Source organism: Lygodium microphyllum, chromosome 23 (genome assembly GCF_053477565.2).
Source record: "Lygodium microphyllum isolate KBCC chromosome 23, Lygodium_microphyllum_v1.1.10, whole genome shotgun sequence".
Lineage (NCBI taxonomy): Eukaryota > Viridiplantae > Streptophyta > Polypodiopsida > Schizaeales > Lygodiaceae > Lygodium > Lygodium microphyllum.
Window position 1 is genome coordinate 109,181,535 of NC_141157.1, and position 144,179 is coordinate 109,325,713.

At 40.8% G+C, this 144,179-nt stretch overlaps 1 protein-coding gene across 1 annotated transcript; it reads left to right on the forward strand.

The window, feature by feature from the left end:
- The first annotated feature begins 7,994 nt into the window (after positions 1-7,994).
- Positions 7,995-92,916, forward strand: AUG5 (HAUS augmin-like complex subunit). The gene is made up of 10 exons (XM_087664690.1): positions 7,995-8,848; positions 9,129-9,683; positions 10,359-10,497; positions 47,156-47,335; positions 64,604-64,813; positions 64,968-65,153; positions 90,898-91,057; positions 91,539-91,734; positions 92,000-92,132; positions 92,274-92,916. The coding sequence occupies exons 1-10, from the start codon at positions 8,229-8,231 to the stop codon at positions 92,403-92,405; spliced, it is 2,511 nt and encodes an 836-aa protein (XP_087520816.1). The 5' UTR covers positions 7,995-8,228; the 3' UTR covers positions 92,406-92,916.
- Positions 92,917-144,179: the final 51,263 nt, after the last annotated feature.

A 144,179-nucleotide genomic window follows, 5' to 3' on the forward strand; every position in this document is an offset into this window, starting at 1 on the left:
GCCTTATGATTTTGATCCTCTAGGATGATATGCTTATTGTTGCAAGTGCTCATGATGAGTTGTATGCCTTAAAAGATCAGCTCAATAAGAGCTTAAAGATAAAGGATATGGGAGAGGCCTCGCATATTATTGGGATGTACATTACGCGTGATCACTCTAAGGGGCTTTCCTACTTGTCATAGAAGGAGTGCATCCAAAATTTCCTTGAGTAGTTTCACCTATAGGATGTTAAGCCTATTGGCTATCCTTTACCTTCTCACATGAAGGTTAGTAAGGCCAATTGTCCGCAATCTAATGAGCAAAAGGCCGCGATGAGCAAGATCCCTTATGCATCTGCACTGGGTAGTTTGATGTATACCATGATAACCACTCATCCTGACATAGCATTTATAGTGGGAGTTGTAGCACACTATATGGCTACAATTGGCCAATGGCATTGGGATACTATCAAGGGTATCATGAGGTACTTGAAGGGTACATCAGTTATGTGCATTTGTTGTGGTGGCCAAGATACATGAGCTATGGGATACACTGACTCTGATTATGCAGGACATGCAAACAATAGGAAGTCCACCTCTAGCTATGTCTTCACCTTTACTGGAGATGCTACTTCTTGGATGTCCAGGTTGCAAAAATACACGGCCCTATCTACTATAGAGATAGAGTATGTTGCAGCTACTAAGGCTTGCAAAGAGGCTCTCCGCTTCGGCCATCCTAATGGGTAGCAGACCTTGGCATTACTGATGTTGTCCCTACACTACATTAGGATTCTATGAGTGCTATTCATTTGGTCAAGAATTCAATCTTCCATGCATTATCACTTTATTCAAGAGGTCATTGAGGAAAAGTCCATTGAGCTTGTCAATATCTCAATTGACCGAAATCCTACAAATCTTCTCACTAAAAGTCTCTCAATGGAGCTTTTTGCCTTTCTTAGGAAGTCGATGGGTGTTGGATGAGATGATGTCTTTCCTCGTTCCATTGTATTTATGCACATTTGTACTTTGTCACTTGTTTTCTTATTCTCTCCTCACTAGTAGGGACACATTCGCCTTTAAGTGGGAGATTGTTGGGGATAAAGGCGCATGTGCCAAACCACCAGTGTATTAGTTACATGATAGTACCCACACACTTATACACTGTAGGTGGCGAGAGCCCATCAATGTCACTTCATTATTTATTCTTTCAATGACATTTAAATAAAGGGAAGGCTGATCACACATTGTGACTGTTGGAGTTCCCACATCTTGTGTCTCTCTCTCACTTGCTCTTGCTCCTTTCACCATAGCTCTTGCTTTTGCTCCATGTTTCTACTTTAGTGCTCACTCCCTTCACATGCATCAAATAGATGTAAAGAATGCCTTCTTGCATGGGGGAGTTGCAAAAGGAAGTTTATGTGGAGTAGCTACTTAGTTATGTAGATGAAAGTCATTCAGATTATGTATACAGGCTTTGTAAGGCCTTGTATGGGCTAAAGCAAGCACCCAGAGCATGGCATGATATGATTGCACAATACCTTGCTAGTATTAGATTTTGTAGAGCACATGCGAATCACTCACTCTATGTATGTGAGAGTGATGTAGGTATTATGGTTATTACTATATATGTGGATGATTTGATCATTCTGAGTGATAATAAGACAGATATTGTCCATGTGAAGGGTCTCCTCGAGACTAAATTTGAGATGAAATTGCGTTATTTTCTCGGCATAGAGATAATCAGGATTCTAGAGGGTATATAGATGTCATAGAGACGATATGCATTGGATATGTTGAAGAAGTATGGTATGGCTGATTGCAAGTCTATTTCTATACCGTTAGACATTAATGCTAAGCTTAGTGCACATGAGGATGATTTGATTGAGGATGTCCCTATGTATCGATAGATTGTGGATAGCCTTATCTATTTGATGATTAGACCTAAACTACATAGTTTTGGAGAGCTAGTTTATGTAGCTTTCACAAGAGCCACATTTGGATGTAGTGCGGTGCACATTGCACTATGTCAAGTCCACATTGGACTATGTTATTCTATGGTGTAGGTGTACCATTGGACTTGCATGGTTACATAGATGTAGATTGGGCTGGTAGGATTTTAAACAAGAGATCTACCAATTGTTTTATGTATTTCTTTGGTAGTGTTGCTATTACTTGTAGCAAGAAATAGCTGACAAGTTGCCTTGTCTAGTACAGAGGTAAAGTACAAAGGTGATGCAATTGCAACATGTGAGGTAGCTTGGTTACGCAAGCTACTTGGTGATTTGGGGATGCAAGTGGACAAGAAGGTTATTATCTACTATGATAACCTTAGTAGCATTCAATTGGCTAGGAACCCAATGCATCATGCATGAACCAAACACATAGAGGCCCATTACCATTTCATTTGGGAGTGGGTTCTTGCACGTGATATTGACTTGGTTTATATCAACATAGAGGCTCAAGATGCTGACATATTCACCAAGGCCTTGGGAGCTGTGAAGCTTTAATGCTTTAGGGCTATACTTGGAGTTCACAAACTCATGTTGAGCTTCAGGGGGAGTCTTGAGATGTCAATCTCTACACGAGCTAGTATCCACTACATGCCTTGGTGATATAGTAGGATATTATTCATTGGCGTGTTAGGTGACCAACATGAGGATACAATTGGACTATACCCGCGTAGTTAATCCTTGGTTATGGCACATTCATTATGCCACCTTTTCTTTCCTTAGTAGGTTCACACTTAATGACCAAGTGTATATACGTTGTGGTACTTTTATATTAGTCTTTTATCATGTTGTAGACTTAGTTCTTTTGTGTGGAAGAAGAAGAAAGAAGAGGAAGAAGATTTCAGCCCTATCTCTTTGTGTTCTCAAGTTTCCATCGCTTTTGTGTGTGTGTAAAGGATGCTTATAATTTTTTGTTTACAAAATAAAGCAAATTTTGGAAATGTGGTTTGAAAATAAGTTGAGAAAAAAGAAAAACTTATTTGACGTAAAACTCCTAATGATTGAAAAGAGTGTACGACATAAACATTCCATAATAAGACATGATCTTGAATTTTATAGCCACCACTGTGTTGAGCCATTTGAGAGAGAGAGAGAGAGAGAGAGAGAGAGAGAGAGAGAGAGAGAGAGAGAGAGAGAGAGAGAGAGAGAGAGAGAGAGAGAGAGAGAGCTCTTTTCTCTTTCTTCTCCTCTATCTTCCAACATGAAGGGGCAAGCACTAGGTACAACATAATGGCACTAATGGTGGGTGGAGCAACCATGGGCTCAAGTTAGGTGGGAGGGTCTGCATACCATGCAAAGTTGAGCCTCTCTACTACAATGCGTGCTCTACGTCCACTCCACTACTTCTCTACCTTTGTTAATCTACATTCACTGCTTCACTCGCTCCTTTTGTGGCTCAATTGTTCAAGATAAAAAAGACAAGCAAACAATCACTATATATATATATATATATATATATATATATATATATATATATGATAGATTGATTGCTTGCTCTCAAGTCTCAACTATTTCTTATTTGTGGCGCCCTCTTTACACACACATACACACACATGGTGGGCCACTTTCTCTCTCTCCCTCCCCCCCCCCAAAAAAAAAACACCTATCCACCATGCGAGCGGCAAGTGTTCCACCATGCTCATTCTCTCTCTCTCTCTCTCTCTCTCTCTCTCTCTCTCTCTCTCTCTCTCTCTCTCTCTCTCTCTCTCTCTCTCTCTCTCTCTCTCTCTCTCTCTCTCTCTCTCTCTCTCTCTCTCTCACCTAGGAAAGAAATAAGGGGGACGAGAACTATGAGACGATATGCAAGATGATGATGTCTCAGTATTTGCTTCTTATCCCGTCTATTGATCTAAGAAAATTGCTTGCAACACTTCTACCGGTTGTTATTTTTAATTTCATTCAATGATTGAAAAGACAGGCAAAGAAAGTCACAAGCATGTTTAGATAGTGTGTTCAAAAAAGTGAAAATACATAGAAGTGGAGGCTAGTGCCCAATTCAAGGGGACAGGGAGCTGATGTGGGTTTTTGTAGAGGATCTCATTGCTATCAAGCTCCAATGATTTTTTTGACCCTTTCTACCTCCTCATTTGGCAAAAGCTTGCCTTAGTCCATATTGCAACTATATGCCTAATAATTAAGAATTGTTTAGTCTTAGTTTTGTTTCCTCCTATCCAATGGTAGCTTACCAACTCTAAGACTAGTAGATATTACAGGAATTTGGATTACTGTAGAGGAAGGATATATCAATGGTTGTAGCAAGGCCTAGGTTAGGATTGAGGCCCATACTTTAGTAGTTATCAGGGCTTCATGAAAAGGTAAAAAACATTAAAAATAGTTGTGTCCAATTGATAAAAAAGAGAAGATGTTGTGTGGTGGTCATAATTTTTGGTTCCATTTCCCATCTCAATGTTCACTTATTGGCAATATCCATGACTTGAATGTGCTTGCATATCTCAATTTGGGCTATCTTATGTAACTCTATGCACCTTGCACATTTGAGAGGAACTTTATTGGTTTGAAGGTTTTGTTTGCAATCTCCATGGAGCACATTTAAGAGATCATTTCTAGCAACTTTGGTGTTGCTTGGTGACTTCTTAACAAAATAACAAAAGAGCTTGGGTTTCTATACAAGTGAGGGTATATGAAGCCTCTATATCTTATATATCCTCATTTCTGTGATAAAGAGAGGCTTTTGTACCTTTGCTTGAGGGAGGGGATGAGTTTGAGATAAAGATTTTTATGTTTGTGGTGGCAATGTATCACAAAGAGGGCTAAACATTTAGTGCATGCTCTTACAGCTTCCCATAGTTATCTTGATAATATTACCACACTTATCTTCATGAAAGTTTGATCGTGCAAAAATCATACTCAATGGTTGTGGTGACAAAGGCAAAATGTATATTGTGTATCCTAATTCAAACAACTAAAAAGCACAAGAGGAGGATTAGAATAATTATTTTGAGCTACTATGTCACCTTCGTATATGCTAGAGTAATAAAAATAATAATGATGGGTCCACAATCCTTTATCCTTCGTATATATTGACAAATTTAAAGATTCAATTGCCAATTGTTAACAAGATGATGACATGCTATTAGTTTCACAAGTTGATCGATGTAGTGATATAGGAGTAGGCTTCCATATAGATCAAGCTTATGCATTTTGCCAAGCAAAGCATAAAAGTAAGACCTTATTAAATTTGTTGGATAGTTTAACTTAATTCTACTTACACAGTCTATAATCAAAGGGAACACCCTTGCACATTGTTTTCTAAAACCTCAAGGCATTACATAGTGGCATTCTAAGTTAACACAAGGGCTTATGTAGTGAAGTTGTCCAATGTTTGCATCCTTCCAATCACCCCTTCTCACTAGGAAAGGTCTCCAACTTGAATACCTTTCCACACACAAATCGAGGACATGAGCTTTATAATGTGAAGCCTTAGCTATATGCATGCATGAACACTCTAGGTGGGTGCATGCAAACCTTGCTCTCGAATATTGTGTACATATACATATAGTTTTAGTTTATATAATGTTGTAGGCTCAATGTGTGTGGATAATATGCGTGCCATGATAGGCTCAATTTGAAAAAAAATCATTGTTAAGCATGTTTGTCTTCTAGAAATTGTCATAGGGGTTCTCTAGAGATATAGTTTAGGCTTGATCTTGTTGACATTGGTCTTCCACTCCCTATATGTTTCAACGAGTGCCACATCCCTATATATTGCATTGTCATGCATTCCACATGGTATTAGTCTAAGTTGCCGAATCTTTCAAAGTTCAGATTGTGTTTCTGATATGAACCTTCCATGAACCCTCTTGCCACATGAAACACACCTTCGAAGAATCCTAATGCAAAGCACCAAGAGAATATTGGCGTGAAGCACCATCAGAATCTAGGCGCAAAGCACCTAGTTATATCATTATAATATGCTTGCTCAAATTGGCTTACTTAGGTGAACCGTCTTAATGCAAAAGTTAATATGGGAAACATTATGCAACCTTCTTTATGTGAATCCAAAATGTTGTTTACATACATATTGAAGTCCTTAGATTCAACACATAAAAGCCTTTGGAGTATTTGGGTTTTTATTAACTCTTATGGATAGTAAGCTACAGACTTCTGTTTTCTCAATTTAATGCAATGACTTTCTTCTGATCGAGTTCATATTGTGCTCTATCAAAGTCTTACCAACTTTATGGTTCACTCCCCAATACACCACTTGTTGCAAGCTAATCAATCAAAACTCTAGATATGTCTTTTGTGCTAATAAAGTTTTAGCTTTTGTGCTAGTAAGTTATGAGAATAACTAGGACTATTAAATCCCTTCTCAATGCACATGTACATATAACTACATGTAGTGTATTCACAAAATGTATGAATACTTTCTATGTATGTATACATTATGATAGTTTGACTAGGTATATAGACCCCCATCCCTCTCACATCTAAGTTATGTTCCAATGCAAATTAGCTTCAAAGTGAACTAACACATGTGAGTGAGACTAAAATGTAATCATAACTAGACATGTATCTACAAATTGATATACATGTATTATGTAATTCAAATTCTAAGTATGTATACCTCACAAATATAAGATGGAAAAGGATTTTATGTTGATTTAGGTGCACTCTTATATAACCACATTAGTATGACTATTTAGTATATAATCAACCATTAGAAGTTACTCAACATCCATAAAATAAAAAAGCATAATTTGAACATCAATAACTTTTGCAAAGCAATGACAAGCAAACCATGAGCACTAACAAATAAAATGTATGTATGTAAGCACACTAGCATCATGCAAGAAGTGGGGTGTCCCAAGTATGTGGTACAGCCATGAAACTTAGCTCCTAGGCTTCAAGGCCTAAAAATAGACAAATGAAATCAAATATTTTAGTGTAAGGTCAAGTTCAAATGCAAGTTTGCAAGTACAATTGATATGTATGTGTAACATTTGTATAAGCAAAATTAGGTTTGTAGACCTATTTTATAAATGGCATATTGGCTTAATAATAGGTCTTGTTAATTCAATGACATAACACTCTACAACCACAAAAGAGCATCTCGATCCTTCAAAGGCCTCTAAAGCCTCTGAATCTTGGAATTGGTTGAATTGTGCATTTAGAGATGGGGAATGTGGGAGAAGAGACATGGCATTGGGAGCCAACATCTTTTTGCATTATATGTCTAAAGGTTAAGAGGGGCTTACCTATCCTTATATGTTCAGGGTATGGAAGCGACAACATCAAAGCTTGTTGAGCTTCCAATAAGATACTTTAAAAAAATCCAAGGTATTATAACACGTCTTGAAATGTGGAAAGCTAGTTGCAAAGACAAAGAACCCATTATTGTTGCTTTTGAATGTTTCGATAGTAGCCATTGCTATGACCATGTTGTTGACAAAACGTCAAATCAACTAGATATCACAAAAGTCTAAATACAACATTGCTAAAATGCTTGAAATCTTCACCTCTACTCTATCTTTCTTCGAAAAACTTCAACTTTGCTCTATGATCTATCTATTTTGCTTGCTTCTGCTCTATGATATGACCTATCAATGTCACGAAGTTTGAAAATGACCAATTGGTGCAGAGAGTGGGTTAGAGGTTTTTTGCATTTGCCACAAAGTCCAAATACAATTGCTAAACTGCAATGCCTTTCGAAGCTGGCTAGGGTTAGGCATTCCGAGCTGCACAAGAGAAGACGAAGAAGAAGGAGAAGAAACAACCAAGACTTGATTCTTTTTTATTTTTTGAGAACTGAAAATGTGCAAATGTTGGTGAGATTTAAACTATTATATTGATAACTTTAGACTACAAGTTAGAAAGAATAAATTTCGATATTTAACATACTTTAAAAAATGATCTTTAATATTTTATGTGCTAAGGAAAATGTCGATCAAAGTCTACACTATGGGTCAAAAACTACACAAGGGAGTAAGCTGACTGCTGGTGTTCACACTTAGTTCAAACAGATTTATTTATATTAAAAAAAAACCCACATCGGGTCCTCTTGCCGGCAGTCTCTCGTTTGTAGTGGCACCAGCAGCAGGTAATTGTTGCTGTTGCGGTCTCAGCGTCGTCACCATCATCATGGTTGTTGGAGCGTCCTTGCCATGGCGGATCTGTCCATTTGTTGACACAAACGAGAGTCCTTCCTCTTCGAAGCTCGTCTTCTGATCTACATCTCAGTACCCCCGCAATGGAGCTCATCCTCTCGTGATCGGCAGCAATGCAGAGCTCCAGCAGTGTCCTCCAAGCAGAGGCTATCCTAGAATGGCTTCAACAGGAGATGGGATATCGACCGCAGAGCCCTTACACAACCTCAGAGAAGCTCCTCCCCTCTTTGGAGAGCTTGAGGAAGATCTGCAGAGGCAATATGCTCCCTGTGTGGAGCTTCCTCCTGGAAAGAATTAAGTCTGAAAAGACAGTGGAAATCGTCAAGAGGAACATTCTCGTCCATGGGAGCCCTACCAGCAGCCCCCAGCAGCCAAAACCGATCGCAAGCTCAGAATTCGCCGCGAAGAAAAAAGAGACTGCAGGTAAAGAGAAGGATTTGGTGAAACCTGGAGTTCGGGGTAGGAGACGGATTGATGGCAAAGGGAGGGGACGGCCTGGTGCAGGCGAACTGGCTAAGCCCAATGATGCAGGGGACAAAGAGAAGGAGAAGCCATCTGAAGCATCTGAATCTAAAGAGAGGGCTTTTAGGGAGCGTGAAGCAGCAGAACTTGAGGTGGAGCGCCTGAGGCATGTCTTAGATCGGCTGCGCAAGGACCTCAAAGGCAGGATGTTGGAACTCTCAAGGGAGGAAGGCGAGCGACAGCGTGTGTTGGATGATAGGTCAAACTCCAGGTATTGGTTGCCCCTTTGTTTGTCTTCCTGGTTTCCCTGAAGACTTCTAGAAACAATTGGACATGTTGGAAAGTACATTGGAGCTAGCAAAAAAGGAACTTCTCACCATTCAGTCACATGGGCATGCATGCCTCATGGGAACAATTTATTCAATATTGAAGTTCACAACGGGGCAGGATAAAGAGAAGAGGAGACCTTATAATGCAGAGTAGTAATTGCCTTTTCCAAGTTTAATCAGTATGCTTATGTCAAAACTATTGTCTGATTTTGTCATGCATAGGCACAAGCAGGTGCTTTTGGAAGCCTATGATGAGAGCTGTGAACAAGCTGCTCGCATATTTGCGGAGTATCAAAGGAGGCTGCATCGTTACATTGATCACGCCATGGATGTTCAGAGAGGAAAAGCTGGACCAGGTGGGTCTGATGCAGCTCCAGATAGCCTGGCACCTCGCACTGATTTGGACACAGTTTATGCCACTTCAGTGAAAGGTGGCCGCTCCGCAGACGGTCAAATTCTTATTGAGACAGCTTCTGAAAGGAGTGTTCGATTATCCTGTGAATCATTAGCTGCACATTTGATTGACAGAATTCATAACACATCCTCTGCATATGATGGAGGTGGAACTCTGAAAGAAGCAGTGTCCGAGGAAAGGAAATTAGGGGTGGATGTTGATGGAGAGCTTGTACCTGAGGATGTCAGAGAGACTGCATTGACCCTTCTCAAGAACCCACCGCAACTTCTGCGTGCATTGGCAATATACACATCTCGAATAGTTGCTTCAATAATTCGAGAGACTGAGAAGATTGATATAAAAGCTGACGCAGAGAGATTACGGTAAGTCTAGTAACACTTGGTGAAATCTTTGTATTCAGTAGTTGCTGTGGCACTATCAATTGTTGCTTCGGTATATTTGCTTAAGCTTAGGTGAACTCCTTGATTATTAGGGCAGGTGTTTCCAACAGCCCTTCCCAAAAGTAAAAAGGAGAAAATTGGGACATTGCAAACCGGGGCTTGTTAAAAAGCACATTTAGTCTACTTTTGTAGAAGGTCGTTGGCTATTCTAATTTCACAGTAGGCGAGCTTTGAATTTTACTTGTATGTGCATGCTGTGATAAAAGTTCTTTCTAAGACACTTCTTTCAGAGATCATGCAATTGTGCAATTTTCATGTTACGGGGAGCTTTTTGCTAGGAAAGAAGTTGTGGGTATAGTATGGATATACTGGCAGTTTTACTGCTGAAGCTGTTCATGCACTTTACTGTTATGGGGGTATACTGTAGGAATTGGCATTTTAAAAAAAGGTACAATAACATGGATGAGATACCTTTATTCTTAAAAAAGGTACAATAACATGGACGAGATACTGTGGCTAGTAGGACTTTTGTATTTCTAGCTGAAGCTATGTGTGTGAATTTGTCTCCCCGACTTTAGTTTTAAAGAAACTTAGGTAATCAGTTTAACAAGACATAACATTTCAGCATCTATGTATTGAGATGGTATTACGTTGTAGGTACAAATACGAGAACAATCGGATCACAGAAGATGAGTCAGCAGATGCAGATGAAAGCTTCATTTCACATAGTAGAGGCAGCAAATCTGGAGGGAATCTTGCAGCTAAAGGAACATTCAGGCAGCTAAGAGAGAGACAGGTATTGCCATTGTCTTCCTCATTCCTCTCTTCAATATAGGTGGAAATGGTTATCTGCATTGACTTCATAGTGCCATGTAAATTAGGTAGAGCTTTTATGCATCCCAGTCCCTGCTTTAGATCTGATATCTGATTCGCTGTTTGGGTACCAATCAGTCTTTATTGCTGGGATTGTGTGTGTCTTTCTCTGGCTGCTTCTACTATTGAGACATATGGTTTAGTGTATATCGCTAATGCTTTACAAGCCGCAAGATGAGTTCGTGATCACGTTATTGGTGAGGCAGGGTAGCCCTTCAAGGATAGGATAAACTGGTTGCAACCTTAGCGAGTCATTATCCTTAGTACACATTTCCATAGTGGCTTTCATGGCTACAAGTTGCAGCAGATGGTGTGGTTGCCTTCTCCTAAGAGAAGGTAATGGCTGTGCCAAGGCACATAATATTATGTGTAACACAATTAGACCCTAAATCTGAAACATAATGTATTGTCGAGATAGTGTCCAGCTCCATTTTGGGCATGCCTATTCCTTTTTCTGTGTGCCTGACTACTTTACAGATTTTGTGCACACTTGATGCACTTAGACTATGAACGTGTCTCTTGCACATCAGTTGTTCAGTTGTATCAGTCAGCCACTTGTACAACAGCAAGTCTACTCATCGTATTTGTTCATTTCTCCCTCTTCCCTTTATGAGTCTAGCGCCCTTGTCCATGAACTGACATAAAGGTGTATGGCCTGCTTTTAATGCTTCTATTGACTGTGTTTTACTGTTCAGCATCTGCATTTTCAGTTCCTTTCATCCTTGCAGGCTGGATGACAGATTTTCCAGGCTTTATTGGCTGTGTTTGACCAGATTTTCCCTTTTCAGTAGTTGTCTCTAGTGAGAGACTCGAGGTGGTGGGGATGGGGCTCGTGGGCCTGGAGACACTTGTCTTGGAGGGGCTTAGTGTGATGGGGCTATGTTTGGAGGGGTTCGGTCTGGAGGGCCATGGCCTCAACATGGAGGGGCTCGCCCTTGAGGGGCTTGTCTTGGAGGGTCTCTAGGGTCGAGACATGGAGGGGCTCATCCTAGAGGGCCTCAAGGGGCAAGACCTGGGGGGGACTTGGGGTGGCGAGGCTTGTCTAAAAGGGCCTAGAGGGGCTTGGAATGGTGGGGCCTTGTTTTGGAGGGCCTCAAGGAGCGGGACCTGGAGGGGCTTGGGATAGTGGGCTATAATCTCTCTCTGATTCTCTTTTTTTCTTTATCTTACTATACAATCTTGGACATTGGACACCTTGTTGGCCACAAAACTAGTGCCTCTTTTGGTATTTCTTTATCTTACATTGCAAATGGAAGGAATACAATCGAGATCCTCTGATTTCCTCCCCTAATCCAAGTGCGTATTGTTGTCAAAACTGACAGGCAAGCCTCCAAACCAATTTGTCCCTTGGTTTGCTCGGGGATTGGTTTGCACCCTGCTCCTTGAAAAACAAAGTCAGCCCCAAATTTGATATTGGCTAGTTGGCCTCTTGAATCTCCTTGAAATTCCTTAATTTTCAGCTGTTGGAATCCTAGGCCCTCAATTCTAAGCATACATCCTGAGGTGGTTGTCAAACTCTAATTTTTGCTGTAAATTAGGGTTTACTATAGATATTTTCCAATATCTCCACCTTTGATAACTCAAATGGTTGGATTTTGCTGAGATAACTTGAAAGATGGTTGGGGGATGAGAGAAAATGTTGTAGAAAGAGAAGTTTCAGAGTTTCATTGACGGAAAGTTTGAAAAACTGCTGTTGCCTTGCTTAAACAGCTATGAAAGTTGTCACCTATAGCTTAGGACCACCAAAAAGGCCGTTGTCTTCTCCTTTATGCTGTCACCCACACTAGAAGGACCTTGGGCTGTTGTCACTTACACATGGAGGGCTCCAAACAGTTGTCACCTGTTGTAGGACTAGTTCCTGGCAGCTGCAAATCACATAAGCAACATGTCCTTGCTCTCTAACAGCTTCCTTCTCTCTCTCCATGGCTAGAATAGACTTCCACCAGTTCTTGAAAAAGGTTTTTTCACATGCATGGGAAAGTTTTGGCAAGTGGTAGCTTTCTAATCCCATTTTTTAACATTATATATCTTATTAAATTAATTTTTAAAAGATTAATTTTGAAAATTAATTTAACAATTATTCTAGAGCCTAAAAAAAAAATCCACTAGCCAAATTTTAAATTGGCTAAGCCAATTCGTCTTCCAAGTATTTGTGAGTAGTTATTGACTATCACCTGTACTAGAAGGATCTTGGACTGTTGTCATTTGCGCCTGGAGGGCTTCAAATAGTTGTCACCTTTTGTAAGACTGGTTCCTAGTGGTTGCAAATCACATTAGCAACATCTCCTTGCTCTCTATTAGCCTTCTCTCTCCCCATGGCTAGAATAGACTTCCACCAACCCCCACAAACGTTTTTCCCTCTTTCACGGGCAAGTTTTGCCAAGTGGTAACCTTCTAATCCAATTTTTCAGTATTATGCAACTTATTTAATTAGATTGACATTTATTAATAAATAAACGCCCAATGTCTAATGTCGACATTAGTGGGCAATAAATTAGTCTAGGCTCAAATTTGACATTGGGTAGCACTTAGAACTTGTCATACATAACTTATGACTATTACTTTTGCCTTTGGCATCAATTGATCTCTCGAGGTCCTGGGTCCCACACTCTGAAATAATTAACTTGTACCTCGCATGCACAAGTCACTTTAGCACATTTGATTAACTTTTAATCAAATGCTAAGCAAAGCAATAGAATTTCACGTCCTTGTAACATTGGGTCCTTGTCCCTTTGTTGCTTTTTAGTGTTGGTGATGCAGTCATTCTCATGACTCTACAATGCTAGAGAGAGAGAGAGAGAGAGAGAGAGAGAGGTTGCCAAGAATTCCGTTTCATAAGATCAACTTAACTTGCTTTAGACGTCGGCATTTCAGAAACTTATGAAACAACAATTTTATATTTTCAAAAAAGCCCTACCTAAAAAATATGTTTGAACACTTTGGGAGCTGTACATGATCTACACCAACTATAGCCTATAGGCTATCTAGTGGGCTATGCATTGATGCGCTTTGATGCATGATCTAGGCTTCCTAGGCATTTAAATTATCATTCAATACAGCTGTTGCCTTTAGTTTCTTAGGCACTAGAGTTAGGGTTTATTTTAGGGTTTCCTATGACAAATAAGTTGTTAGGGTTTCATTTTTTTATGTTTTAAAGAGATTTTGTGCCTCATTTCTATAAGTGTGGTATAATTCAGCGGGATCGCCTTGAGCGTTTTACTCCCTTTTACTAGTTAATACATTGCTTCTCATTCGTGATTGAGTATTGTTGGGCATTGATTAATTCTTTCATTCTCATTCATTTTTCATTAAATTAAATGCGCAATTGCTCCAGGCTTTTAGCCCAACAGTGGTAGTGCTATCAGAGAGGATTTCTTTCATGGCCCTTTCCGTCGCTTGTGATCAGTCGCCACATGCCGTCGCGATTGAGCTCCTCTTGCTCGGCCAGCTAGCCTACGAGCCATTGCCATTGTGTGGGCTCAAGCTTTATTGGCGATAGATAGCACTTTGTGTTGCGATGTGTGCCCATTCACGTTCAATCGCCATCATTGCCGTGCTTGTTGGTCATGTGCGGACTACATCTGTCTTGAAGGCTAGTCCTCTTCCAGCTTATTGCTAGCCATTTTGCGCCAGTTGCCCTGCACCCTCCGGAGTCGCCGCCCTTGTTGTGCCGCCTTTGTCTCACATCGACGTTTGTTGGTTGCCTCGTTAGCCCTGTCTAAGCTCAGCTCCTACCAGTTGCTGCCTGGACTTGTCGACAAACACGCCCACGCCCCTGTCACTAGTTTTGCTGGTCACCTTGTTTGCGACCTGCCACCAATCTCGAGCAGACGTTGACCTCTGCGCCCAGGTATCATCGCATTGTGGACTGCCCGTTGCTCCATGTCATCGATACGACGTTGCCTGTCTTTGGACCCTGCCGCCTTTTTGCCACTTCGCCACCTATCCATTGCCACGTAGTCACCCCCCTTTTTTTGCCAGGTCACGAGAGCCACGTCGACAACCTTTCAGCCACCACCTCCCACTGCCGTTCGGCTGACAAGTTGAGAGAGAAACAAGGGCTAGTTCTCACGTGCTGCCCTTCCCAAGCACGTTTTGGACAAAAGAATCGGAGCTTTTCTCATATTTCCTCCAATTTGCACCCCATCTTCACATATATTTGGGGCTTCCATCAATTCTGCTCAAATTATTCATCAAATTGAAGAAATTAGTCGTCGGTCTTCATTGGGGCATTTCACCGATTTGGCCAAATTTCATTCTAATGTTGCTACCAAATTTGGGGCTTTTTGAGAATTTGGCATAATTCTTCATCGACGTTGAGCTTCAATTCATCATCAGGTGTGGCATTTGGCACCGTTTGGGTAAAATTTTTACAAAACGGTCAAATTTCTCTTCAATTTCCCATTTAAATTTGGGGCTTTTCTCATATTCATCGATATTGAGACTCAATTCACCTTGAGGCACGGTATTTGACATTAATTTTTTTCAATTTCTTTAGTTTCTATTCAAAATCTGAGAAAATTTTGGGGCTTTTGCCCAATTTCTCTTCTTCGGCATACGAAGTACACCTCTCCACATTGTCTTCGTGTTGCTTCTTCATTGGGCTGCTGAAATTTGGGGCTTTTGCTTCAAATTATTTCCTTTGGGTGCCGCGCATTGAAGACATCCTTTATGGGACTGTTCGTGCCTATCTCCATCAAAATTGAAGACAAATTTAATTATTTCGGTGCATTAGTAGGCAAAATTTCATCAAATTCTGTTGCTATCTGCATTATTGGAGCACTTTTAGCCATTAGTCTTTGATTTCTGCATATTGCTAATTACCGCCTTGATTGGGTAATATTTTGTTTTTGAAAATATTTTTTTCTGCACATTTTTCTCTCCTCAAGAACAAATAGCAAGAAAAATTGTTATTCTTCATATTTTCTGACTTTATTGAGGCAGGTAGCATCTCATTTGTTACTGGCTTATTATTATTCAGGAATATATTCTCTTTCTTCACTTCGAAAATTTCATTTTATTGTTGGTTTCCACTCATGGCCAGTAATAATGATGATTTGTTGGGCATGCTTGTTGCTAATGACAAGCTCGATGGCACCAATTACTTGATGTGGGCTTAGATGATGTGACATGTTTTTGTTGCGAAGAATCTATGGCATATTGCGAATGGCATCGAGCAAAGGCCGGCTTCTCCAACACTGGCACCACCTCTCGCCTCCACATCATGAGGTGGCTCTCATGATGCCAAATCATGTTCTCCTTTGACAATGCCTTCCTCAAGACTGAATTCGATGGGATGGTTGTGATGCCCAAGCGCATGCCCTTATTGCTTTATCCGTGAAGAGAGCTATCATTCCACTCATCCCATCATGCGAGACATCCGAGGAAGCATGGGATAAGCTTGCATCATTATGTCAAGTGCGCAATGAAGCTTGTGTTGCTTACATACGTACGCAACTAGAAAACGTTGGCATGAAAGGAGATAATATGGATGCCTATCTCACCAACATCGATCTTATTGAGCAATTATTAAATATTGATGAATAAGTTCTTGATAATCAGCTTGTTTCCATCACTCGTAATGGCCTACCAGAGTCATATCAAGGTTTTGCTACCATCTTGCGGTTGGTAACTATGGGCAACTAAGTTACCTATAGTTTTAATCAGCTTATGTCTGTTCTGCTGTAGGAAGAACAAAGCCATCTCAACCGCCATGCTAGCATGGCCACCGATCAAGCCTTCTACCTATCATCGTCAAAAATGTCAAAATCAAGTGAAATACAAGCATGCTGGTCAAAAACCAACTAATACCCATACTGGTTATTCATCTTCTTTATCAATTAATTCCTTTAAGACACCTTCCTATGCTAGTCCATTATCTTTCAATCCCTCCAAAGGTGCATCCAACAAACCAAAGAGGTGCAATTATTGTCAAAAGATGGGGCATGGCATCATTGAATGTTGTAAGCTCATTGCATTGGAGAAGCAGAAATAGGAGTCTTGTCTGTTAGACTTTGCTAATTCTATGGTCAGTGCCCAATATTTTAGTCTTTAGTTCTTTTTCAGTTCTTAATGTGAACACAATTAAAGTTATAAGTTGTGTCACCACTCTTAGAGTATCTATCTTGTACCTTTCATTCTCATTCTTCCAGTTCAGCAAGTACACTCTTAACCTTTTGCTATAGCACACTCTCATTGTCTCTCTTTTCTCTCCTCCATAGTTGGCTGACATTTTTCAACATTTGGTATCAGAGCATGTTCCACACGTAGCTCGAGGAGCTATTGTTTTGGAGGAGTTGCTGCTGTTTTCAGCTCTCCCCCTTATTTCTCACCTCTGGCCGCCATATTCTCAGCCTTGCCTGTGATTTTCTGCAAACCCTAAAAACGTGCAGAAATCCTAAATTTCAGATTTGGGGTTTTTTTTGTAATTTTTGCGATTTTCCATCCATTTTGGCCATCTCTTTTCGAATCTCAGCTTGTGCCGCCCAAAATTTGGGGCTTTTGTCAAATTTTACTCCCAGAGCTCAAATTGACAACTAATTTAAAAAAAATTCACAATTTCTTTGACATTCCCACAAAAAAATTTGGGGCTTTTGTCCGATTTGCAGTCTCATGTTTGAATCTTCAGTGAAACGTCGGCATTGCTCAATTTCATCGATACTTGTGCAAGAAATTTGGGGCTTTTTGTCCTAGAGGCCATGACACACATTACGAAGTGAATTTCAGCTACTATTCGTTGTTGGTATGCATCCCAAGGTGACATTATTGTAGAAATTCAAGACTCTTAAGGTAAAAATTTCTTTAATTTCTTTGAAATTTTAGGAAGAAATTTGAGGCTTTTGGTTGATACGCATTCCAAGGCAGCAAACAAGCTACACAACAACATTTAATTGTTGTTGAGGCAAGTGTGATACAGCAACGCATTGCTGTTTTTTCTTGGCTGAGTGTTGATTTGGGTTAAATTGGGCATACTTTGGCATTTGTGTGATAGTTAAGTTGTTGCATAATCTCGAGGGAATTTTTGGTACTTCGAGGAGTACAATCTATACTTCAGTAGAGAAGTATTTGGCTGCAGATTTTTGTTCATTACGTCAGGGGACTAATGATTAGAGTAATATCCTTGGTGTCCTTACTCAGGAAGACAAACTTGATGGATCAAACTACTTGTTGTGGAGTTTTATGGTTCATAACCTTCTTGTAACGAAGGACTTGTGAGACAATGTTACAGTTGATTTGAAGTGACTAGGAGGTCCTGCACCTCAAACGACTCAGTGTAATGCTAGAGGACAGGCTGTTGGTGTTGTTGCCCCTCCTCTCCCTCCTATCGAGGATCAGAGGAGATGAGACTTAAAAGATGCACATGCACTTTCTTTGATTGCCTTGTCAATGAAAAGATTGAGCATTCCACTTATCTGGTCTTGTAAGATCTCAAAATCAACATGGAATGTACTTGAGCATATGTTTGCAGTACGTAAGTAATGAGGCGAGAATATCAGATCTTTGTAGAGAGTTGGCCAATGTGAACATGGATGAGGGTGATAGTTGGACAGATCACCTTACTGACATACAGGATTTGTACGAGCAACTGCTCAATGTGGATGAAATCATTTAGGATGCTGAATTGGTAAACATCACATAGAATACTCTTCTAGAGTCGTATCTTGGTTTCCACACCTCTTTGATGTTGTCTTTGAGGGGGGGTGGGGTGGTAGCAGCCCCTTACATTTGTGGAATTGGAAGGCCTCTTGTTGCAAGAGGAATAGACTCGAAAGAATGTTGCATTGTGTTCAAGAGATGTGGCAATGCTTTCCAGGTTCAAAGGCAAAGGAAAATTCAAGGAAAATGCAAAAAAATAGCAAAAGGGTGATGTTAGACAGCCATCAAATAAGGTTGTCCAAGACATAGAAAAGTCTAAAAAGAAGGGCAAATGTTATTATTGCAAGAAGCTAGGTCACTATATTGATGAATGCCGTAAGAGATTAGCCAAAGAGAAGAAAAGGGACTTCGGTTTGGCTGTCCAAGAGACATCAACTAGCAAATCTACTAATGGTAATGCTTCAACTAACTTTGTGGAGGAGGACTATGTATTTTTGACTTGTAGTCATGATTCTTCAATGGCTGATTCAGCATTTAATGCTATTGAAATGTAGGAAATATGATATTTTGACAGTGGAGCTTCAAAGCACATCACTTCTAGGAAGTGTTTGTCTTTCTCTTTGCATTCAGTCCTTGCTGGGAAGCGTGTTATATGTGCGAACAGCAGCAGTTATGATGTTTGTGGCATTGGTACAGTCACTATTACTATTGCAGATGGTTTTTACTTCATGCTTCTAGATGTCTTGTTTATGCGTAGTATGAGGATGACAAATGCATTGTTAGAGATAGGGAGATGGATTATGTACTCAGGCTGTTTGGGACCTTGTATAAGGGTTTGTTTTTGTTGGATACCTATGGTGGTGCACAGTCTCATGATGCTCTGGCAATCACTGCTCTATCACCTGCTATGCAGAATGCGGAGTTATGGCATGCCCACTATGGATATATGAGTTTTGCGAGTTTGATGATCCTTTAGAGGTGTCTTGTGCAATTGCTCCACGCCTGGGTCAACATCACCATCATCATATCTTGCATTTTGACCTTCCTCGTGCCTTTCTGCTTGTTGCCTATACATTGGTGGCTAGGTTTTCCAACTTCCTCTCTTCTCTGCTTGCTCTAACTACTGTTGTGTTTGTTGTCGTTAGACATTTTGAAGGTTGTCTTGCTACTTTTTGGGAATCTGTCAAGAGTGTGACACACTTATCAGCTCATCACCTTGCCTTGGTCCTTGAGATACGAGAGCTTGGGGTACAATATTCTTTACTGCATAGTGTGTTTGTTGCATGAGCTTTGTATTGTATAGATTCATTCATTTATAATGTTCATTGTGTTTGTTGTCTCTGAGTTACCCTAACCTTAACTGTGTTCTATTGAGTTTATGCTTTGTTGTACACTTGTATTTGTGTTTCTACGGTAGGGTATTTCTTTACATGGTGTTAGAGCTAGGATCTCTTCAAAGAAACCTTGGCCTTTGATCTGAAAGCAATAAGAGGGTAAGATGACTTCAAACACGACATCACAACTTCATTCTTTCGAGCCAAAATCATCGAGAAACAAGTGGGAGTGGGCTACACAGTTTGCTCCGCCATCTTCCGACATGGCCGAAGGGACTTGGGACTACCATGGAGTCCATAGACTGTATGAGATTTCAAAAGCCGAATACAATCTCATCCTCGTGTATCGCTCTCAACAACAAATTGAAGTTAAATTTGAGATTTTCCCTTTAGATTCGGTGCATTGGTTTAATGATTTTGCAGGAGGGACAGAAGCTCTACAAAGGATTGGCCATCTTGATGTGGAAACCAACATGAAGTAGAAGCCCTTCATTTCTCTACTACCTTTATCTCCATTCTCTTTCATCTCTTTTATTTACATCTCCACTATCATTCACTCTCATATTAGATACGTAAAACAATACTTCTCCATCTTTTGAGTTTTCTTGCTCTTTTTAGTAAGATATAGGTGATTCTCGTGAAGAATGGAATATATAGATATAGTATTAGTTTATAAGTCCTAAAGAAGATAGATTTTTGTATTGGGACAGAAAGAAATATGATGAGTTGAAAAGATTAACTCAAACACCTTTGAGTTCTCTCCCTTCTTTTTCTTTTGTTTTTCCTTCTCAAGGTCATCTTGAAGTAGGTGAAGCATCTTTATCTTCATTTATTGCTTTTAATGGACAAAAGGAACAAAAATCATTCCCAAAACCACTGCATCAATCAACCCATTTAACCTTCCACCCATTTCTCCCTCTACTTTTGTTACACCTTTCTTTTTGTCTCCATTAAGTGCATATCATATACCATTACACATCACAACGGGGGGTTCTTCACCCTTAGGCATAGCCTTTAGGACCTCATCTTTTCCTCAGTTGGGTGATATATCCATGCTGGAGGCTCATTCTGCCTATCCCACTCTTTCGGGATTTTCATAGTGTAGGAATGCGACCCAACCATTACTGAGTGTGGATCAGTTGGTTTCACAATTTGCCTCCATGGCATTATGTAGTGGACCTTTTGGTCATTATGTTGTGCCCTAGCCGACATTTGGACAGGGCTCACGTATCTTTGTGTCCACCTCTACCAGCATTGTATGGAAATATTCATGTTCTAGTACCTTCGGATGAATCAGTACGCATTAGATACTTCCAACCTATTTTGCCTACCTATCTTCTTCTCCTCCTACTTATTTGTCTCCACCACCTTCTTCTAATCCATCTTATTCCACCTATTAGACATTTCATGGTTCTTCGTCCTCGCAAGTCAAATATGCCTTTAATGACCGGACTCGTTTTAACAAGTCGAACTTTACTACTTGGTCCAATTTGATGAGACATGTTCTTGACTCCCAGAACTTATGGGATATTGTGTAAGGGTTGGAGCCTAACCTGATCCCATCTTTGTTACATATGAGGATTCACTCATGGAAGTCTAGGAATGTCTATGCAATTGTCGAGCTGATGTAGGGCTTATTGCTTGAGTTTTATTATCAGCTTCAGCATTTTGATTTAGCTTGCGAGCGTTAGGCACGCTTGATTGATTGCTATGCAGTTCGAGATAGGAGCCATTACATAAATTTGGACCATGAGCTCCAAAATTTTAAAATTAGTGATCAAGATGACTTGAAAGTCAAATTGGCTGAGTATCAATGACTTCTCATCGAGTTCTCTACTACGGGGCTGCTAAGTTCTTAGACGATCAGGTGACATTGTTTCTGAATAGGTTGTTACGAAAATACTTTCATTTTGTACAACACGTGATCTCAAAGCCCACCATGCCCACATTCTATGAGTTTGAGTATCGGCTATTGCATTGCGCTCGATTGTTTGATTAGTTTCATTGTATGATCTCTTTAGAGGGGACTCTTGTTGCTTCTTCTTAGAAGTGGCAGCAAGGGAAGGGAAAACAAAATCAAAATTGAAATCTAACTTAAAAAGCAAAAGCAAAAGCAAAAGCAAAATCGAAATCAAAATCAAGCTAGTGCAACCCAAGGGAACACCTAGTCTTTTCTTAAACCCAGGTGACAAAATGTACTAAAAAGAATAGGTATTATCAGCATTATCAAAAGGCTACCTACTTTAACGACAATTGAGTATCGGCTATTGCATTACACTCGCGGCTGTTTGATCAGTTTCATTGTATGATCTCTTTAGAGGGGACTCTTGTTGCTTCTTCTTAAAAGGGGCAGCAAGGGAAGGGAAAACAAAATCAAAATTGAATTCTAACTTAAAAAGCAAAAGTAAAATCAAAATTAAAATCAAGCTAGTGAGACCCGAGGGAACACCCAATCTTCTCTTAAACCCAGGTGGAAAAATGTACTAAAAAGAACAGGTATTATCAACATTGTCAAAAGGCTAGCTACTTTAACGTAAAAGCAAAAGTAAAATCAAAATCAAATTCAAGCTAGTGAGACCCGAGGGAACACCCAATCTTCTCTTAAACATATTATCAACATTGTCAAAAGGCTAGCTACTTTAACGACAAGTGCTGATCAAAGGTAAGAGACACAACACCAAAATCCAAGAATTAGACCCTCACGCCTTAGTCAGGTAACCCCCAATAAGGGAGGTAGGGTGGTGGCAATCCTCAATAGGGGCAGTGGCGAGGCTAGATCCACGTTGCCACTGCTCAACCATCATAGTTTATATCATTCTCAACCTTAGAGGGCATGCCAAATTGGTTTGTAGAGGCCCACATGGTCTCTGTAGAGACATTTTGAGGATGTATGTCTCTTCCGCATTTGAGAGGTTTACCGACGAGGTGATTGCAAAGGCCCACTCATCACAGGCGAGTACTTCGACTACTCCTTGGGTTGTGAATAGTGGAGCTACTCATCAATGACCCCTATCTCGGATACTTTAATCTTTGGAGTCCTTGTAGACGAGATAGTCTATGTCAGGAATAACTCCTTCGTCAAGATTTTGTTAGAAGTCATGTGTGTCTTGTGTGGTGATTCCTTGCTTGTGAGCCTTAGTCTAAGTGGGATGAAAACATTAGGAGCTCTGACATTGTATTTGTTTGTCATTTTATGTGTTTTAGACACTTTAGATTGAGGGCACATTAATGCATTTCTTTTTGTGCACTTTTGGCTATTATTTAGGAGTTTGACCACATTTAGGGTTTTCCCTTTCCCTCTTTTTGGCTTATATATAGATAGCTTGCTCTTCCACTTTTATCATTATCCATCATTGATCCTTCATGATCAGTCAGCCTTTCTCATTCTCTCATCCTCCTTGCTACCGTTTGGCCTCCACAACACTAATGCGTAAAGCTGCATGTTGGGGCTGACCGTTGCAGCCTTGGATTTTCAGCCATTGCAGTCACATTGTTTCTTCTCTCTTTTGCATTCTCTCTTTGTTTCCTTCTCTCCTTGTTCACTTTCCTCTTTTTGTTGCATACTCTCATATGGTATTAGAGCCACAGGTAGGAGCAAGAGATTTTGAAGAGGAGTGTGTTGTCTGCAATGAAACTTGTTGGGTGCCTTCTAGACGTGCTACAAATCTTGCATTTGGAGTTGAGAATGTTGATACAAATGGGAAAGCAAAAGGAGACTGATCAGTCCCTGCACAATGGCAGAGTGCCAAGACCACAAATAGATATTGATATACTATCACCAACAGTGACTAAACCCTTAGAAGGGCACATATTCTGCAACAAATTACCTCGTGGAGTCATCTGACTTGAAGCTCCACTGTCAACCAGCCAAGTCTATGAAGGAACACTAACTCATGGGTAACCACTGGAGTAGAGGTAGAAGGCTCGGGTGTTTTAGCTCCATACTTCGCTCTTGGACAAAGGTGAGGGTACTTCTTCCAACATTTCTCCTATGGATGTGTCCCCTTGCCACAATATGGGCATTTAGGCATCTCCAAATTGGAGTTAGAGCATGAAGAACTCTTCTGTCTTATAGCCTTTGACTTTCTTTTCTTCGTTTTTTCCCCTCCTAAACGTGTAACAAAAGCTTTGGTGGAGGTGGATCCACTAGCAACCTCTTTGGCACACTTATCATGCTCCAAAACAAGCGGAGCAAGCTCCTCCCATAGAAGTTTCTTACGGGTCCTCGATGTAAGAAGACTAGTGTAGAAGACATCAAACTGGGGAGATGGCAGTTGAGTCAAAAGAATCATAGTCATATCCTCTGAAGGGATCATTGTCAAAAGATGACGTACCAGCGAGACAGTAGGGTTGGCAGGGAGAAACACTGAGTGAACTCGACAAACATGGAGAAGAGAAGAGAAGAGAGAAGAAACTCTGATGAATGGAATGATGAAGTTTTGAATCATGGAGTGAATGTGATACAAGGGAACAAGGGTGCCGTAGCACAAGGAAGATGATGAAGACAGCCACGAACCACGAACCACAATGTTCTCTTGAAGGGATGTGAGGGTAGTGGAGAGGCTGGAGAGAAGAGGCGACAGACTGAATGAATCAGCCGAAAGGAATGAATGAGAGAGTGGCCTATAAATAGGCACAATCAGTCTAGGATGGCGCCCCTTTTTGGGGCTGCAAATCCTAAATACAAAACACAGAAACGCAAAAAGCGCAAACTGTGGGTGAAGGGTTTCTCAACACCCCCTCTCAGGCCCAAAAAGGGAAATAAGAGAAGAGTAAGGTGGAGATGCAATGCTACATGCTGAAGAATGCTCATGCAGTAGGTGCCACTTGGACATTGTCCCTCATGGGAAAATTGTTCACTTGCCCAAGCGCCCTAGTACAAAGATGATGAAAATATGCAATGCATAGGAGGAATGTCGGACTTTGTGTGGTGTCGAGAACCATAAGGATATGCTCGTACTCAATCTCAGGAGGTGGCTCCATGCTGACCAAGTGACCAAGGTAAGAAGATGTAGAGGACCCCTAAGATCCAAGATTTCCACCGGAAAGGAAACTTGCAGTAAAGACCAGTAGACAGAGTGAACTAGAGAATCCAAAACTCAACCTCGGGAGAGAAGCCACTAGCTCCGTGCATCCATGCTGGAAGGAATACGAAGGCCTCGTCACCAAGCCTCGGTTGAACTTCCGAGGTCCCGATGTAGGTGGTATCTGAAGATCGTGGGTATCAGTAGAAGAGATGATTGGTCGAAGACAGCCACCCCAAGAAAGTAGAGGATGGGTGAAGAACTTCATGTGGAGTAGGTTCCCCCTCTAAGGTGGGAGCTGGAGGGGTCCCCGCTGAAGTCGAAGAAGTAGATGCCCCCTTTGAGGGCAAAGAAATAACATCCCCCTCTGAATCCCCCTTTGAAGTAGATAGGGAATCCAAAACTCATGGATCACGGACTTCGAAATGTCTGATGACGAAGGAAGTGTCGCCGGTCGTGTCGAAGGAGGTATCTGGGATGCTGAAGAGCTCCCAGAGGTAGCCTCTGGAACCTGAGTAGTCGAGGGTGGGACTCAGAATGAGCAAGAAGTGGGCAACAGTCGCTGTCTCTCAGTGGAGCGGATTGGGTAGCCGAAGAAGAGAAAGGAGTCGAGCAGCCACTGTCTCTCGAAGGAGCAAACTGATTAGGAGACCGTATCAAACAATCATTGTCTCTCGATGGAGTGGATTGCAAATCCATAGGTCGTGGAAGCCACTGTACCTGAAAATAGGTGGGAGAAGACTGCCGCTGGCATTGCGATGATCTCCAGGAGGTCTTAGCGCCAATCGATCCTCCATGTGCTCGAAAGGACTTAGTGCGCATTGGATGCGTCTTATTGCCTTGAGCATAGTACTTTGATAGCCGATGCAAAACGATCTCTATGGCCCAGAAAGAAGAGGTGGCACAAGGAGTGCTTGGTGGAAGATGCATATACTTCGGGGGGGTGGGGAGCAAAACGCAGGCAGGATAGCCTACAGGAGAGAAAGACTAAAAACGTAGGCAAGACAGCATGCAGGAGAGAGAAAGACTAAAAACGCAGGCAGCAGGACAGTGATGACATGGCAGGCTGTACGGCAGCAAGTCTGCACAGGAACAGCAGTCGCCTGGCTGGAATCAGCTCCAAACTGCCTGAAGAGGGCTGGAAATTAGGCGCCAATTGATGGAGATGGCAATGGACAGCTTTGGCTGAGATGTCCTCCGCAGACAGGGTGTGGGCAGCAAGCTAAAACGCTTGAAATCTACAAAAACGAGATTTTGATGCAGCGGAAGAAGAAGAGAAGTGGAAGCCGAACCTGCCACTAGTCTTTGACTTCACTGGAGTGGAGGATCTTTGCCGCTATTTGAGCAGATCCAACTCTGATACCATGTCAAAATATGACATACCAGCGAGACAGTACGGTTGGCGAGGAGGAACACAAAGTGAACTCGACAAACATGGAGAAGAGAAGAGAAGAGAGAAGAAACTCTGATGAATGGAATGATGAAGTTCTGAATCATGGAGTGAATGTGATACAAGGGAACAAGGGTGCCGTAGCACAAGGAAGATGATGAAGACAGCCATGAACCATGAACCGCAATGTCCTCTTGAAGGGGTGGGAGGGTAGTGGAGAGGTTGGAGAGAAGAGGTGACGGACTGAATGAATCAGCCATAATGAATGAATGAGAGAGTGGCCTATAAATAGGCATAGTCAGTCTAGGATGACGCCCCTTTTTGGGGCTGCAAATCCTAAACGCAAAACGCAAAAAACGCAAATTGCGGATGAAGGGGGAAGGGTTTCTCAACAATCATCCTGCCAAGGGATACAAGTTCATTTCTCATATCCTCCAATTTGTGAATATGATCCTTCATGGAAGGAGAACCATCAACGAGCATCCGTAATTTCTTCTCAAGAGTAATCCGGTGGGCAAATGTCTTTTGAAAGTACAAAGAAGCAAGCTTTATTCACACTTCCGCTGCTTCTCACAACCTGCGCACATGCACTTGGACAGAATCTTGTAATCTGATAAAGAGGAAAGATCGAGCTCTAGAGTTGAGGCAATCCCATAAGGCCACATGATCCATCGATGATCCAACGGTGGGATCCTCCACTAGACAGGGAATAGGGTGGGTAACATTTGAAGGTATTAAGGATACACTCCACCTTACAAAACCAAAGCAAGTAGTTTGAACCATTAAGTTGGTCCTCTTTGGGTAAAGAAGGTGTGAAGAAGAGCGTGGAAGCACTCCTAGGGTTTGCACTGAGAAAACACAGAGTGTACGACCACAACAGAAGCATAACGAGACGAACATAGACGTAGAAAGCAAAACTCAAACCCTAAACGCAAAACTCAAAACTCAAATACAAACAAAAGAAGGAATAGGAAGAACACAACTCTAAAGTGGATGAATACTATAAATGAATGTAAGAGTATACTGTGTGCCCAAGGGAAGAGCAGTGTGTCGAAGAGTGACATCCACGGAATACGAATCCCAAGTGCTGTGACCACTAGTTGGAGTAATAGAGTGAGAGAAACACTAAACGTTGATCACCGGAGTGTGAGGAGATTGAGGTGATTGCAGAGGATGATGCCTTATGATGTGGACGAAGTTGCAAAACATAGCAGTAGAATATTGTAGTAAAATGCCGTAGTAGAATATTACAGTAAAACACGGTAGTAAAACGCAGCAGTAGATTGTTGCAGTAAAATGTGGTAGTAAAATGCAGTAGTAGAACGTCGCAATAAAACGAGGTGATGGCAGTGGTCGCTAAGGTGGGACCACCACGTGGTGGGAGATTGATGGCCGAGATCTGCACACAAGGGTGAGAAAACTACACTGAAGAGATGGGACTGAATGGGGGCATCTTGTCTATTTATAGATGAGGATGGACCCTTCCAAATTAGAGTTTCATTGACCTCTCTCGAACCGCTCCTTGTTTTGGGGTTTCATTAAATTAAGCTTGTTTTAGGGCTGTTTAAATGGCTAATCAGCATGGAATGCATTTCTTAGCTCAACACCCCCTCTTAGGCCTAAAATAGGGTGAGAAGAGAAGGCCAACCCAGTTTGCCCAAGGTGTTCCACCCCAAAGCAGCTAGGGCATCGGACAAAGGGTGCACGATGGCTGTCCAGTGGCCTACCAAGACTATAGAGGCAATGGTTATCTTATCAAGGGAGTCCAAGTAGTCACCCTTGAGAGAATAGGGCATCGGACAAAGGGTGCTCATCAGTTGCCGAGTGGCCTACCAAGCCCTATAAAGGAGGATGGAACTACAATGAACTTGATTTTTTTTGGGGGTTTTTGTGATTTTTTTAATGAAAAAGTGTGAGATTGTTTGTGGCCGATTAAGGAAAATGAGAAGGGATGGTTAGGTCCGATCCATCACAAAACAGACAAGCTACCCATCCTCTCGAGGATGTCGATGATGAGGGAATGGTGAGGAAATAATGGTGGTGTGGTGTATAAACCACTGGTGGAAACAACTTAGGATCCATCTAGTGGTGCTTTGCAAATGAGTCTGCTACATGCTATGAAATGCCCATGCAGTAGATGCTACTTAGAAAGTGTCCCTCTTGGGGAAATTATTCACTTGCCCAAGCCACCTTAGTACAAAGATGATGAAATCATGTGATGCAAAGGGTGAAGGTATAACATGGAGGGAGTAGGAGAAGGCCGATGTTGAAGACTAGTGCTGAAACTTGTGGAATACCAAGAAGGGTAGGAACTCCCTCTCAACCTGGAATGGTGACACCAAAGGAGGAAGAGGAGCCAAATGTCAGTCTTCATGTGGTGTTGAGAACCATGATGAGAAGAAGCATCCCGGCTAGAAGAGCGAGGTAGAAGTCACCGCTATGATAGCATCAAGAGTGAGCCTGTATGATTGCCCTTGAGAGGGGACGTCTCCATGCTGGTAGAAGAGCAAAACTCCTAGGAAGATGAGGCCCTAAAGGGAACGATGCGCATCCCATGTCTCTAGCCCAAGTAGGACTAGACAAACTTGTATGTTAGCCCTGTGCTGAAAACAAAGTCTGCAAAAGAGAGTGAGATTTGCAATCACAGAAGTTAGTAGTGAGATGCTCTAAAAAGAAAAAATAAAATTGAAATGAAAAATGAACTGAATGAACAAGTGCAATAATGCAAATGTGTATGTGTGTGTAGATGCAGCAGAAGACTTGAAAATGAAAGGCTAAGCGTGTGGCCACTATTGGATACGGCAAGGTGGGGAAGAAGGCCTAGAAGGTGCAGTGGAGTGCCTAGGAAGGGATGCGTAAAGTGCAATAGGATTGGTGTGTGTGCCACGTGTCCAGTAGCCGTGGGGGCTGAAGGAGTAGATGGGGCAGCAGCGAGAGGCGTAGCTCCACTAGATTGTGTAGTTGTAGTAGTCTCCTATGGTTTTGTAGGAGGAAGACCTTGGGCCTTGGTATGACACTCCTCGTCCACATGGCCCGACCTTTGGCAGTGAGTGCAAAATCTATTTTTCTTAGGAATTTGCTGCTAAAGGGGTCGAGGGTCTTTGTTTCCGTCGGAGGAAGTGGTATCACCATTGTTTTGGCTTGCTTTCATATTTGCGAGTTCTTGCCACTGTTGGTTTTCCCTCTCGAAGAAGAAGCAACCAACTTGCACCCCTCTAAATAGATGTAAGTGGAGGACTTCTTGTGGACTTGATCATGCAGCCTCATATAACGCAAGAACTGACACTCAAACTTGTAGAAGGTTGGCAATCTAGGTAGTGAGATAATGTGCTGGATAAAATGGAAGTATTTGTCAGGCAACTTGGTCAAGAAGAAGTGACCTGATCATCATCTGTCTTCAGAGAGCCAGTAGTGGCAAACTCAGCTAGTAACCTCCGATATTCGGTCAACTTGACTTTCAAACCATTCTCTTAATGGAAAATTCTTGAAGCTCAAAGTTCATGTTTATATGCCGAGTACGATCTCAAGCCGCATAGTGGTCGATGAGATGACTCCAACATTCTGATGCAAGAGGAAAGTGCTGTAAGTGAGAGTGAAACTGAGGAAGCAAACCCAACATTAGCTCGACATTGGGTGTGGCATCGTGAGCTCTCCATAGACAGATGTAATCAGGGTGGGCTAGGTAAGGGTCAGGCATAGGCTCAAGACTAACAACAAGGTCCCAAAAACCCTAAGACTCAAGCCCTTGCTGCATACAGTTTGACCAAGTAGTGAAATTCGACCCGTTGAAATGAGTCTTATGTGTGAAGGCATTCTTGGCCGAGGCAATAGGAGTGGTAGTGCTCGGATAAGGTGGATAGGGTGGGTATTGTGGTGGAAAGGAGTACACTTGGGGGTCCTATAGTGCCCACCATGCATTTGAGAAGTGTGCATGGTGGATCCAAATATGTGCATGGGATGACTCTAGGCATGGGCATTGACGCTGCACGAGAGGGACACGTGGAGTAGAGGATGGAAATCCTTGTGTAGGAGTGACCCATGGAAAGTGAGATGATGCACCATAAGCAGAGGAAGGAAATCCCTACATTTGAGAGGTCATGGGGTGTGTGTAGTGAGAGGAAGGAAATCCTTGCATTTGAGAGGTCATGGGGGTAGTGAGGGGGATGCCCATCATAGTTGTCCCAATAGGAAAATATGTACCTACATGAGGAAAGGTAGAGGAAATTGTGTTAGAGGGTGGCATTCCTTGTAATGAAGTTCCATAGTGCGGAATGGCTTTTGGAAAAGGATAGGTGACAGTGTTAAGAGGTGGAATGCACCCTAACGAGGCACCGTGATGTGAATATGGAATAGAGAATGAGATTGTGCTAGGAGCGGAGATAGAAGGTCCAGCTTCGAGTGTGGTAGAGGCGGATGTGGAATGTAAGCCGAGTTTTTGAAATGAGTGTAATATGGCTTCAAGAGAAGAGGGTGGGATGGGAGGGAGGGAAGAACAGTAATTGACTTTCTCAAATGAAACAAAAGATGTAGGTATGGGAGGGAGAGAAAAATAGTAATTGACTTTCTCAAATGAAACAAAAGATGTAGGTATGCTTGATGATGAATGTTTGTTTCTTGAGCCCCCTCTATTAAGATTTACATACATTTGACCATCCAGATCTTGCACACCAAAAGGCTAAATAGGAGAGGGTTTTGATTCGAACGACTCAAAAGGGTTGTACAAGCCTGACACAAGGCTTGGCAGAGATGATGATGATGGATCGCCAGTCGTCCCAAATGTCGTATTGCCTCCATGATCAGAAAGGTGGCCAGCCTCACCAATCGGTTCGGAAGGAGTAGCAAAATTGGAAGAAGGGATGTCTTCTGGTCCATACTTGTTGTGTAGGTACTCAAACTCCTCCTATGTGAGGTTAATGAAATCTGGAATATCTGGCATGGGTGTAAACATAGAGGTTGAATATGGAGTGTCGTCTTTCTCGCCAAGTTCATAATGCCTCCTCAGGGCCTTTAGTGATGATGGAGAAGCTTGATAAGATATCATGGGGTCACGAGAAGAAGGCGTCTGTGACATTATGATTCAGTTACGAGTCGTGTTGTGTGCCTCATGCAAAGACTAGCACTCCACATCTACATGATACTCTTTATAAGAGCACTAGCTTTGATACCATGTGAAGAAGAGTGTGGAGGCACTGCTAGGGTTTGCACTAAGGAAATACAAAGTGTACGACCACGATAGAATCACAATGAGACAAACAAAGTCACATAAAGCAAAACTCCAACCCTAAACGCAAAACTAAAAACTCAAACACAAACAGAAGAAGGGATAGAAAGAACACAATTCTGAAGTGAATGAATACTGTAAATGAGTGTAAGAGTATACAGTCTGCCCAAGGGGAGAGCAATGTGCCGGAGAGTAACGTCCACTAGAGACGGATCCCAAGTGTTGTGACCACCAATCGGAGTGATAGAGTGAAAGAAACACCAAATGCTAATCACTAGTGTAAGGAGATTGAGGCGGATGATGCCTAATGATGTGGACGAAGCAGCAAAACGTAGCAGTAGAATGCCGCAGTAAAACGATGTAGTAGAATGCTGTAGTTAAATGCTGCAGTAAAACGCAACAGTAAAATGCAACAGTAGAATGTTGCAATAAAAAGCCGTAGTAGAACTAGGTGATGGTAGTAGTCGTGAAGGCTGGACCGCCATGTGGTGGGAGATTGATGGCCGACATTTGCACACAAGGGTGAGAAACTTGCATGGAAGAGATGGGACTGAATGGGGGCATCTTGTCTATTTATAGATAAGGATGGTCCCTCCCAAATTAGGGTTTCATTGAACTCTCTCGAACCTCTCCTCGTTTTAGGGTTTTCATTAAATTAAGCTTGTTTTGGGGCTGTTTAAGTGGCTAATCAGCATGGAATGCATTTCTTAGCTCAACAGAACAGAGTACGGGCACCTGTATAGGGTGCCATGTATGGCATACAATGGCTAGTAGAACGGGCCTTTTATGAGACATGGGGAGAATAGGGAGGAGAGGGTTCCTGAACAAACAGGCTAGGTGACCTCTGTTCTTCATGATCCGCACGATAATCTCGCCGTTCTAGAAATTCTTAGAAAAAATCTCGGAGAGGGTGGATAGTGTTTGGCCAGTGTAGGCAGACTGTGGAAAGCAGTAACTGCTCGGGAAATGCACACAAAATCTCGACTAGAGGATAAAATGCAATGAAAGGCAATAAACTGAGAGCTCTAGAATGAGCTACCTCCTTCGTCAAAACAAGTGATAGACAGGTCAGAGCTCCTAAAGTCCTCGTCGGACTCAGACTGAGGCTCATAGGCAAGAGATGACAAGGCATGATTGCTAATAGTTTCCAACCTTTTACTGCTGCATTTATCGGGGCAGATTTTTGTTTTTGGCCTCTGGCAGCTTCTGGCAGGCTGGGGGACTTGAATCTGCACCTGGGCTGCTTCTACCAGATCGGGGGACTTGTTTTCTGCTCATTCAGGTCTGTGTTTTTGAAGGAAAATCCCTTGTCTATTGTGTATTTTTGGGTCTGTTGAAATAGGCCCCTATATCACCTGCGTTTTTGTGCAGATATCCCTTGGCACACTTGTTGCAAGAATAGGCCTTTAAGGCTAGGTGGTAGCTCTTCTTAGCTGGGCAGCAATGTTCTCTATTGGGCGGCCTGTTTATAGGTGGACAACATCCTTTCTCAGTTGCATTTCAAACTGGTTGGTCTTTTTTGACTAGGGCTACTTCTTTTTGGTGTTGGGTGGCCTCTTTTTCAGGCCAGGAGCAGGCCAGATTTGCGTTTATTGTAGGTACACCATTTCGGGGCACTCATGGTACATTGACAGCCCTTGGATTGGCTGCAATTACAAGCTAAAGACCTGTTTTCCTCTGCCTTTACTGCTCCCTTTCTCTACCCGGCATTATGTGTTCCCTTTAGCATTTGATACTCTCGTCTACCTTGCCTCAGTTAGTTTTCTTCTATACTGTGGCCCGACGGGGACCTCGATTATCAAAGACACCTCTTATTGGTTGCCTTTATTCCAGTGGCAGCATCTTCTTTTGTTTTCTTATAGGTATTTTATTGGAGGACATCTATGGTTGATGTGTTTGCTATGGGGGATTGTGTGGTTTGGGATCATTTGAATTGACCACCATCTTATTAATCTTTTCTGTTATGTTTTTTTAAGACTTCTGGTCCCCGATTGACATTGATGGCATCTCTTGAGTAGGTGCTACCCCTATCCACTCTCTCCACATCCGACAAACTGGATGGGATGAACTATCCTCTATGGTCATGTCGCATGGAGTCTCTCCTTGACGACTATGACCTTTGGGATTTTGTTACAGTCCCTATACCCTGACCTTCCGTGGATCCTCATGATGGTGTGACTGCGGATTCGACAGCTTTATGGGATAGGTTGAATACCAAAGCCTGCTATTCTCTCCTTTTGAGTTGTACAGATTCTGTGCACGTGTATGTTCGACATCTCCACACTGCTATAGAGATTTGGAGGAGATTGGTATCTCTTTTCTAGATCTAGATATTTGGGCATTGCTTATCTCTTGAGTTGAAGCTACGACATCTCTTTGTTGCAGATTTTCCTACGATGAGGGATTACATCCACAAGACGGAGGAGATTCAGGATGAGCTTTCATTTCTTGGTATAGACATACTTTAGAGGACCTGGCTGTGTTTCGACACCAACATATGATGTGCTCTACATCAGTCTTCTTACTTCTCGTAGCCGTGAGAGACTCACTTGGGAGAAGCTAGTTTCTTTGGTTCTTGAGCAAGATGTGCATCATAGTGAGCTAAATTTCTACGGAGTCCACGCACATGGCCTTGCTTATGTGACTTTATCTACAGGCATAGAACAAGCCATGCAGAAGAAAGGGAAGATGAAGAAGTTGGAGTTATCGTTTGACTTTGATACAACTTTTATGGGCAAGCGTAGAGGGTATCCCACGTGTTCTCATTGTGGGAAGACCTTGCACCCCGAGGAGAAGTATTGGAGGATATACCCTCACTTTCGATCGGGAGCGAAGGGTAGATATACATGAGAGCCTTCATCTTCTTCCACTTCAGCACTTGTTGTTTCCACCAAGTTAGTGTTTCTACACATTTATAAGGTGGAGGAGCCTTGCTTGTCTTGTCTTTTGAGCAGCCTTGGTGGTGCATCGAGTCCTATGACTCCTTGAGGTGATTTGTTATAGGTTCTCCGTCTGTTAGAGGGTAGCGTCATTATCAGTGACATTTCTTTGGCACCTATTAGTGGTGTTGGCACCTTACCTCTATTGTTTGACCGTCCATTGAGCTTCATTTCTAAGGTGCTACCGATTCCAAACTTGGGCTTCTCTCTCCTCTTAGTTCACGGAATTCATAAACTCGGGACCCGTGTTGTCTTCATTGAATCGACCATCTTTGTTGAGGATTCTTCTATGGGAGCCACTTTTGTGATAGGTTGGTAGGAGAGGGGGACTATCTATGCTCCATTCCCCTTCCATTGTGCAGGGCCCTTCAGGCAGTTTTATATTGCCGCACCAGTTTCTGACTGTGTACCATTTATCCCATAGGTTCCATCCCATCCCCCACCATCTCCTCTAGTGGTTCCTGTTGAGCTAAAAATGCATTAGCTTTACTTAAATAGCCCCAAAACTTGCTTAATTAATGAAGAAAGCTTGTTTATTTAAAAGAAACGCGATCGTAGACAGTTTTTGTGTCCCATAAGCATAAACCCACTTGGGAGGGCTCAAACTTTCTATAAATAAGTATGCTGCCCTCCATTCAGCCTTGAATCTCATTTTTGCAAATTTCAGGTGTTTCAGCTGCTGCCCACACCCCGTTCGCGGAGGATATCTCAGGTGAAGCTGTCCATTGCTGTCTACATCAGTTGGCACTTGTTTTCCAGCCTTCTTCACGCAGTTTGGAGCTGATCCTAGCCATGCGAGTGTTGTTTCTGCACCAACTCGCTGTCCTACAGCTTGCCACGTCATCACAGCCCTTGTGTTTGCTGCTGCAGCTGTCATACTGACAGTTTTCTCTCTCCTCCAGCTGCCGCCATCTCTTGTAGGCTATCGCCAAGTTGTCTTGCCCTGCGTTTGACAGATTTTCTCTCCCCTTTGCTCTCGCCCACCATTTGCTACTTGCGTTTGGCTGTTTTCTTTCTCATCAGCCTGCGTTTACTGTATATTCTCTCTCCTCACTGTCGTTTGCATCAGATCCAGCTTCTCATTGCTACGCTTGCCGGTGTTGTCGGCATTCGGAGGCTGCCTTGCTGTGATTAGGGATCCGTTCGGAGTACGACATACTCTCCAGCTCATTACCCCTGCCTTGATCCTTGAGATACAGGAGTTCGAGGTTCAATATTCATTCACTACATAGTGTGTTTGCTGCATGAGCATTGTATATTCAGCAGTTATATCACTTCATTTATTTTTTATGTTCATTGTCTCTGAGTTACCCTAACCCTAACTGTGTTCTTTTATCAGTCTGTGCTTTGTCGTACGATTGCTATTTGTGCTTCTGTGTTATAGTATTTCTTTACAGTTTCCTCACATCTTCCATTCTTTTTAAAGGGGGACAATGTTGGTGATGCGACAGTGGATTTCCTAGCCCTTTGTGTTCTAGAGGGGGACTTTCTAGGATCGTGCAGAGTTGCTTCAGGGTTTTTAGTCTACTTTGGGCCTTTCTTTTATGTGGCTATCCCTTTTCTTCGTTATCAAGCCACCATTCCTTGTCGCTTGGCCCTTGGTCCTTGGTGTTTTTATGCAGCTCATGGCACCTTTGATAGTTCCTTGCTATCATCTCATAGTTGGATTAGAAGCTCGGCTCACCTATTCTCGACTTGAGTTTTTTGGAGTGATTTGTTCAAGGCTTGTCCGTTTCCTTTGCCCTTTGGTGGGCTTCAGTTTGATTGGATTTTTCTATGGAGAGAGGGTCTTGCTCCTTGGCTAGGTTTCTTCATCGATGGACTACATCGGCACTGGCACTCTTCTTGCCACCCTTGGATCCGCATCTCTTTTGGCCTTCCACCACATCCAAGATCTAAGAGGAGATGTTAGCAGTCATGTACACCTTGTGTGGTCATCTCCTGCACGTGAGCCTCAGTCTGAGTCAGATGAGGACATTAGGAGCTCTAACATTGTATTTGTTTGTCATTTTATGTGTTTTAGACACTTCAGATGGAGGGCACATTAGTGTATTTCTTTTTGTGCACTTTTGGCTATTTTTAAGGGGTTTGATCACATTTTGGGTTTTCCCTCTTTTTGGCCTATATATTGACAGCTTGCCCTTCCACTTTCATTATGTATTATCCATCATTGATCCTTCATGATCAGCCAACCCTTCTCATTCTCTCATCCCCCTACTACCGTCTAGTGCCCACATTGATGCGTAGAGTTGCACGTTGGAGCTGATTGTTGCAGTCTTGTACCTTCATCCATTGCAGTCACATTGTTCCTTCTCTCTCATGCATTCTCTCTTTGTCTCCTCTCTATGTTAACTTTCCTCTTTCCGTTGCACACTCTCACAGATTCAGGCTCATAGTTGTGTTAGTTTTGCTATTGACCAGGGCTTAGATCTCACTATGCTAGATGATGTATATTGTGTCCTCTAGTAGTATATAGGTGTGGTGGTAAGATGGTGCAAGAGCAACAGGTGGAGACAACTCAAGATTCACTCAGGGGTGCTTTGCACAAGGAGATGCAAAGAATAAACGCTGCATGATGAGAATGCACATGCAAGAAGATGCTACTTGGATAGTGTCCCTTGTGGGGAAATTGTTTACATCCAAATGTCCTTTTACAAAGATGATATGCTCATGCAATGCAAAGGGGCAGTACAATAGGGACTCTTAGAATCTGAATTTGGAACAAGGAATCTAGTAGTGGTTGGTTGTCCTCCCCATTGGAGCCTCGTCATGTGATGGCTTATGCTACATCAGTGATTGCGATCACCTATTGCATGAATCTCTAAGATTAGGGTGCTCCTCATCCCCATCTAAAGCTAGAAACTCCACAAAGTGCACATCCCTGCTAGTGTTGATGCCTTGAGTTTCTGGATTATACAATGTGTATCAAATTGAGTGGGAGGTATAGCCCACGAATAAATGTTGTGAAGGCTGAAGCCTTTAGATAAATCTTTCCTAGTTTTTTTTTTCCAAAGAAGAAAAATAAATCTATAAATAGGACTTCTTGGAACAAAATATCGCAAGGCAGTATGCAAAGTATAAAACAGCATCATAAGGGACTTAGATATCAAAAGATATGTAACAAGGGAAAGTCTGTTACAAGGCTTGAATGAATAACCTGTTAGCGTGTCCTATTTTGTATGTTCATCTGTCATTTTTGGTTGTGAGCTCCTGTTAGAGTCTGGTAGGAAACAGAGGAGCTCTGTCAGTCTAGGGTATTGCTATTTAGTGTGCATTTCTTTTTTGGGTGGTAGTCTGTCCATTTAGGGCATTTCCTATACAGTCAGTCCATTTCTTGGGCAGTGGGCCAGTTTAGGACTGACGCCAGCAAGTTGGCGAGATCTAGAGGTTGGTTCCTTTGAGCAGGTGGCCCATTCTGCTTGTCTTTTGTTGCAGATTGCTTGGTGATTATAGATTTGAAGGATGTGTTACGAGTTTTCAGGCTTTGATAACTCGGAGGAGGAGCTTCTTTCTCGCCACTCCTGTGAATGGAGACGTCACTATCGGGAGTCTCGTGATCGCAGACAGGATGAGTCTCCTTGAACCCGTCCTTCTTCTGTCCATGTATCTTAGAGGATTCCATCTACTAGGAAGGCACCGTTGGAGAAGCATCCATTGGATGTTCACATGCCTTCCTTGATTCTCTTTACACAGGTACCCATACTCCCTTCCTTTCCCAAGGAAGACAAGTTGGATGGTGGTTCCAACTATTCCCTATGGTTGTGCAAGGTGGAGTACATCCTCGACACTTTAGATTTATGGGTGCTTGTTTCGTCACTATTTCTCGTTCCGAGGAGGACCTTGATAATGGGGTCTCCATGGATCGTGCCACCTTATGGGATCGGCTCAACTCTTGAGCCCGTTCCTTTCTCTTTATGAGTCTCTAGGATTTTGTCCTTGTACATGTTCGCAGGTTGCTGACTGCGACGGAAGTGTGAGTGAAGCTTGCGTCTTTGTATTAGCACAAGACGTTTGCCCACAAGATCTTACTTGAGAAGAAGTTGCGGTTGCTCAGTCTTGATGCTTCTCCTTCTATGAAGGAGCACATCACGAAGATGGAGGATATGAGGGGTGAGCTTGCCTCTCTTGGATGCAAGATCTCCTTTGAAGACATAGCTATGATTCTTTTGACTTAGCTGCCATCTCCTCGATTCGATGTCTTCTACACCAGCCTTATTACCTTGAGGACATGCGAGAAGCTCTTATGGGAGGAGCTTTCACCGCTTGTCTTGGAGCATGACGAGTGACTCAAAGAGGTGGGGGCTAGTGGTTTTGACTCCACCAAGGCTTTTAGTGCAGGTACAAGTGGTGGGAAGACGAAGAAGCAGAAGGAGTACGCCAAGGACAAGAAGGAAGAGGACCAAAAGGATTCGAAGGAGAAGAAGCCCGTGCCCACATTGTGGGAAGGGCGCTCACTCCGAAGAGAAGTGTTGGCAGAAGTACCCTCATTTGAAGCCAAAGGAGAAGGATTTGAAGGCTAGCCCCACTACCACAGAGTCTGCCTTTGTACATTTGTTTGAGGTGGAGGATACAACCCTAGCTTCTACCACTCAGGAGAAGCCTTGGCTCTTGGACAGCAGAGCATCTTCTCACATGACCTTCAGGAAGGATTGGCTTCAGGATGTAGGTTCTAGAGGGGCACTGTCACCATTGGTGACAATTCTATTATCCCTATTCGAGGCATTGGGACTTTACCTTTGTTCTTAGACAAGCGGTATTCTTCCGCCAAAGTCCTTTATGTACTTATTTGGGTTTTAACTTTTTGTATGTCCATGGTCTTACATAGCTAGGTACTCCAGTCATTTTCACGGAGGATGTACTTGATTTGGGTTTTGACTTTTTGTCTGTCCATGGTCTTACATAGCTAGGTACCCGAGTCATATTCACCTAGGATGTGGTCACTGTGGAGGATGCTTCTATAAGTGCAACTCTTTGGATAGGTACACGGGAGGGTGGGCTCTACAAGCTCATAGCCTTAGCCGCGAGGGCTTCCCATGAGCTTGGCTGCTTTGGTGTGCTCGTTCTGGGCATCTTAACCTTGATGCGATTCGGCGGGCTTCTTAGCGGAAGATGGTGGAGGGACTTTTTGATTTCCCTCCTCTTCACACTTTATGCCCCAATTGCTTGAGGGCCAAGCAACATAGGTAGCCTTACCCATAGGTTGCTTTCAGGAGGGCTTCTTCTCCACTGGAGTTGGCTCATACTGATCTTTGTGGCCCTATTGGCACGGCCTCCCTAGGGACGACTTCAGTCGTTATGTGTGGCCATATTTTTTGGAGTACAAGAGCAATGTGTACTCTCCATTCTGTGAGCGGAAGGTGTTTGCCGAGACAACCTACTTCCTAAGTTCGTGGTGTACGAACTGATCATGGCGGCGAGGTTACTTCTCACCTCTTCTCTCAATTTTGCAGGGATCACGGTATTTGGGTGGAGTATTCCCATCCGAACACACCATCAGAGAATGATCACGGCGGCGAGTTTACTTCTCACCTCTTCTCTCAGTTTTGCAGGGATCACAGTATTTGGGTGGAGTATTCCCATCCGAACACACCATCAGAGAATAGTGTGGTGGAGCGCGCGAATCGGACCATGGTGGAGATGGCCCGCTCGATGTTGGGGCTCAATGTTGGAGCATAGGAGTCTTCCTCATTTCCTTTGGGGTGAGGCGGTGGCTACTGCTTTTCATATTTGCAAGCGTTCTCTGACTTCGGCCTTACAGGACATGACTCCCCTTGAGGCTTTCTTTGAGAGGAAGCCTTCCGTGCCTCATTTTTGCATCTTCGGATGTGATGCCTATGTGTCCATGTGGACAAGAAGAAGAGGCAGACGAAACTTGACTCGAAGTTGCGGAGGATTATTGTCGTGGGCTATAGCACGATCACAAAGGGCTATTGGCTCTACGACCCAACGGCACAGAAGATTGAGGTGAGCAGGGATGTGATTTTCGATGAGGCTGCATCTTCCGAGGATCCTATTGATGGTTCTCTTACAAATGATACCTCGTCATTGATTGACCCTCTCCCACCCTCTATCCCTCTTCTTCCTTCCAGGTTCCCTCTTAGCACTTCTTCTTCGTCCTCTTCTCCTCCCCTTCTCACCCTCCTCCTCCTCCTTTACCCACTACTCCGGCTTCCCTTCTGCCTTTGACGGACGCGACTTCTTCTTCGTCGAGTTCTACTACCCCTTTAGGCTTGCTTCTGGAGTCTTCTAGGGATGCTTAGCCGTCAAAGGGGGAGCCTTCTTCCGATGAGGAGGATCTATCTTCCCCTAGTGCGGGGGAGTTCCTTTCATAGACAGGTGCTTTGCAGGTTCTGGAGGCTACATGGTCTCCTTCGCAACAAGTGGAGTCTCTTAGGATTCCTCGGTGGTACAGGCAGCTTATGTAGGATTTCGGTGTTTCTCACTTTCCAGCTACTCCTGCAGGTCCACACCAATTAGTTCAATTACAGGCCTAGCGGGATAGTTCACCTTGTGTGAACTATGCTCTTATGTCTTAGATTCTTCAAGATTTCGAGCCTTCTATTCTTGAGGAGGCTTTTGCACAGGATGTTTGGAGACAGGCTATGCAGGATGAACTTGATTCCATCGAGCGAGATAAGACGTGGGAGTTTGTACCATGTCCCAAGAAGGGGAAGGTGGTAGGTGTAAAGTGGGTCTTTAAGACCAAGTATCGTGCTGATGGTTCCTTGGACAAGCATAAAGCTAGGCTTGTTGCCAAGGGTTTTGTATAGCGAGTAGGATTGGATTATTTTGAGACCTTTGCTCATACGGCTCAGATGTGTATTATTCGAGTTATTTTGGCTCTTGTAGCCCACCACCGTTGGCCTGTCTATCAGATGGACACCAAGTCTGCCTTCTTGAATGGCGTCCTTCAGGAGGAGATTTATGTTTCACAGCCTCTTGGTTTTCTTGTTCAAGAGAAGAAGGATCATGTCTACAGGTTGCGAAAGGCCCTTTACGGATTGAAGCAGGCTCCTCGTGCTTGGTACCAACGGATTGACTGCTTCTTTGTGTAGAGTGGTTTCCATCGCTTCGATCATGACCCCAAACTATATTTCTAGGTTGTAGGTGGCCGTTGTGTTTTGCTGATTTTGTATGTTGATGATCTTATCATTACAGGGAGTGACACTCAGGAGGTGGATCACACTCGGACTATTCTTTGGCAAGAGTTTGACATGACGGATCTTGGGATCCTCCATTTCTTCCTTGGATTAGAGACGTATTAGATGGCACATGGCATTCTTATATCGTAGCACAGGTACATCTCCGAACTTCTTTCGAAGTTTCGTATGGCCGATTGTAGGCCTATTTCTTGCCCCATGGAGCCTGAGACCAAGTTTGTGGCAGATGGAGTTCCCCTTACTGATCCCACCCGTTACAGGTACCTTGTTGGCTCTTTTATCTGGCTTATCCACACTCGGCTGGATATCTCTTTTGTGGTGGCTTTGTTGTCTTCTTTTATGTAGACTCCCACACAAGATCACTGGAGGGTTGTCTTGTGTGTCCTTCGGAATTTGCAGGGGACTCAATCCTACGGGACTATGTATGGAGAGGGGGTCACTCTTTCTAGATGGAGTGATTCTGATTGGGCAGGTGATGTGGCTTCCAGATGATCCTCTACAGGAATGCATTTTCCCTTGGATCAAGAGCTGTCTCTTGGAGTAGCAAGAAGTAGCCTAGTGTGGCTCTTTCTTCTACGGAGTCTGAGTATCGGGCCTTACGTTTGACCACTATGGAGACAGTTTGGCTCCGTCGTATGTTGACAGAGATAGGCCTTCCACAAACAGGACCTATGGAGCTACGCGTGGACAACCAGAGTACCCTTGCTCTGGCTAAGAACCCGGTGTTTCATGCTCGCATGAAGCACATTGAGGTTCAATACCACTATGTTTGAGAGGGGATTGTGGATTCAGAGCTAGCAATGGCCTATTGTCCTACGGCGGACAATGCGGTTGTTCGCGTCACGAAGCCTTTGTCTCGGGCTTCTTTGCTTTATTGCATGTGCTTGTTAGGTCTTTAGACCCTCCTAGAATCTTAGAGGGGGTGTTAGCTTGCCTATTTTGTATGTCAGTCTGTCGTCTCCTGGTTGTGATCTCCTGTCAGAGTGTGGCAGGAGGCAGAGGAGCTCTATCAGTCTAGGGTATTGCTATTTTAGTGTGCATTTCTTTTTGGGTGGCTGTCTGCCCAATCAGGGCATTTCCTATGCAGTCGGCCCATTTCTTGGGCAGTCGGCCAGTTTAGGGCTGCCACCAGTAGGTCAGCCAGATCTGGAGGTTGGGGGCTATATATAGCAGTTCCTCCCTATTCATTCTCTTTCACTTCTTCCTGCAGATCCAGCACACACTGCTCCCTCTCCTCTCCGACATTGGTGCTGCCATCTTTTCTAGCCTGATCTGGTGCCCTCATTGACGCTCCGGGCTGCATGCAGGGACTGATCAGTCCACAGCTTTGTATCCAGCATTCATTTCAGTCAGTGCAGTATTTCTTCCTTTATTTTCTTCTTCCTCTCTCTCTCTCTCTCTCTATCTTTGAAAAGAAAGAAAGTTCCAAAATCCCAAATCCTAAGAAAAGCGATCTCTCCTCTTCCTCATAGTCTTGGAACTGTTATGTATGCGCTCCGATCTCCCATCGAGAGTGTGCAAAATCTTTGTCCAAATCCTTGGAGAGCGTCTTTGAGGGAGTATTGATGTTGGCAAACTCTTGATGTATTCCTCAATCCCCATAGAATCAAGCCATCTTGTTGGAGATAAATTGGTTGTCTTTGTCAACTTGAATGGCCTTCAACTTTCCGTGTAGATTGCATTTCTTCAAAGATTAGCTAGTCTCAAAATAGGGAGAACGCATGTGACTCAAATGGCAAAAGGAAAGCTCATGTCATCCTACAAAATAATTAACAATGAGCAGAAAGTAGATGTTCCCTTTCAAGGACTCTTGTGGCATAGGCCCACACAAATCCGTATGTACCAACTCCAATGGACACTTGGTCCTCTGAGACACCTTGTTGGGGATGGAATTTCGTTGCAACTTCCCTTTGATGGAGGATATGTAGGGTGTTTGGCCCCAACCTTTGGTAAGCCACAAACCATCCTGTCACAAGCCACCTTTTGAAGGTTCTTGTGGTTGAGGTGATTGAATTGAGCATGTCATAACTTGGTTTGGGACTAAGAAGAAGGAGATAATGAGAGAGGGCTACTAAATTCTTCAACTTGTAGATGCCATGCTTCTCATAGCCTTGGCAGACCACTACACGTGTCTTTCATTTGGCCATCTTGGATCTTGAAAGAGTTAGCATTAAACTCTACTAGTAGCCCTAGGCTGCAGATTTTGCTTACCAACAAGAGGTGAAAGCCAAGATTGGGCACATAGAGCTCTTCTGATGTGAAAGCACCTCCATGTTGCTTTGAAATGATTTGAATATCTCCAATGCCACAAACATGAACTGAAGAATTATCACCAATGAAGACATTGCCTTGCATCGAACATAAGTGTTCAATACCTTTGATGGAGTCGTGTAGGAAAGTGCTACTACCCATGATCCATTCCCGAGCCAAGGAGACCATCAACAATGCATCTTAGGAGGGTGATGGCTCCAACGTCTCCAAAATTCAAATGTAGAAATATTGATGAAGATGGAGCAGTTGCTACTCCTGACGACTTGGGAATCATTCTTGTTGTCCTCCTTGTCCTTATTTGGTTGATTCTTCTTGAAGTGACTTGTCTTGTTATATTGTGGTAGATGGAGTCCTCCTCCTTGGATTTGTTGTTGTTCTTCTTGTCCTTGCTCTTCTTCTTTGTGTTTGCATTTTGGCCTATCGAAGCCTCCGAATTCTTCTTAGATGGAAAATGTAGCTTGAAACAGTCCTCTTGATCCACCACCATGGCAACGAACTCTTCCCATGTATGGTATCAGCCCTTTCGGAGGAGGTGATTAAAGAAGGGTAAAATTGACCATATTGAGGGGCTAGCTATGCAAGTATGTTGATAGCCAATCTTTGAAGGAGATCACTTGCTCTTTTGGGAGAATCTCATATGAGAGCTGTTGCAGGTTGTTGATGCAACCTTTCATTGATGTAGACTTGTTCACGTCTAAAGTCAGCATTTGCACCTTCAAAGACATCCACTTCATGGGCATCATCTGGTTTTATAGCTGCTCCAAGTGTAGCCATATCTATAATGCACTTGTCATATGCTTGATATGGGCAATGACCGCTTGTGTGCACAAGAGAAATATGAAGGAATGGACGGAGCATTCGGTTTGTCCCAATGCACTTGGGCCTTCTCGAAATCAGCTTTCTCAAATGTAGAAAGAGAGTTCCAATCCTTGATGGATCTTCATGGTCACCATCTCTACAAGATCATAACGACTCCGAATGGCCCCCATTGTTGAGAAACCAAGTCATTCAATACATTTCCCCTACTTCATTCCTATTTTGGTTTCCATTTACATCCCCAAAAAGGCTTTATTTGGATCATTATTAGTGTTGTGGGGCCACCTGAGATAGTTGGGGCACCACTCGAGAGACTTCAGTGGGTGCCACTGGAGACAGTCTGTGCCTATAAATATGGCATTGACTTCCCTCATTCCATCCCACACATTCATTCCTTCAAACACTCTCTCACTCTCTTCCATATTCTTTTCTCCTTTCTCCATCCTCTCCATTGCCGTTCATACCCAGCAAGTAGGACATTATGGTTCATGGCTTTTGCATCCATCTCCACCTAGCATCATCATTAGGCTTGTGTTTGCTCCAATTTCAGGCCATCTACAGCTGGTTACACCCTCTTTATCAGCCCTACATCAGATACTTGCGTTTTTGTGTTATCTTCACTCGTGAAGGGCTGCCCAACGATGCTTGTCTGCAGCCACTTACATGGATGGATCTTCATTAGATATTCTTGTGTTTTCTTCTCTAATTGGCTGCTTAGCAGTCGCCTTGATAGCAGCCATCATCTTGGAGAGATTCAACGGCATATCCTTCATCTTTGACAACTCCCGAGGACTGCGTTTCGCTCCCTCTACAGCTGGCTGTCCTTTCCTTCACCCTTTAGCATTTACCTTCTATGTCCTACTGTTGGAGGACTGCATTTCGCTCCCTTCACTGTGTAGATTCCCTACAAGTTCTGTTGCCTGATTCATAGAGGACAATGCAGAGCTTCGGGTCTATTGTATTGGCTTGATTCACTTAGCATGATTTGATGATTCATGATTTCATCATTCGTCATCATCTTTTTTTGTGTTTTTTGAGTTTCTCTTCTCTCTTAGTGTTTGCCATATACACACTGTGTTTCTCCCGACAAACCCTAATGTCTTTGTGGTTTGCTTTCACAACAGTCATATTTTGACATGGTACCAGAGCATACTTGTTATTTTGACATCCATCATTACCTTCTATATGCTAATTTCTGAAGTTGTCTCCATCTAGCTTTTAATCTTGAGGAAGCGCTGGTAGAACGGGGACCTTACTGACCATCAAGGCCTAGAAATCTATGCCCGAATCATTAGACATCCTTCTCCCCTTTAGGATGCCACTCTTCATACGTAGCTCCCTTCTAATTCCAAAAACACAGACGGCTAGGACTTCCTTTACTCAATTAGTGGGTCTTCTTCACAATTAGAGGTGATGAAAACTCAAAATCTGCCGTGGATTGCTGAAATTGGTTAGGTTGGATTAGTCTTACGCCCTACTCGAGTAACTTCTTATCTTCTTCAGCATCATCAATCTTCCTCGTCCTCTCCTCATCTTACTTGGTAGGCACTCACACAACTAGTGTTGGGTGATGCTGAGATGGTTGTTCGTGACTTGTGGCTTTGGAGGTTGTGGTTCAGGACTGCCAGAGGCTGAGCAGACATTTGCTGTGACAAGATAGCGAGTGCATTCCAGGGTACGCTAGTCTACTTGGGGCTGCTACTGATACGGCCATGAGTAATTTTTGAAAGGCTCAGTTCAAAACGTCTCTGACTTTTAAGTTTTAGTAGACCTTAACCCAAAAAATTCAAAGTGAAAGAGTTGGTGTTAATTGGGCATGATGCATAGTGTGGTAGACATCAGTAGGACTGGACGTGCGTGCTGAAAGAACTGGGGAGCATGTGTGAACAGGTTTGTGGGTTGGTGCATGTGTTTCTGGGTCTGATGCTCATCTTGCATGTGTTAAATTCTTTGGGGCAGCCATGTGGAAAACAAGGGAGTTTGTTTTAAAAACTTTCAAGATACACTGTTGCTTTCACTCTACCATTCAGATCTATTCTCTCTTTCACTCTACCATCTGGATCTATTAGGGTTAGAGTTTACACAGAGTCAGAGATACATTTTAACCTCAATTGTGTTGCCAAAATTGCTTAGGGCAGTAACAACTACAATGCTGGTTGGCAGCCCCCTTGCATGCAGCATGCTGCAGCCGTATTATATGACTAATTGGAGGATGATCAATCCCACCTTTGGATTCTCTCCTCTCTTTTCTGTTGTGTATGTTTTTGAGACTTATGCCATACTGGTGTGCGTCTACAAATTTTACCCACTGTGTTTGTACTATGGTTATACCTGTGTGTGTCCGTAGATGTTCATGCATTCAACAGTCACCAGGTGGAGAAGAAACTAGCTAGAATGCTACAAGACACTTGCGGTGGTTAAGCCAAAAGGGATCTTACTTGGAGGTTTTTGCTGCTTCACAATTTTTTTTCTGGTTGAAGTTTGAGAGACGTGAAAGCAATACTCTGATTGAGTGGTGTGAGATTTTTTTAATGCAGCATTCGTTGATGGCTTGTTCTAACTTCTGATCACAGCATGGAGAGTTGATATTGTCATCTCTTTCTTCTTTATTTTGGTACCTACATGTGTAGACTATGCCTTGATGCGTACGGTTGCCCTTTCTTGTCTTCTTCACGAGTTCCATTTGAATTTGCACTGCACTGCTATATTGTCAGAAAGTCTGTAATTTTGCACTCAGATTAAATAATGTCTCAAAATATCATAATGATGGGTGATAATTGCATTGTAGTATGATAAATTTGGAAAGCTTTTGCTGCTTTGGTATTTGCAGAGAGCACATGTTCAACAGTTTATGGCAACTGAGGAGGCCTTGAATGCTGCTGCAGATGCACGAAAAGCTAGTGAGGAGTTAATAAGGCGAATTCAAGGAGGCTCTAGTGGAGGTGATGCTGTCTCTCTGGCTAATGCAAGGGATATTGCTCAAAGCACTGGGAGTTCTCGGCAGGTTGAGGTATGTTGTCAAATGTTGGGATTAGTATTCAATCATTCACTTATTCTTGGCTTATTTGTGCTATTTGAGCGTTCCAACGAAAAACATTTGTTATATGGATCCTTTAAGTTTCATGCCTAACTACTTGGGACCTGCTTATCTGCAATTTGATCACAATGTTTGGCCATCAGTTACCAAGCACCAGTTCTGAATAATTCACAGACCACTTACCACAAGACTCTATGTGGATTGTGGTGGGTGTATGTAGTGTTGCTAGCATGCTAGATTAAGGTTGTTTTTGATCAAAGTCTCCTATCTGAAGAGTAGAGTTCCAAGCCAGTGCATGTCGAGTATGTTAAGTCATCCATGTATCTTTGGAGTGCATGATTTGTCGGAGGCCAAAATTTCAATGCCTTCCTACGCTTATGGTCAGATGGAAGAAGTTCAAGGTGGTTGGGATACAGAAAACAATCAGTTTGTGACGGCATCAAGAAAGGGTAAGTAGAATTGCACATAAGCCATCAGTATAGACTGCACAATCCCCAAGTTTGATGTGAAGAGGCCATGTTGGTTGTCTTCAAAAGTCAAAATGTACATGACACATGCAGTTTTTGTATGATCCAATCTATTTATTCATGCCGTCTTCAAAATTTGACGTTACTTGAACTTTTTGTATGACCCAATGCATTTGCAGCTCACAAGATCGTGGGTGTCCAAAATGTCTAACAAGCTTGTGTGATCCTATGCAATGTAATCTGATCTGGCCATAACAAATCCTTCCATTATGTTCTTTTTTGAGGGGAAGCAAGTTAGATTTGGGCAAACTAATTGTCATTCTGGTGCCATGTCAAATTAATTGAGGGATGCAATAGTTCACACACTATTTGTCAGCCTAGGGCCATATTAATGGAGTGATGTATTAGTTCACACATTTTGTTTTCAATTACAAGGCATAAATACGGAATCATCAGCCTATGTTTGAGCCAACACATGTGAAGCTTTAGGCAACAGAAGTCCTTGCATATGTCGGTTACTTTAGAGACCAAGGCTTACATGAAAGTGGGAAAGTAGAAAATTCAAAGAGACACAAAAAGATTTAGAATGTCCCCACTTACATATTGAGAAAATGCAAGCATTCGGCCATGGTAGAATTGGGTATTTCTTAATGGGAAAGCAGTATTGATATGCTTTGGTCGGCCTTCTTTCCTCCAAGGATCAAATTATCTAATGACCAATGGATGTTTGAATAAATGGTCACAACCACCACTGATAGAACCATGTTCAACTGGGGTGTGACTGTCCAAAACATGCTGATTTCAAACAGACAGGATCTCCTAGAGTTTAGGAAATAAAAACATCATAAAATGCATAATATGCTACCTTCCTTAGATGCTTCTTTGTTTGTTGATCCTGCTGAATGATTTTTGGGACAAAAATCAATTGTTAAATGGCAGAAAAATCAGAGCAGGAAATTAGGGCTAGCTGTGAGGAGTAGAACTGGATGAGCTTCACAACACAAACAAGAGGAGATCATAGCTGCAACTTCTGATTGCTTGCCTTATGTACATTGCTCCTCTTTGGGCTTGGATTCATGATTAAGAGAAGGAAAGCTTTGCTAAGAGAAATGACCTTTAGAAGGGTTGTAAATGAAGAAACTAGTAGGGGAAATGGCTCCCTTTGGGGTTGCTTCAGCTGTAACACTCTCATCTCAGCTTGCCTTCTTGTTTTCAAATTGGTTAGGTGTTGGCCAAAAGTAGTTTCACTGGAGATGCATGAGGATGTCTACGATGGCTGAAGTTGCCAAATGCAGCAAAAGAGATGTCGATTGGGGTTGGTGATGGCTGTTTGGGGCCAAATGCAGTAGTGGAAGAAGCACGAGGCAGTAGGCGGCAGTTGGAAGGGCAGTTGCTAGGGGTTGGAGCAGTAGAGAGAGTGGTGGGAGCAATCACAAAGGCTGGATAGCCACGTGGGACGAAGGTTGATGACAAAGATCTTCACATGAACGTGAAAAAATTGCATGGAAGGGATGAAGATTGAATGGGGGCAGTATATCTTTTAATAGATGTGGATGGACTCTCCCAAATTAGGATTTCATAGAAACTCTCTTTAACCACGCATGGATTTTGCGTTTTTCATTAAATAAGCACATTTTGGGGCTGTTTAAGAGTTAATTAGCATGGAATGCATTTTTTAGCTCAACACTCCCTTTCCGGCTCAAAATAGGGTGAGAAAGGAAGGCCAACCTAGGTTTACCCAAGGTGTCCCATTCCAAAATAGCCAGGGCATAGGACAAAGGGCGCAGGTGGCCCACTAGTGGTCTACCAAGACTACCGGTTTACCAAGGCTACTGGGGTGATGGATATCTTACCAAGGGAGTTCAAGTAGTCACCCTAGAGAGGATAAGGCATCGGACAAAGGGTAATCGTTGGTTGCTCAATGGCCTACCAAGTTTTGCAAAGGCGGATGTAACCACAATGAACTGCGTGGTTTTTATAAAATAATAAAAGTAAAAATGAATATAAAGGTGTTTGGAGAGATGGTTAGTTTTTGATTAGGTAACTATATGATATAGGAGAAGGGTGCACATGCTTTACTTGTAGATATAGACGAGGATATGCATACCTGGATTCTCGATTTAGGTGCTTCCTTTCATGTTACCCCTCTTTGAGAGATGGCTGCACTGGCCTGGTTGCGATTATTGGTCGTTGCCAGTCTAACAGTCGTCACTCCATTGCCAGCCGTCGCCCCACTCGCCAGTCCAACAATCGTCACGTGCAACTCCCTCCAGTCTCGTCTCTGAGCCGTGCAATGTCTGACGTCAGCGCTGCTACACTGCCACGCTACAGCTCTCGACTCTCCATGTTGGGGCCATGTGCACACTCTCCACGCTGGAGCCTTGTGCAGCTCATGACCTGCTCGCATGTGCTGCTCGGACTTCGAGAGGTACAAGTGCCTCAACCGCAGCTCTAATAGCAGTTTGTAGTGACGGGTTAGGTACGAAGATTAAGACAGTAGGAGTTCATTATGCGCGGAGAGACAAAGAGAGTGAGAGAGAGTAGAGTAAAGAGTGTGTACGATTTTTGGTACAATGACGAGTGTACCACTTTAGGTTTTTAGATAGATATATGTGTAAGTACAAGTGCTAAGGGTGTATTTACACCTGAGCACATTTAAAGGCACGAGGGCCTTTATTCCTAACAAAGCATGCTAGTTTGGTAGGTAGGCAAGACAACCTTTGAGCAAGGATATACTTGATGTTGTGTATAAAACATATCTCTTGGTGGCAACAAATTTTTTTATGATGTTTATTGATGATTTTATGAAGGAAAAGATGATGTGTTTGAGAACTCCAAAACTTTCAAGGTTGCTGTTGAAATGGAAACAGGTTTGAAAGTTAATTGCTTAAGGTTAGATAGAGGGGGAGAGTATCTCTCTAATGAGTTCACTAACTTTTTGAGGTCTCATGGAATAAAGAGAGAGTTTGATTATAGGTATACTCCACGGCAAAAGGGGGTTGTAGAAAGTAAAAATAGACATATTATAGAAGTTGCATATGCATTAATGTCTTTAAAAAAATTGCCAAAACATTTTTGGTTTGAAGTTGTTCATATTGCTGTCTATATTATAAACATAACTCCCATAGGTGTAGTTCATGGTGTCAAGAATCGCGTGACGGGGGATTTGCTTGAGCTGCTGCGCCAAACACACACTGTATACACAAGAGGAAGCTCACTCAAGAACTCAAGAAGAGAGATGGAGGCTAAAACGTTTTCTTACTGATTTTTTCTTCTTCTTCCACACACTATATAATGTACACAAAGTATAGATAGGATACAATATAAAAGGAAAGTGGCCTACTAAGTCAAACAGTGCATCATAACCGACTACACTAATCGACTGGCGCTATGTCTTTGCTAGGTGTAGGTAGGTGTAGCAAACTAAATATAATAAGTGATAAGTCAGTGGCCATGTGAGTATCATAATGACTACCAACATGCTAAGTGTAGATGTGCGGACCCATCTAGCCAGGCGGTCCATTATCAATGTCTACACATGTTGAGCTTATCTCAACACTCCCTCTCAAGCTCAACTCTTTCTCTGAAACTCCAAGTAAGCTTCGGAACTTTCGAAGCTTCTCTGCACCCAATGCCTTTGTGAAAATGTCAGCTATCTGATCTTGTGTGCTGACATTTACCAAGTTAATCTCTCGTGCAAGTACCTTCTCTAAGTACCTTCTCTCTCACAAAGTAGTAGTGCACCTCAATGTGTTTTGTTCTAGCATGGAACACTAGATTCCTAGCTAGTTGTATGCTGTTCATGTTGTCACAATGAATGATAACAGGACCATCTCTCTGCACGTCCAAATCACCTAATAACTTTTGCAGCCATACCACCTCACATGCTGCCATAGCAACACCTCTATACGCAGCCTCTGTACTCGATAAAGCAACTGTAGGTTGCTTTTTGCTGCTTCATGTAATTGTTGCACTACCAAGAGAAAACATGAATCCACTTGTAGATCTTCTGTGTGACATGCTATCAGCCCAATCTGCATCTGTGTATCCAAAGACCTGTACGTCCTTACCTGTCTCATAAAAAAGTCCATAATGTAAAGTGGACTTCACATACCTCAATATACGTCTAACTGCATCCAAATGAAACTTTTTAGGCATCTGCATAAACTGACTGACAAGACAACAACATAGCTCAAGTCTGACCTTGTGATAGTCATGTAAATTGAACTCCCTACTATCCTCCTGAACATAGTAGGGTCTTCTATCTCATCCCCAACATCAGTATTCGGCTTCACATTTTGCTCCAATGGTACTAAAAGAGGTTTACATGGTGTCATACCATACTTGGATAACATATCCAAGCCATACTGCCTTTGGGACAGCCATATACCATCATCACATCTGATCACCTCAATACCAAGAAAGTATCTCAGCTCACCCAAATCTTTCATCTCAAACTTATTTTTTAGGAAGTCCTTAACTTCAGCAATCCCATTGTCACTGTTACCTGTAATAATCAAGTCATCCACATAGATGACTATGATGACCAAACCTGCATCTCTCTTTCTCACATAAAGTGAGTGATCATTATCAAAAATACAAAATCCAATATTGACAAGATACTCTCCAATCTTGTCAGACCATGCTCTAGGTGCTTGCTTTAGCCCATAGAGCGCCTTCTTTAATCTACACACATATGTGGGATGCTCTAACTTCTCATAACCTGCTGACTGCTCCATATACACTTCTTCTTGCAATTCACCATGCAAGAATGCATTCTTAACACCCATTTGCTGCAAACTCCAACCTTTGGCTGCTGCTAAGGCAATCACACACTTAATAGTTGCCATCCTAGCAATTGGACTGAATGTCTCTTCATAATCTATGCCATATATTTGAGCATAGCCTTTTGCAACTAGCCTAGCCTTATACCTGCTAATTGAGCCATCTACATTATGCTTGACTTTGTAAACCCACTTACAACCAATAGCTTTCTTACTCTTAGGTAAGGGTACCAAATCCCAAGTCTTATTGGCTTCTAATGCAGCCATCTCCTCATCCATTGCTACATCCCAATGAGCATGACCAACAACATCCTCAAAACAAGTGGGCTCAACATCCTCAACTAGTTTCACCATATAAGCATAATGGTGAGCTGCATAACCTTCAAAACCAAATCTTTTAACAGGGTATCTGATCCTGCTAGATCTGCGTACCATTGGATCACTCAATGGAGCCTTTACATTACTATGAGCTCTTTGTACATTCGACGTCCTAACTGAAGGAATGCTAAGCTCATCATCCAAACTGTCCGAATCACTAGAATCTCCATTAAATCCCAAATGACTGGTAGATGCATCATTACCATCTAGCACTTTCTTCTTTCCTTTGTTTTTCCCTGCAACACTTATAGATCTACCTGAAGATGTGGGGCTACTCCTTAGTCTCCCAGACCAAGGTCTCAATGTAGGTGTAGTACCAAATGATGTTTCTGGTCCACTAAGACTCCGTGCTTCTTGTTTATCTTTTTGCACATAGCTGTCATGATTATTATTATCATCCAAAACATCATCAGCAGGTGTATACCAACTTTCCATCTCATCAAAGATAACATCCCTGCTCTCTTTGAACTCACCTGTGACAGGGTTATAATAGCGATACCCTTTCTGCTCTAAAGAGTATCCAATAAAAACACATTTTTTTGCCTTTGGATCAAGCTTCTTCCGTAGCTCATTTGGCACATGAACGTATGCAACACAGTCAAATACCTTCAAGTGTGATACATTAGGCTTCTTACCAGTAAAGTATTCTTCAGGAGTCATCCCATGAACTGCAGCTGTGGGAGTTCTGTTCATAATGTAGACAATAGTATGGATAGCCTCAGACAAAAAATGTTTGGGCATATTCTTTTTAGCCATTAATGCCCGTGCAACTTCTGCAATATGCCTGTTTTTTCTTTTTGCAACACTATTTTGCTGTGGGATATACATGCAAGTAAATTGCCTCTTTATCCTATGAGTCCTCAAGAAGCCACTGAACTCATTAGAGAGGTATTCTCCCCCTCCATCTGATCTCAAGTATTTCACTTTTAAGCCTGTTTCTATTTCAACAGCTGCCTTAAAAGTTTTGATGTGCTCAAACACATCACTCTTTTCCTTCATGAAGTATACCCATAGCTTTCTTGAACAGTCATCAATAAATGTGACAAAGTATTTGCTTCCACCAAGAGAGATATTCTGTGTAGGCTCCCAAACATTTGTATGTACTACAAGTATATTTTTGCTCACTTCTCTATTATGTGAGAAGGGTTGTCTTGCTACTTACCAAACTGGCATGCTTCACAGACTTTATGCAATTCTGCAACTCTAAAAGAAGGCAACCCTATAACCAATCCTTTGGATTGCATTAATTTCAGCCTTTGCACATTTGCATGTCCAATACGTTTATGTCATATTTCAATATCTACAACTACTTCTTTTTCTTTAGCATACATAGCAGCATCCATTGCAGGAATTGCAGCATCTAAAGTGAATATTCGACTAACTCTACTTCCTTTTGCGACCAATCTGCATTTATCATTAAAGTCTTCTACAAAACAATCTTTTGCATTGAATCGGACCTGCAACCCCTGCTCTACCATTTGGCCAATAGATACTAGATTCTTTGTAATTGATGGCACATGTAATACATCTGTCAGACTCTTTGTCTGGCCATCATACAAGGGCAAGGAAACCTTTTCAATGTGTGAAATTGGGTGGCATGAATCATCACCCGTCTGCACATAACTTGGGTTTGTAAGTCCCGCATCTCTCCAAACCATTCAACATGACTGGTCATATGATTAGATACACCTGAATCGACATACCATACATCATCATGTGTCTCATTTTTTCTGTAACTGCATTCATCATATGCTGTATAACAAACAAACGCTTATTTTTGTCTTCATTTTGTTGTGAAGACGATGCATAGTTTTCTTGTTGCAATTTACCACTGCGAATATCACTCTTCTTTGCATAGCAATGGGCTGTAATATGGCGTGTTTTGCCACAATAATGACAAACAATAGCAGAATTTCCAAAATCTCTATTCTGCCATCCACCTCTTCCTCTAGAGCTCCCCCTACCTCTAAAGTTTCCTCTGCCTCCAGAAACCTACATTTCACCAAACTGTTGATTGAACTTGTTTTGCTGGTTATCGCCAGCATGTCCCATATCATGGCCTCTCAAAGAGAATCTACCACGTCCCCTTCCTGAACTCGAGTAAAATGCTTGGATCTGTTCGCCATTTCTTTCAGACGAATCACCCTGCATATCGATCTCTTTAGTAATCATGAGAGAGATCAGCTCATCAAAATCTGGAAATGGCGTTCGTACATATACTGAAGTAACAAATGATTTCCATACCTTCTCATTGTTAAGGTCACTTAGAGTGGATGAAACCAAATCATCATCATCTGGCATTGCATTAATCACTGCTAAAGCATTTGCAATGCTCCTCACCTTCAACACATACTCATTGATAGACATTTTCCCTTTCTTCAAGGCATTCATCTCTTGCTTGAGTTGAATCTTTTGTGCGTTTGTATTTACTGAAAATATGCTCTCAAAAATTGTCCAAGCTGCATGTGAAGTTTGTGCATTCCTGATATGTCCCAGCATAGTATTATCAATTACTGCAGATAGCCAGTATATCACCTTTTTGTCTTTCGCATTCCACTCTTTCCATGCTTTTAACTCATCTGCAGTCGGAGGGATACCCAACTCTGACTTCTTTTCTTCACCTGAGACAAACTCATAAAGGCCTTTTCCAATGAGGAAGTTCGCACGGAACTTCCATGAAGGGTAGTTGTTATTGTCGAGCTTCTCAATAATGGGATTTCCACTGTTCTCTGTCATTATCACAAACAAGGATATAATACAGCAAGCTAGTCTTCTGCAATCTTTCACAACACGTGCACAACAATACACCAAGCAACCTTTTTTCACAGATTGCTCAATAGTACATGTAATTTGCAACCTGTTTGCAGATAAACCTTATGTTTGCTTCCTGCAAACACCTAAAAAATTACAGATTCGCAATCTATAACCTGCGCACCCACTTTCGGTCAATACAACCGAAATCACAGTGTACCTTGAAACTGTTGTCCGTAACCTTGCGGCTCTGAAACGGAGCTTGAGACGGCCTCAGACGCCCAAAATAACTGCTCGCACACCAAATCTCACAGCAATCTGAGATTTTTGCTCGACCTTAGTTCCAGTGCCTCCACAGGCACTATCCAAGAGAGAGAGTGGAAGAATGGGAGAGCTTCTTACCTGCTTGTTTGCTCGAACCTTGCTTCTTCTCCTTCACTTTAGCCTTCAAAATCAGCCTCTCTCAATGGCACGGCTCTGATACTATGTAAAGAATCGCGTGGTGGGGGATTTGCTTGAGCTGTTGCGCCAAACACACACTGTATACACAAGAGGAAGCTCACTTAAGAACACAAGAAGAGAGATGGAGGCCAAAACGTTTTCTTACTGATTTTTTTTTCTTCTTCCACATACTATACAATGTACACAAAGTATAGATAAGATACAACATAAAAGGAAAGTGGCCTACTAAGTCAAACAGTGCATAACCGACTGCAGTAATTGACTGGCGCTATGTCTTTGCCAGCTGTAGGTAGGTGTAACAAACTAAATATAATAAGTGATAAGTGAGTGGCCATGTGAGTATCATAATGACCACCAATATGCTAAGTGTAGACGTGCGGACCCATCTAGCCAGGCGGTCCATCATCAATGTCCGCACGTATTGAGCTTGCCATCTCAACACATGGAACGACCTTCGAAGAATACTTTACAGGCAAGAAACCTGATGTGTCACACTAGCAAGTGTTTGGTTTTATTGCATATGTTCATGTGCTAGATGGGCTGTGAAAGAAGCTTGATCCAAAGATTGAAAAATGTATTTTCATTGGATACTCTTTACAACAAGAAGGGTAACATTGTTATAACCCTGTCACAAGTACGTTTAGAGTAAGCATGGATGTTATTTTTAATGAGATGAGCAGTTGGTATACATCTAGTGGTGATGCATTAGATGATGATGATAATGATAGTTACGTATAGAGAGAAAAGCAAGAATCACAGAGCCTTAGTGGACTAGAAACATCATCTAGTACTACATCTATAGTTAGTCATTGATTCGGGAGATTCTAAGAAGTAGTCCCACATCTTTAGATGCATTTGCAAGTATTGCTGCAAGTAAAGACAAAGAGAAGAAGAAAGTGATAAATGGTAATGATGCATTTGCTAGTCATTTGGTATTTGATGAAGATTTCGGTGGTTTAGAGAGTTTGGATGATGAGCTTGTTGTTCTGTCAATCAGGACGCAAGGTGTATAGAGAACGCATGGACATGCCAAGGCTCCGCCGAGTGATCCGATGGTACGTAGGTCTAGCAGGGCCAGAGATCTTGTTAAATGATTTGTTTTTGAAGGTTGCGCAAGTTACCATTATGCTTATATGATAAATGTGGTTGAGGATGTTGAGTCCACTTCTTTTGAGGATGTTGTTGGTCATGCTCATTAGAATATAGCAATGGTCTACAATAATGCAGATGGTTCTATTAGTAGTTATAAGGCTAGATTGATTGCAAAAGACTATGCTTAAACATATGGCATAGATCATGAAGAGACATTTAGTCCAGTTGCTAGGATGACAATTGTTAGATGTGTGATTTCTTTGGCAGTAGCCAAAGATTGGAGTTTACAACAAATGGATGTAAAGAATGCCTTCTTGCATGGTGAATTACACGAAGAGGTGTATATGGAGCAGTCAATAAGTTATGAGGATATAGAGCATTCCACATATGTGTGTAGGTTAAAGAAGGTGCTCTATGGACTAAAGCAAGCACCTAGAGTATGGTCTGACAAGATTGGAAAGTATCTGGTCAACATTAGCTTTTATGTTTTTGATGTTGATCACTAACTTTATATGAGAAAGGGAGATACTGGTTTGGTGATGATAGTGATTTATGTGGATGAAGATTATTACAGGTGACAATGAGAGTGGAATTGCTAAAGTTAAGGATCTTTTCAAAAAAAAGTTGAAGTGGAAGGATTTAGGTGAGCTAACGTACTTTCTTGGTGTGATGACCAAATGTAATGATGGTATATGGCTGTCCCAAAGGTAGTATGGCTTAGATATGTTGTCCAACTATGGTATGATAGCATGTAAGCCTCTTTTAGTGCCATTGGAAAAAAATATGAAGTTGAGTGTTGATGTTGGGGATGAGATAGAAGACCCTATGATGTTCAGGAGGATAGTTGGAAGTCTAATTTACATGATTATCACAATGCGATACTTGAGTTATGTTGTTGGTCTTGTCAATTAGTTTATGCAAATGCCTAGAAAGCCTCGTTTGGATACAGTTAGATGCATATTGAGGTATGCGAAGTCCACTTTGCATTATGGATTTTTCTATGAGGCAGGTAGGTAAGGATATACAGGTGGTCGGATACACGGATGCAAATTGGGCTGGTAGTATATCTAACAAAAGATCTACTAGCGGATTCATGTTTTTCCTTGGTAGTGCAGTAGTTTACGTGGGGTAGCAAAAAGCAACCTACAATTGCTTTATTGAGTACAGAGGCTGAGTTCGGAGGTGCTGCTATGGCAGCATGTGAAGTGATATGGGTACAAAAGTTATTGGGTGATTTGGTTGTGTAGGGAGATGGTTCAATTGACATTCACTGTGACAACATGAGCAACATACATTTTGCTAGGAACCCAATGTTCCATTGTAGGACAAAACACATTGAGGTGCATTACCACTTTGTGAGAGAGAAGGTACTTGTAAGTGAGATCGACTTGGTATATGTCAATATATAGGATCAGATAGCTGACATTTTTCACAAAGACATTGGGTGTAGAGAAGCTTACAAAATTTTGAAGCTTGGAGTTGTAAAGATGCAGTTGAGCTTGAGGGAGAGTGTTGAGATGGTAAGGTCAACAGGTGTAGACATTGATGATGAACCACCTAGCTAGATGGATTTGCATATCTACATTTAGCACGTCAGTGGTTACCAAACATGCTACTTTGTGTCCGAGGCATCAAGCCAATGTTATCATACATAAGGTTTGGCACATTTCTAGCCATACCTGAATACATTGGGCCTTGCACATCATGCATTGGCTATTGAATACCATAGGATTTGTGCCATAGATTCTCGTATGTGGTCCCTGTTCAACCATAGCATGAAAAATCGTGCTACCATCAAAGTATCCTGGCTGTCCCATCATAACATGCATGTGTGACTGTCCAAAATCCATTGGATTGGTACTTCCATGATGGCCTTACATTTGCATTTCTTACTTCATAAGTACCAATTGTTTTGCTTCATTGGTCTCTTTGGACGCCTCAAGTGAGGGCTTTGGTATTACCTTCGGTGCACCTTGCTGACTTGAAGATGTAGAAGATGACTTCTTCTTCTTGCCCTTGCTGTCCTTCTTCAGAGCTTTAAAAAATCGGGTGAATTGAGGATCCTTTGCTAATTTAGCAAAGAGATTTGCTGCTGTTCTTATCCGATTCTTGAATTGCTAATCAAATTCCTCTTCCCTTTGTTGGTCATCAACCTCCTTATACCTTGAAGGCCCTACATCTTGCCTAATAGCAACATTTTCAGCTTGCTGTCCACGGTCTGAGCGGTGTCATAGATCAACCATTGCATTTTTTTTTGCCCCATTTGAGTGTTTATACTGAGAGACATCATCATTGCTTGATTCCATATCATTGTATGAAGACATACGGTTGTAATTTCTCAGTGCAATACTAGCATAAATTTTTGGCTTGCAATCAAGTGCCTCAGGCCCACCAAATCAAAGGATGGAGTGGTATCTCGGCAATGGAACCATGAAACTAGCCTTTCTTCTTGGAAGGGTGGTAATTCCCTAATCAAGCACTTAATTACAACAATCAACAAATAAATATAAATTGAAATGCAGAAATTACCTTAATAATCTTGGACAATAGACATCCTGTTGGCCCCAAAATTGGTGCCCCTTTCGGTATTTATTTAAACTTCAATTACCAAGGGATGTATTAGAAGCCAAGATTCCATGATCTCCTTGGTAAACCCAAAAGCCCCTTGCTGATTCAATTATCAACAAATAAATTGGGCATTTTGCCCCTTGATTTTCACCTAGGATTTGCTCTAACTGAACCCCAATTTGCCAAATGTTGCACCGATGGTTGGGCATCTAAAATCCTTGGCAATACAACAAATTGCAAGTGCTGATTTCAGTGTACACTGCCTTATCCTATTGGTATGGGTCCGGAGGTGGTTGCTAAACCCTAATTTTTGCAGAAATTTAGGGTTTATAGTAGAGATTCCTTTGTTGTCCACCAAATTTGGTTGAGCTATACTTAAAGTGGTTGAGAAATATTGAGATCTCTTGAGAATGGGTTGGAGAAAGCAAAGGTGAGGAGAAATATGATTTTCTTCGCGAGAAAAACCTAAAATCAGCCTGTTGCCTACTCCAGCTTGCATTTAATGTAGCCACCTATTGCTAGGCACTTTCAAAATGTTGTCAGTTGATCATCAATGCTGTTGTTAGCCCTTGAAAGGTGTGTCCTTGCTCTCCCCTGCCTGTTGAAGTCCCTAGATGGCTGTCTTTTGCGGCAAATTATTGTGGTTTGATCAAAAAATGGACTAGCAGCTCCCTCTCTCTCTCTCTCTCTCTCTCTCTCTCTCTTCAAGATTGTAAGTTGAATGAATGGCTGAGACCCAATCCCCGAAAACGTTTTTTTAGTTTGCATGGATATTTTTGCTAAGTGGTAGCCTTCTAAATCCATTTGTCAGCATTCTCTAGCCATTTAATTATTTTTTCAGAATTAAATAATTCTAAAAATAATCTCTACCCAAAATTAAATGTATCCATTCATAATTAAATTGGCTAGACCATTTGTAACTTGGAGTGGTTTCCAACCTCTGTTGATCCTTAGACTAGCATTAATTAATTAATGCTAGTCCCTAGTGTCAATGTTGATACTTATGGGCCAAAAAATTGTCATAGGGTCAAAATTGACACCAATTGACCACCAAAACCTAGTCGGCATAACTTATCACCACTTTTTTCTTTGACACCCATTGCATCATCGGAGTCCTTCACCTATTACTATGAAATAATTGCCTTGTGCATCACATGTGCTAAACAACCTTGCACATTTGATTAATATCATAATCAAATGTTATACGCAAGATTAGAGCATCTCAAAATTTCACGTCTTGGTGACATGTCTACTCTTATTTTCCTACATTTTTAGTGTGCCTACCAAAACCGTGCACATGAGACCCACAAGCACTTTTCATTGAAAGCGAGGTGTGTGTGTTTTATGGTCTTATTTGGTACTTTGTTGTTTGTCTTTTTGGGCTAGCACTACTCCCTTTAGGACCTACCCGTTTGATTAGGGCGAAGACTTGGATTGTTTGACTCTCCATATCTTTGTTGCCCTTCCTTGATAGGGCTTCATACTTTGGACCAACATGGAGTCTTCTCCTCTTGAGGCTGAGTTCTTACCTTCCTTGAGGCAACCTTGGAGGCCATTTATTTCACAGGTTTTCAATTGGACATGTATGCCACTCTTCTTTTTTGATTCTTTTTGTGTCCCCCATCATCGACATTGACATCTTGGGGCAGAGAGGGGGGTGCTCCTTTTACTATCGAGTGGTGAGAGGGGCAATATCCTTATCTTGGTGCTTATAAGATCTTGGAAGTTGGTTCTTCATACCATTGTATCATCATTTGTTTGCATCTTGATGATCATGATTGCAAAAGGGTGCTTGAACAAGTGAACTATTCCTTGCAAGGGCATTGTTCAAGTGGCATCCTTCCATAGCATTTGGCTTGAGCATGCCACTTCGCACTACCCTATGTATTTGCATTTTGTTATTCTAAACACGCATTTGTGCATATTTATTCCTTTTCAATGAGAGAGTGGTTGACTTAGATCCATTATATTCACAACAACTCACATGGGAGTCTCTTTGGTAGTGTTCTTCCTTTGGCAACATATGGCACATACCCTCCATATTTTCTTTATCACTGACACCCATGGGTGGTTGGGATAGCTTTCTTGTTTTGTGATGTCAGATTTGACAATCCCTTTTTTTTCCCCAAGCGCATAGATACTTGAAAGGACAACAACCAGCCGAAAAAGAAAACAAAACAAAAAGTTCAAAGTGGTTTCATCACCTTTGCAAGTCGTGGTAGGCCACTAGGTAGCCAGCGAGCTTCCTTTGTCCAATGCCTTGGCCTCTCTGGGGTGATCCTTTGGGCACTCAGGGTAAGATAACTATTACCTCTATAGTCTTGGTAGGCCATTGGGCAGCTGACGTACACCCTTTGTTTGATGCCCTAGCTTCTTTGGAGTGGGATGCCTCGGGATATTGTGGGCCGAGAGATGCTTTGCAGTCCCTCTACACGTTAGTGTGGGCACCATATGGTAGGAAGGGGATGAGAGAATGAGAAGGGCTAGTTGATCACGAAGGATCAATGATAGATAATGGATAATGAATTGGGAGGACATGGCCCCCAAAGTTTTCTTTAAATTAGCAAACTTTCCTAGGGAGGTTTGTGTCCTATAAGGCAAACTGTAATTTGGGGAGATCCACATCTATAAATAGGAGGCTGTCCTTCCACTCAGCCCATCTTGTTGCTGCAAACTCTCCATCAGTTGGCACTATCCTCCCATTGCTATCTACGCCCCTCCATTTCAGATACCTCTGGTGCCGCCAGCTTTTGTCCGGCTCTAAGTGACCTGTCCACATTGCCTTGATTGGTGCATTTGCTGCTGGCGACTCCTTTACAGTCTGTTCATGCAGTTTTTCCAGCAGTCCACATTATCTTCTGGGAATCAGACAGTTGTGTTTCGCTGCAAACAGCTCTTCTCCAACCTGTTCACACTTTGCAGCTGTTGCGAGCTTTTCAAATTGGCAGAAGGCTGCATTTTGCAGTCATAGCTGCTGCTTGCATCATCATCTTCACCCTTAGCGTGCTGCTCACTGTCTTCGAGCTGGCACTGCCTCTTTTAGCTTGATCCAAACACACATTTGCATTTGCAGCTATTGATCACATGCAGAGGCTGCCTGCTGTGTTTTGGGATCTGTTCCTAGTGCAACACACACTTCAGCTCATCTCTTGCCCCAGTTTTTCAGAGTCACAGGAGTTCAAGGTTTTATATGCATTCATGGAGCATGCTATTCATTCATTATTCGTTCTTTAGTGTTCATTTTCTTTGAGTTATTGTTCACCTCTGTGTTCGTCCATTATCACTTTGAGTTTTGTTTTACACTTGTGTTATCTTTGGTGCTTGAATATTTCTTTATAGTGATGACATATTTCTGAGGAACATTATTCGTTCTTTAGTGTTAATTTTCTTTGAGTTATTGTTCACCTCTGTGTTCGTCCATTATCACTTTGAGTTTTGTTTTACACTTGTGTTATCTTTGGTGCTTAAATATTTCTTTATAGTGATGACATATTTCTGAGGAACATATTGTATGGACTTGGAAAACATTGAAATAGAAAGGAATTTGGGAGTTGGAAAAGGGAGTTTCCATCTTGATTTGAAATGGTGAAATGGGAATTGGAAATTTATGCTAGATTTTAGTTAAATGTATATGTATTTGTGGTACAAGTTAGTACTTGGGGATTTACATAATTAGATGCTTCAATTGCCCAACATGATACACTACACTTACTATTTAGTGCTACTGGTTACTAAAAAGAGTCGAGAGTTACTACAACCTCCATAGTTACTTGTCCATGCAGTCTCTCACTATGGCTGGCTGTAATTAAGAGAAATGAGTTATAGATGTAGCAAATAAAACTAGAACTAGAAGTCAGAAGGCTAGAAATGAATATGATGATTTACTAAAACACAAGCTAGACATGGAAATATGGATTGGCTTGGGGCCCTCCCCACCCCCCTTTAATTAGTGAAGTTGAAAACTCAAGACACCCCACCGAAAAAGGGTGACTGCAAAATGCATTTTGGAGCTATATTTTGGTTTTGGGTGCCAAAAACACTGTTTCAGCGACTGTGTTAGGCAGAAAAGTAATAATATTCTTTCAGAGTCCTTTAAAGACATCACTATGGTTGGCAAATTGACTTTGTAATTTAAAGCTGACAAAGGATCAGTCCATTGGTTTCTTCTTTCAAGAAAATCCTCATGCAAAGCATCAAATGCAAAGTATGCATTAGTGGAAGCTAGCTGTCCTGTAGACAGTTTAGGATCAATGTCAGGACCACATGCTCTCTTTTGTTTGTTTCTGCCATCTTATCATTACGACCATACATCTGTACATCTGATTATGTTTCCCTGAAAACCGATAGAGAAAGTCCTTACTCTTCATCAGGCTCCCCTTGCACACAACACACACGCACACATGTGCACACACACACACACACACACACACTCTCTCTCTGTGTGTGTGTGTGTGTGTGTGTGTGTGTGTGTGTGTGTGTGTGTGTGTCTCTCTCTCTCTCTCTCTCTCCTGCATGCATGTGTACATGTATGTACGCACGGATGCATGCATGTAGGTATTTGTGCATCTACAGATATGTATCCAAGTATGTGTTGAGTTTATATGTATGTATGTAGTTAGGGCAGGATGTGTTGTTTTGGTAGCTTCAATGTGAATTAGAGATTGTTCTTCTATGCAGTATGTTCTGGATGACCCTTCTAAATTTGCAAGCAATCTTTCTTTTGTTTTTGATTATGATAGCTAGAGGTGTGGGCAAAAGAACGAGAACTTGCAGGTTTGAAAGCAAGTGTCACAACTCTAAATAATGAAGTTCAAAGACTCCGGAAAATGTGCGAGGAAAGAAAATCTGCTGAGGAAGCCTTACGTAAGAAATGGAAAAGGATAGAAGAGTTTGATGCTCGTCGAACAGAATTGGAGTCTATATACACAGAACTTCTGCACGCCAACTTGGTATGTACTTCGCCATCACTACTTTTGAATTTCGTTTCTGTACTAATGAGCACAAGCCGGCTTTAATGACAGCAAGCCTTTTATTCACTAAAATCTTATAGCAGGGCTGTATCCATATGGACTGTTAACAAACAAGTTTGTGATGATTATTTAGGCGGCTGCAGCATCTTGGGAGCAGCACACTAAGGTTGCGAGGGAATATTCTGCAAACACAGTTCTTCCGATATGTATGGCTGTGCAACAAAAGGCAGGGATTGCACATGATTTGGTAGAAAGGGAAGTGGCTGTTTTTCAACGAGTGCCTGACAATCGGCTTTATATGCTTCCTTCGACACCACAGGTTAGCAGCTATGTCTCCTAGACATGCATAATATTAGTCTTTTAGTAAATAGGTTTAACATAACATATGCACTTAATAATACAGAGATTGTATTTGTAGACAATACTTCTGCTTGATTTAAACTTTGTCTCATACCTCATCTGTGGAATATCTAGTGTTGCTCTTTTCTTTCCTGTTCTATTGCCATTGGCAAGGGTCATAATGTTGTCCTTCTTGGTTTCACACTGGAAATTCTGATTGTGTGTGTCTTAAGACTTGCTGGCCAGAAAGTTGAAACTGAAAGCTTTGACTGGATTTTGAGTGAGAAGGGTGGAATGGTCTTATATATTATCTTTGAGTGGCGGTTTACTAGATGGGATATGTTTTATTCTTTTGTGTGGTGATAGTACGTGCCATGTATGTGTTTTCATATCTTACAGGATTTCAGATCAGGTGATCTCGTTGGCATCACTATTCTTCATATTTTACTAGATGGGATATGTTTCATTCATTTGTTGGGCGATAATATATTTTATTCATTTGTTGGGTGATAGTATGTGCCATGTATGTTTTTCATATCTTACAGGATCTCCAATCAGGTGATCTTGTTGGCATCATTATTCTTCATATTTTACTAGATGGGATATGTTTCATTCATTTGTTGGGTGATAATATGTTTTATTCATTAGTTGGGTGGTAGTATGTGCCATGTATGTTTTTCATATCTTACAGGATCTCCAATCAGGTGATCTTGTTAACATCACTATTTGTGTTGCAATCCATGCTTACTAACTTGGCATCTGAACCATGTATCCAGTTTTTGCGCGTAAATGGATCTTATTCTCAGTAACATGAGTGCTGCTTAATACATCTAGCCGAAGTACTAATAAGGAGATACAGGGAACTTCAAGGTGGCAAATGAGGGTTGTGTTGGTTAATATACTGGGACACCTCAGCCTTCAGGGTTAATCGTGGAGGTTCTTACAGATTTTGGAGTTTCTTGCTCAAAATAGTAGCATTAAGACTGCAAAGCAGAGATGAAGTGTGTGCTTCACAACTGCTTTTGACACTGTACACAATCTATTTTCAGCTGCCTTTTTCTTTGATAGGGGGGTTGTAAGAACGAGATGTTGGACTCACGGATAGCAGAGTATATTGTGGAACATGCACCTACAATCATTCAGTGGGGTGTTTGGATGAGCCTCTCTCTAGTTTAGATAGCAGAAAAGTGGATTGTGGGACTAGTGGGAACAGCGGCCATTAAAGGGCACTGCAGTAAGTGTTGCACCTTAAAAATTTGATTCTGAGTCCACAATTAAGCCATTCATGTTAAAGCATGGGTTCTAGCTACAGTTGTAACCAAAGAAGATCAGTATACTCAATAACTGTGAGAGTAGTTCATTTTTGTGCACCAGAAACAGTATGAATTCTTGTATGAGGTACATGCAAAGAAATGCATTAAATGCACTACCACAAGCACACAGAAGCAAGGGGGCAAGACACTTCTTAGGGCATTTGAAAACAAGTTAAAAAGTAATAAGCTGGATGGAGTGCTTGGATACAGAGTAAGGTTTCAACAGGCATAGGGTGGGACTAGGGACCTGGGCCTAGTGAGACCCACAAACCACAGGAAGTCATGGGCACACAAAAGGCATTTGTTTGACCAGGAACACAAAAGGTATTTACTTTTCTCTCCTTGTCAACTTCAACACTTGCATGGGTCTCCTATGAACTTGGTTATAGCTGATTCAAGGACTCCCACCAATACCATGCCTTGACTGCTATTGAAATCCTGAGCTAATATTGATAGAATGGATTTGTGATGGATGTTGTTGTGAGAAACATCGTTGGTCCCTTTTGTCCATTAAATGCTTTAGATGAAGATGCACCTACTCCATATTGACTATGAGAAATAAAATCATTTGAAGGAAAAAGGAAGGGCGAAATACTTACACGTTATTCTTTCAGTTTCTCACCTAGTTTTTAGTTCATAAAGAAGTACTTGTCTTCTTCATTACTCACCAACCAAAGTTTGTTTTGAAGAGTCCCTTCTTGACGAGCATCCCTTGATGCAACAAAAAATATAGAATCAGTTGTCATAGAATGTGAAATAATAGGGTTCGTACTTGGCATTGGAGAAAAGAAGTACTATGGAAGTGATGTGTAATCCGAGCCAAGTTCCACTTGCAGATGGCTAGTCCGTAGTGGAGATTCCGAAGATCTTGCAAGATCATTAGTTCTATGTACTGAATGTAAAGGAGAAAACTTAGGCTTACCTTCAACCTCCTAATGAGCCCTATGCATAAGGATGAGATCATAGTCAACGGCCAAAATTTGATATGGTCTATGGACTCCATGGTAGTCTGATGGTTCTTTGTCTATGTTAGATCGGACAATAGCAAGCTGAGAAGCCCACTCCTAATCGTTTCTGTCCATGTCTGGTTATGGAGATTGGAGTGGTGTTGTGAATGTGTTTTGAGGTCATGTGACCCTTCTGTTGTTCCTTCTTTCGTGAATAAGCTTTCCGATCAAAGGCCAAGATTTCTCAAAGAGTAACTAGCTTTGATATATGTGAAGAAATGCTCTATACACAAAAAAACATGAAACCAATTGTACGACGAAGTATAGATTGATAAACACAGAACACAACTAGGGTTAGGGTTAGGGTAAATTAGAGACAATGAACACAATGAATAACAAAGTGAATGAGTAATGAATATATGGTGTTCATGCAACAAAGATACCATGCAGTGAATATTGAACCTTGAACTCTCGTATCTCTGGGATCAAGGCAAAGGCTATGAGTTGTAGAGTGTGTCGTACTCCTAATAGATCCCAATCATAGGAAAAGAAGCCTTCGAGTGTCAAACACCAGCAAACATACTTGAGGAGAGAGAAAAATGGGCGATAACTATTTGGTGCAAACGTAGCCTGTGGAGGAGAGAGAAGATCAGGGCAGCAAATAGAAATTATAAATGCAGCTTGTGGAGGAGAGAGAAGATTATGGCGACAACTCTAAACTGTTGACAACAGCACCAGATACTAATGCTAGTATCAAACGCAACAGACAAATTGTAGGTGATAGGTCAAGAATACCAGGTGATAGCTGTAGATAGGTGGCGAAGGCTGAAATTAGGTGTTAGTTGATAGCAGATGGTTGTAGAAAGCTTTGATCGCAATGTCCTCCAGGAATGGGATGTGGTTCGTAGAGATGCGGCTTCTAAAACTTGCAAAAATGAGATTAAGGGAGAGTGGTGGGTTGTGTGCCTATTTGTAGAAAGTTTGGGATGCCCAAATTAGGGTTTTCCATGTTGGACACAATAACTCTTTAGAACTGCATTTCTTTTTAAAATAAAAAGGTTTATTCATTAATTAAGCGTATTTTGGGGATGTTGAAGTCAAGCTAATGCATTTTTACCTCAATACGAGGGGGATGGGAAACAAGGATGGATGACCCAAAAATGGCCATTTCTCATGATTATGAGAAGCTATAGTGAACAAGTTACATTGTTGAAACAAGACTATCGCAATTTTGACATTTGATGTGCTTAAGTTATAGAGCAACAATATGGAATAGATCTAATTAGCCCTTCCATGCTTAAGTGCACAAGCTAGATGTGACCATTGAAATTTGGTTAGAAATCTCATGGCAAAGCTAGATGTATTTCCATGTTGTGAGTGTTTTCTTGCCATGGTAGAAAGTAGCAGTGGCTATAAGTTTGTTACTCTCTATACATTTAGAAAGAGGGGGGTTGTATATGTATAAAGAATTGGTTGTATCTCTTTCTTCTCATGGGATTTATAGTACGGGGGAGTTTTGGAAACGAGGGAAACAGAAACGGGAAAAACCAGAGTTTTGGGGTTTCAGCTAAATTTTGGAAACGGGAAAATGGCATTTCGGATTGTACACTAAAATAAAGACAGTATTTTGTGGGTATGTAAATATACCAATGCCTACAATAACATGTACCGAAATTTCGTACAAAACTTTTGAGTCCATGTCATATGATTGCAATCATGATTCATTATACATGTGATGACTCACGAGTGAAGATTGAAGAGTCAAGACTCAATGGTTGAAACTTAAGACGACTTAACACAATTAAGACTCAATAATTATAATTTATGACTTATGAATCATCTATGATCTAAAGGGTAGTGAAGACTGATGTCAAGAACAGTGGAGACTAACATCAAGAACAATGGAACAAGAATCAAGATGCTTAATAAGTGAAATCAAGATACAATGATACGTGTAACTACATCATGTGAATAATTTGTCAAAACTTCAAAGTCCAGAGCACTGAGCACTGTGTACTAGTCTCTAGACTCTAGTAACTACTGAGTAATAAGTATCAACATCAATGAACAATTGGCAACTGTAGTTTGGACAATAAGGCCCAATGTCTTTGTTGGGAACGCATGTTAAGTGGTCTTTTACGTGCGTTACGCTCCCCGATTTCTCCAATCCAGAATAGATGCACCACCACTTCATTGATCCGTCGGAGCCCTCATATCTCTTGATTGGAGTGGTGTGCCTCCAATATGGATCCGGTGCCATGATTAGCCTTTAGGTAATGGAAGGAGGAGGAGGAGGAGGAGGAGGAGGAGCAGCAGCAGCAGCAGCAACAGCAGCAGGAGAAGGAGAAGGAGAAGGAGAAGGAGAAGAGGAGGAGGAGGCAGTGGCGCCGGCGACGGTTGGAGTGCCTTGAAATGGATCGCAGGATGCTGAAACGCTGGTTTGCCATTTCCATTTCGGTCTGAAATGGCCAGTCCGTTTCGGCAGCCCCGAAACACCGTTTCGGGGTATCATGATGGGATTATACATCAATGCACTACCACTCACACACCACAACAAAGCGGAATTGCTAAGCGTAAGAATCGATCACTAATGGAGAATTGAGATGGCTAGATGTACATTGAAAGGGAAGTCTTTGCATCACAATTTTTGGCTGGCTGTGATGATAGTTTTCTTCGTATGTAGTACGGTACAATCCTTATGGTACGGTACATATTGGTACGATTTTGTACAGACCCCCCCGAAGCCTACGCTTCTCTTATTTGTATGATCATTTATGTATGATTTATCCAATCCCATCTATTTACTTGTAACTTGTATGTTGCAGTGCATATTGCTCATGCGGCATATACCATAGAGATTTTGGCATGTTACTTTGAAGTACTCATCTTATATACTCTAATAGCGTTGCTTTTTAGACTTTATACATGTATTCTAGCATCTTTAGTCCAAAATACCCAAGATGATTTTTTTTTTTGGTACTAATATCGTACCATACCTTATGAAATCTAAAGGTACCATTTAGTACCGTAATATATTGTACTGTACAATATCATACCTTTCATACACCTGACAACTATGGCTGTGATTATGACGGCATGTTATGCTCTGAATTGTTCACCCACATGGGGCTTGGGCATTGAAGACTATTATGCTGTATGAGGCATGGAATGGCTGAAAGCCTATTATCTCTCATTTGTAGATGTTTGGGTGTGTTGCTTATACACAGCTGCCATCTCAGGAATGATACAAGCTCTAGGACAAGGCAATTACGTGCATAACTATTGGATACAATTCAGGAAGCAAAGTGTATTGGTTGTATCAGCTCGTCATTTGCAAAGTTTTTTACATTATAGATGTTGTCTTTGCGGAAAATGCTGAAATGCCTTCATTGGAATGCAAAGATTAGCTGATTGTTGGCCGCAAAGATGTATTTGACACATTAATGCCTTTGTTCCAATGCTCTTGAGATTGTTGAGCATGTTCACGCTCAATCTCATACTGAAAATCAGTCAATGCAGCTGTCTGCCGTTGATTTACAGCCTGATTTGCCATAGCTTGATAAGGTTGAACATTATGGTGCACAGAGCAAAGAGAGGGCCGCTATTGAGGAAGCAGATGGTGCTTAGATGGTTTGCAGTACAACAAACAACTAGCTCCACTTGCTAGAAGAACAAGGGCAACAACTTGTCATGCATCAGGAAATTTTGTAGACTTCTTATTGTTAGTCACTGCATGTAATAAAGAGGCCTTGTATGTTGATGATGTATTGTAGGATGAAAATTGGTTGGTTGACATCAAGTTAGAGCTATACAACATTGATGATAATGCTACTTAGGAGTTATGTGATTTGGCTCAAGGCATGCATACTATCTAAGTGGGTTTTCAAGCTGAAGCAAAATATGGATGGTAGCATTGATAACTACAATCTATATGTTATAGTGTGAGATCTTAGATGATGTCAAAGTTAATATGTATGTATATGCGAGAGAAAGTGCCCGTGTGGCACCATCCATGCATCCCTTGGCCATCTCCTTTTTTGTCCGTGACAAGGGGGATGTGTCCCCTGGCTATTGCCTTGTCAAAGACTGTTCCCTTTCCCATCCTTGACGCAGGGGATGTGTCCCCCTAGGTTTCTCCTCGGCATCCCTTAGTCATCCCCCATAGTTAGGGACATGGTGGGGAACATCCCTCCAATTCGGGATCGTGGGTTGTCAGAAGTGGGTGCAATAATGGAAGTGTGAGAATTTGCTGTGGATGAACAGAAGAGAGAAGAGAAATACTACAAAGAAAGAAGAATAGTGCAAAAGAACTCAGAATAGAGATGCTTGGAAAATGGAATCCATATCCAAGACCAGGGGTAGTAGATAACAATATACACCTTGTCATTTCCTTTGAGTTGTTCTAGTATGAACGTACCCACAGGTACTTTTTACTCTCTTGTGTGGGAGGCGGGTTTTCTCTCGTGTGAACGTACTTTAGTGTGCAAGTCTATATAACCTTAGGGTTATATTTTTTTTCCCGTGTGAATATACTTCACTGTGTAGGTCGATATAACCTTAGGGTTGTACCTTGTATTCTCATTCTTGTGATTCATTTTAGTGAAGGTACTGCTCTACTCCACTTATTGTCTACTATTGAGCTATCCATTTGACCCAACACAACAGTGAGTCACCAGTTGTGTGAGCATTGACACTAGCTTTCTCTCTCCACTAGAACTTGCAATTATGGTTTATGCACATTGAGTAAGGAGAAGGGACTCGGGAGTGGTGGCCCATCCTAGCTCCAAGTTTTCAATTTGCTAGACTTCGGATGATGCGTAAGGGAAAACACCTTTGTGTCCTTTGCACTTGTATGAATGGATGAGGCCCAAGTGCCCTCACACTACTCCCTCTCTCACATCGGAGAGTTTTGAGGGATGACCTGCATCACCTATACTAACAAGGTAGCAAGGATATGTGTAGTTGGTGTTGGGGCTACATGGTAGAGCCTAAACCTAGACTTGTAAGGGATGATGACTTGTATTACCCTTTTGCTTTGCCTGCTCCTTCTTTCGCAATGTTGCTAATGTCTTGCAATCCTTTTGGAGATGTTCCTTCTCGCCATAATGATAGCACTGAACCTACTTCTTCTTTTGTAGGTCAGCCTTCTTTGAAGCTCAAACATTTGGAGCATTGAGAGACAACATCCTCACCAAAACTTGAATCTAAGCACAACAAGTCTCCAGCATAACACTTGTAGATGAGTAATTAGTGTTTGTATGCTTATCATCACTACTATAATCCGAAGGAGCCATTATGAGGTAGATACAGAGAAGATGAAATAATGCAAGGGATAGTAAGGGATGGGTATGTGCCAAGACTTCAGATTCACAATAGTTCAAAAGTTCAAGCAATAAAGAAAGCACATAGAGAAGGGATTAACATTTGATGTCCTTACCATTTTTTCTACGTTAGTGGGAGATATCCTTCTTCTGCCTCCCACCCTCCCCTTTTACAGGGAACCACTTTGGTACCATGGCATCTCCACCAGAAGATTGCCTTGTCTTCTAGGTGCTTTTAGTGTGGCAAGAACGGTTACACCCCCGAAGATTGTTGACATTGACCTTTGCTTGCTACCCCACCGGAGTATATATGTCTTCCACTAGGCACATCTTGTGCTACCTCTTCTTTTTGGGCCATAGGGATTGTTTTGCATTGGCTCTCAACTTACTATGCTCAAGGCCATAAGCCACATTTGATGCGCACTAAGTCCTTATGAGCAGATGGAGGCTCTTAAGACCTGACCAGGCATTCAGTCCTCTTGGAGGCCATCACATTGCGTGGAGGTTTTTCCCACCCATTTTCGGGTTCAGTAGTTTGGGGCTGTTTAAGAGGCTAATCAGCAAGTAATGCATGTTTTAGCTCAACAGCCTCTTGCCCTTGATCGATACTTGTTTTCAAAATGGCTAGCCTTTTGACAATATTGGTAATTTTTGTTTTTCTTTGGTACAATTTGCCACTCGGGTTTTAAGGATGACTAGGGGTTCCCTTGTGTCTCACTAACTTGGTGTTAAGTGTGATTTTGGTTTTGAGTTTGAGTTTTCTTTGTTAGAATGGGCCAATTATGGGTAGTGCCCAATGTTTTACTATGTGGTGCGGACAAAACTAAGTTAATAAGTTGTGTCACTACTTCTAATGTTAGTTTGCCTCAAGTTGAGTTAGGGATAGATCTAACTACTTAAGACCTATTGTACTTTCATTCTATCATTCTAGTGCTTGCATCTTTTGAGTGTGGGTCTGCTGCTCACTCTTGCTCAATGTCTTGTGTTCACTCGTACACATGCACACTCTTTGTCTCCATTTCCAATAGTTGGTATTAGAGTCAAACACACGGATTTTGTCTCGCCATCGCTTAGCCGGTGCCACCCGCGTGAAGTCCTCTCATTCGACAAAGGAACAAGAGCTGTTGTTTTCGAGGGAGCAGTTGCTGTTTTGGGGGAGGAGCTGCTACTGTTTTTAGCTTGCATGCAATCTTGTACGCAGTCTTACATGCAACCTCTCTTAGCCTTGGTTGCCATTTTCTCAGACCTGCTTGTCATTTTCTGTTTTTAGCCTGCATCCAATCCCATACTCTGTCGTACATGCAACCTCTCTTAGCCTTGCTTGTGATATTCTCAGCCTTGTTGCCATTTTCTCAGACTTGCTTATCATTTTCTGCAGGTTTGAAAAAAAAGAAGCAAAACCTAATTTTTGAATTTGGGAGTTTCTGTAAATTTGTGGAATTTTCGGTCCAGCTTGCCCATCTTTGCCATTTTCAGCTGTGTAGAAATACTTAGAAGCCCTAAAAGTGTGGAAACCCTACTTTTAGAATTTGGGGCTTTTGGGAAATTTATACAATTTCTAATCCATCTTGCTCGTGTCATCCCCAATTTCAAAGAAATTTTCAATTTCTCATACTTAGTGCTCAGAAATTTGGGGGATTTTGACCCACTTGCCCAATTTTTAAATTTCTTGAAATTTCCATGAGAGATTTGGGGCTTTTGTGATCTTTGGGTTTGGCACACATCCCAAAGTGCAATGAAGTTATTAGTTGCAGTCAATCAACATCTGGTGGCGACATTTTATTTAATTGTAAGGTTGTAAGTATAGTTTTTTAAAAATTTCTCGAGATTTCTTCGAGGAAATTAGGGGCTTTTGTGTATGACGCATCCTATGTAGCAACCGGATGTAGAACAACATTTATTTGCTGATTGATACAGATTGGGCACGGAAATTTGTGCTAATTTAGGGGTTTACAGCATTACATTATTAAAATGGACTTTTTAGGTATTCATTCCAAGGTACGACAGTGTATTGCTGTTTTGAGCAATATTAGCATGCTATATAAAGCATTTAAGGCAGGTTTTGCTTCAAGACGGTTTTGGGATATTTTTATGATTGCATCATCAATCCCATATTAGGATTTCGGTACTCCTGTGAGTACATTTTGCACTTCAGCTTGGAAGTGTTTGGTTGCAGTTTGTGCATTTTAGTGAAGCAATGGCTGAACAGGGTCACTGCGATCATAGCAATGTTTCGGGTGTCCTTACTCAAGAGGACAAATTGGATGGCACCAATTACTCATCGTGGAGTTTCATGGTGCACAATCTACTGGTTGCTAAGGGTTTTTGGGATTTTGTGACCAGTGGTTTGGCTAGATTAGGAGGTTTTGTTCCTCAAAGGCCTCAAAGAGGGGCTAGAGAAAAACAAGCTGCCCTTGCTGTTCCTCCTATAGAAGAACAAAGGAAATGGGACTCCAAAGATGCACAAGTCTTTTCTTTAATTGCTCTATCAGCCAAGAGAGCAATAATACCTCCTATTTGGTCTTGTAAGACCTCGAAGGTAGCATGGGATATTGTTGCGGAGATGTTTGTAGCTAGAAATGAGGTGAGAATCTCTTACTTGAGAGGAGAATTGGCAAATGCACACATGGATGAGGATGATGGCACGACAAATCACCTTACCTACATTCAAGATTTGAGAGGGTGGTTGCTCAATATTAATGAGGTGATACCCGATGAAGAGATGGTTAACATCACACTTAATTCTCTTCTAGATTCTTATCTTAATTTCCATACTACACTGAATTTGCTCTTGAGGGGGACACAACAGCCCCTCACATTCGTGGAGTTAATTGGTCTCTTGTTGCAGGAGGAATAGACTCAAAAGAATATGGCTATGAGATCAGGTGATGGAGTTGTGCTTTCTAGGTACGAAGGCAAAGGCAAAGGCAAGCAACAAGTGAAAAATCAGCCCAAGGCTGATATGCAACAGCCATCTAGCAAGGCTGCCCAAGACTCAGACAAAGGGAAAAATAAGAGTAAATGCCATTATTGCAAGAATCTTGGCCATTACATAGACGAATGCAGAAAAATGTTAGGAAAGGAGAGAAAGGAGGACTCTTGCTAGGCTGTTTGTGAAACATCAGCCACTCGATCTTCAGATGGTGATGTTACAACGAACTTGGTTGAGGTTGATTTTGCATTTCTCACTTGCAATTATGACACCTCCATGGCTGATTTAGCATTTAATGTTGCTGAAATGTAGCATACATGGTATTTTGATAGTGGGACATCCAAGCACGTTATTTCTCGGAAGTGTTTGTTACATCCATGCAGTTGGCCCTTGTGGGAAAGAGAGTTTCTTGTACGAACAGCTCTAGTTATGATGTTTGTGGCATTGGTATAGTTGTGATCATTGCTATAGATAGATCAGATTTTCAACTTATGGATGTATTATTTGTGCCTGGGATTACTAAAAAGTTTCTTTCAGTTTCAGCTTTTAATAAGCAAGGCTTGTAGGTCATCTTTGAAGATGACAAATGCACTGACGGAGATAGAGAGCTTGATTATGCTCTTCGTTTGTTGGATACTTTTGAGAAGAGATTTCATTATGCTCTACCAACCAGTACACTTACTCTTGCTATGCAGAATGCAGAGCTATGGCATGCTTGATATGGGCACAGGAGTTTTGGTAGTCTAATGACTCTTCAAGTGTTCAATGGTTTATGCTTTGCCTACTTTGGATACTCCACCTCCCCATGCTTGTGAGGGTTGCATTCTTGGGAAAATGCATAGGTTTGCCTTTAGGAAGGATGGTGCAATGTGTTTTGTCCGGAAACTACAACTTAAACATAGCAATGTATGTGGTCTCATGCGGATTCGTGCTCTTGGGGTTCATCTTTATTTCGTCACATTTATCAATGACTACTCTAGATACACTTGGGTGTATGGTTTGAAGGCCAAATCAGATGTATTTATATACTTCAAACATTTGGTTGCCAAACTGGAAACTGAATCAGGTTTAAAAGTATAGACTCTTCATATAGATAGAGGAGGAGAGTACATGTCTAAAGCCTTTGATGCTTATTTGCTAGACCATGGCATTGCACATCAATCTACAATGAGGATGACTCTGCAACAAAATGGAGTGGTGGAATGCAAGAACCATACTCTTATGGAAATGACTAGACGCATGTTCAAGAGCAAAGGGCCACTTCATAGATTTTGGCTTGATGGCCTTATATATGCAAATCATGTTTTGGATCGTGCTCCTACAAAAGCATTGAACTATTATGCCATATGAGGCATGGTATGGTAAAAATCCTAGTGTGGATTACTTTCATGTTTTTGGTTGTGTTGCATTAGAAGAGCTTTGTGGAAAGCTCGATGACAAGGTAGTTCAATGCATTTTTGTTGGATATAGCATGGAAAGCAAAGGGTATAGATTGTATAACCCCGCCACACACAAGGTTTTTGTGAGTAGATATGTCATATTCTCTGAAAATTCAGCACGTATGTTCAATTTGAAATGCCACCCACATCAGACTCTTTGGATATATTTTCTAGGCAGTTTGTTGAGGAACAAGGTAACCTTGCTACCAGGGGACTTATGAATCCTTGTAGTCGAGAATTCAATGAGAAGTGATCATTCATCAGCCAACTTGACCTTAAGGTCATCCCCATTAGTGATTTTGAAAATTTAAGATCATGGTTGAGGTTTATATGACAAACCCTATCTCAAGCCGCATAGTGGTTAGTCAAGTGCTTGCACCACTTTGATGCTGGGTTAGAGGGCTATAGATGGGAGTGGAATTTAGGCAATAGACTTTGCATTAACTCAATGATAGTAGAGGCATTTCTGGCCTTTGATGAGCAAACAAGCTTTGGTGGAACAAGGTGTGGGTCTGGTTGGGGTTCTAGCCCCTGGGCAAGGGTTCACAATTTCTGAGAGTCAAGTACATGTCTCATCAAATTTTACCAAGTGGTATAGTTAGACTTATTAAAATGAGTCTTGTCAGTAAAGGCATGCTTGACTAATCAGGATAAAGAACAGTGAGGTGTTTTAATATAAGGAGGATAGTAAGGATAGGGAGGGGGATAAGATGGGTAGGCAGAAAACATCGGAGAGGGACTGACAAGTACTTGTGGAGTAGGTAGGGGGACTCTCAAACTCTTTACAACCACAAGCTGTGGCATAGTAGCATAACTAGATGGTCCACTAAGAATTGCCATGGAGGCAAATTGTGGCATCAACTGGTCCACATCTGGGTAGGTAGGGGTAAAGACCCCATGCTATAAATGTCCCAAAGGTGCGTAAGGTGGAGAATGAGCCTCCCCCAAAGGTGTATGAGCATCACTTGGAAACGAAGGTGTTTGTCTCGGAATACAACCCTATGGACCTCCTTCGTCTTTTTTAGCTGTTTATTCATGCGATCTTCCTGGAAGATAACATCATTGCTATGTACTATTTTCCTTTTCTCAAGATCCCATAATCTATACCCCATTTCATCCTTGTCACCATATCCTAGGAAAATACATTTACAAGGCTTTGGCTTATGTTTGCTGCGTTCTTCCTTACCCACGTGCACAAATGTTTCGTAGCCAAACTGTCACGAGGACGTGAAAATTTGATGCTTTGCTTATGTTTAATTGACATTTGATTAAAGGATTAATCAAATGTGCAATTAAAAGATGCACATGTGTTGCACATGTGAGGTGGAAGCTACTTTCTCACAGTTGAAGACCGAAGGACCTTGTGAAAAAGATGGGTATCAAAGGCAAAAGTTGTAACAAGTTACACTTGTTAGATTCTAGGTGAATTTTGGTGTCAGTTTGCCCCTAGGACCGTTAATTGGCTATTAAGTGTTAGTGGTGAAGATCACAGTCTCCGATGCTCCTATTGTTGTTGGTGCATCCGTTCGGGGCTGGTACAACAGGGCAGCAGCTGATTTTGATCAGTTCTTCGCGACAAATCTCAAAATTTCCTCTCTCTACAGCATTCTCTCATCTCCTTCAACCTATGCTCAGCCATTCTCAGCAATTCTCAGCCATTCGGAGGAGATCTCAGCCATTTTTGGTGGGTTGATTTGTAATTTCTGCAGTTAACCCTAATTCACAGCAGAAATTAGGGTTTAGCAGCCACCTTGGGATCCGTGCTAGAGATTGAAGGCTCAAGGGACTGAAATCAGCAGTTGATAATTGAAGATTATCAAGGGATTTTAGGAGCCAGCCCATCCCGAATTGATTTGGGGCAGCATTTGGCCAGCCAAGGGTCAAATTGGAGAAGAAGTCTTGGGTGAAACAAGGGGCAAATGACCCAAAAGGCTTGCTGGATATTTATGACAGCAAGAGCAATTGGTTAGCAGGAGGAGATTGAAGAATCTCAAGTTGTACTCCTTCCAATTGAATGAAAGCTAAATAAATACCGCAAGGGGCGCCAATTTTGGGGCCAACAGGGTGTCTACTCTCCAAGAATGTTATGGTAAAGTGTGTATTTTATTTTATGTGCATTTATTTATTGCTGTAATTAACTCTTAAATCAGGTTATCACCACCCATTCCAAGAAGGAAGGCTGGTTTCATGGTTCCATTGTCGGGATACAACAAATCTCTTGATTTGGTGGGCCCGAGGCACCTGATTGCAAGCCAAAGCTTTGTGCTAGTGCTAATTTTTGTGCTCAGCTGAGAAATTACAGCAACATGTCTTCATACAGTGAGATGGAATCAAGCAGTGATGATGCCTCTCAGTATGGATATTCTCATGGGAATGAAGGAAATGCAATGCCTAATCTTGGACAAGGCTCTCATGATGGAGAACAAGCTGAAAATGTTGCTGTTGGGCAAGATGTAGGGCCTTCAAGCCGTCATGAGGTAGATGACCAGCAAAGTAAAGAGGAATTTGATGACTGGTTCAAGAATCGGATGAGGACAGCAGCAAATCTCTTTGCTGAATTGGCAAAGGATCCTCAATTCACCTGATTTTTGAATGCTCCGAAGAAGGACAGCAAGGGCAAGAAGAAGAAGTCAACTTTTACACCTTCGGGACAGCAAGATGCACCAAAGGTAGTGCCAAATCCTTCACTTGAAGCTCCTAAAGAGGCCAATGAAGCTAAACAGTTGGTACCTATGGGGCAAGGAATGCAAATGCAAGGCCATTATGGAAGTGCCAATCCAATGAGTTTTGGACAGCCGGGCATGCATGCTATGATGGGGTAGCCAGGATACTGTGGCGGTAGTACGATTTTTCATGCAATGGTTGGCCAAGGGTCGCATACGGGAATGCATGGCACAAATCCCTATGGTATGCAGTAGCCAATGCATGGTGTGCATCTCCACCCCCGAATGCTTATGGGGCTCAAGGAATGACTGCTGGTCATCCAAATGCTTCATTTGGGCTTGATCATGATGTAAATACAGCAAATGCACCCTTTTTGCAGCAGCCAGTGTATGACAACTTGACTCCCAAAGGGGAAGCAAAAGAGTATGATGAGGGTGGAAAAGCAGTGAAGTTTGAGTCCTTCAGAGAGGGAGACGGCAAGGGGGCCCGCAGACAGCCCCTTAGACCAAGCCTCGATAGTAGCAGGGGACAGGAGGGCATGCAACGCCCCCTCAGTAGAGCACTCCGCAGCCCCCCCTTGCCCGTTCCACCTGATAGGACCGCAGTCCCCCATATCCATCACCTGCACCACATACTACCTCACCTGAGATCCCACCGCCCCTACACCCCTCCCCCCCGTTTCCCATACCCCCCCCATTGACCCTGGTCCATAGGTCCCCCCCCCAACACTTGACACATATCTCCGGCCATCCCCCGACCTCCCCATTCCCTCCACCACTCCCCTTGCCGAGCACCCCCCTTGATCCGCACCCGTCCCAGGAGATCCCCTCTAGGCCCACCTCCCCTCCTCCCACAGGTGGCGATGAGCCACACACATCCACATCCTCCTCGTAGCAGCAGTGTTTGTCCTTCCACACAGCCACTGACTCATCTGTCCTTGCCGACTGTCACACTTTCCTGAGATAGGCACAGTTGTTGCCACATGAGTTCTTCCACAGTGGCCCATGGTCCTACCTGAGAGTTGCGGAGCGCGGAGAGTTCCCACTACCTCTAGAGGTGGGGATCTTCGTGGTTCGTAAGTTAAGGAGGGGCAAGGTCCATCTACTAGCACCACCAGATGGACCTAACTACACTTTCTTCTTTCAGTCCTCTCACTCAGGGGATTGGACGATGATACAGATTGAGGAGGAGTTGAAGAGTCAGGTGGCGGACCACATCTCCCAGTGGATGGGAGAGAAAGAACTAGCACTGTTTGCACAACAGTAGCCTGGTTGCATGATGGACATTAATTGGTGGGCTGGAGCCAAGGCACCACACTTGAGCATGATCTTTCGAGCCCTCCCACAGCGGAGAGCTTCGAGGGATGTGATCGAGTGGCCCCTAGCACAGGCGGCCTGTTTCTACCAGTGTACAGAGTCATGACTCTCAGCTTGGTTGATAGATGCATTGATAGTACCACTTGGTGCATCTATCACCCCTCTGGTTCAGCCGAGGGTCACCATGGGAGACTGGAGTTCGTCGTCCGGACGACAAAGCGTTCTTGCATGCCCTATAGTTTCTCCTTCTCATCAGCAGTCTCCACACCGAATAGATGTTTGTTCGGTTAGTCACACAGGTTTCCCCATGAGCTTACACCTTGCATCGTGGAATGTGAATAGCCTCCATTATAGTGGGGCACGGGGCTCCAGGAAGTTGATCGTTCGGCAAGAGCTGCAGTCTACCCTTGCTGGACGGATCGACATCTTATTTCTTCAAGAGCACAAGCTCACTCCCACCCAGGCCCAACGGGTAGGGAAGGTACTTCGGGGCAACTCGCACACCTACTGGGAGTGCGCTTTAGGTGCCCATGACAGGAGTGGAGGTATATGCACCTCTATTGGCTCGAGTCTCATCGCCTGTGTATGAGACCATGGGATGATAGTGGTAGGGAGGGTTCCATGGATCAAATTGGATATTGGGGACTTGTGCCTTGGAGTCCTCAATGTCTATGCCCCTACGGAGGTTAGGGCACGCAGCAGGTTCTGGGATGAAATCGCGGATGGACTCCTAGAGGTGGACTATTGGATCATTGGAGGAGACTTCAACAACCTAGAAGCTTTGGAGGACTAGCAGGGCAGAGATAGAAACTACCACGGCATGGCTGGGGAGGAGCAGGAGACATGGAAGGTCTTTCTAGTGGCAGTAGGAGCACGTGATGCCTGGAGAGACCGTGCCTTTCACAGGAGGGAGAGATTGCTAGATTTCTCTTGGGGATACAAGCGGCTAGGTGGAGTCCTGTTGGAGTGGTTGGACAGGTTTTATGTGGGAGAATGGGGTGGCTCTCGGGGGGGCCAGATTGGGTAGTTGGCAGGCACTACGTTGTTCGATCATTGCCCTGTTCTCCTGATGCTAGACCCCCCCAGTCTTTGCCCTAGACTCACGAGCCTGTCATATCCTTGACTCGATCGATAGGAGGGAGGAGGTGACGAGACAGATAGAGTAGGATTGGACCGAGGAGTGGAGCAGGAGGGACCAGATAGCAGAGGAGGTTGTAGAGGCCCTAGCCGAGTCGAGTAGAATCTGCCAAGAGTCAGCCATATAGGCCAAACAACAGAGCTGGGAGGAGAGAGCACTCCGGCGGGACCTTGCAGCAACACAGAGATTATTACAGGAGGCACCAGGGGATCCCACCCTCCATGCCTAAGAGGTGCGCGTGCGAGCAGCCATTGCTGGCCTAGAGGACAAGCACTCGGAGTTCTCTTTCCGCACCTCAGTAGCCTTTGGGCGCGGAAAGGAGATACGATGTGCAAGGAGTTTTTCCAGGTGTACCAGCCTCGCTTCTCAAGACAGCAAATTCGCAGACTTCGAGATCAGTATGGGAGGACTCGTTCTAGCCCAGACGAGGTGATGGAGATTGCCATCGACTACTATAGTTGCCTGTTCCAGCAGGAGACAGCCTCAGCTAGAGGGCAGCGATGTAGACATCATGTCTGGGATCACATCCCGTCCCTCGTCTCAGAGGAGATGGGACGCTCCCTCCTAGCCTCCTTCACAGAGAAGAAACTAGAGGAGGCTTTTCATACACAGGACGAGCAGAAATGCCCGGGAGAGGATGGCCTCTCTAAGGCCTTTTTCACTACCTACTGGGAAGTGGTGAAGGACTCCCTATTGATGGCTTTCCAGGAGATCTTCACTTCAGGATAGGTGCCAGGGAGTCTTTTGGCAGGCCTTATCAGTCTTCTCCCCAAGGGGGAGACTGGTTGGAGCTCTCCCAGTGAAGACCGATCACACTTTTGTCAGTGGCCTATAAGGCATTGGCAAAGATGATTGGTAGGCGACTATGCCCCGTGCTTCCAGACATCATCCATGACACACAGACAGTCTTTGTCCAGGATAGGAGCATCCTGGACAATGTATTCATCTTCTTTGAGGCGACAGAGTAGGCTCAGTGTAGTGGGCATAGACTGGCCGTAGTACTCTTGGATTTTGAGAAAGCTTATGACAGGGTGGACTGGGACTTCCTAGAGGCACCATGGTGAGATTGGTTTTCTCTTAGGCTTGGATTCGCGGGGTATCCGCACTTTATAGATTGGTCACCAGCAGGGTTCTCATTGGCGGTAGGTGTGGGGAGGAGTTTCGACTGGAGAGATTGGACGGCAAGGCTGCCCCCTGGCCCCGTACGTGTTCCTTCTCTTTGCAGAGGCGATGTTGCATTTCCTAAGGTCACGGGTGAGTGGACTACACGGCCTCCGACTACCAGTGAGAGAGGAGACTGAGTTGTTAGACTCAGAGTATGCAGATGACACAACACTCTACATAGAGGATGATGAGCTGATGTTGGAGAGAGTGAGGATGGCTCTTGAGGTGTTTTGTCTTGTTGCAGGAGCGAAAATCAACTGGCGAAAGTCGGTTGGTTTTCTCATAGACCCGGACTCTAACACGGAGTGGGGCGTTCACCTGGGATTTAGATGGGTGAGCAGAGGGCAGACCGTTCGGTACCTAGGGTTTCAGGTCGGACTCGACATTACGCCCGCCTAGCAGTTTCTTCCTGTCCTTGATTCTATTCGGAGGAAGTTGATCTACCGGAGCACGGCTCGCCTCTCACTGGCCAGCCGAGCCTTGGTGGTTAACTAGGTCCTCCTAGCGGTTTGGAGGCTCTACCCATCGAGGCATGGTCGATGGGTAGAGATCCTGTAGGTATGGGTTCATCATCGAGGCATGGTCTTGCGCAGTGGCCGTTTGGAGGCTCTACCCATTGGCCATGTACTCGAGCCCATAGCAGACCGCTCTGAGGTATGGGAGATTATAGGGAGTCTTATTGGATGGCATATCTGGAAGGTGCGGTGTCAGGAGGCTTACGGCGGAGAGAGACTTTCAGCACAATCGACGTTAGCAGAGCTTTGGATATCTATCATCCACTCCCTTCGCGGCCGATGGGATAAGGTGTAGGGCGAGTCCAGGGCTGGCTAGGGGCTCCGCTGTCATTTCATGTGCACTTGGGGTGGCCAGGACCTATTTTTTGTGATGCAGACAGGCAGTCCCAGTTGGCAATAACCCAACAACAAACACACCACCCCCCCCCCCCCCTCCCCCCCCCCCCCCCCCCCTCGCGGCTTCTTGCCCCCTTCCCCCACAGACCGCCTTGAGAGACTTGTATACATGATGTATTTGTGATTCTGCATCAGCTCCAGCTAGTCTGTTGAGCATGAGCACTCCGTTGTAATCAGTTTTTTGAGTAATATAATCAGCCACATTTTACTTGCAAAAAAAGGTGTAAAAGAGGAAGAAGAAACAAGAGTTGAAATTTGCATACCTTGTACTAGAGTGAAAGAGGAATAAGCAACAATGTTCAAAACTTCTATTGAAATATTTGATGGGAAAGAATCATATATACTTTTATTGAGTAATACTTGTCTAATTGCTATCTTTTGTCAAGCTCTTCTTTTTTCTTCGCTTTGTGAGCCATGATCAATTGTAGCTTCTCATCTATGATAGGATAAGGATGTATCTCTCCAATGTAGTCAGAAGGATCTTCAACTGTGTTAGAACTTTGCATAGTTGGTTGTGAAACCTATTTAGGCTTAGTTCTCAGCCATAGTTGTTAGGTACAAAAGGTACGATACGGTAGGGTACAATAAAATATGATACTAAATGGTACCTTATGATTTTATAAGGTACGGTATGATATTAGTACGAAAAAAAATTAAGATGATTTTTTAAATAACAAAAACCATAAATCATTAAATGATAGATCATAGAATACACGTTTAAAGTGGAAATAGCCATTTCATTACAAAATAAGATGAATACATGGAGTGACCATCGCGGTCGCATGGGATGCGCAAAACATGCGATACAACTACAGTCTAGTATATCTGATACAAAAAAAGAGAGACCTATGTCATATGAATCTATACTGAGACGTCGCTATCATCATCATCATCATCATCAGCATAACCATCTGAGTGCTTATCAAGAGAGTCTGAAGATGACTTCTCGGCATCTGATGATGAGACACACTCATACTCATCCTCACTGATGAGGTTACCATGATCATCAAATGATGGGTCCCTAGGTGGTGGCTGTGTAGGCAAGGGGGGGATGTCATCATGAGGCACAGGATGTGAGCTACTAGAGTCCCGCCTTACATATGTTTGCAAGCCACTCGAACCACTCTTCCTCGATGGTGGAGGGCGTCGAATCACCATGCTGCTACTACCACCTACTCGAACTCCTTGCCCACGAGCACGCTGATTGCGAGTGTTACGAGGATTTGTTGCTATAAGCTCTCTATAGAGCTTTGCAAAAATCATCTCCTGCTCCTCGTCCACCTCCTTACGTATACTAGAAGAGTGTTGCCCGTCAACTTGAATGCATCAACATTCACCTACACAATGCAGTGATGCACGTAAGATTGATCATTGTAAATGCTAAAGTCTAAATTGTAAAGTATAAACTTTAAAGTTCAAAGTTTAAAAATTAAAACAATAAATTTTAAATTTTAAATGTTATGGTTAAGTGTTTAAAATTTACCTGCTTCGGACTACCTATGCTCATCATAGCTCTCATCATGCATAAGTTAGTGCAACAATAGACTAGCTGCTCTAACTGTTGTGTGCTAAGCTGATTGCGAATCTTTGTGTCAATGAGATAATAGGCACTCTAGTTTCTCTTACATGCACATGAAGAGTAATCTTGGGCAAGGACCCTCATGGCTAAGGACCGAAGGGTCTCCAGTGCGTATTCAAAGTTTTGCCACCAAAATAAAGGCTTCACAAGTGACTCTCTTCTCCAACAAGTAGGAGAAACAAAAGCCACATGCCCTCTCTGATCTGTGTAGCATCCTAGCTCGTCCAACATTGCATTGTGGTCATCCACAGGGACCACACGAGTCAAATAAGCAAGCTGGTCCGAACGGAACTCTTTATCATCCATGACCGCCGGTGACTTGTAGGACAGATGTACTAATGGTGCAAAACCATGGATGGGCTTATGCATCGACGCCCATCTCCTTTTTGCTATCTCTAAAACATGTACATGCTGTGCCACGCAATCACTCATACGTAACATTCTATAAAAGGGAGTCACAACAATGACAATGGCATAGATTTTTTGCCAAAACTGCTCATTAAGGCACAAGCGCTGCATGGCTTTGGCCTCCTCTGTCTCATGCTCATCCCACTCATTCCATCGAGTGGATACCAATGTCTGGCGCAAGGTGGACCGCACCTCATAAAGGTGCTTCAGCAATAACCACATGTAAGCAAAGCGAGTTGAAGAAGGCTTCTTCAACTCTAGTGTGTTATGCTCACGATACATCGCAAGCACCTTTAACTTTACCGTGAAGAATGTGACAATTGATGTAGCTTTGTGACCACCCTCTTCACCCACTTGAGCTTCCCAATGTCCTCCATGAGCAAGTCCAAACAGTGACTTGCACATGGAGTCCACACAATCGTTGGAAACTCCGACTCAAGCAAATGGCCCATGCACTGACCATTTGATGCATTGTTGGTAACAACTTGCACCACATTTGAGGGGCCCACCTACACCCACAATTTACAAATTACAAGTAAGTATACTTATTACTTAATACTAATAATACTTGGAAATTGGTTAGAGAGAGAAAGATTCTAGAGAGAGTTGAAACTTGAGCCTTGTGGCTTGGGGGGGAAGAGAGAATCGAGATAGATCATAGATACTAGAGAGAAATTAATTATTAGAATAAGGAGATAGATAGTTATGCATATGCCATTATCCATAAATAAAATTTCAATTATGAATCATGATATTATCATAATGAAAGAAAGTGAAACAAATTTAAAAGGAAAATTGCAATGTATACCTCAATGATAGCTAATCGAATGTGGCGGTAGATGAATGCGCCCGTCGTTTTTCTCCCCCTCTTGCCGGTATCTACGGCCCACAAAAAGTAAGTGTTGAGTGGACATGAGACGAGTATGTTGATGATGCCATATTTCTTACGATCACTCCATCTGTCGGTGAGAATGGAGCAACCATATTTTATTCATGCGGCCCGAATAGGGTTAAGGGCTCGATCAATCCTCTCCTTCTCTTCATCAATATTTTCCGTCCTCATGTCATTGTATGTAACACCGGTTCATTCTTCACATGGACCCACATTGGCAATGGCTTTTACCACCTTCTTCCATTGCTCTTGCTTTTGGAACATTGAATGCAAGATTGCACTTAATCACCGTGCATGCAATTTCAATGTCCGCAAGTCGTTGCCTTTCTCTAAGAAAGGCAATTGATCCACACACATGACCGGGAACTTGAGAGAGAGAGGATTGTCTATCCGGCACCGCATGAGCATCCACTCTTTGTCCTTTACCGGAGTTGGATGCGGATGTGGAGCCCCCACCACCAATGGTAGAGGCCTCTCCCGCATCAGTTGAAGGTATGCCCACATTGGATGTTTCCTCGTTAGTAGGCATAGGAGTTGGTGCCGATAAGCCACTTCCTCCTCCTCTTGTGGATCCCCCTCTCATCTTGGCGAGAATCTCCTCCGCAATGTTTTGAGGGATCTCCTTGCATGGAGCAACTTGCCCCCCTGTCTTGAAAAGATGTTGGAGAAGCCAAGTTGCACCACTTGTATAGCGCTTCCCGGAATACTTGCATGTCCAATGGTGGGAGTTGGACTTCTTTGTGTCCCTCTCCACACGGATCGTGTGCAAATTGAAGGCCTCGTGCTTCTCAGGAGTCATGGTGCTGATGATGGATAAAGAGGCCACAGAGAGAGAGAGAGAGAGAGAGAGAGAGAGAGAGAGAGAGAGAGCGACTCTCGAAACTTGAAAGTTAAAAGGGAGGGAGACTCCAGAGGCCTAAGGGTTGGGGTAAAGTTGAAAGAGCAAGAGTGAGAGAGAGGGGATGGGAGATGAGAATGGCAAATGCTTTGATAGGGTGTGGGATAGAGGGGATGGGAGATGAGATTCGAGAATGGCAAATGCTTCGATAGGGTGTGGGAAAGAGGGGATGGGAGATGAGATACGAGAATGACAAATCACAAGTCCATTCAAGAACCGAGTAGGTGTGGAGATGTTTGATGTCACTTCCTCTTTGTAGTTTTGGTGTTTGAGGATAGAGCTTTTCAATAAAGGGTCTAGGTATCTTCAATGAGTACCTTACTCTGATACCATATAAAGAAATGCTTGTTGACAAAATACAAATACAATCGTACGACAAATGCACAGACTAACAAAGAAACATAGTTAGGATTAGGATTAACACAAAGATAGTGAATATAGAAAATAATGAAATTTGGATAATGAACGAATAATTATAATGCTCAATGTAGCAAACACACAATGCAAGGTGAAAATTGACCCTTGATCTCTCGCGTCTTGAGGACTAGGGTAGAAAATATGGGGAAAAGAGTGTGTCGTACTCCGATGGATCTCGAAATGCAGCAAGCAGCCTTCGTGAGTGTGTGACAGTAGCAAATGCAGTAGTAGGATGCTGGATTAGTGAGGTAGATGAGCAGCAGCAGAACAATGGAATTCAGTCTGTAGGATGAAGGTGACAATAGCAACTCCAAGATGTAGCTGTCTAGGTGATGTGGCAGATAGTAGGGACCGTGCATGCTGAGAATGCAGCAGTATGTGCTGACATAGACAGCTAGCGATAGTAGATAATGGTCAAACACATGTAGAGGCGATCGAGAACAACAAATTGCAGCCTGGAGTAGATGTCTAGTAGTGTACACTGGCCGGTAATAGTTGCCAACAGCAGATAGAGACCTGAATGCAGGTACTTGATGGTTGACAATAGTGGACAGCAGTGAGAAGGCACTTGCAAGCTACAAAAGTGAGATTGAGGCTGAGTGTTGGGCAGCTTGTCTATTTATAGATGGCTGGGTTGTCCCAAATTCGGGTTTGGTTTATGGGATAGAACCAATCTCTAGGAATGTCTTTCTTTTAATGAAATTTTCAGTAAATCGATTAATTAAGCTTGTTTTGGGGTTCTTGTAAGTGGCTAATCAGCACCTAAGACATTTTTAGCTCAATAGGAAATATTATAAATTTCAGCTTTCTTAACCCGTTCTGCAATAAACTAATCTTGACATATTGCACTTTTGGCCATCCATGTTGAAGTTTGCATAGATTTAGTTTCATATGAAATCTTCAACTGTGCCTTATTTGATCAAGGGTAGCAGCCGGTTTGCCAAATGACTTTGTGCAAGGGCGTTTAACCCTCAAGGCACAAAGGTAGAGGCATAACAAACTCCTAGTCAGTGGCTGCAATTTCGGATCATGGGTTGATAGGACCAGAGTGGCATTCCATTCATGTACAATACAGTTCGATACGTTTGCATTATATGGTACCATAGAGGTTCCTTGTGTTTGAACTGTATTTTGAAAAAATGACCATAATAAGGTGGCTGTTGGTGCTTTAAAAAAAAAAAAAAAACCCATTTCTTTTTGGCTGTTGTAACTTCAAACGTGTAAGTTGTCTCTTCTTTCAAACCTCATCTACTCTCTCATACTTCTCCCTGATCCCTTCTCCCTCACCTCAGCTCTTATAAAAGGGCAGCTCCCCCCATCTCATCACACAAATCAGCCTCCCTCTTCTTCAATCTCCCTCTCTTGAGCTCAAGCCTCCATTCATGTTTCATTACTCTCCCTCTTCCTCTTCCTCCTCCCCTCCCTTTCCCTCACCTTCTCTTCCTCTTCTCTCCCTCTCCCTCTTCCTCTCCTTTTCCCTATCCATATAGGCTATTGTTTTCTAAGCTCCAATTTATGAAACTTTGTGCTCTCTATGATCTATCTTTAAGTTGCACATTTTATATGTATAGGCTGATTTAATATATAATTTGATACGTATTTTTTTTAATGAACGTAAGAAACAACACATTTTATTCTTAAAATGTGTGTGCATTCCATACCGAACATATTCACATATTGAAAGTATCATACCAAATGTACGAAACCACCTTGGATGGTACCAATAGAATCTTTGTGCTGAATTATATGATATAGAGAGAAGCCAGTCTCGCGGTTTGCTGCATTACTAGAATTTACACACCAGGTGCTTACAATTTAGGTTGATTAAGTCATTCCTGTGCTGTGGGGCTCTCAGGATACTGGGTTTTCTAGATCCGCTTGAGTGAGAGGGTGTCAAGCATCTGCTTCTTAAGAGTACTGATTACATAAGTAGACCAGCACTTCTGGTGCAGGATGCTCTTTTACAAGACAATTCTACCAGCTGTGAATGGTGCTTTTATAGTTGCTATTTGTAGCCTTTCATGGCTTTGGAGTGTGGCTTGCCTAGCTGACTTTTTTACTAACACGATTAGACTGATTATGTTGTAGGTGTAGTGTCATTTCTACGAGTAAGCTTTAGTCCCTTAAGCATCACGATGCTGCTACAGAAATGTTTTGGAAGTTGGTGCAATTTGCACTTCTTCCATCCAGCTCATAATGCCAGTTTCTAGCAACATTACCTGGAGCAATTTTTGCTGCACTCAGTTCTTCCTATACCTAAAACTTAATTATCAACGGCTCAGTTCCAGCTTCAGCTTTAAAGTTCAACCAAAGCATTCTCTAAGACAATATCTCAATTATATTCTTTGTATGGGCAGATCCTTATTTTTGAATGTTTTTGGATAGGCTTTGCTAGAATCTATTGGTATAAGTGGAGCCATTGGTGCAGAGACATCTGTTGCAGCAGAAAGAACTGCAGATATGTTGACAGCAAGAGCAGGTGCAAGAGATCCTTCGGCAATACCATCCATTTGTCGAATAAATGCAGCAACGCAGCAAGTAACAGGTATGTGAATTAGTTCTCATTCTAAGCTATTGCTTTCAATTTCTTCATATGCACCATATGCTGATTTTCTGCTGATGTGCTCCTGCAATGTAGGGTCTGTTTAATACCTTTTAACTTTAATCAGGGGTATTTTGTAATAATATTTTGATTTAGTGTACAATGGAATGTAAACAACTGCATCCTCTAATTGGAAATGTTAAAATATACCTTTTAAAATAAGCATGGGGTGTAAATAAAGTAGTCTGGATGCATAGCCTGCTTGCAGATTTTTGAGGTTTGCAATTAGAGATGTTAGCGATGGGTTTAGTTTATAGTCATTGTAAACAATATTGTGTTCTTTAGTGTTGCCTACTAAAGTCTATGTTCACTTGTTCTTTTGCATGATATTTATGTGTATCTATACAGTTGAATTGGCATGGTTTATGACCTTCCATGCACCCAAATAAATTTCTTACCTAGATAAGGATTTATTTTATTTCAGGATATGATGGCCAGGATATTGGATTGGCAACCATTGTAGAGTCCTTGCGCTTTCTCTTCTTGCCATGTGCTTCCCCAGCTTGTCTACTGGAGAATTTAGCAAAGTCAATGAGCCAGGTGCAAACAGCAAGAAATCTTGTTGGCAATGGTCGTTTACTGTTGACTGCAGCAGAAACAACCAGGCCAGAATATGAAAGGTAATATCCTTAATTACCATTTCCTCTGGCTCTATGAAATTATGTGCACTTCATGTTTCAACATATCTGCTTGTATCAAGTTGAGTTTTGCAGATTTAATGTTGATTTTTATATGCTCTTCTTCATAGGAGGCCCCACTATAGGAATGAGTTCTTTGGAATGTGCTGAAAGCTTTGGTCTAACCTATAGTGCATGCAAGCCAAGCCGAGTGATACACTGACTCAAATACCACTAAATTTGATTTCTGGTTTTGCTTTGTTGACAGGAGTGCTGCTACTTGTATTTCAACAGCTACAGAGCAAGAGAAGATAGCATTGGAACATTGGCTACCTGAGCTGAAAGTTGCAGTTCAAGAAGCTCAAGGATGTTTGGAGGATTGTAAAAGAGTCAGAGGAATGGTAAAGTCAACTTTACAAAAGAACAACTTACTTGATAAAGCACGTTTAATCATTTTAACTTCTATGTGAAGTGTTCGATGACGCTTACTGCATTTAGTGCCTGATATGTTTTTTAATCCTACAAGCCCGATTTTTTTACAGGTTGATGAATGGTGGGAGCAGCCAGCTGCAACTGCAGTAGACTGGATAACAGTTGATGGCCAAAATGTAGCTGCGTGGCTTGCACATGTAAAGCAGCTGCAGACTGCATTCTATGACAAACAACTGCTATGATTTTACTCACCTCCAGAAATGGTTGACAAATTAAGGACTGCACCAAAGGCTATTGACAGTGTAGTCATGCTTCTGTCAAGCTCAGATTGCAAAATTTTTTCATAACTGAAAGGGTCAGAAGGATGAGAGTTTTTAGGTCTCATTACTAATGCACCCCTTGTAGCTCTACGTGTATGTTTGTCCACAGAGATTCAATTTCATGTAAAACTCCTCAAGAAACCATTCATTGAGAAAGACTCCAAGCTGAAAATATTAGTCACACAAATGTTTCAGTAAAATTTATACAGAAAGTTTGTATCAGATATATTACGATGGATTGTTGATATAACAGTGCCCTTTAGGAGTGAATAAGACAAAAGCATAATTGCAACCTGTGGAATGCCTGCAGTATTGATTTTTCGAACTTAGATATGCAGAGGTTGATGCTGTTTCCTGAGCATGTATAAATAGTAAGTCCCAACTCTTTTGGCCCAGAGTGGTAAGTTGTTGATGTAAATGGACTTGCATCATCTATTTCATGGCCCATGGGGTAGAGGCATTTGGAGGAGTAAAATGGTTTCAATAGATTTTCTACAACATCACAAGCATTTAGTAACCAGACAATGTAAAGCATAAACAGAGCAATGCAAAGCAACTGGGTAATGTCTATGTTGACATGGGAGTTAGTACAAACCGAGCTATCACTACACACTTGTAACAGAGAGCAAAAAGTGTACCACTACAACACTTGTAACAGAGTAACAATGAGGGATGGATTGCTGTTGAGTGCTAAAGCCTATACAAAGCAGACTCCGTAAGGATAAAAGCATTGGGATTCAAACTCAAAGGTCAGGCTTGATGAGTTCCTGAACCCCTTACAAAGTCTTTGAGTCTTACAAAGTCTTCAACTATCTAGATCGTCTTTCCTATAAACGTCCAACCTCAAAAGATACAGCATGTATTTTATGTAAGCCTCTTGGAGATGTGCCGTTCCTATGGCCTAATCATATCCTTTAATGATAGGCAAGCAATGTAAACCTCTTGGAGATGTGCCATTCCTAGGGTCCAATCATATCCTTGAATGATGACAAGCAATGATACCAACCCAAGTTCTTAGGTTGTAGCCCAAATCAAAGTCTTGATGAGAGAGAGAGAGAGAGAGAGAGAGAGAGAGTGTGTGTGTGTGTGTGTGTTCAAACTCTCAAAGTACCGAAGTTCATGTCAAGATGGGGACACATCAATCTCTTTAAGGAGAGGATATAACATGCATGTTGATAATGTGCTAAGTTAGACATCATTAATCTATGAAGTATAGTGTGGTAACTTACTCCTTGCATTCAGTAATAATTGGTGAGTTTTTGCTTGAGATCACAATATTTAAAATGTACTATTGCACTTGAAATTTGTGTTAATTATGACAAACACACTTACCTTCTCAATTCAATCTTGGACAAGAAAGAATCAAGAGCTAGATCTCTTGACAGTAACATGTCAACACAATTTTTGCTCGAGGTTGGAGAAAGTGTATCTACAATAGCATGGAAACATGCACTTGGCAACATGAAAATGTATGGCATATATAAGGGTAATGAGAACAACGTTAAAGCACCTTAATATTGAACTATACTCATGAAAGAGTTAACCCAAAGTCAACCCATGCATACTAACCATAGGAAAAAGTGCCTACCCATGAGCCTTGACATGTATGAGAATAATAGAGAGTTGTGAAACTTTTGAAGAGGGTGATCACATCCAATTATAGAAAAGAATCCTTGTAATCTTCTTGAATATAATGTGAACTAGATTTATGGAAAAGATTTGACCTTCCATGGTTGAATTGGAGCAAAATACATACAGGATGTAAGAAGCATAAATTTCCTTGTAAAAGTGACATGGTCAATATAATAATGGGAAACTTGCTTGTACAATGTACAAACATGGAAATCCAATGTTACTTTGTAACCTACTAAAATGGTAACCTTGTGTTTCACTTTCTTGACTTTAACAAAATGACGAGACACTTGGCTTAAGGGTCCACCCATGTCTAGCATCAATTTGAACTCAAAGCATGATAAAGAGATGCATTATTGAGATAATCATGGAAAGTTCCAAAGAAGACTCAAAGATTGTACTTTTATGCAATTGGCTCAACATTTATATGCTCTATTTTTAATAGATATCCATGTTGTAGCATGAGAAGTTATGAGTTCCATGAACTAAGGACATGAGAGAAACGTCAACCTTTGTGAGTTTTGAGTAAGCTCACTCTTTCTATCCTTCTCATTAAACAAATTATGCTACATAGACATGTGCACTATATTGCTTTAGTCCTTGTGTAGCCTCCAAGAAAGTGGATACTTGATGTGAAATAATGCATGCATTTTGGGCATTGGTTCACTTGATTACCATGTGCATGCTTACTTTGTGGCATGCAATGTTGCATGCCTTAAATTCTGTACTACTAAGGTTGAGCATACAAAGATCACTAAGACATGCCAATGCTCAACATCGCATGGATTGTATAAGAACTAATCCATCTTACAGGTGTTGAACATCTCATGTATTCTATGTAAGAATCAATCCATCTTTAGGGTGTTATATTTTTATAGATGCCACCAAATATGTGAACTAGTCACTCCCACAAAAGTTGGAATAATTGCACAAAGAACAAATTGACATGGTTGCGTATTAAATTTAGCACTTTAATGATTATCCTAAGCAAATTCACACAATGTTTTTCCAATGTTGAAGATTCGTGTTTGGTTTTTTAAATCTCTACCTTACAAGACACTTAAGTGAGGGCATATAGGCAATAATCGAGGATTCAACTTAAAATTCTACGATATCTTGTTGAAAAGTTGACTCGATTGCATTTATCTTTTAGATAGTGCTACGAGGTTTGGAGTTTGCTAAGTGACGTGTTTCGAGTGTGGCAAAAAAAAAAACTAGTAAGGTCCAAAAATAGTGCTCTCTTTAAGCAAGTTGCTCTACATACATTTGCGCGATGAAAGCGCATATGTAAATATTTAATAACATCCATATTGCTACTAACAATTATATTGTTAGAAAGTTGAAAATCATGTCACAACTGAGAGGTATTTCAATTTTGATTTATGGTTACATAATGACATGTGCACGTTATATAGGTAGATTGCAAGCATTGAAGCCAAGTAGTCATGAGAAGAAATATCATTATTGGAGATAACTGGTATGATTAATATGAGATGAAATGATACATCATTTCCATACGATAACATGGCATAAGAATTTCCAAGTCTCGATGACTCGCATTCATTGTCAATGAAGTGGTTGCAAAGTGGATGATGCTTTTGTTGCTTTCTATCATATCTTGGGTCATTTTCCATGGACCTTGCCACTCCCTCTGCATAGTTAGAAAGAGTGCTTTTGCAAGACCACACACCAATAAATAACAAGCCAGATGTCAAGTTATATTGTTAAACGTAGAAAGTGCCATATAAAGGAAAACATGCACCACAGAAAGAAAAACGTACAAAACTTCAATATGGAGAATAGTTTGAAGTCATGGCAAAATAAATGTTTAGATATGTGCATAGTCAAAGTAGTAAGATCTCACTAGTCCTAGGGATTGAATGGTGTTCAATCATCCACCTCATCAATGTGTGACATGCTTGTATATTCATGTCCCTCTTGACTTTGTGTGTAGCAAGGGCTAAACATATGCTATAATCAAATCCACATCCATATCAATAGATGCACATAGCCTTCCATTGATCAAGCATGCCTTGACTATAGCGTATGTACCACACCCCAACTTTGATGATAGTAAAGCTCAACAAAGCAAGCCAAGAATGTGGTACTCCTCTCATAGTTGCCACACCACTATACCCCCGAATGCCCAATGTCTCATGATGTTTCTGGAATGTAGTGATAGTTCAATGCATCCATAGGTTGCATATGTAGTGGCGCAAATATTGATGTGCTCTCTCTAATGAAAAAAGGGGGTTGTATTGCTAATCTTTAAATCATGACTAACATTGATATAAAGCACTACAAGTTTGAGAGTAGATTAGGAAATTTGTTTTGCACAATCAAACCATGGTGCAAAGAATAATCATGCTCATGTACTCAACTCTTTGTGATAACCAACACACTAATAGAAACCATGAGAGGAGTTGTGAATAACCAACACTCAACATACTATCTCCAAACCATAGACACTCACATAATGCTCAACCCACCCTATAATGGAGCCTTCTACAATACATCCCATTCTAGAAAGTCAAGAAACTTTTAATTGTATATACTTAAAAAATATTAATACAAAATCAACAAACTTGGTATTATTAACACAAATTGCCTCCAATAGAGACCATCAATATAGCAACCAACTAGAATTTTCCAAAATAGAGGAGGCCAAAAAACACCATAATGCACATAATCAGCGGATATTTTATTCCATGGGGAATGGGAAATATCACCAAAATGTGAACCTCCAAATAGAAGGTCCAAGAATAGGAGATTTGGTACCCATTCTATAGACCTCCCATTTTTAGTATAAATTTCTTCAATATGTCGGTGAAGTAGCATCAACTCATGTGTCTTTGAGAAAGTGATATTTTTCTTTCCATCTAAGAAATCCTTACCTATGCTCACATAGTATCCAACCCATGCAATGGTCTTTGTCTGTCTAGATTGTTCATATTGTGAAGAAGATCGTGTTGTTTGGTAAATATGAATCATGTTGCCTTTCTTGCTTTCACTTTTGCAATATTTTTTTGATGTGCTTTTTGGATATCACATATATGTTAGGCCATACACCAATAGTGAACTTCTCCATTCACTTTTTGACTTTTATACATGCTGTATCTCCTCCTTGGGTGGCCATCCCCTTTTTGGTCCCAGCCTTTGCCTTTGTCCATTCCTCCACTATTCTTTCCTCCTCCTTCCTATTAGCATGGGCCTTATTTGTGCCTCTCATTCTTTATAACTTGCACGGGAGAGAGCCCACTACTCTTTTTGCTAAAATATTAAGGTGCACTTATTCTTGTGCACTTCCTCCTACATTTAGAATTTTTTCTATGCTTCGTGTCTTCAATTTTTTTGGAGTGCACCTTTGTCCTTTGTCTTCCTCTTGCTTTGGGGATGTCTTCCACTTCCGATTCTTCAAATTTTTCTATCTTGGTATTTTGAGGGTTAACATTACCCTCTCCTAACTGAGTGCCAGTTCCATGGCACTTGATAGTACAGACTGAGTTCTTGATTTCTTTAGAGAGGTAGGTCATGTTGGGGATGCTTTGTGAAGCAGGTTTTGAAGGTTGTCAATGTTGGAGATAGATGGTTAGTTGAAGAAGGACTTCATAGTTGTTGGCTTGCCGCGTTGCCATACAATGTACCCAAAAAGAAGAAGAGTGCACTTCCTAGGGGGTTGTGTCTATCTTACTGTGCAAAGCATTGTGCAAGTGATGGTGGAACTAGAAGATGGGTCAAACGACAAGCCTAAGGTGTTGTCCCACACTTGAGGACCCAATTCGTGTAAAGGAAGGTGATATGAGTGACAGGGAGACAAGTCTATCAAAATGTCCTACCCTTGACGTGCTCTAAGTTGTGAAGTGGGGAAGGGCTAGGGTAAACCCTAGGTGCAGTGATTGTGATGCTCATAGAGTACAAATGGACAGATTTCAATTTTGTGTACCTTTTCTTTTCCACTTCTTTATCTTCTCTTCTTTTCTTTTCTTTTGCTTTTTTTTTTTCACTTTTTTTCTTTTCTTTTCTTCTTCTTCTTCTTCTTTTGATTACAAAAGGAGCACATTAAGTGGCATCCCATTCATGGATAGGGGCGAAGCTGCATGGAGGCTTAAGGGATTTGCTTAGGAAGGACCTACTTTGTATATAGCCCTTCAAGGTAACTCCTACATGAAGGGGCATAGATGACAAAAATGAGTGGTTGCACCCTAGGGAACCTACTGTCACTCATATCCACTAATCGGCTCATACAAAATGTTGGCAAGAGAGTGGCTTTCATCATGAAGAGGCGGACCATTGCACATATATCTATTATTGCATTGATATTGAAAAAGAGGGGCGGTAACCACACTTCCTTTGTGGTAGGATTTTGTTTTAGTAGTATCCACAAAAGGCAGAGATAATTACATGTGATAATGAAAGCAAGATCTGGGCACGAGGAGAGTTCTCCAAGGAAGCATGCTATTGATCGCCAGAGGTCCCTTTCATTGAATGTTAAGCATTCTTTAGGAGAGGAAACATTCACAATGTAGATCATAGGGAAGTCATACGTACCATGTGCCTCCTGATTGAAATTAACTCCAATCCTCCGTGGGAGTAGGGCATGTAGGTAGGATCTTTCCTCGCATGTGGTAGGGTGCTACGCAAAGCCATTCAAGACTCTAAGTTAGAGTCTTGGATGTTTCTATGCCACTTAGGTTGAGCCTCATACCCTTCCACTTTCCTGGGCACCCCCACCACCTTGCCTTCCCAATAATTTGTAGGCTCATGTTGCCACCTCATGGGGTGTCTCATTCTTTCCTCTAACCATCTCCTCCCCAGCCTTGCTAAGAGCTTCATTATGTCCTCCATCACCCTAAGAGATAATACCCTGTCTAGTGTTCGAGGGAAGGTGAAGGCTAATTCAAAGGGGCGGCTATGATTTTTCCACCACTCCCACATTGTAAGTTATTGGCCCCAATTTATAGGGTTGCACTCCTCTCCTTGAGGGATGCCCTACAACTTGCATCGGCTTGGGTTGTAGCTTTTTGCGTGCTAGTTCTACCTACCCTCTTTGTTTGTGCCTCATTTCCACCATTCTTTCGGGTGGTATGGCTTCCTCCCCTTGCTATCTAGTTGTGCTTGTGGTTGTCGAGGGGGGCTTAGTTTGTGAGGCTGCTCTTCTTCAATGTGGTCATGCTCAAAATCTGGCCCCTCTTCATGGATTGGCTCTGTGAGATCTTATGGGAGAGGCTGTGCTTGTTGCTCTGGCTCCCCAAATCCTAGCTATTTGAGTTCTTGCATGGTTAATCTAGCTATGATCAAATGGGCTCTTTGCTCCTCCACTCCTAAGCTGGTGCTAGGTCTAGGTGCCTTGGCATGGAGTCCATGCTTGCCAACTCTAATTTCCTTTTGACTTCCTCAATGGTCTCTTCCTCCCTTGACTGAGTGATGTTCAACACTGCGTTTAAAAAACTTTTTTTTTGCTCTTACATCCCTGTCTCCACCGGTGCAACCTTGTTTTTTGCCATGACGTACTCACTTTCTGAATGGGCAAGTTAGTAAGCTAATTCATTGATTCTATCCTTAGTCTTGGCTGCCTATTCTTCCGCCTTCTCTTTCATCTACTCCAAACCTTGACTTTGGTATTGGGCTAGAGTGGCGATTACCTACTCCTGTTCTCACCATAATATATTAATTTGTTCTTTTTCGTAGTTTCAGTGCTCTACTTGTTCCCTTAAGGTTGCCTACTTGTGGAGAGTTGCTTGAAGTTATTTTTGTAGCTCTACTAACTTCTTCATGGACTCTTCATCTTTTTATGTTTTTACCATAGGCAGCTTTTTTTTTTTTGCTTCCTCTCTTTGCCTATTTAGCTTGTTGTTTTCCAACTCTAGGCATCTATTTTCCCTGGAGTTGAATGCACACATTTCCTCAAGAGACATATACTTCTCCATTTCTTCATCATATAGAACTTTTAGGCTTTCATCTCCTTGCCTTGCCTTTAAGGCTTCTTTCATTGCAATCATTTTCTTGTTTATGATGGTCATTACCCTCTTTTTTGTCTAGCATGTAAGTTGCAAAGGCATTCTTCTCTTGTTTCAGCTCTACAAGTGCAGCCTTTTTCCCTTCGGTCATCTTGTCAAGTTGGCTGTGAGGTTCTTTTACCAACTCGTCGTATTCTTTTGTGTTGCACATGGCTAAGGACATCAAAGTAGTTGATACTTCCAAATGGGGTATCTTTGGCCCTTGGCGCAATTTAGCATCAATTGCTGTTGGCTTTTTAATTCCTATAAGGGAGGCTCCTTCGCTTGGTGCAAGCGGAAGTTCTTGCACTTTGCTCACTAGATACTGCACCCAAGCCATGACATTGCTTTCATTGATTGCCCCTTCAGTGGTTCCTTGTGTTGGGATGATTGATAGTGTGACCATGACTGGTGGGATTGCGTGTAGAGGGGCCTTTTCCTTGCCTTCCACCACTGGTCTTTGTCCTGCCTCTTTTGCCATTGCAGTTGTTCTTGGCACATTCTCCTGTGTGAGGCTCATCATAGCTAACAGTTGAGATGGAGAGGGTTGCTCCATTGATCTTCTAATAGCCAACACTCTTTGCTCCTCCTCCTCTTCTCTTAGTCTTTCTTTCTCTTCCTCTTGTTTCCACCGGCACTCCTCTTTAAGTCTCCTAGATTCCTCTTCCACCCTTTGCAGCTCTTTATTTTCTTCTGTGGTGGAACGGGTTCTCCTATTAGGGATTTTCAATGTGATATTTCTTCTTGCCCTTGGCTTGATGGCTCTAAGTCCTATTGCTTGTTGGCTAACTGCCCTTTCAGTTAAGGATTTTTGTTGTGCTGAGTGGTGCGTTCAACTTCTTTCTCCTTAGCAGCTAGTTCTGCTTTCTCTTGTTGATCTCTATTGAATTCCTCCTCCCCCTACTCTTTTGTTGAGAATGAAACGGGAGGGCTCACTAGAGTGGGGAAGTGATGCTCCTCTTAGATTGGTGATGGTTCAGGGGTTTCCTCTATTACTTATTCTCTTTCCACCTCCCCCAGTGCTTCCTGGATTATAGCTATTAGTACCCCTTCAAACCCTACGATTGATGCCTTGGATGTTTGTTTTCTCCTTTCTGACTCTGTTGTTGTAGCCGAAGACTCTCCCCATGTTGCCATTGGTGCTATTGCTAGTATCTGCTAGCATGGATTGTTTTTCAGATGTAGGAATTCTAGTTCACCTCATCCACCAATGCATTTGCTTCAAGGCTATCAAGCAATGGCACTCCTATTCTATTCATGAGGGTGTTATACCTTTGACTTGAGAAGAGGGTTTGGACCGTCTTCGCTTGCAGTCTAATGGTAGAATCGGGGATATCAGCCAAGGTGATTCTGTCGTTCTTGTAGACTTTCTTCTTGTCCATTCCCAATATCCCATATACATCTCTCTTGGGCCTTTTTTTGGCTTGTCCACTAGTCCCAAGGCCTTCTTCACAATTTTTTGGGCTAAGCTCAACTTCCATCCTTTTGGTGTCATCTCCTTGTTTGATTGTTATCAGGTCACTATTCTTCTAGGCATCAAAGGTTTTCATGAACTTAGTGCATTTGCTTTGGTCAATGTCCTGCCCCACCTTCTCCATGTACTTGGTTAGATTGCATTGTTCCATTATTCGCCTAATTGCCTCTTCAGATGTCACCAACCCTCCTAGGTTGTGGATACTAGGGCATTTTAGTTGGTTGAACACGTATATCTCCATGGCTAAGCCGTATTTTCTGTGCTCCTCCCTCCTCAGAGAATGGGAGTGTGTTGGTTTTATCTTGTTGCCCTGGCATTTGGGTTTTGTCACCACATGATAGCCCACAATTAGTTCTCCTTAAAGGACATTTCTTGCAGGGAAGGTAAAGTGATTAGAAAAAACACTATCAGATGATGAAATGTATAACTCATGACATGAGAATTTCCACATCGATTGATCCATACATTTCACACAAGAACTTCATGGATCATTTTGTCAAAGAGAAAACTAGGGAGAGAGAAAGAGGAGAGAGAAGACTGCAGAAGAGAGAGAAAGACTGCAGGAAGAGAGAGAAGAAGAGTGATGAGGAGAGAGAAAGACTAGATTTAGAGAAGAAAGACAGGAAAGAGGGAGAAGCCATAGAAGCTATGGGCAAGATGGGAGAGAAAGACTGTAATTGTATTAATGTGTTCAAAAAGATGTGAAAAATTACATGTCCTCTCCTTTTATACCAATGTCAGTGTGACATGGCATAATATCAATGTTATTTACACTAAATCCTTATTCCCAACTTCTTACAATCCATCCCTTCCTAAAAGTTTTTACCCTAAAAAACAAACCTGGAAATAACTAGAAAAAGATGGATAGAACAATGTACTACTCTGTTTTTACAGCTTTACAAATGCGGAATGAATGAAGTATGACCAACTTCATGAGTTGAAATTGAAGAATGGAAGTAAGCCTAGCTATATACATGATTTGGAGTACTTCAAAAGCATATGGAGCCATAAAGTCTTCAACAAATAATCTCAAAACAAAGTAGACAGCTTGCTGTGTAAACAGACCCTGCTAGACCAAATCTGCCATAACTTCTAGTAGAAGTGTCCAAATGGGACGTACCATATATCAAAACGAAGCTCTTGAAGAGTACTTTAAGCCCATGTAGATAGCTTAATTCTGAAAATTAGGCACAATAAAAACTTTTCTAAAACAGGGTATTGTCCTGAACCTGTCTGCATCATCACTAGCTTCATAAGCAATAGGCTTCAGCCACTAATATATCCTTCCAGAAAGGAAATTCATCCAATATAGAATCAGATCTCCAAGAAGCTTCTTAAGGTGGTAAACCTCTCCATTTGATCAAATATTCCACAATAGAACGTGATCGAAGCTTCTTCTCACACTAACCTACAACAGCCTCTGGGATGTACTGAATAAGATCGTATTCATCAATAGGTGGCAGCTCATCAACTATATCCACTAGATCACCATAAAAGGGCTTGAGATGACTAACATGGAAGACATTATGAATCTTTGTAGAAGAGGGAAGCTCTGGTCTGTATGCCAAATCTCCAATTCGCTTAAGGATCCCGTAAGGGCCATAAAACCTGTGGGCAAGCTTATTACTAGATCCATCTTTTAATGTAGAGTACTTGGACTTGGGCACCTTCAATAAAACCAACTCTCCTTCTTAGAACTCTAAAGGCCTCCTCTTCTCATCAGCATACATCTTCATTTGATCTTGAGCCTTCCTTAGATTTACCTTACATTGCTAAAGAAGGGTCTGCATTCTTTCCAACTCTTCCTTCCCATGAGGATTGATCTTTTCATTAAAGATGACTGTGGGTAAGGGCATCTTGTAACCATACAAAGCCTCAAAGGGTGAAACTCCAATACTAGCATGAGTAGAATTATTATAAGCAAACTCAACCAAGTGTAACCAAGAATCCCATGAGGTTTGGATATCATAGCAAAAATGGCGAAGATAAGTCTCCAACCATTTATTAACTCTTTCCGTCTGTCCATCAGTTTAAGGATGATAAGCCATAGATGGAGCCAATTTAGTGCCCATAGATGTAAATACTGCCTGCCAAAAAGTTACTCATAAACTTTGAGTCTCTATCATGGACAATCACCTGCGTAATCCATGTAGTCTAAAAATCTGCTCCATAAACTGACTAGCCACTTGAGAAGCAGTAAACTGAATCTTGGTTGGAATAAAATGGGCTGCCTTGGTGAGTTTGTCTACCACCACATAAATACTATTCCATCCCTTCTTGGTAGTAGGTAAGCCAATAATGAAATCCATAGTAATATGAGTCCATTTACCAGTAGGAATAGGCAATGGCTATAACAAACCTCCTGGCTTATGGGTGTTGTCCTTATTCTACTGACAAGGCATACACTTCATAACAAAGTCCTTGACATCTTTCCACAGTCCTTTCCAATAAAAGCTTTTATTGATCCTGTCATAGGTCTTGAAAACTCCTAAATGTCCAGCTAGAGGCGAAGAATGTAGCTCCTCCATAATTTTCCGCTTAAAAGAAGAAGTAGAAGAATTACAATCTTGCCTTTCAACCAAATAAGGCCATTTTTAAGTTGGTAATGAGAGTTTTCTTCTATAAGACCTTGCTATAATTTCTGAAAATTTTGGCTGAATTTCTCATCTAGAAGATAAGCCTTCTATAATTCTTCAATCCAGTCATTATGCAATTTTGTCATAGCTGAAACTTTGCAGGCCCACATACGAGAAAGAGAATCAGCCACTATGTTATCTTTGCCCCTTGTATGAGTGATGTCAAAATCATAATTTTGTAATATAGCTACCCAACGACGTTACTTTGGAGTACGATTGGACTGAGTAAGGAAATACTTAAGTACCCTGTGATCACTGTGTACTTTGAATCGGCTGCCATATAAGTAATGATGCCACTTCTTGATTGCATGCAAGATAGGCAACGTCTCCTGGTCATAAACATTCATGGCCATTTCTTTATCTATAAGCTTACGGCTCTCAAATGCAATTACTCCATGCCCCTGAAGCAAAACAACCCCAATGCCACGGCCACTAGCATCACATTGTATAGTAAATTCTTTGGAGAAGTCCGGGCATACTAAGATAGGAGCAAAGGTAAGGAGTTCCTTTAACTGGTTGAAGCTGCTATCTGTAAGAGCATCCCAAAAGAAAGCCTCCTTCTTCAACCTATTAGTCAAAGGAGCTGCAATTGCCACATAATGCTTAATAAATCGGCGATAGAATGAAGATAAACCAAGGAATCCTCTAAGAGAGGTAGTAGTAGTAGGCGTTGGCCAATCTTTTATACATTGCACCTTCTTGGGATCAGCTTATATTCCTTTTTCACTGACAATATGTCCTAAGTATTCCACTTCAGTCTGCATGAAAGAACACTTTTTCTCCTTAGCAAAAAGCCTATGATGTCTCAATACATCAAAAACCCTCCTCATATGTGCCAAGTGATCCTGTAAAGTCTTGCTGTAGATCAAAATGTCATCAAAAAACACCAAGACAAACTGAAAGAGGAAATGTTGTACCTGGAGTGTTTGTAATCCCAAATGGCATCACTAAGAAATGATAGAGCCCACAATCAGTCCTGAAAGCAGTCTTGACTTCATCACCCTCTCGCTTGCGAATCTGATGATACCTTGACCTCAAGTCAATCTTCGTAAAAAATGGAGCCCCCTTAAGCTCATCAAGCAAATCATCAATCCTGGGTATATGATACATGTTCTTCACTATGATCTTATTAAGATCCCTATAGTCAATGCACATTTTGAAAGATCCATCTTTCTTTTTGACTAACAGGACTGGGGATGCATAAGGTGAAGAACTTGGTTCAATGAATCCCATTTCAAGAAGTTCCTTGATTTGCTTGGCTACTTCCTCTCGTTCACACTTTGATAATCTGTAAGGTGGCTTATTGATTGTCTTTGAGTTGGGCTCCAAGTCAATGGGGTGATCTAATGCTCTCTTAGGAGGCAATGAAGTAGGTACCTCAAACAGATCTCTATACTCCTTAAGAAGAGCTGTCAAGGTTGGATGGTTTGCTGAATTATTGGGCTGATCCTATGTTTCTTTATTCAAATACAAAACAAATATTTGTGAACGCTTCTTGTACTCTCTTTTGAGTTGTTGAATGGTAATAAGTTGAAAATCCGATCTACTAGGAATTCCCTGTAAATGGATAAGCTGTCCATTGGAGATAAACTCCATATACAACTGTGAGAAATCCATAGTGATCTTGCCTAGTGTCATTAAACAATCACAACCGAGTACAATATCTATAGGCCCCATTTCCAGAGTGATCAGGTTTACCTTGGCTTCAAAATTTTCAGCCAACTGTAAAGAAACTTGTGGGCATATCTGTGTACTGATTTCCTCTTCACCATTAGCCACTTGAACTCTAATGGGCTACTATAAATCTGTGGGAACACAATTTAGCTTGTCCATAATGGACTTATTCACAAAACTATGAGTACTGCCACTGTCTATCATGATGAACACTAGCTTTCCACATATGCTTCCCTTTATACGAAGTGTATTAGGGCTCTTAGATCCTATCCAAGCATCCATAGAAATAGAACAATTAGTGGCATCAAGCATCTCATCATAAGTCTCACATGGATCAAATGGAACACTTCCACCTGGATCAAAAGGAAAAGAGTCAGCTGGATCATAAAAATACTCTTGCCCAACTTTCTCCTTAAGATCTTCATTTTCAGCATTAAGTGCCATTGCATTAGCTTCATCCATGTCATCCTCAAAATCCTCAAACGGCAACATACTCTGAAGCTTGGGTTTGACATTTTTGTATAGACACTTTGAGTCATGATCAGGTGTATATTTTTCCCCACACTTGAAACATAAAGATCCATAGGAATAGATTTAGGATTTGTATTAGCTGAAATGGATTTAGGCTTGCTGTTCCCCTATTTGAAATCAACTTTTGTACTGTTTGCTGTCTTGAAATTACTTTGAGGTCTAGAAGCATTAAATGGAGAATAAGTTGGTATCCATAAGCTCCCATTTGGCACATGATTGCTGCCATAAGTGTTACCAACTTGCCCATGCTTTAAAACAGTCCTTGGCTATCCAAAACCAGGCTGAAATGAAGATTCTATTCTATACTTTCTTCCATAGCGCTCCGCAAGCTCAATAGCCTTAAAGAGGGAAGTAGGATTTTGTGCCATAACATCAGCTGATAAAGATGGCTCCAAACCATACATAAACTTATGAAGCTTAGCCTCATCACTGATGCTTTCCACATACATGGTCAGGTTGAGGAATTGGTTAGTGTACTCTCTTACACTTAGGCCCCTTTGTTCCAAACCATACCATCTCCTTGCTAATTTCTCTTTCTCAAGAGGAGAAATAAATACTTCAGCCATAAGTGCCTTGAAAGCTTTCCAATTCTCTACAAGTATGTTTTCTTTTTTAATATACCTCCACCAGGTATGGGAGAATCCCTCCAAATGCAAGGAAGCAAAATGAATCTTCATGTCATTAGTTTTAGGGAATATGTCAAAGTAGGACTCCATCATAGAGGTCCACTCCTCTAAATCAGATGGTGAAGATGACTAACCATTAAATTTGGCTAGAACAATTTTGTCCTTTAGCTCTCTTTCATGAACGGATTACTGTCCCAAAATAGGCTGATCATGATTACCATGTATGGAACCTCCAAATTGAGAAGGAAATCTTCCAACAGGTGGCTAAGAACTACTATGTAATCTTCCTGTTGGTAGAGCACCCCTAGAAATTTGAGTATTCAGTCCAAAAGCTTGAGAATTAGCTCCATTCAAACTACCCAAATAGTCATCATGCCTCTGTGAAGCCTCTCCTACTTCATACTGGCTATTTGGAATGCCTCTTCTTCCAATAATCCCATATCCATGACCATTTTTGTTAGATGGCTGAAGTTGGACTGAAGGGTCACTGTTTGAACAAGCTTTCTCCTTAGCTTCTTTTGGTCCCATTTGCATTTGCATCCATTGAGAAAATTGTGCCATAAATTGAGCATTAGATTCCACTAACTTATCAATAGAAGCCTTTGTTTGAGTTGTTGAATCCACCAACTTCTCAATGGGAGACTTCGTTTGATCAGTAGATAAAACCATTTGCTCCATTCTTGATAAGATGGCCTCATGTCGTTCCCTATGTCTTTGTTCATGGACGCACAAAGTATTATTAAGTATACTGACTTCTCCTTGTTGTTGAAGCTCTTCAGGGCTCTCTTGAGGTATATTATCCAACATGGAATCCCTGATTTGCTGAGCATAATCTTCATGGACCTTATTCTTACCCTTATGTCTTGCCATAATAGTGTAGTCCTGCAATACCCCCTGTCGGAAAAACGGCTATAACTTTTGCTAGGGAACTCCAATTTCAAAACTTTTTAGTTCAAATTGAAGCTAAGAATGCTCTCTTCAAGATGAGCTATAACACGCTATAACAAATTTAGGATAGAAAATTCTGTAGCTAGATTTTTGAGTCTAAACTGTCCAAGCCTGCACCCTGTCTAGACTTGTAACTGCCCTGTTTTGACCTTGTAATGCAAGATAGTAACCCCAAATGGTTATCAAACCCTGTAAAAGGGTGTATAGGACCTATGGGTACCCTGTAGTACCTGCACCTGTACTTCAGTAATGAAGGGTGTACTTGTAACCACTTGTAAATACCCTGTAAGTGCCCTGTAAATTCGATGTTTTACCCTATTTTGGACCTGTAGGTACTTGAGCCTTTGGAAAGTCTTCAATATTCAATTCTCCACTCACTGTACCTATGTGAGGGATAAAACGGCATGACAGGCTCCCTACATGGGCTTCGAATCACCGGGAGGTGGGCAAAGTTCCCCCCGGGTTGGTTGGTTGCACCCCTTCAGGATCTTTGATAGTGAGGGAGGGTCACCTCTCTTTTGTCCCACTATCTCCCCCGGCATCCACCTTTTTCCTTGGTGGGTATATCAACATGGCAGAGGCTAGTATTCTAATCAATCAGCATGAGATGCATTTCTGAAATATTCATTCAGCCTTTCATGAGATGCAATTGAATGGAATCTTGAAAGTTTGAATAGGAGAAGGGTCTTACCAATACAATTCAGTGACTCACTGATTGCTAATACTTACCCTTTTACAATACTTCAGCTTAGGTAAAAGAAATTCAGCTAATCAATGGATTAGAGTAAACAAGTTCATCAATCAATGGGATTCAATTGTTATGCTAGAAATTTCAGATCGAAGCCTCTAATTCACTGATTGGAACTAGTATGCATAAAGCAAACATTGCATTCATGAATGGATTGATTCAAGCAAAGGTTGGCTAAAATTTGATGGATATTATTCAATTCTTTAATCTCTCAATCAAATGGATTAAGCTCAACAATTGGATTAATGAGAGAGATTAAGAATTAAAGAAGAGTACCTTCGACATGATTGATGATGACTTGATCAATCTTCATATGCTTGATAGAGCCTCCGGTTGTCCAATGTTGGTAAAATAATCCCCAAGGCTTGTGTATCCAGTACTTAGGAACAATCTTGAAGATTCAAATGCTTGAAATTGAAGCATTAAACCCGTTTCCCCCTAATTTTTGCTCCATGGAAGCTCTTGAGCTTCAATCTTTAACCATTTCGTGCTTAATCCTTGCAATTTGTTGAAGAATCCTTGCTGAGATGATCCCATGGGCTAAAAGGATGAAGAATCTTCAAGAAATTGTTGAAAAATGGAAGCTCGGGCTGAAGCTTTCATGGCTTCCATGGACTGTTCACCTAGGGTTTAGGAAGAAGATGAAGAACCTTGAATGGGGCTCAATATCTCCATTTCACTGATGATTTATGCTTGCAAAGGATCAGGGAGAGTGCCAAGGCCTGAGGAAGAAGCATCCAATGCAGAGAGCAGGCTGGAATCAGCCTGAAAATTGCGCCGCAATTTTCGGGGCTGTTCTTGGCTCCATAACTGAGCCAAGATGAAGCAATCTTGTGCTCATTCTGAAGGTCATGAAGTGAGGGATCTATTCTAGGAGATTCTTGGCCAAGAAGATCAGGGGTTTGAGCAAAATGAGCAGATCTTGATGCTGAACTTCCATGAAACCTATAGGAAACTCCAAGAAAGGGAAAAGAGAACTCCCTCTTTTCAAAGTAACCATAGTTTGTTCCCAAACCAAGCCCGGTTAACTCTTCTTTACGCTAATTACCTCTAATTTTGCATGAAATTTGATGATGACCTGTCATTTAAGCCATCCTCCGCCATATCTAACCTTGGATATCTCCGAATGTAGTCTCTTACTAACTATAGATGATCTACATAACTCCACTAGCCACTGTCTTGTACAATTTTTGTCTGTAATTGATTTTGATAGAGGAAAATAGGAATGAAAATAGAAGAAAAGAATGGATCAAAGACCAATGCTCTGATACCACTTGTCAAAGAGAATACTAGGGAGAGAGAAAGAGGAGAGAGAAGACTGCAGAAGAGAGACAAAGACTGCAGGAAGAGAGAGAAGAAGAGTGACGAGGAGAGAGAAAAACTAGATTTAGAGAGAGAAAGACAAGAAAGAGAGAGAAGCCATAGAAGCTGTGAGCAAGATGGGAGAGAAAGACTGTAATTGTATTAATGTGTTCAAAAAGATGTGAAAAATTACATGTCCTCTCCTTTTATACCAATGTCAGTGTAACATGGCATAATATCAATGTTATTTACACTAAATCCTTATTCCCAGCTTCTTACACATTTTTATTAAACAAAGAAGAAAATTCAATTCATCCTTTTCTTTGAAGTTCAACTCATATTTCAAATTTTTTCATTCACCTTCCACTTTACTCCTTTCCCCTTGGAAATGATGAAAATCCTTTCTAGGATTGTGGAAGTAAATGTGTAAGGGCCTTTAGTGTGTCCATGGTGTGCCTTAATTTTTCAAGAGCCAGTCATAAAACATTGGGTTATACTCTAGTGTTGCATGACAATCATATTCTGTGGACGAATGCCCACTTATGTTATGTAAGTCAATATATCGGTCAAGAGGTCACCTAAGTTGATTCAACTTGCAATGTTGAGTTCCTCCTCAGTTAGAATTCTATCCAAGTATAGATGTAGCATGATATTCGTTGGCAATCATGAGATTTTGTTGGCAATCATCTCTTCTACAATGATGGAGGCCTTAATAATTATGAATTTGTATTCTTCCCAAGAACACAGCAAGGAATGTAACTTGTTTGCCATGGGTTTGTCACATAGGCCTAGGTCCAAACGTTCGTAACTTCTAGAAAACAACGTGAAAGTTGAGTCCAATCATTAGATGCAAGTTACTACATCATCCCCTGTGTCCATGGCCATCTTGGAAGCCACTTCAAGAATGGATCATCATTACTGCAAAGGCGTGCCGCGGTGGCTTTGGTTTAGTTAGTTTGCACAAGTTGGGACATGGTATTTTCACCTCTTGGGATTCTCATTGGGTTTGGTTAGCTTGGTTTGAGAAGCTTGGAGTTTGGTTGACAGAGTCATTAGTTGAGAGCTCATTAGCAATTGGGTGCACGTTGGGGCTAGGTCGAGCTGTTGGTTGATAGACCATTGGAACACTCATGGATTGAGTGCCTTGCCTCTTAGTTTTTCTCCTACCCCGTTTTGATTCATGTTTCTGAGCCTTATTTTCTAGAGCATGAGATGGAGGATCATACATGCCACTTGTGAGTTTAGGCATCCATACCAAGGTCATACCTTTGTAGTAACCTTGGGCACACAATAGGGCTTTTGGGACCCAACACGGCCTAGTCACCTGTGAATTATAGGAGTGCCAACTCCTTCATTTAGGTCTAGAGTGTGAGGCATGGAAACTATGAGTTCCAAATGACTGGCATTTGTGAGGCTGTGGTCTATGCCTGTTGGAACCCACTTGATTGTTTGGATCATAGCTTTGGTTGCGGTCTCTAGATGTTGCTGGGACTTCACCATGGGTGTATGTTGTGGTTCACTACTCCCCTCCTTAGGGTCAACACTAGGTTTAACTACCGGTATGACACTACAAGCTCCTAGATGGCCATGGCGCCATTGCTAAAAGCTATTACTATACTAACATTGCTTATGGGAAGGTGGATGTGCTGCAAGTTGTAGTCAATATCACAATGAACTTGTTTTTTGAATGTGTGACCCGACAATGATTCCTTGCCAACATTTTTTTGTTAGGTAGCACATAAAAGATGATGAGTAGGCTCTTAGTCTCGATAATAGAACCCTCATTCTTCTCTACTATGGAAGCGTGAAGTGGATCATCCTATTGATTTAACTCCTAACACTAAAACCATCAACAAGCCACCATATATTGTCAAAGTGTGAAAGGGAAGATGTGGAAAATCAAGTGAAAGAGTTGTTGGAAATGGGGTTTATTCAACCAATTCAATCCCCTTTTGCTTCACCTATGTGTCTAGTTAAGAAGAAGGATGGATCCTTCTGCATGTGTATCAATTATAGAGATCTCAATGAGAGCACAATCAAGAACTAATACCCCAATCCTCGAATAGATGACCTCTTGGATGATCTTAAAGATGCCAAGGTATTTACAAAGATTGATATTTGTTTGGACTATCATTAAATTCAAATGAAGGAAGGGATAAATACAAAACAACTTTTCACATGAAGAGAGATCTCTATCATTTTTAGTGATACCTTTTTGGTTATCCAACACTCCCACTACTTTCCAAGCCTTAATGAACATAATAATTCAACCTTTCCTCTATAAAATAGTCATTGTAATTTTGACGATATTTTGATCTATAGTAAGAACAAAGAAGACCATTTGTAGCATGTAAGAGAAGTGTTTGAGCTCTTGAGGTAGGATAACTTGTTTGCAAAAGAGTCCAACTGTATCTTCATGGAAAAAGAGGCAGAATACCTAGGTCATATTGCAAGTGAGAAAGGTATTATTGTAGGTCCAAAAAAGGTTCAATGCATGAAGGATTGGCCTACTTTAATCAACACAACTTCCTTGAGGCAAAATCTTGGGTTCTCGTCTTTCTATAGTCAATCCAACATGAATTATGCATATGTGGCAGCACCCCTTACTGACTCCTTAAATACAAATTCATTCTTTTGGGATGCTATAGTAGAAAAGAGCTTTAATGACCTGAAAACACTACTTGTTTCAGCACCTTTATTGGTCAGCTTGGATTTTACTAAAGAGTTCACAATTTGTGCAGATACAAGTGGTCGTGGAATTGGGGATGTTCAAATATATGGAGTGATTTCATATGTGAGTAGAAAACTTGATGAGAAAGAAAGGAGTCTTCATGTCTATGAGCAACAAATGTTAGCAAATACTCTATGCTATGAAGAAATGTCACCATTACCTTTATGGCAGTCACTTCAAGGTAAAAAATAATGATCAAGTTTTGAAGTACTTCATTTTGTAGTTCACACTCTTTTCAAAGCAACAAAAATCATTAGTCACACTTCAAAGTATGATTTTGAGATTTCCTACATGGCAGGTAAAGATAATGTTGTGACTGATGCACTTCCACATATGTGGGCTTGTTTTATATCAACCATCTCCATTATCTATAAGGATTGGATCAATGACATCCAAGAAGAGTACTTGTTGGACCATCACACTACAATGATTATGCAAAAATTATAACAAGGTGAGGTGAGTAGCACAATGGTCTCTTGTGGTTCAAAGGTCGGGTCTACTCTCAGGGAGGTTACTATATGTATATCATCTACACGTGCATTCAAGGCCTATTTATAAATATCCTTATCTATGAATTTTTCTTAAATAAAACACAACCCTTTTCTATTCAATTTGTAAATAATCCCTTTATATTTCACCCTTCTATATGTAAATTTTTTAATAAAAATGGTATTTTAAAAATTCCTTATTTTAAACCCACATGATGCACACATATATTCATAAGTAACTTACCTGAGGGTCTACATGCCTCCTTTATCCAATTTTAAGCTAAAAATACTCCAAGAGATGCATTTGTCTTCAATGGTGGGAAATTTGGGTATTTTCAAAAATTTTGACAACGTTCACAAGAGCTTCTATTAGAAATGGAAATGGAAAGATGTGAAATATTTTGTTTTCTATTGCCTACCATGCCAACCAAACAAAGATTCTTCTCTTCTACCTAGTGGATTGTTGCAATCATTGCCTATTCCCTATGGCAAATGGAGAGACATATCAATGGATTTTATCATGGGTCTTCTGACTACCGAGTATGATTGAAATGGAATCTTTGTTATTATTGATGGATTTACTAAATTAACTCATTTTCTTTCTACCACTAAGGTCCAATATTCAACCAACTGGACGAGTTTAAGGAAGAAGCTTTTAAAATGCATGGTATGCTTATGAAGATTTCTTCGAGTAGGACTCAAAATTTATGGGTAGATTTTGGAAGAGTTTATTTAGCTCTATGGGTGCTATCCTAATTGCTAGCACCCTGTACCATCATTAAACCAATAATCAAATAGAGAGAGTAAATAAATTGCTTGAAATTCATTTGAGACATTACTATCACATGATACATAGTTATGTTGGGACCATTAGCTTCACCTCATTGAATTTTTCGACAACAATATGTATCACATGAGCATCGAGATGTCTTCCCTTGATGCTCTCTATGGATATAAGGTTCAAGTACCTTCATCATTATTTCATGATAATATCAATCCTTAAGTTAAAGAAGAACTTGAGCATATAGAAGCACTTATAAGGCAATGCCAAGAAAATATTTGCAAGGCTCAAGACACTACAAAGTCTTATGTGGATGAAAAGAGAAGGCATGCGGAGTTTTAAGTGGGAGATTGGGTATTTTTGAAGGTTTTAAAATCTCTCTATGCATCTCTCAAAGGAGGACACAACAAGCTGGCACATAGATTATATGGTCCTTACCAAGTACTTCAAAGAGTTGATCTTGCCTAGAGACTTTAGCTACCTTTTACTACCTGTACGCACGATGTATTTTATGTTTCTTAGTTGAAGCAATATGTTGGGCCTAAAATTCAAGTGCTTGAGGAGTTGCCACTCATTGATGAGGACAAGTTGATAATTTATGAGCCCAAAAAGATCATTGCTTAGAGTGAGAAGGTTCTACTATTAGAGAAGTCCACTTGGTAGCCATCTACTTATTTGGACAACTTTCTATGGATTCTTCATGAAGATTATTGAATAGCAGGGTAGGATAATAAGATTTTGTATTAAAATTTTACATTAAAAATAATTTGCATAACTATATTAGAATTGGATTTTTATGCCTTGATGGATACTATTGAGTGTCATCTACATTTGGACACCTTATTTGCCTTATTTGGAGGAGTATACCAAAAGTTATGGCCTTTTTCATCTTGTAGCCCTATTCTAGAATATCACTTTGCTTCTTACAGTTTTATTACACTTGTGATTCTTTATTCTCATGGGAGATACTTCACCACATTATGGAGTATTCAACGGACTTTCTTTATGATCAAGTTCTTGCGGGACCTACTTTCTTCTATCTTTTCATTTTTAGAGCTATGAGGACAAAGTAACTTCAAGAAGGGATGGTCTATAATGAAGGAAAAATGCTCATAGGAGATGGTTTTAGGAGTCAATTATTAAATTGGGGAGAAGACAACTATTAGAGGATGGAGGAGCGACTTAGTGGATTCAGAGAGAAGTATAAAAGGGCACTTGCTGCCATTGCAAAAAATCTTTTGATCATTTGCTAAATCACCAAGAACTGAGTTTAGCATTAGCATTAGTTTCTTCTTTGTACGTTCTTGTAGTAGCCATGGCTTCATGGTGCTATGGAGCATTTCTTGTTCCATTTCTATGTTTTCTAGAATTAGATGCTAGATTAATTTAGTTAGAATAGTCATTCTTTATATAATCTCATAAAATGTGGGGTCACATTTCAACAAACTAACAGCATAGTATTGTTCATCCAAGATAATGAGGTTGTTTCCTACAGTGGCCATATCATACGCACTATGTAGCCTTGTGAAATGACTTGAGGATGCACATTGTTGCTTGAGTATCTCAACTATTGGTCTTTGAGTTTAAAGTAGTAGGCATGTATGTAGAAAGTATTTGGCACTTCTACAATTGCTTCATGAGAATTTCACATAAGAGTTGCTTTTGGAGTGGAATGCTTTTCCATACAAATGTTCTTGCTCTTCTCAAGTGGGGTGCCATGGAGAGGCAAGAACTACCATTTTTCCATTAGCCAAACCCAAATTCAATCATTGCAAATAGCTTTGCCAAGGTACCAAAGGTCGACTCTTGCTACAAAAAGCATTCTAGACACATTTAGTTTATTGGGCCATTTCCTCTATCATTTTGTAAATTTTAAGAAAATATAATCTTTAAAAAATTAGTTGGAGGTAGTGGCATATGATCATTGAATTTTATGGGAGATACATTAATGTTATCCTTGGTAGATAAATGAACTTTTAAAATTGTAGTAGAGATACCTCATGAGGAACAAAAGAGTTCACAGTGGATTGCTTTGTCCTACAGACTATCATAGGGCTAGAGTTATAATTGGTGAAAATGTTGTGGAGGTATTGTATAAATAATAATTGGATTTTTTAGTGGCAAGGTTTGTTTTGCATTATCTTTCTTTTATTTTTATATAGATGGAGCAATGTCAAGGGGACTATTGTGTTGTGGTTTCTGTTTTGGCATGATTGTAGAGACTTGGATTGCTTAAGGATCTAGTGGCATTGACAACCTTGGTAGTACCTTCTACATGTAGTAGGGCCTTGGGTACCCATCAAGGCATCATGCACAACCTTTATCAAGTGTGTTTGTGGATTTGAGTTCTCCATCAAAATTATGTGGTGGCTTGAGTAGACTTTGGTCCCTGTTGGTGTTAGGTCTTCCAAATTAATTATAGTTGAAAAAGTGGATTAAATGTGTTCAGAAGTTTGCTAATTCTGAGTCAAGTGGTTAAAATTTATTAAGGAGAGTAGTATTAGATGTTTTGGATAATTGTTGTGGTGGTAGGGTGGGAGTAGTGATATGCACTTTCCCTATAGCCAAATCCCTAGCATTGAAGATTGAGATGACCCTTGCATCAATGAACTACATTGGTTCCATAAGTTAGCTTGAAGGGGGTTTGCCTTTTGGCCATCATGTAAGTTGTTTGATAAGCCCATAGTGCCACCATGAGGGTATAATCCTAGTCTAAATTTGAGGCCAAGATAAATGTGGCTAGGACACAACAAGTATCTTATTGGTGGATTGTGCTTGCCTAATTTTTTGAGGGTAGTACAAATGTGGACACGAGATATTCCATGAATTTATTTAGAAAGTGGGTTTTTTTGTCACTAACTATCTCAATGGGACAACCAAATCTTGAGATGACGTGATCATATAAGAATTTTATCTTGTTTTGTTGCATGTTTGAAATGATTGATTTTTTGTTGTTTTCTGAGGGTATATTGCCTATTTGATGGGACTTTATGTGGGATTTGAATCTTTTATTAATGATTTTGAGTGTGTTGAGATGATTTTGGATGGGTGCAATCTCTTTTGTAAGCTCGTTGAGGTTTCTATTTGGTTTAGAATATTTTGATACATTTTGTTTAACAACTATTTGGTTTTGTATGCTTCTTTTTACTTCTCTTGAATTCTATTTTTCTTTAGTTTGAAGATTTGTGGTTATGGAAGGATGTGCTAGAATATGATTTGACACTCTTTTGATGGTTCTTGATTGGTTGATATGGGTATTGTATTGACTATTTGAGGGAAAAGTGATCTTTTATTAGTGTTCACGATTAGTGAATAGGCTAATGGAACATTGCCATATGTGGTCCAATGTAACATTTGACTCTCTACTAATTTGGAAAAACTTCTTCTAACACTCGCAAAAAGGTAAAAAGGGCCTCCAAACTTATTCTCAGAAAGTATTTTCAACCAAAGGACTTGTCCTTGATAATGACATTTTTTCAAGTCCCTTTTCCTTGCTTTTAACTCCTTCATGTGACTTCTTGAAAAGTGGGATACTTTAAAATCGCCTCAACATAATAAAACTAAATTAATTTTAATTTTATCTCAAAGCAAAGGATTATTTAAAAGTTTTTGTAGTTCCCATCCTTTTTATATGTATTCATCTCGTAGCTCTCATTATTGTCCCAACTTCTCCAAACTCAATTTTGCAATATTTCTATTCTATTTCAACCTCATTTCTCATCAATACCTCAGTCTTTGTCCCCCATGGCTTCTTCTTCTGGTGCTTCTTCTAGATGACAATCTAACTCTATATAGGTATGTACATGCTACAATACAAGAGAGGATGATATATGGTATCTATCAACCTATAAGTTCGAGGATTGATAACAATGCTTTCCTCTTATACAGGTCCTCACAAGATAAACGAATGAAAAAGAGAAAAATGCTCTTTCATTGGAAAGGATGAATTCTAGGGTTAAAAATATAGGATAAAAATGGTATGTAAAAATTCAACATGTGTATACTATAGAGGAACTTCACTTGGAATCTTCCATATAGCAACACTTCCCATCTCATTGTAAGACAATGAGATTTACTTTTCAAGGAACATTAACATCTTGTAGGACTTTTTAGTTTAGTTTGTACGTTTTCTTTGAGCATGTAGACTAAGTTTTAGTTTGTGCAAATGTGTTTCCATCAACAAGCATGGAATGGCCCTTTGGCACTTCAAGTCTTCAACTCCACTCTTTAGCTACTACTTTGTTAATTTGAACTAACTAAACAGAGTTTCTATTCCCCTCTTTCCAAGGAAGAAAACTGTTCCCAAAGTTTTAACCCATCATACAAAACCCATACAAATATATTTAGAAGGCTATAGAAGCATATAGGACCTCACATAAGCTACCAAAAAAAGGTAATAAAGACATACATCCAATATGAAAACCAAGAAATTTAATTAAGATATCTTTGAGCTAAACCATGATAATACCACATCTCCCAAGAAATTTGATTATAACCTCTAGATACCCATTTCTCAAGCTCTAGAAATATTTTATTTTTGGACTAAAAACTTTTCTAACTTTTTCACTTTTCTTATTCTCCCTAGGTTCTACATATTCTCTTATTGTTTTGTTTACTATTGATTTTCCTTATCCTCTTGTCAACATTCTCCTTCTTTGTGTTTGTCCATGACATGGAAGGAAGCTTGAGTTATTATTTTCATTGGTATTTTTAAGAGTTTAAGAAGTTGTACATTTAAATATTTATTCACATGCCCTATTGAAAGAAGAAAGAAGGTTGACAATTGTAATTGAAATGCTAATATTTTAATGGTTTTAGAAGTTATTTTCATAATGATAGGCCTTTCTCCTCACCTTCATTCTTAATTACTATTTCTCTTTCTCTTTTTCTGTATTTGCATACTCTATTGGAACAATGGGCTTACCATGTCAATTGAATTGAAAGAAGCAAGAAAGTTGTAAGGATAATTGAAATGCTAATTGTGAGGGATTAAGAAGTATTTTTTGTTATGACGGTGCTTTGTCTTCTTTCTTATTAAAATCAGATTTATTAGAGTGGAAATGATGGCTTGTTGGGTATTATAATCATTTGGAGTCCCACATGTAAGTGAGGTTCACAATTTGAGGCAATTACTTTATTGGGAAATGCTTCTTGTCAGATATTATAATGAAGCAATTAGAAAACACTATGGACCATGGAAAAGCACAACCCACTCAAAGTGCATTACATGTAAGAGAACATGTAAATTCTTGAGAATAATTGTCTTGATTTTATATTGGGCTTCTTAGGTGTAATTCAAGTGGCTTTGAGAACACACATTATTCACAATAAAACATGGATATTTGTAGTAAGGCATCCTCAAGATGCACATCACAAGAGGATTCACCCAAGATGCCATAAATATGAGGATATCATGAAGTTTTCAATAGGATATACTTTTGATCAGAAACTATAATGCACTCAAGTAGTTAGAAAACATGTGTACCATGCACTATCTTGCATTGGACTGAGTGTTCATGGAATAGCTCCATGCTCGCTCATTAAGCTTTCTAAAAATCTAAGGTACAACTTTCCTTTAGGACAAGGAACTGAATACATGAGTGGTGCTAAACTATAGAACATGGACATTCAAAGTATCTAGAATATAGGCCACTATTTATACATAGGAAGCTATAATGATAGGAAGTTTTGATATGTATAAGCCAAACTAGAAATAGTCCAGTTGTCATTCATTGTGACAACATGAGCAACATACAGCTAGCTAGGAACCCATTGTTCCATGGTAGGACAAAACACATTGAGGTGCACTACCACTTTGTAAGAGAGAAGGTACTTATATGAGAGATTGACTTGGTATATGTCAATATACAAGATCAGATAGCTTACATTTTCACAAAGGCATTGGATGCAGAGAAGCTTCGAAAGTTTCAAAGCTTACTTGGAGTTGCAGAGATAGAGTTGAGCTTGAGGGGGAGTGTTGAGATGGCAAGCTCAACACGTGCGGACATTAATGATGGACATCGTGGCTAGATGGGTCCACACATCTACACTTAGCATGTCGGTGGTCATTGTGATGCTCACATGACCACTGACTTATCGCTTATTATATTTAGTTTGTTACACCTACCTACAGCTAGTATAGATATAGCATGAGTTGATTAGTATAGTCAATTATGCATTGTTTGACTTAATAGGCCACTTTCCTTTATGTTGTATCTTATCTATACTTTGTGTGTATTGTATAGTGTCTGGAAGAAAAAGAAGAAACTAGCAAGAGAACATTTTGGCCTCCATTTCTCATCTTGTGTTCTTGAACGAGCTTCCTCTTGTGTGTTTAGCACAATAGCTCAAGCAAGTCCCCCCACCACATGATTCTTGACATTGTCAAGATCTCAACTAACCAAAATCCTATAGATATGCTCACTAAAAGTATCTCAGTAGAGTGTTTTGCCTTAAGAAGTTGATGGGCGTTGAATGAGATGGCATCTTTCCTCATCCTATTGTACTTATGTACATTTGTACTTTGTCACCTTTTTCTTGTTTTCTCCACACAAGGGGCACATTTGCCTTTAAGTGGGAGGTTGTTGGGGGTAAAAGCACATGTGCCTAGCCATCCGTGTATTAGTTACATTAATAGTACCCGCATACTCACACACCTGCACACTCAAGGTGGAAAGTGCCCATCACTGTCACTTCATTCTTTATTTTTTTAGTGACATTTGAGTAAAGGAAAGGCTGGTCACACCTTGTGACTATTGGAGTTCCCACATTGCATGTCTCTCTCTCTCTTGCTCTTACTCCTTCCACCATTGCTCTTGCTTCTGCTCCATGCTTCCACTTCAAGGCTCACCTCCCTTTAGTTACAAAGAGATGAAGATGGCAATCATTCACACAAAGAATTAAATATATTGAGGGATATGGAGCTTATTCCTTTACAAACATGCCATCCTAGGATAGGTCACTAAAAAACTAATAAAACACATGGAAAAAATAGTTGTACCTTATTCAATGTAGACCTTCTATGAACTACTATACACATATTATATTACATACAAACCATAAACACGACAAGATTAACACATTACGAATTTTTTTTATAATCAAGATGAGTTCGAATCATACCCTACAAAATGAAGAGAATCTTATCATCTTAAAATCGATCCTTGTGCATCATGTGGTCCACATGATTGCTAAGCCTTGCTCAAATCTGTTGAAAACAGGGTATCTTTGGTAAACACTGACATCCAAAAGCTCACTCAAAAAATGAATCATGTGACCAAATGTCCACATATTCATTGTATGTCAAATTCATGATGACATCATTGGTAACACAACATGTTTGCCACTTGGCAAATGATCAGCTAAGAATTTTGGTCAAATTCTCATGTGAAAAATATATACCCATCATTTCCACATTGTTAGACATGTGGCACTTTGTGACGCTACCTTACATGTTTGGATTGGCATATAAATTTTTTTAGCTCATTTTTCAAACTCGCACTTGTGTCAAATTTGTTGCATTTTCCAAACTTCTTTCAAACCTCAAACTCATCTATTCTTCCAAGTGTTTGTGTGGTGTGCACATTCCAAGTAACCTTCCTAACAATTGCAAAGGGATTTTGTGCTTGGACCCTACATTGCATTGAGTGGTGTTCTGTGACTTTTGATACCCCATTCCACATGCACTATGGTTTGCATCTTACCACATATGGACACATTTGTTCTATTATGGACACTAGTTTACTTGTGCTTTCTTAGACATATTTGTGCTTACTTGTGCTTTCATAGACATATTTGTGCTTACTTGTGCTTTCGTAGACATATTTGTGCTTACTCGTGCTTTCGTAGACATATTTGTTGAAAATTTGTAATTTGTGTGGATGTCTATCCGAAACCTATGGTGTGCAAGGGGGCAATCCCACAAGGTCATTCAACTTGACTGCACAACATTAGGTCCAAGTTGTCGAACACATATTTATGCAAGAATCTTTAGTTTTCATCCAAAGTATAATACTTGCATTGTTGTAGAGGCATGTTGTAGAGACAATGGCAAGAATTAGACATACTACTCAGAAAGTCCCTACAGACCAAGTTGGAAAGGTAGCAAAGGGCACACATCAACAGCATTCAACCCAAGAAGGAAGTAATCCATGAGGTTGCTTTTGAGCATGGAAGTCCCAAAGGAGAGAAGACACAAATCTTCCCTTAGAAATGGAAAGTGAAGCCATCAACTAGGGAGGGGAAACTCATGGGGAGAATTCCAAGGATTGCCATGGAGCACCCAAGGAAACAACCCAAGGGCAAGGTCAAGTAGTACCTCAGATACTAGCTATGCAAAGCAAACAATCAAAAAGGAGGTCAAGGCAAAGATTGTGGGACACTAATGGACAAAAAAACAAGTTCAAAGGCTTCACTCCCTCACAAACTGACCTCAAATGGCAATACCTAGAGGGATGGCAATTTTGGAGAGGGCAAACAAGATGCATATGCCCATGCATTGGCCAATAGTGCAAAAGAGAGAGCTACCAAGTTTATCAAGAGGAGGTTGAAGCGAAAATGAATGCACTAAGGTGAATTAGGAAGGCACATAAGTCCTTTGACAAGTTCGTCCCCAAGGTTCCTTTCCTCAAGCTTGTCAAAGATATTTGTGATAGATATGGCCTAAGAATTAGGTGATAGAGATCTACTTTGGTTTGTCTTCAAGAAATTTCTAAGGACTACTTGATTGATTTTCTCCAAGAAATCTATGCATGTGTTGCACATGCACACATAGTTACAATGATGGATAAGGATATGCACATTGCCAAGTTGATAAGGTACATATTTGACAAATAGCTTATGCCACTCACATAGCTGATAAAAAGTCCTATGAGATATTAAACGTTGCTCCTAGTAGAAGGCCACGGAATCCAAAAATTCATTTCATAGAGATGTGCATATTGAATAGGTGACTTCTAGCAAAGATAAAGAAATGTATCAAAAGGAGGAGTTTGCTAATAAGTGAAATGAAAATGACATGTTTGCAAATGGAGGACAAGAGTAAAAATTTTCTGATAACCAAGGTGAGCAACATAGTTTGGTAGATGATAAAGAAAGAGAGCAACATAATCAGGGTGATGATAAAGAAAGAGAGAAAGAAAATTTGTTGAATATGATTCTAGATCTGGAGAAGGAAAATACTAGAAAGCTTAATGAGATTCTAGGGCCATTGGTTGTTAATGTTGGAGGAGAACAAGATCAACAATACCTCTTTATCTTGCCTAAGGTTACAATATTCCTTCACAAGAAGGGTAAGGAGATAAATGACACAATAATTCTAGTTCTTCTAATGTACGTTAGTCCACTACTATATTTCATTTTATCCTTGATTTTTCACTTGTATTCTCTCCATTGAGTGTTTTTCATGCAAAATAGTTTTTGAATCCAAAAAAAACTTGGACTCTACAAGGTACATAGAGATAGTTAGTCACCTCTAGAATGCTCACTTACATGTCATGGGGTTCAGGTCATGACTTACCCCCTCTTGTCACCATTTTTCTAATCACATGTAAAATCTCATTGTATCTAGGTGTTTAATGCTCACACTCCCACCCAACAAGATTAAAAAGGTTTTTGTGGTAGATCCTCTTGTCTCTGCAAAGGTAAATTCAAATTCACTTGAATTTTTCTTGCAAGAGATAAACCATGACATACTTGAATTTGTCATCATTTCTTATCATGATGGGTGTATCCTTGTCTACAAAATTATCCATGAATAGATTAGATATGGTCATTGCTTTGATTTATCATGCTCATCTATATTTTAATATCATGTAGTTCATACTGGAGTATCTCTATCTTGGACCTCAAATTTAGGGAAATTTTGTCTTATGAATTCCCTCACTGGTTTCCATGGGGATGTTAGACTGGAAGTAGAAATTGAATTTTGTGTTAGTAGTGTATTCTAAGTAAACTTCAAATGACTGTCACACACATACTCTATAGGTTTTTAAAGCATATCTACTACTCTGGAGGACAAGTTTCCAATGTTGAAAAAGGATATTAAGGAGATTTTTGTTTACAGTCTCCAAGTCTCTCACCAACTAGACATCTCCTCTTGTGGATGGAGGGTAATTTCAAGTTCATAGAGATTTCTTCAAGCAATATTCATGCTTGAGAATAAATCAGTAAATGTAACTAAGTTTCTAGTTTCTCAGCATAACATAAAAATATTTATATTCTTTCTCATTTACCTCATTGTATTTCAATGTAGTTTACACAAGATTGCTACAAACAAGATTTAGTTTGGCTTAGAAGGGGACTAGCAATTCAAAGTTCTCCTTGAAAGGTATGTTCAAATTACTCTTGACCTAGATTCCCTAAAATTTCAAAGAATTCCAAGAGCTAGTAAGCCAGATACAACAAGCTATACCCAAGAAGGCATCCAATGTATAGAAGCTAGTTTGCTAAGAAGCCAGCTTGCCCATGATACCTTTTGCAGTTAAGGAGCCTGCATGTAGCAAGGGTAAGTAAGGGTAGTAAGAACATTGAGAAAATGGTTGGTGAAATTAGGGAAAGAGCCAACAAGAAACATAAATTATGGTGATGATATTGGCCTAATGCCTGCACAAGAAGGGACTAGCTAGAAAACTCCAAATGGGGAACCACAAAGAATGAGGCCAAGGAAAACCCCTCAAAGGCCACAACAAAGTTCCTCACAAATGGCTAAGAAGACCCCTAAAAGGGCACTAAAAGGCTCCTAGAATGTCCTACTTGAGACCCCATAAAGGGAAAATGGAACTCAATCCTCTCCTAGAAAATCTCCTAGGACACCAAGCAAGTAGCTAGAGACTAGGGCATCTCCTTAGACACCTAGGAATACCTTAGTTGGGGATGTATCAAAATAAGACACTTCTAAATATAGATAACTTCTTGTATTCCACAAAAATTAATAGTAATTTAATGATTTTTGTCATTTATTTATTTTTTATCTAATTTTCTTATGAAATATTGGTTTTTAGAATACTATCTATGATTATGAGTTTAGTTATCTACAATGGAATGCGTATCATTCCAAGCATGCTAGTTTTCTATTAACTAAAGCACTTAAGAGGAAAATTGAAAGGTATTTATAAAACTGATAGTTCAAGGCTTTAAAAATCTTACAATAGACTCTCGAGGCAACTCATCACATATATATGCTTTTTCTGCCCTTCTTCCAATCATTTCACCATTTATATAAAGTCAAGCATGGTTTCCAATCAACTTTGAAATGCTTCTCTAACATCTTTCAATGTTCATTTCTTATTAATTGATAAACACATTTGATCCTCATCCGCCAAGTTATCCTCTTCCATCTCCTATACTAGAAAGAAAGATGTAGTGTTTGCCTTGCAATGTTGTATCATAAGGTACCAAGGTTCTCCAAGTAGTTATTGCAAAGAAACAAATCATCATTGTGTAATTTCTCAATTGACAACAAATTTTCTTCAAAGATTTAACTTATTGTGTTGGATGACATTCCAACCACATTGGTTTTCTTATGTGCAAATCTATTGCTTAAAATGCAAAGCAAGCTCAAGCCTTTTTAAGTCTCTCTTCATTAAGGGATTTGCAAAAGCAAGCTATGGGGATAAATTAATTTTCCAAATCATGAACATCAAGCAATATAAGAAAGAGCATGAGAGATTATGTGCCCATACTGAGGTCTATACAAGCAAATTCCACTAGCAAAAAAATTGGCTACCAAAGCACTTATATGAAGGTTTTCATCAAGGGTATCCATGATCAAAAGATCTATGAGGCAATAACTAGCAACTTTATGCTTGATTGCATGAACCTCAATGGAGTCTTAAATAGAAGATCTACATAAGGAGAGAAGTCAAGAAAAGAAATGAAAGGGCCTAGAGCCTAAATCCCAATCTTATAGAGGCAAACTTGAGATAGGAAACACCGAAACCCAAGCTCTCATGGTAGACGTGATGAAATAAAAACAAGAGCTCTTGAAAATGATCAAGTTATTCAAAAAAACCCAACCATACTAATAAAATGTGTAGAGAATACATTGTATTTGTGATCATCTACCATCAAAATGTTCTCAACAAGGTAGGATGTGCACCAATTGTAAGCAGCTTGAGCATGAGGCATCCACTTGTATAGCACCTAGGTAGCTTCCCTATTTTGCACCAAATGCAAATTGAGGGCTACAATATCCAAGACCATAGTAGATGGCATTAATGTTTCCCTAGATAACAGAATTATAGGTCTTAAAGCTCACATCGACCTATGTGGCATCCCACAACCTTTGGGCCCAATCACCCATGTAATGTCCCTACCCCCACCCCTACATATGAAAGGGGGCTTGAAGGGAGGATTAAAGCAAAGGTTTCAAAAATTTTTTTAAAAGTAAACAAAAAAACTAAACTTCCCCCAAGATTAGTGGTGGGATCCCTTCACCAAGGGGCTAGTTTGACGGTGTTGGTAGGACCAGTCCCAAATATGAGAGGTCTCCTCAACAACTAATAGCACTAGTCACGATTCCTATTAAGGCTAATAAGTAAGCCCCAAAAATTAAAGCAACAAAAAATAAATAAAAATTGCTTCAAAATTTGCTAACATAAATATTACTGCATATAAAAACATGGTAATAGACAAGGAAACAACTGAAACGGGATTGGTCTTTGCCAAAGTACTTAAATCAGCTATATATTTGATACGAATTTAACGTAATGTTGAAACCTGTAGGGAGGATGTTAGGCTAAGAGGTGACAAGGGTGCAAGGGGGCTCTGGTTGTAAATCCCTTGGGTTTATTGAGAAGACGAGGGCCTAATTTCAATGAGCTTGGAATAAACTTCTTGGAAGGCTGCCATGAGATTTGGACATAAGTCCCAGGTTAAGGGACAAAATGATAGGTTGGCATTGCACCTTGGAGAAGGTATGGGATAAAAGTACATTGTTTTGCAATTTATTTCAAAGGATTATTTGACATTATCTCTATGTCTGTGACAATAGATTACATGAAGGAAACCGTGTAAATGGCAAATTAAGGAAGATGTATTTGCATATCAAACATAAATGTGTTAGGATAATTAAATAACTAAAACACACGAGGAAAGTAAGAGGGAGAATGGGTCCATCCTATGGATGTGTGGTCTCCGTAAACCAAGATTTTTCCTTCAAGGTGCTACAATTAGGAAAAGGCCAAATATGTGACAGCCTAGTGTATCGTCATTGACCCCTAATCAATGCCATTTTAGGGGATTGGAGTCGAGTCTATACCCTACAAGTAGAGAAGTTGACACATATTGCTCCCCCTCATTTTCACTCACTATGAATCGAGTGTGACATTGATTTGCTTTGATTTGGGCCAACTTGTGAAGGCAATGCCTCAAAGACCAATGCTAGTTAAGCTATTAGGCAAGCTTAGCATCAAATTAGGAACATGGATTCAAGTTGATCCTTATGGGTTATGACTGGAACCATCTATTGTAAAGTGGATTCAAGAAAACCTAGGTGACAAACCTCATGTTATTCCACGGAGTTTTAGGCATCATTGCTTAGAAAATTCCCTTGATTGACCACTAAAGTCGTGTCATTGAGGACTTGTCACCCGAGTACGTTACAACCTATGATATTTTGACTTTATTTTTCAATCTTCTTGACTTCTCACAAATTAGACTTGAAGTATTCTAAACCATTAAACAGAGGAAGTCTGGAGAAAAATGGTCTAAGGTTTATAACAACATGACACTTTCTCAAGTTGATAGGGATTGGGAGTTACCACGCGAACGCAAGTCATGGGCCATCAGTCGAAATTGATCAAACACATTTAAAACTTAGCAAAGAAAACAAAGTCCCAAAGCTTTAAGCTTTAAAGCTTAAAAAGTTTATGAAGAAAAAGAAGAAGAAGAGGAAACCGATGATGACAAGCCATCCCCCCTTTTTTTATTTTAAAAAATCGACACATGATGATCCCAATTTTGCAGTCCTTGATTGCTGAGGAAAATCTTGAATTCTCCATATATATCAGACTAGTTAACTCTAGCCATCTCCCCCTCTTCCCAGATCGTCAAGATGCTTAGATTGAAGCAAGATCTTTCGAGATCCAGGTGAATCAATCATGGCTTGTTTGCAACCTCTTTGGACCTCAAAGATCAAATCAACAGCATTAGATTGCATCTTAAAAGCTTCTAAATTGATGATTTGCCAAGATACCCTCCATAAAGAGCTCCTCTTCTTGGCCACAACCCTTCTTCAATTTAGCTATAAATACGAGGCATAAGGAGCTGTTGGTGGGTAGCTTGAGCAAGAGAGGAGAGACTCTTCTCAAAAGTAAAGAGCAAGAGGAAGTGGGGCAAGAGAAGCGCAAGGGCGGGAATTCTTACCACGAAGACAAGGAGGATACATCCGCATGACCTTGGAAATCGAATCCTCTATTCCTTCTACCCCACTTCCCTATGGAATCAAGACTCTTCTCGATTTTTCTAAATTCCTAGTGATCGCCATCCCCCATCAATACAATTGTAAAAAACCCCAAGCTCTCTTGCCAAAAATCCCCTCTTCGATCTCGCGATTAAAGACCATGACCCCGAAGAAGCAAGTTATGAAAGTCACAGAGGTAGAAGCTACAAATAACATTGCGCACACAAACACTACAAATGGAATTGCGAGTACTGGGATTACAAACAAAGCTGTGAATACCATCAACCAAGCACTCATCATGGATTCCCATGTACTATATTTTCATAATAAAGGCAATTAGCATGCAATCATCTCATGAATTGGCAACAAAAGTTGCATTCATAAAATAGTATTTTATTCATTTCCTACATATAATCTTTTAAAGGAATTCTTAATTGCTAATTACAAGGGGTAACTTGGGTTTGTACAAGATGAACCTAAGAGAGTACAAGGAAGGTATTGTGTCCCTAAAAGACTTAATATTTTTTATTTGTATTGATCTAAAAAAGCCTCTAATGGATAATTATGAACGCTAATTCTCGGTATAAAAAAGACCTTGTGATGGAATTGTCGGAAGAATACTTTCCATAATAAAACTAACTTATGCTAATTTTTGACTTTATATTATTATTTTTTATAAGAAAAGATTTGTCTTAGAAATAAATTTGTTAAAAGTTTATGTTTGATGCATTCGAATGAAGATATTCATGATTGTAAGTTAGGTATTAATATTTCCTAAAATCATCAGGCTAAAAGATGGATGACCGAGTATAGATCGCCGACGACTGAGGAAATATTCCGGTGAGCATAAAACGCGACTGAGGCAGTGTTCTTGATGGTGCTAGACCTCCCCAAGGCCAGCATGAATAAAACCTACTCCAAGGGGTTTTCTTTTTTGTTTCACGTTAGTGAGTATAGAAATATCATGACGTGAAAGGTCTTATCATAGGGAACTCTAGTTAGCAAGAGGAGGTGAGGATACCAGGGGGCTCTCGTCATAAAATCCTTGGACTCTTACGAATTGCCAACTACCTTTCAATTTCCAGATAGTGTCCTAGAAGTTCCAATACTAGTTGAGGAACTGAGCTTGGAAAGAATAATACCTTTGGGTTAACATAATTTTAGTTAGAACAGAAAACATTGTAAAAAGTTATTTTTCTTAAAGGACCCTATTGAAAAGGGATCGCTTTACTCTATTTTTGTGTCATGAATTAAAGGCATGTAACGAATTTGTATTAGGAGATAATTCAAAGAAGCAATTTTTATATGTTGAACCTAAGATGGTAGGTAATTGGGTAATTAAAAATACTCTCTTGAGGGAAGCAAAAGGATGGACCCCCAACAACGGATCCATGCCTATGGTTGGTGGGTGGTCTCGGTAAGCTGAGAGCTTTCCTAAGTAGGAATAAAAATCACATTTTTGATGGACCATTAGAGATCAGAAAGCCTAACTCGAATCACTTTAGAACCATGGGCAAAAGGAATCAAAGCTCCATACTTCCCTTTGTTTCCCATTCTCTTTGAACCTAGCGCAACGTAAGCCCATTTCAGTCAGCAATTTCTATAATGAAAGGAATCTCAAACCGTTGACACTAGTCAACCATTAGTAGTTGATTTGACAAAAAAGACTCAAGTCGATCCTCATGGGAGCAGTCAGAACTTCCATTGTGGGGCAGACTCAAGTGAGCCTAGTTAGCAAACTCCGAGGGTTTTCATCAAAATCCTAGACAACTCTTTCTAAGACATCTCTTGATGGGCTACTAAGATTGTATCGCCAAGGAAATCTTAGGTGATTACGTTACACAACCCACCTATTGATACCTAGCTCACTATGTTGAAAATCCCATTGAGGAAGAGGATTATACCAATTAGTATGTCTCATGATGTAGAAGGAAATATACTACTCATGGACTACCAAAACTAATATTGATCCTGATGTTAGGAAGAGATAGAGGGTGTGGCATGATGTAGCCCCTCGAGAGATTCTTACATGTGGGACTTGTGGGCCAAATCAATCACATCTCCACTCAATGCCCTCAAAAACAAGAATAATCAAATGATATTGAAGTTAACCAAAGGTATTTTGGATGCAAAATCACCCAGATGTATTCTAATTTCCCAAAGAGAAAAGATAAAGCTATAGCACCCACTATACCCTTGAGTTTCTTTGTAGTAGAAATGTTAAAAGATGAAGGTGTGATTCCCATTCCCATCAATGCCGTCACCAAAGCATAAGCAAAGCAAGGTGGAGTTAGTAATTTTATCCCATCTTTGGCAACTAGTTCTGTGATTTGCAAGAAGATTGCAAGGAATAAAGCTAAGCACGCTTTCCTCAAGCTAAATAATGAAGGAGCAGCCTTAGTTCTTGCAATCGCTTCAAGTGCTAAGAAACTACATTTTCCCACACACTGAAATGGCTACCTCATTCAAAATAGGTGAATACTAGACCCCAAACACCAAATAAAGTTGATTAGCAAGGTCAAGAAGTAGGTGGAAGAGATACAAGACAAAATTAGGGTTGAAGAAGCTAAGGACAATTTGAAGCCACATGGTGGAGTTATCATAGTTTCCTTATCCTCATCGATTCGTCCTAACACTTTTGGAAGATTATCTATTGAACTTGAAGCACATTCTCATGCTGAAGGATAGCCACTGAAGTTTCAATATTAATACATAGACCTAAGAATCTTAGCTACATTGGTCTCTAGAAGCATCTCGATACCATTGGGCATGCTCTTCGAAGGCAATCCTCCATTTGGAAGACTTTTAAGACCTGGATCAATGGAAGTGATAAGACCCATCCTATTGAGAAAAAGCATAAAATTGTAGGCACAACTCCCTATCTACCCTATCAGTTGGTGCTCTAGGCGTTGCCACATTCTAAGAGGGTGTTGAACAATAAGCAATTTTGCCCATGGAAGCCCTCGACTACTCCATAAGAAGAGACATAGATACATGAGTTGGTGTCTATGTCATAAACCAAGCAATGCTTAAGATGTGGGGAAACCCTCCAATTGACATTTTAGTCTCACCATCATCAATAGTGCTAAAGTGAACCCCATGGATTTGCTAAAGGAGTAGCCAAAGGAGTGTCCATTGAAGATAGTTGCTGTCAAGTTCTCTGTCACATTTGTGGTCGTGATGGGAGTTGATTATGACCTATTGCACAACCAACCCTAGGTGCACAATGCACAACTCATTGAAGATAGGGGCAATGGTCCAATCTTTTTGGGAAACCAAATTGAGTTTTGGTACATTGAAATGAATAGCTAGAAGACTACCACAATCAACCTAGATGCTATTTCTAGCTTGTTGTGAGGTGACACCATCTGTCCCCCAACATAGAAGCCATTGAATAAATTTGTTCCATGCTTCAAGGATGAGCAAGATTGTGGACTCATATTGTTGTGACCTTGGAGTTGCCATTCATAGAGGAATGAGAGTACAAAGAAGTCAATGAACACGTGAGTCAATACAAACTTAAGGAAGCCCCAGTCAACATGGTTGATATTCTTGAAGAAATTCCTTATATGCCACGATTGATGATTAATGTTGGTCCTTCAAGTGCATCTAAGCAAAAAGGCTTTCTTATACCTATAGATAAACACAAACCACATAAACTCCACTCACTATGGAGTTAGCTTCAAGAGAATACTCTTGAGAAGTCCAACATGGCATAGAATGAATCACATCAATTGTTGTTCAATTATCACAATACAACTTTTTATCTCCATGATGCTAGCCGATAGAGTATGAAAGTGGTAAACATTATGATTAGAACTATGACTCTCATGGTATAACAATTGAGAAAATCACAATCAACCAAAAACCTTTGAAACAAGACTCATTATTTATTGATGCAGGCCTTGTCCATCTCAAGCATAATTAAAATGATTGAAGCACTTAGAAGCCATGGATTACCATCAACTAGAGTTAGACACCCTCGACCCAACTTCCAACTTTGATCTATTCACAATAGTCATTAGACGACTACCATATCTTGCAACTAGACCTCAACTAGACTATCATTTTTGTGCAAATATACTACGTCCATTCTCATTTCTATGATAGTGCTACATCTTTCTCCCTACTTGCCTTGCAATCCCTAGGAATAGGGAATCAAGTGAGGCTTTTTCTACTCTACCTTGGTCATTTTCTTCACAACTTCTTCCACAACCACTAGATAACACCAATACATTTGTGATTGCTCCAACCATGACAAATGTCTTTTAAAGAGCTTTTCAATTTGAATTTCAATGTCAACATGAACATATGCACAAGGGAGTGAAATCCGTGTTACATCCAATTCCTTTTGACACTCAATCTCCAGTTGATCTTCTTGTTTTGTCGCCTTACCCACCCTCTCTATGGGAGATCACTTGGGCTTCACATGTGCTAGGCTTCAGGTTGAGAAGAACACAGCTTTGAATCATTGGATTCACTAGGCTCTTTTGGCTAAATTATATGTTTGTTTGTGAAAAAGAAGCATGAGAGGCTTGTTCCTCAACAAGAGTGATAGTATTGGTCAGCCAAAGGGTCTGCAAATTCCACCTTAGAACTAGAAGTAGAAACTTCTAATTAAGTGTATTGATCAATCATGAAAATCAAATATGACTATGGACTTGGATCCTAAGAATGATTGGAAGTAGTCTTAGTCTTGGAATTTCCAGATTCATTTTTTACAGCACTTTTAGAAGGAGATTGTTGATCATTTGATGCTTTCTTAATTTTCCCCTGTGGATTATTTTTATCTGATTGATAAGTTACACATGGGTGTTACTGTAAAAAAATTTGTTTCGATTTAGGTGAAAAAGGTTCTTTGTTTTTAGGAGACCTTGGATGTTTGGATGGACCAGCAACTATCTCTCATAGTTTCTTGCCAATGTTTGAGGGCTTTATCACATCCTTCCTTGGAATTTCTCCTTTAGCTTTAGTAGCATTACTATGGAGTGGTCACTTGGTCTCCTCCTCTTGACTAGATGCTTTGTCAAACACCACATGTGTTTATGATGGAGTGGCAACTGCATTAGGCTATCGTACTTCAGAGGCTGTAGGCTCAGGTGTCTTCTCTTGAGAGACAAGAACTAGATGTGCATTTGGGTCTCTTTCTCTTTCTGTTTGACTTTGATGGGACATGGGCTATGGTCAATGAAGGTGACTGTGTCAATTACTTGGTCAATGAGATCCTTAAGAGGTGTGGTCTCAAGAATAGGCCTATGAGTGTGGTGAATTCCAATGTTGATGTTGTAGCAATGGGTTCAAGGCTAGGGCTCCACTTTCTGGAAGGGGCAATAATTACCTTGTTGTTTTGCAAAAGCATACAATAAGATACATCTTGAGCTTTAGCCTAGGCCTTGGAGTTCTATGTTTTCTATTATTCATGTAATGTGGCAAATGGTTTCTTGGGTTACTTGCGATATTTTTACAAGCTTCTTGTTGAGCTCTCAAGATACTGTGGTGTTTCTTCCAATCTTGATTTTAAAATATACAAGTTCTAAAGGAACTTTGATATGCTTTGTTTTCAAAATACACAAGAGTGAGCTATGCAAAATCAAATTTTCTTCCTTACCAAAATCAAGGTGCATGTGTGCAAGCAATGCCACAAAGTATCACAATCACCAAGATATCAATGTGTCCAGACTAGCCTTGCATAATGCAAGGAGTGGACTTGTAGATGCAATTAATGTTTTGCAAGGATGGATAGGTGTATGTATAGAATTGGGTGTGTTTATCAAAGCCATAGAATAGGTAACATCAAACCATATAAAATCATAAAGAAGATAAGAAACATTAAAAGAATTTTATATAAATAATTTGGAACCATATATGTTGTCTGGGAAAAAAACACCTCATAAAATATGTGAAGTGTTGCTTTATCAATTAGGTACAATAAAACAAGATAAATATTTTATTTAAAGAGAGGGACCATCTACGAGCTAAATAGGTGGATCATTAGTAAGGACTAACTGGCCTCTACTTGCATCATAGGCGACTATAATAGTCCCTAGTTGTTATCCATGTTGCCCTTGTAAGCAAATGTCTTATCTTATTTAATTTCATTTCCATAAAAAACAAGCTTCAATTAGTTAGATACAAGAGGTAAGGTTCCATAAATAGCACATAAGAGGTCTTCAAGAAGGATAAGGCATTTATGTTTTTAAGATAGGTAGAGTATATAATTCAAAACCCCAAGCATACATCATTAGTAAGCTATAAACAATAACAACCAAATACAAGACCTAAATTCATAAGATAGTGAGATGATAAAAAACAAAAATAGATAGGCCTATACAATGATGCTTAATGACATGTCCTTCCTCCCTAACAAGAACCATCAATAGATATGTGTTGTGTATGTAGTCAAAAGAAAATGTTGATAGAGCTAACAAGCTCTATTAATGAAACACATGGAAGTAAACCACCATGCTAGTAGACTTGTTATAGGTAAAGAGATTGCATTAGAGACTCAACATATCTTCCATAATAAAGCACAAAGATTATTTAGTGTGATTGTACACCAAAATGTGGATGGCACATTGAACTAGAGAAAAATGTGATAATCAATTTTTTTTTGGAGCATGAAATGCCTATAAATGCAACAAACACCCATTGGTAATTTTCAACCTTTAATGATAGCAACACTATATCATTGAGGTACACCATTTACCTATAGAGTGCAACCAATTCAATGCTAATGGCGAGATTGACTCCTAACCACATTGTGACCATAGGATTATATTTTCTTTACAAGAAGAATAACCCAACATATTCCTTTCACATGGCATATTCTGCATTCAAGTAGGTCATAATGCACATCAAACCATTTATAAATAGAGCACAATTGCTTTTATGGATTAGAAAGAATCATTTGGACATATCTACCTCATTCAATTAAAGGTTATAGATACAAAATTTGACAAACAAAGCAACATCCACATAATTCTACTACATTAGGTGTGGATACAAAGTGTGCTCAAACTATAAAGAGGGTAGATTTATAAAATTAGGTTCTCCCCTTAAAATATGGCTCAAATTTAAAGAGGCTAGATTTATAAATAAGATTCTTCCCTTAAAATATGGCATTACAGCAAATTACATAAGCTTGGTACAAGCTTGAGAAACAATGCTTCAACATGCCTATGGCAAAAAGGCTTCTACACAACACATGCACATGAGATAAAGATGTACAAAGATAGCCATCGTTACATCCATAAATGTTTAGCATAGTTTCTAAATAGGGAGAGAACGTGTTGAATCACCAAAAGGTAATAGAGTAATGCTAAAAGGTAATTAGATCTTGATATAAGTGTATAAAGAGCAAAAACCCTTAAAACTAGGGTTTCTATAGTCTACAAGCCCCAACAAAACTTTGGTCAAGAGAAAGTAATCCCAAACATGAGCAATGAAAATGGGATGATCTTATGAGACTAAATCCACTAATAATTTTTAAGGGAACCCATTTTTTCAATTGTATAGGGACCAAATGAATAGGAATAGTATCTATGTGGGAGTGGAATATGTGGAGGTAGAGTGTTAATGTGGAAGTTCGAGTGTGGAAGCACTAGTGTGGAAGTTCTAGTATGGAACGAAAGTGTGAAAGTACTAGTGTAGAATTGATACCACTGGTGTGGAAGTGCTAGTTCTAGTGTGCAAGTGCTAGTGCTAACGTGCGAGCGGGAGTAGTATACGAGTGCTAATGTACAAGTATTAGTATTCCAATGGGATAGCGTGTGAGTAGAGGTATATATGTAATATTTCCATGCAATAAAAGTTAGTTGGTTAGTTCAAAAGTTAGTTAGTCAAATAATAAGTTAGTAAGATTACTAACTAAAGACTAACTAAGGTAAAAACTAACTAACATTAATAACTAATAATTTTTATTTAATTAAAAATATTTTATTTAGAAAAATCGAGAGTCGTAAATCCAATATTTTTCTCGGATTGACAAGGACCATAGCCACCCTTCACGTAAGTTACAACGTGAACGAGACTAATGAGCTATATTAATCACTAATATTAATGTGTATAGTTTGGATGGTCCAACAATATTAGATTTTGGGCAAAACTAGTATATTTTAGATATTATCCTAAAAATATATATGGAAATTTCTAGAACTAGATGTCATTTAAAAAAAAAGACAAGTGATGTATTAGTTAGTTTTGGAGATTTTATCAAAATAAAAAATAAAAAGAGGGATTTGCAAAATCATGTGCACCGCGATCGCAGTCTACAAACAGAAAACAACACTTCGAACAGAGAAAAGAAGAAGGAGTGAATTGAGAGCTTTCTAAACAAGTGTCTTGGAGTTTTACCCCCCTTTCGGAGCCAATGGAATCATTAGATTTATGATCTGACCATCAGATCACTAATCTTTCCAAGATCCCTCTCCATAAAGAGCTCTACTTCTGAGCCACAAGCCCTCTTCTCTAATCCACTATAAATATGAGGCATCGGGAGGCACAAGAGTCATAAGGAGACCCCGAGAGGATGCGAGAGAGAGGTAGAGAGAAGGATACCCCTCCAAGAGATTGTGAGAGAGAGCTTGAGAGAGAGAGAGAGAGAGAGAGAGAGAGAGAGAGAGAGAGAGAGAGAGAGAGAGAGAGAGAGAGAGAGAGAGAGAGAGAGAGAGAGAGAGAGAAAAGAGTCACCCCAAGAGGCTACAAGGGAGGGAGTTAGCTCAATTCCCTCTATCTCGATCCTCAACTTAGCCATCTTCTCCTATACTCTCCCATCTTGAATCTATTCCGTCTTCTTAATCTCTTGAGTCTACTTGCAGACGATGGCCTCCAAGCGAAGAATGTCACGTGCGGATAGCAATCCCATAACCAACAACGAAGCTTCAGACGAAGGCATCATCGTCAATCCAAATTGTGGTACCAGTCTCGTAAGTAATGTATTTCCAAATTGATAGATGCTTGTTTTGATTCTCATATGATATACATTAGGCCCCATACTATGATACATGACTATAGGTTATCGGAAGGGATAAATTTTACCTCACGTATTCATAAGATTGAGCCTGCAAAGTGCATGTATTAAGGAAAATTAATTGCACCTAGTTGCATATGGCTTATTCATTGATAGAGCAATTACAAGGAAGTATTAGTTAGGGGATATGGATGGCATAATCATAACATTAAAAATTATGCATACTCTCTAAGTAAATTTTACATTGAATCGCTCTTTGATCCCAAGGGGAAGAACATATATGCGATGGTAATGTTATCACGACTATTCTTGCATTATTTGGCAAGAATACAATGGTTTTTTTTTGTTGGTTGATCTAACAACATCCTAAATGCTTTTACATTCAATTGGTTGTTAGTTTGTTGTTTGGATGATTGTTCCAAGTGCTTGTGATTTATGCTAAATGGATGACAAGGGTCTGTGATGACAAGTTGCCATGGGGATAAATAAATATTTTCCTAGAAAATGATATTAGGACTGAATGCCTTGTTTGTGCTTGATTCTTAAAGGATTTAATTAAGGAAGGATATTTTGCACGGGTGGATCACCTCCATGATCGCGCCGTGGATTAACCCAAAGAGGGCACTGCTCGATTCATGGGCTAAAGATCAAGTGGTGAAAAGGTCAACCATGGGAATGATGTTTCACTCCTAGACAGCTTGCGGGTCAGTTGGAGCTCTAGACACTTCTTGCTAGGTCTAGAATGGAGTTGAAGACCTTCGTGGCCCCCAACGTCTGGGCACGTTGGGAGACCCTATTCTAGATAAAGGATTGAATTTGTGGTGCCATGTGATTTGGACCAGTTACTTCTACAGGGCAGAAGGGATACTTCTGTTGGACAGAAGGGATACATAATTTCTCATGTATGGGCGTGAGACAAAGATTAACTTGAAGATAAGTTAAGGAACTTATTTGATATTTATCAATAGATTTCTTGCTCTGTATTCGTGTTTGTGCTATAAATTATGCAAAAGAACCCTGTTCCCTAAAAGGCTTAATTAAAGAAGTTGATTTTAAGTGTCATACATAAATGTGGTAGGACCTAATTAGAAAACTAAAGCTATTAAGGGAAGCAGGTGGGTGGAACCCCCGACGGGTCCGTCCTACGGTAGGGTGGTCCCAGAGAACTGGGAGGCTTCTCACAAGATTTTATCATCGTTCGACCTTTAGGCATTGTTAGGTTAGAACCCAATTCATGTCGTTTTAGGGGACTGGAATGGGACTATGCCCTACGGGCAGAGAGGTTGAGCGGTGCATCCCTCTCGTTTCCCATTCTCTTTGAACCAAGTGCAGCATGGGTCTGCTTTGGCTTGGATATCTCTGCATAAAGTGGGATGTCTAGGATCTGACGCTAGAATGCTGTTAGGAGACCTTGGCCACTAGGAGCCCAAATTTCAGGTCGATGCTAGTGGGTTCATTTGTCAACGTTCCATTGCAAGGTGGATTTGGGAAACCCTAGGCAACAAAACTTGAAATATTCCATGGGAGTGCCGGGCAATGATTCTTAGATTCGTTCCTTGATAGACCGCTAAAAGCATGCCTTGACAACCGATGGGCGTGCACCTTACAGTCGGTATCAACGGAACCCTCGACGGGTCCGTTTTATGGCAGGGCGGTCCCAGAGAAAGCATGCCTTGACAGTCAATGGGTGGGCACCTTACAGTTGGTATCAACGGAACCCCCGATAGACCGCTAAAAGCATGCCTTGACAGCCGATGGGCGGGCACCTTACAGTTGGTATCAACGGAACCCCCGACAAGTCCATCCTATGGTAGGGTAGTCCTAGAGAATTGGGAGGCTTCTCACAAGATTTTACCGTTGTTTGACCTTTAGGTATCGTTAGGTTAGAACCCGATTCATGCCGTTTTAGGGGATTGGAATGGGATTATGCCCTACGGGCATAGAGGTTGAGCGGTGCATCCCTCTCGTTTTCCATTCTCTTTGAACCAACTGTGGCATGGGTCTGCTTCAGCTTGGATATCTCTATGTAAAGTGGGATGTCCAGGATCTAACACCAAAATGCTGATAGGAGACCTTGGCCACTAGGAGCCCAAATTTCAAGTCGATCCTATTCGATTTCAATCGTGAACGTTCCGTTGTGAGGCAGATTCGGGAAACCCTAGGCGACAGAACTCGAAACATTCCATGGGAGTGCCGAGCAGTGACGCTTAGATGCGTTTCTCGATAGACTGCTAAAAGCATGCCTGGACAACCGATGGGCGGGCACCTTACAATATATGAGAGTGCAACAAGACAGTTACCCAATAGAAAATTTTTTCATATCACACAACCTCTTAACATTACACCACTAAATCCCCAATCCAACAGTAAGGGCCAAAAGCATTCAACCAACTCAAATATAGTAACAAGCAACAACAAACCAAACAATGAGAACAATGTGGTTGTATATTTGATTCTTGTATTGTTTTTTGTGTTTTTTTGAGTTTTGATCACTTCCCTTTGTCCAATAATGCACATACAACCAAACAACTATGATATCATAATATATGTTTAATCCATAATATCGTCACATACAAATTATTCAAGTAAGTTGAGTTTGAGTTTTAATTTTTGATTTTTTAAATTTTGAGTTTTGTATTTTTTGAGATTTGTACACTCTTCTTCCTTCAATGCACATAGTATCAATCACCCATAACAAGCAAGATGTATCTACAATATTGATGCACGGATTGTTCAAGTAATAAGTGTTAAGTTTTGAGTTTTGCATTTTGAGTTTTTGTGTTGTTTTTGCTTCAATTCACACACAACCAAATAAATATGACAAGTATGATGCATTTTCAATCCACAATAATGTCATATAGCTTGCTTAAACAAGAGTTTGTGTTTTGAGTTTTGGCATTTATGTTTTGAGTTTTGCATTTTTGTATTTTTTTACTTTTATTATTGTTTTTTTGAGTTCTATTGTGTTTTTAAGTTTAAGTTATGTATTTTCTTCTACTCTAACAAATCCAATTCTTTCATATCTCAATCTAGCAAGCCATTTCCTTCCAATTTAGTCTTCCTAAACTAGCCACATGTGTTTTGGAGTAGTCGCAAGCAAGGATGGTTGATATCCCCTCACTTCCACAGCCTCCTATTCTACTACATTGTAGGAGTGAGAATCTTGGTGGTTGCACCATTCTTTATCCCAACAATGGAACCAATTTGTTGGACTAAATGCACAACAGTCCAACAAACTTCTATTCTTTCAAAAGGTGCAATACCTTTGGTGACAATTTTTCATCTTGTCTTCTCAACACTCCACTCTAACTAACCATTCATCCTTCTCTCCAACCTAAGAAAGCAAAAACAAAAGATTGGCTTCGTAATGAACTCGCCAACTTGCCTTCCCACATTATAGTCCAAAATCTTGGCACAAAGGTGGTTCCATGACCCATGCAACATAATCCAATGACATTACACCTTTGCACCCACCACCAAGTATGCCAATGAAGAGAAAAGGAGATGAAGAAGAAGAAGGAGAGAAAGAAGATGGAGAAGAGCTCCACCTTGTTAGATCCCTCACTTTCACGCAATCTCATACACAACGCCAAACTCAATCCTCTTACCATGGATAGAAAGAAGAAGAATAAGAAAAGCAAGAAGAAGATATAGAGCTTCACCTTTGCTCAGTCCCTCACTCAACATACCTCACACACAATCTCTCTCCCCCCTCACTCTCAATAATGAAAATAAAACGATAGAATAGAAAATGTAAATGGAAAGTTTCAATAGCTGCCCAAAATAATGCAACCATGATAATGTGATGTTCATGAAATAAAAAAGATAGCACAAGTGCCCAAAATAATATACTTAAGCTCCAAAAATAATCACAATACTTGTTCTTTGACTATCTTGGACTTTCCTTGACTTTACTTTGGTAACCTTCCACATTTCCTATTGACAACACAGTAGACTCCTTGGGAATTGGCTACTCAAGCTTGTCTAAAGAGGTGGTAGAGACTAACTCTACTTGAGATGATTTAGCTAGGAGCAATGATGTGCAATGTTAGCTACGAGCGATGATGTGCAATGTTGTCATTACCACCGATAGGAAGTTTGGCATTGGGATCTACCTCAAATTGCCTTCAATAGACCTCAAGGTGAAGGGACAAATGGGAATCTAGATCGTTTTGCAATGCAAATGTATGCGTTGCCTACATAGTAGCCATGGGCCTCTAAGGGAAAATGTGCCACCCAACAAAAATACTTTTTTGGCTTTGGAGGAGTCAAGCAAGAGCTTACATTTTCCCTATAGCAATGAAGGGTAGCCACCATAGGGATTAATTTTAAAGTGAGTACATATCAAAGTGGGTTGGCCCAACTACATCTAGAGATTATATGGAAGTGTGTTATAGTCACAACCTTCATTGATGAGTGCATCAAAAGTGACTTTCTTGGTAGCAATCGACTAGATTTGAAGAAATATTGGATCATCCTCGAGGTCCACCAAAGAAACAAAAACAATTTACAAAAATGAATAGGAATTCTACACAATGTTGGGTGAAGTCAACTTTTGAGCATCAGTCTTCTGCTAAAATTACTAGTACCATGTTTTTTCAATCACCATGTTCATGATAACAAAAACATCAGGAGATGCATGGGGCATTCCTGTAGATAATGGCTTGGGGGTAATATTTATTTATATGGCTACCATTGAAATGTGTAGTGTCTTCTCCCTCCAAGGTCTCAAGCTCAAAATTGCATGTCATACTAATTTAGCAAATGTAATATGGTCCCAAGCCTTGAAGTTTCAATTTCTACTTATGCCCTTCAAGAGAATACAATAATGCCAAGTCACCTTTGTGAAAGGATTTTTGTTGCAGATGTTTATCAAAATAGGCCTTACATCTGGGCTTTTTAACAAAGAGGGCATGTGTGGCCAAAAGATGATTCTTAGTGAGGCATTCCACTCCACAAGATGGTTGCTCTAAGCACTAGTGCCTTCTCAATGCTCCAATGCTCCAATGCAAAGATCTAGAATTAGAAACTCTACTAGTACAATAGCATCAATGTCATAGGTAAGTCGGAATGGCCAATTGGTCTTGAAAGTTATGTGATAGCCACATAGGGTTGCCAGACAGTCTTTGTCAAAATGCCACTAAATTGATTGCTTATTACGCATTCTCTATTTAATAAATTCATGTCAATAAATTAATGACTCACTTTTCTTTAAGTGTTGATGATGATCTAGCATGGCCATGAGACCATTTAGAGACCAGTATTCCTAGTGTATCACTTAATGGGGTGATCAAAGCACTATGACAGGGATATCTGGTACATGCAATACGAGTTATGAAGGGGGAAAGAAGTGTCTACCAAGTGTAAGAGTGTACACAAGAACCAAGGAGTTACACATAAATGAAGATGGATTGAGTTCTAAGAAGAGGAAGTGTATTAGCATTGTGTTATGTATTTATGTGTGCATCTAGGGACGCTTGGGATACTTGTGTGTAATGAGCATTGCATTCATTTGGGGTCATCCTCTCCCCTACAAGTCAAGGTTTAAGGTATTTTCTTTCATTAAGAAAGACGAGAGAGGGAATTCTCTCACTAAGAAAGAAGAGAGAACGTGATCCTCTGGAAGTGAGAAGAGAAGCGATTTTCTCTTTCTAAGGTCTAAAATGACACAAGCTTTTGTATAGAATTAAATCTTAAGGTTGAGGCCCAAGGCAATCTAATGAATTCTCCTTATCTATGACTCAAAGTGGTTACATGGACCACAAGTTAAGAGTACAGTTTAAAAAGCTGTTTTTTTGGAAAATCCATTTTTAAAATATCTCGCAATAGAAAAATGATCTCTAAAAACGGGCCGCGAGGGTTATCAAAAACAACGAGATCTACAACTCGTGTTGGACGTTTTTTCATCCAAACAACGCACAAAGAGATATCTCGAAATTAGTTCTGCAAAGTGGAACAACCACATCTTGCATGAAGATCAACTCAACTCTCTCTCCAAGAAGAGAAGCTCTTGAAAGCCTATAAAAGAGGAGACTCTCTTTGGGTGTAAGGGAGGGGTGAAGGAAGCATCACTTTGCAAGTTCCAAGAGGAGAAAAGAAGGTACAAGTGCTGTGGAAGCCTTGCTGAAATCAAGTGCTGTGGAAGCCCTGCTGAAATCAAGCTCCAAGAGGAGAAGAGAAGGTGCAAGTGTTGCGGAAGCTCTGCTAAAATCAAGTCCCAAGAGGAGAAGAGAAGGTGCAAGTGCTATGGAAGCTCTGCTGAAATCAAGCACCAAGAGGAGAGCCCTACACATATTGTGTAGGAGAGAAGGAGACTCAAGAAGGATCAAAAGGTGCCAACTTCCAAGTTGTGCAAGTGTTAGCCGGTTGTATACCGTGCAAGGAACCGTGATCTTGTTTCTAAGATCTACAAGTAAGAACTGGCTTATGTGTAACGGAGGAGCTTGCTCCTTGTCAATAATATAATTCCACAAGGGGGGGACTGGCCCATCTTCCAATCCCTAGTGTGTTGCCAATTTCTCTACCTCTCTCTCTACATTTTTCTTTTCTCTCATCTATTCTCCCTCTATGCCAACATAATATTCACCATATATATTTTAAGTATATAAGAAAGTCGAGCATGTATCTCGGATTTTATAACACAAAACATTAAGCAAAATCTTGTTGGTGAACTTAGCTTGGCCATTGTCTTGAGGGTAGTAAGGATCTAGATGACTTTGAGGGGTAGATGATCAAGAAGGTAGAGAGAAAATGCTCAATG

Excerpts from the sequence above, each read along its gene's own strand:
- AUG5 (XM_087664690.1), top strand. The coding sequence starts at position 8,229 with ATGCAGAGCTCCAGCAGTGTCCTCCAAGCAGAGGCTATCCTAGAATGG. Across the intron at positions 91,058-91,538 it reads AGCAACGCAGCAAGTAACAG|GATATGATGGCCAGGATATT; the intron begins GTATGTGAATTA and ends ATTTTATTTCAG. Across the intron at positions 92,133-92,273 it reads GTAAAAGAGTCAGAGGAATG|GTTGATGAATGGTGGGAGCA; the intron begins GTAAAGTCAACT and ends ATTTTTTTACAG.